This window comes from Schistosoma haematobium, chromosome 6, assembly GCF_000699445.3.
Source record: "Schistosoma haematobium chromosome 6, whole genome shotgun sequence".
NCBI lineage: Eukaryota > Metazoa > Platyhelminthes > Trematoda > Strigeidida > Schistosomatidae > Schistosoma > Schistosoma haematobium.
This window is the reverse complement of record NC_067201.1, coordinates 12,923,208-13,067,386: the sequence shown is the minus strand read 5'-3', so window position 1 is coordinate 13,067,386 and position 144,179 is coordinate 12,923,208. Positions and strand designations below refer to the sequence as shown.

At 38.3% G+C, this 144,179-nt stretch overlaps 2 protein-coding genes across 2 annotated transcripts; one reads left to right on the top strand and one right to left on the bottom strand.

Moving 5' to 3' along the window:
* Positions 1–80,483: 80,483 nt before the first annotated feature.
* Positions 80,484–106,741, top strand: MS3_00008549 (uncharacterized protein). Its single transcript, XM_051216879.1, has 2 exons — positions 80,484–87,336; positions 103,153–106,741. The coding sequence occupies exon 1, from the start codon at positions 80,954–80,956 to the stop codon at positions 83,168–83,170; it is 2,217 nt and encodes a 738-aa protein (XP_051065509.1). The 5' UTR covers positions 80,484–80,953; the 3' UTR covers positions 83,171–87,336; positions 103,153–106,741.
* Positions 89,080–134,423, bottom strand: ARID1B (AT-rich interactive domain-containing protein 1B). The gene is made up of 10 exons (XM_051216878.1): positions 133,546–134,423; positions 120,347–120,910; positions 114,574–114,886; positions 113,654–114,187; positions 105,324–105,827; positions 102,737–102,891; positions 98,736–100,134; positions 97,333–97,856; positions 95,377–95,497; positions 89,080–93,177 (listed from the first exon to the last, which is right to left on the bottom strand). The coding sequence occupies exons 1-10, from the start codon at positions 133,963–133,965 to the stop codon at positions 89,597–89,599; spliced, it is 8,115 nt and encodes a 2,704-aa protein (XP_051065508.1). The 5' UTR covers positions 133,966–134,423; the 3' UTR covers positions 89,080–89,596.
* Positions 134,424–144,179: the final 9,756 nt, after the last annotated feature.

Below are 144,179 nucleotides of genomic sequence, written 5' to 3'. Positions count from 1 at the left end.
TATGGTACGATGTGGTATGCTTGATTGGTATATAAACAAAGTATGTTTGAAATATAATGATTCATATCTCAGAGATTGTGACTTGTGTTCTGGACTCAACTAACTGGGCTAGACAGGGAAGCGAGACCAATCGAGACTCTAGGCCGTCCGTTCGTGTTTACGTGTCACTGTCACCGAATCGATCAATAAACGCTGCTTATCAAAACCTGCAGTCACACCCGTCATAACAATTGGCGACGGGGTGGAGAAAAATTTTGAACCTTGTAATTGGACGAGATTCAGGCTAATTGTTTCAACCAATCAGCATCCAGATTGTCATCAGCGTCCTTCAGCAACATTGGTCATTATTCCTACAGTTAATTGTCATTGCAGGTGCTGAAAAAAAATGACTACCTTTTCCGATCAATTACAGCTTCTACTTGAGCAACAACAGCAGTGCTTCAAAAATAGCCAGTTAAATTTTTTAGAAAATTTACGCACACTGTTGGTAAATTTTCCATGTTTCGGAAATGCAACAGAAGTTGGTAAGTTCATTTCTCATCTGCAGACTGAGCTGGAAAACAACTGCAGAACATATGAAGCTGCCTATAAAAGCCTCTGTGAATCCCGGACGACCAGTGATGTAAACGAGAAAGTCATTCATGATCCGCCCAGTTGTCCAGAAATGTCAAATTCGGAAACATTCCCTGTCGTGGGTTCAAATCCCACTGTTCCTGAAACGTGTGCAGACAATGATGTATCCAGCTCACAGGAAGATCTCTCATTAAATGCTCATAAATTAATTGCAGTACCCGCCCACAACGGAACAGGGAACAAATCGTGCAGTACACTGAATCCAGCTGTTTCAAATGGTCCTCATCATTCAACAACAGGAGATTCTGACGAATCTTATTATCTAGATCCTCTTGTACCAGAAAATGTGTTAGATGCATCAAATGATGATCAGAAATCTAATACAATTTTGATAGATATTGATCATCTCAGTGATCAACTATCCACAAATGAGATTTTCAAGGAATTCTATGATAATGCTCCAGAAGAATCGAACGTTGATGACCTCATATCAAGCGACGTTGGTCCACACTACTTAATCACTTTTAGTGACTTCTCTGTTCCATGTGACAATTATGTGTTAAATAAAGTCAAATTAATTCTAACTTGGGAATATGAGGACCCAACATTATTTCGTGGGGGAGGATGAACCCAGAAAATTTCAAAATCCGGATATCAACTCCGGATCTTCAAAAAAAAGGGGAGGTGTTGTGGATGCGGAGGAATAGACCAATAATTATCATGTTAAGTCCAATGGTGTCCTTGGACTTTAAATGGACATTTCCTACTGGTCGATATCTGTTCACTTGTTGAATATTGTACAGAATGTTGTTTTCTATTTTATGGTACGATGTGGTATGCTTGATTGGTATATAAACAAAGTATGTTTGAAATATAATGATTCATATCTCAGAGATTGTGACTTGTGTTCTGGACTCAACTAACTGGGCTAGACAGGGAAGCGAGACCAATCGAGACTCTAGGCCGTCCGTTCGTGTTTACGTGTCACTGTCACCGAATCGATCAATAAACGCTGCTTATCAAAACCTGCAGTCACACCCGTCATAACAATTGGCGACGGGGTGGAGAAAAATTTTGAACCTTGTAATTGGACGAGATTCAGGCTAATTGTTTCAACCAATCAGCATCCAGATTGTCATCAGCGTCCTTCAGCAACATTGGTCATTATTCCTACAGTTAATTGTCATTGCAGGTGCTGAAAAAAAATGACTACCTTTTCCGATCAATTACAGCTTCTACTTGAGCAACAACAGCAGTGCTTCAAAAATAGCCAGTTAAATTTTTAGAAAATTTACGCACACTGTTGGTAAATTTTCCATGTTTCGGAAATGCAACAGAAGTTGGTAAGTTCATTTCTCATCTGCAGACTGAGCTGGAAAACAACTGCAGAACATATGAAGCTGCCTATAAAAGCCTCTGTGAATCCCGGACGACCAGTGATGTAAACGAGAAAGTCATTCATGATCCGCCCAGTTGTCCAGAAATGTCAAATTCGGAAACATTCCCTGTCGTGGGTTCAAATCCCACTGTTCCTGAAACGTGTGCAGACAATGATGTATCCAGCTCACAGGAAGATCTCTCATTAAATGCTCATAAATTAATTGCAGTACCCGCCCACAACGGAACAGGGAACAAATCGTGCAGTACACTGAATCCAGCTGTTTCAAATGGTCCTCATCATTCAACAACAGGAGATTCTGACGAATCTTATTATCTAGATCCTCTTGTACCAGAAAATGTGTTAGATGCATCAAATGATGATCAGAAATCTAATACAATTTTGATAGATATTGATCATCTCAGTGATCAACTATCCACAAATGAGATTTTCAAGGAATTCTATGATAATGCTCCAGAAGAATCGAACGTTGATGACCTCATATCAAGCGACGTTGGTCCACACTACTTAATCACTTTTAGTGACTTCTCTGTTCCATGTGACAATTATGTGTTAAATAAAGTCAAATTAATTCTAACTTGGGAATATGAGGACCCAACATTATTTCGTGGGGAGGATGAACCCAGAAAATTTCAAAATCCGGATATCAACTCCGGATCTTCAAAAAAAGGGGAGGTGTTGTGGATGCGGAGGAATAGACCAATAATTATCATGTTAAGTCCAATGGTGTCCTTGGACTTTAAATGGACATTTCCTACTGGTCGATATCTGTTCACTTGTTGAATATTGTACAGAATGTTGTTTTCTATTTTATGGTACGATGTGGTATGCTTGATTGGTATATAAACAAAGTATGTTTGAAATATAATGATTCATATCTCAGAGGTTGTGACTTGTGTTCTGGACTCAACTAACTGGGCTAGACAGGGAAGCGAGACCAATCGAGACTCTAGGCCGTCCGTTCGTGTTTACGTGTCACTGTCACCGAATCGATCAATAAACGCTGCTTATCAAAACCTGCAGTCACACCCGTCATAACAATTGGCGACGGGGTGGAGAAAAATTTTGAACCTTGTAATTGGACGAGATTCAGGCTAATTGTTTCAACCAATCAGCATCCAGATTGTCATCAGCGTCCTTCAGCAACATTGGTCATTATTCCTACAGTTAATTGTCATTGCAGGTGCTGAAAAAAATGACTACCTTTTCCGATCAATTACAGCTTCTACTTGAGCAACAACAGCAGTGCTTCAAAAATAGCCAGTTAAATTTTTTAGAAAATTTACGCACACTGTTGGTAAATTTTCCATGTTTCGGAAATGCAACAGAAGTTGGTAAGTTCATTTCTCATCTGCAGACTGAGCTGGAAAACAACTGCAGAACATATGAAGCTGCCTATAAAAGCCTCTGTGAATCCCGGACGACCAGTGATGTAAACGAGAAAGTCATTCATGATCCGCCCAGTTGTCCAGAAATGTCAAATTCGGAAACATTCCCTGTCGTGGGTTCAAATCCCACTGTTCCTGAAACGTGTGCAGACAATGATGTATCCAGCTCACAGGAAGATCTCTCATTAAATGCTCATAAATTAATTGCAGTACCCGCCCACAACGGAACAGGGAACAAATCGTGCAGTACACTGAATCCAGCTGTTTCAAATGGTCCTCATCATTCAACAACAGGAGATTCTGACGAATCTTATTATCTAGATCCTCTTGTACCAGAAAATGTGTTAGATGCATCAAATGATGATCAGAAATCTAATACAATTTTGATAGATATTGATCATCTCAGTGATCAACTATCCACAAATGAGATTTTCAAGGAATTCTATGATAATGCTCCAGAAGAATCGAACGTTGATGACCTCATATCAAGCGACGTTGGTCCACACTACTTAATCACTTTTAGTGACTTCTCTGTTCCATGTGACAATTATGTGTTAAATAAAGTCAAATTAATTCTAACTTGGGAATATGAGGACCCAACATTATTTCGTGGGGAGGATGAACCCAGAAAATTTCAAAATCCGGATATCAACTCCGGATCTTCAAAAAAAGGGGAGGTGTTGTGGATGCGGAGGAATAGACCAATAATTATCATGTTAAGTCCAATGGTGTCCTTGGACTTTAAATGGACATTTCCTACTGGTCGATATCTGTTCACTTGTTGAATATTGTACAGAATGTTGTTTTCTATTTTATGGTACGATGTGGTATGCTTGATTGGTATATAAACAAAGTATGTTTGAAATATAATGATTCATATCTCAGAGGTTGTGACTTGTGTTCTGGACTCAACTAACTGGGCTAGACAGGGAAGCGAGACCAATCGAGACTCTAGGCCGTCCGTTCGTGTTTACGTGTCACTGTCACCGAATCGATCAATAAACGCTGCTTATCAAAACCTGCAGTCACACCCGTCATAACAATTGGCGACGGGGTGGAGAAAAATTTTGAACCTTGTAATTGGACGAGATTCAGGCTAATTGTTTCAACCAATCAGCATCCAGATTGTCATCAGCGTCCTTCAGCAACATTGGTCATTATTCCTACAGTTAATTGTCATTGCAGGTGCTGAAAAAAATGACTACCTTTTCCGATCAATTACAGCTTCTACTTGAGCAACAACAGCAGTGCTTCAAAAATAGCCAGTTAAATTTTTTAGAAAATTTACGCACACTGTTGGTAAATTTTCCATGTTTCGGAAATGCAACAGAAGTTGGTAAGTTCATTTCTCATCTGCAGACTGAGCTGGAAAACAACTGCAGAACATATGAAGCTGCCTATAAAAGCCTCTGTGAATCCCGGACGACCAGTGATGTAAACGAGAAAGTCATTCATGATCCGCCCAGTTGTCCAGAAATGTCAAATTCGGAAACATTCCCTGTCGTGGGTTCAAATCCCACTGTTCCTGAAACGTGTGCAGACAATGATGTATCCAGCTCACAGGAAGATCTCTCATTAAATGCTCATAAATTAATTGCAGTACCCGCCCACAACGGAACAGGGAACAAATCGTGCAGTACACTGAATCCAGCTGTTTCAAATGGTCCTCATCATTCAACAACAGGAGATTCTGACGAATCTTATTATCTAGATCCTCTTGTACCAGAAAATGTGTTAGATGCATCAAATGATGATCAGAAATCTAATACAATTTTGATAGATATTGATCATCTCAGTGATCAACTATCCACAAATGAGATTTTCAAGGAATTCTATGATAATGCTCCAGAAGAATCGAACGTTGATGACCTCATATCAAGCGACGTTGGTCCACACTACTTAATCACTTTTAGTGACTTCTCTGTTCCATGTGACAATTATGTGTTAAATAAAGTCAAATTAATTCTAACTTGGGAATATGAGGACCCAACATTATTTCGTGGGGAGGATGAACCCAGAAAATTTCAAAATCCGGATATCAACTCCGGATCTTCAAAAAAAGGGGAGGTGTTGTGGATGCGGAGGAATAGACCAATAATTATCATGTTAAGTCCAATGGTGTCCTTGGACTTTAAATGGACATTTCCTACTGGTCGATATCTGTTCACTTGTTGAATATTGTACAGAATGTTGTTTTCTATTTTATGGTACGATGTGGTATGCTTGATTGGTATATAAACAAAGTATGTTTGAAATATAATGATTCATATCTCAGAGATTGTGACTTGTGTTCTGGACTCAACTAACTGGGCTAGACAGGGAAGCGAGACCAATCGAGACTCTAGGCCGTCCGTTCGTGTTTACGTGTCACTGTCACCGAATCGATCAATAAACGCTGCTTATCAAAACCTGCAGTCACACCCGTCATAACAATTGGCGACGGGGTGGAGAAAAATTTTGAACCTTGTAATTGGACGAGATTCAGGCTAATTGTTTCAACCAATCAGCATCCAGATTGTCATCAGCGTCCTTCAGCAACATTGGTCATTATTCCTACAGTTAATTGTCATTGCAGGTGCTGAAAAAAAATGACTACCTTTTCCGATCAATTACAGCTTCTACTTGAGCAACAACAGCAGTGCTTCAAAAATAGCCAGTTAAATTTTTTAGAAAATTTACGCACACTGTTGGTAAATTTTCCATGTTTCGGAAATGCAACAGAAGTTGGTAAGTTCATTTCTCATCTGCAGACTGAGCTGGAAAACAACTGCAGAACATATGAAGCTGCCTATAAAAGCCTCTGTGAATCCCGGACGACCAGTGATGTAAACGAGAAAGTCATTCATGATCCGCCCAGTTGTCCAGAAATGTCAAATTCGGAAACATTCCCTGTCGTGGGTTCAAATCCCACTGTTCCTGAAACGTGTGCAGACAATGATGTATCCAGCTCACAGGAAGATCTCTCATTAAATGCTCATAAATTAATTGCAGTACCCGCCCACAACGGAACAGGGAACAAATCGTGCAGTACACTGAATCCAGCTGTTTCAAATGGTCCTCATCATTCAACAACAGGAGATTCTGACGAATCTTATTATCTAGATCCTCTTGTACCAGAAAATGTGTTAGATGCATCAAATGATGATCAGAAATCTAATACAATTTTGATAGATATTGATCATCTCAGTGATCAACTATCCACAAATGAGATTTTCAAGGAATTCTATGATAATGCTCCAGAAGAATCGAACGTTGATGACCTCATATCAAGCGACGTTGGTCCACACTACTTAATCACTTTTAGTGACTTCTCTGTTCCATGTGACAATTATGTGTTAAATAAAGTCAAATTAATTCTAACTTGGGAATATGAGGACCCAACATTATTTCGTGGGGAGGATGAACCCAGAAAATTTCAAAATCCGGATATCAACTCCGGATCTTCAAAAAAAGGGGAGGTGTTGTGGATGCGGAGGAATAGACCAATAATTATCATGTTAAGTCCAATGGTGTCCTTGGACTTTAAATGGACATTTCCTACTGGTCGATATCTGTTCACTTGTTGAATATTGTACAGAATGTTGTTTTCTATTTTATGGTACGATGTGGTATGCTTGATTGGTATATAAACAAAGTATGTTTGAAATATAATGATTCATATCTCAGAGATTGTGACTTGTGTTCTGGACTCAACTAACTGGGCTAGACAGGGAAGCGAGACCAATCGAGACTCTAGGCCGTCCGTTCGTGTTTACGTGTCACTGTCACCGAATCGATCAATAAACGCTGCTTATCAAAACCTGCAGTCACACCCGTCATAACAATTGGCGACGGGGTGGAGAAAAATTTTGAACCTTGTAATTGGACGAGATTCAGGCTAATTGTTTCAACCAATCAGCATCCAGATTGTCATCAGCGTCCTTCAGCAACATTGGTCATTATTCCTACAGTTAATTGTCATTGCAGGTGCTGAAAAAAAAATGACTACCTTTTCCGATCAATTACAGCTTCTACTTGAGCAACAACAGCAGTGCTTCAAAAATAGCCAGTTAAATTTTTTAGAAAATTTACGCACACTGTTGGTAAATTTTCCATGTTTCGGAAATGCAACAGAAGTTGGTAAGTTCATTTCTCATCTGCAGACTGAGCTGGAAAACAACTGCAGAACATATGAAGCTGCCTATAAAAGCCTCTGTGAATCCCGGACGACCAGTGATGTAAACGAGAAAGTCATTCATGATCCGCCCAGTTGTCCAGAAATGTCAAATTCGGAAACATTCCCTGTCGTGGGTTCAAATCCCACTGTTCCTGAAACGTGTGCAGACAATGATGTATCCAGCTCACAGGAAGATCTCTCATTAAATGCTCATAAATTAATTGCAGTACCCGCCCACAACGGAACAGGGAACAAATCGTGCAGTACACTGAATCCAGCTGTTTCAAATGGTCCTCATCATTCAACAACAGGAGATTCTGACGAATCTTATTATCTAGATCCTCTTGTACCAGAAAATGTGTTAGATGCATCAAATGATGATCAGAAATCTAATACAATTTTGATAGATATTGATCATCTCAGTGATCAACTATCCACAAATGAGATTTTCAAGGAATTCTATGATAATGCTCCAGAAGAATCGAACGTTGATGACCTCATATCAAGCGACGTTGGTCCACACTACTTAATCACTTTTAGTGACTTCTCTGTTCCATGTGACAATTATGTGTTAAATAAAGTCAAATTAATTCTAACTTGGGAATATGAGGACCCAACATTATTTCGTGGGGAGGATGAACCCAGAAAATTTCAAAATCCGGATATCAACTCCGGATCTTCAAAAAAAGGGGAGGTGTTGTGGATGCGGAGGAATAGACCAATAATTATCATGTTAAGTCCAATGGTGTCCTTGGACTTTAAATGGACATTTCCTACTGGTCGATATCTGTTCACTTGTTGAATATTGTACAGAATGTTGTTTTCTATTTTATGGTACGATGTGGTATGCTTGATTGGTATATAAACAAAGTATGTTTGAAATATAATGATTCATATCTCAGAGATTGTGACTTGTGTTCTGGACTCAACTAACTGGGCTAGACAGGGAAGCGAGACCAATCGAGACTCTAGGCCGTCCGTTCGTGTTTACGTGTCACTGTCACCGAATCGATCAATAAACGCTGCTTATCAAAACCTGCAGTCACACCCGTCATAACAATTGGCGACGGGGTGGAGAAAAATTTTGAACCTTGTAATTGGACGAGATTCAGGCTAATTGTTTCAACCAATCAGCATCCAGATTGTCATCAGCGTCCTTCAGCAACATTGGTCATTATTCCTACAGTTAATTGTCATTGCAGGTGCTGAAAAAAAATGACTACCTTTTCCGATCAATTACAGCTTCTACTTGAGCAACAACAGCAGTGCTTCAAAAATAGCCAGTTAAATTTTTAGAAAATTTACGCACACTGTTGGTAAATTTTCCATGTTTCGGAAATGCAACAGAAGTTGGTAAGTTCATTTCTCATCTGCAGACTGAGCTGGAAAACAACTGCAGAACATATGAAGCTGCCTATAAAAGCCTCTGTGAATCCCGGACGACCAGTGATGTAAACGAGAAAGTCATTCATGATCCGCCCAGTTGTCCAGAAATGTCAAATTCGGAAACATTCCCTGTCGTGGGTTCAAATCCCACTGTTCCTGAAACGTGTGCAGACAATGATGTATCCAGCTCACAGGAAGATCTCTCATTAAATGCTCATAAATTAATTGCAGTACCCGCCCACAACGGAACAGGGAACAAATCGTGCAGTACACTGAATCCAGCTGTTTCAAATGGTCCTCATCATTCAACAACAGGAGATTCTGACGAATCTTATTATCTAGATCCTCTTGTACCAGAAAATGTGTTAGATGCATCAAATGATGATCAGAAATCTAATACAATTTTGATAGATATTGATCATCTCAGTGATCAACTATCCACAAATGAGATTTTCAAGGAATTCTATGATAATGCTCCAGAAGAATCGAACGTTGATGACCTCATATCAAGCGACGTTGGTCCACACTACTTAATCACTTTTAGTGACTTCTCTGTTCCATGTGACAATTATGTGTTAAATAAAGTCAAATTAATTCTAACTTGGGAATATGAGGACCCAACATTATTTCGTGGGGGAGGATGAACCCAGAAAATTTCAAAATCCGGATATCAACTCCGGATCTTCAAAAAAAAGGGGAGGTGTTGTGGATGCGGAGGAATAGACCAATAATTATCATGTTAAGTCCAATGGTGTCCTTGGACTTTAAATGGACATTTCCTACTGGTCGATATCTGTTCACTTGTTGAATATTGTACAGAATGTTGTTTTCTATTTTATGGTACGATGTGGTATGCTTGATTGGTATATAAACAAAGTATGTTTGAAATATAATGATTCATATCTCAGAGATTGTGACTTGTGTTCTGGACTCAACTAACTGGGCTAGACAGGGAAGCGAGACCAATCGAGACTCTAGGCCGTCCGTTCGTGTTTACGTGTCACTGTCACCGAATCGATCAATAAACGCTGCTTATCAAAACCTGCAGTCACACCCGTCATAACAATTGGCGACGGGGTGGAGAAAAATTTTGAACCTTGTAATTGGACGAGATTCAGGCTAATTGTTTCAACCAATCAGCATCCAGATTGTCATCAGCGTCCTTCAGCAACATTGGTCATTATTCCTACAGTTAATTGTCATTGCAGGTGCTGAAAAAAATGACTACCTTTTCCGATCAATTACAGCTTCTACTTGAGCAACAACAGCAGTGCTTCAAAAATAGCCAGTTAAATTTTTAGAAAATTTACGCACACTGTTGGTAAATTTTCCATGTTTCGGAAATGCAACAGAAGTTGGTAAGTTCATTTCTCATCTGCAGACTGAGCTGGAAAACAACTGCAGAACATATGAAGCTGCCTATAAAAGCCTCTGTGAATCCCGGACGACCAGTGATGTAAACGAGAAAGTCATTCATGATCCGCCCAGTTGTCCAGAAATGTCAAATTCGGAAACATTCCCTGTCGTGGGTTCAAATCCCACTGTTCCTGAAACGTGTGCAGACAATGATGTATCCAGCTCACAGGAAGATCTCTCATTAAATGCTCATAAATTAATTGCAGTACCCGCCCACAACGGAACAGGGAACAAATCGTGCAGTACACTGAATCCAGCTGTTTCAAATGGTCCTCATCATTCAACAACAGGAGATTCTGACGAATCTTATTATCTAGATCCTCTTGTACCAGAAAATGTGTTAGATGCATCAAATGATGATCAGAAATCTAATACAATTTTGATAGATATTGATCATCTCAGTGATCAACTATCCACAAATGAGATTTTCAAGGAATTCTATGATAATGCTCCAGAAGAATCGAACGTTGATGACCTCATATCAAGCGACGTTGGTCCACACTACTTAATCACTTTTAGTGACTTCTCTGTTCCATGTGACAATTATGTGTTAAATAAAGTCAAATTAATTCTAACTTGGGAATATGAGGACCCAACATTATTTCGTGGGGGAGGATGAACCCAGAAAATTTCAAAATCCGGATATCAACTCCGGATCTTCAAAAAAAAGGGGAGGTGTTGTAGATGCGGAGGAATAGACCAATAATTATCATGTTAAGTCCAATGGTGTCCTTGGACTTTAAATGGACATTTCCTACTGGTCGATATCTGTTCACTTGTTGAATATTGTACAGAATGTTGTTTTCTATTTTATGGTACGATGTGGTATGCTTGATTGGTATATAAACAAAGTATGTTTGAAATATAATGATTCATATCTCAGAGATTGTGACTTGTGTTCTGGACTCAACTAACTGGGCTAGACAGGGAAGCGAGACCAATCGAGACTCTAGGCCGTCCGTTCGTGTTTACGTGTCACTGTCACCGAATCGATCAATAAACGCTGCTTATCAAAACCTGTAGTCACACACGTTACAACAATTGGCGACGGGGTAGAGAAAATCTTGAACCCTCTAATTGGACGAGATTCAGGCTAATTGTTTCAACCAATCAGCATCCAGATTGTCATCAGCGTCCTTCAGCAACATTGGTCATTATTCCTACAGTTAATTGTCATTGCAGGTGCTGAAAAAAAAATGACTACCTTTTCCGATCAATTACAGCTTCTACTTGAGCAACAACAGCAGTGCTTCAAAAATAGCCAGTTAAATTTTTTAGAAAATTTACGCACACTGTTGGTAAATTTTCCATGTTTCGGAAATGCAACAGAAGTTGGTAAGTTCATTTCTCATCTGCAGACTGAGCTGGAAAACAACTGCAGAACATATGAAGCTGCCTATAAAAGCCTCTGTGAATCCCGGACGACCAGTGATGTAAACGAGAAAGTCATTCATGATCCGCCCAGTTGTCCAGAAATGTCAAATTCGGAAACATTCCCTGTCGTGGGTTCAAATCCCACTGTTCCTGAAACGTGTGCAGACAATGATGTATCCAGCTCACAGGAAGATCTCTCATTAAATGCTCATAAATTAATTGCAGTACCCGCCCACAACGGAACAGGGAACAAATCGTGCAGTACACTGAATCCAGCTGTTTCAAATGGTCCTCATCATTCAACAACAGGAGATTCTGACGAATCTTATTATCTAGATCCTCTTGTACCAGAAAATGTGTTAGATGCATCAAATGATGATCAGAAATCTAATACAATTTTGATAGATATTGATCATCTCAGTGATCAACTATCCACAAATGAGATTTTCAAGGAATTCTATGATAATGCTCCAGAAGAATCGAACGTTGATGACCTCATATCAAGCGACGTTGGTCCACACTACTTAATCACTTTTAGTGACTTCTCTGTTCCATGTGACAATTATGTGTTAAATAAAGTCAAATTAATTCTAACTTGGGAATATGAGGACCCAACATTATTTCGTGGGGAGGATGAACCCAGAAAATTTCAAAATCCGGATATCAACTCCGGATCTTCAAAAAAAGGGAGGTGTTGTGGATGCGGAGGAATAGACCAATAATTATCATGTTAAGTCCAATGGTGTCCTTGGACTTTAAATGGACATTTCCTACTGGTCGATATCTGTTCACTTGTTGAATATTGTACAGAATGTTGTTTTCTATTTTATGGTACGATGTGGTATGCTTGATTGGTATATAAACAAAGTATGTTTGAAATATAATGATTCATATCTCAGAGATTGTGACTTGTGTTCTGGACTCAACTAACTGGGCTAGACAGGGAAGCGAGACCAATCGAGACTCTAGGCCGTCCGTTCGTGTTTACGTGTCACTGTCACCGAATCGATCAATAAACGCTGCTTATCAAAACCTGCAGTCACACCCGTCATAACAATTGGCGACGGGGTGGAGAAAAATTTTGAACCTTGTAATTGGACGAGATTCAGGCTAATTGTTTCAACCAATCAGCATCCAGATTGTCATCAGCGTCCTTCAGCAACATTGGTCATTATTCCTACAGTTAATTGTCATTGCAGGTGCTGAAAAAAAATGACTACCTTTTCCGATCAATTACAGCTTCTACTTGAGCAACAACAGCAGTGCTTCAAAAATAGCCAGTTAAATTTTTTAGAAAATTTACGCACACTGTTGGTAAATTTTCCATGTTTCGGAAATGCAACAGAAGTTGGTAAGTTCATTTCTCATCTGCAGACTGAGCTGGAAAACAACTGCAGAACATATGAAGCTGCCTATAAAAGCCTCTGTGAATCCCGGACGACCAGTGATGTAAACGAGAAAGTCATTCATGATCCGCCCAGTTGTCCAGAAATGTCAAATTCGGAAACATTCCCTGTCGTGGGTTCAAATCCCACTGTTCCTGAAACGTGTGCAGACAATGATGTATCCAGCTCACAGGAAGATCTCTCATTAAATGCTCATAAATTAATTGCAGTACCCGCCCACAACGGAACAGGGAACAAATCGTGCAGTACACTGAATCCAGCTGTTTCAAATGGTCCTCATCATTCAACAACAGGAGATTCTGACGAATCTTATTATCTAGATCCTCTTGTACCAGAAAATGTGTTAGATGCATCAAATGATGATCAGAAATCTAATACAATTTTGATAGATATTGATCATCTCAGTGATCAACTATCCACAAATGAGATTTTCAAGGAATTCTATGATAATGCTCCAGAAGAATCGAACGTTGATGACCTCATATCAAGCGACGTTGGTCCACACTACTTAATCACTTTTAGTGACTTCTCTGTTCCATGTGACAATTATGTGTTAAATAAAGTCAAATTAATTCTAACTTGGGAATATGAGGACCCAACATTATTTCGTGGGGAGGATGAACCCAGAAAATTTCAAAATCCGGATATCAACTCCGGATCTTCAAAAAAAGGGGAGGTGTTGTGGATGCGGAGGAATAGACCAATAATTATCATGTTAAGTCCAATGGTGTCCTTGGACTTTAAATGGACATTTCCTACTGGTCGATATCTGTTCACTTGTTGAATATTGTACAGAATGTTGTTTTCTATTTTATGGTACGATGTGGTATGCTTGATTGGTATATAAACAAAGTATGTTTGAAATATAATGATTCATATCTCAGAGATTGTGACTTGTGTTCTGGACTCAACTAACTGGGCTAGACAGGGAAGCGAGACCAATCGAGACTCTAGGCCGTCCGTTCGTGTTTACGTGTCACTGTCACCGAATCGATCAATAAACGCTGCTTATCAAAACCTGCAGTCACACCCGTCATAACAATTGGCGACGGGGTGGAGAAAAATTTTGAACCTTGTAATTGGACGAGATTCAGGCTAATTGTTTCAACCAATCAGCATCCAGATTGTCATCAGCGTCCTTCAGCAACATTGGTCATTATTCCTACAGTTAATTGTCATTGCAGGTGCTGAAAAAAATGACTACCTTTTCCGATCAATTACAGCTTCTACTTGAGCAACAACAGCAGTGCTTCAAAAATAGCCAGTTAAATTTTTTAGAAAATTTACGCACACTGTTGGTAAATTTTCCATGTTTCGGAAATGCAACAGAAGTTGGTAAGTTCATTTCTCATCTGCAGACTGAGCTGGAAAACAACTGCAGAACATATGAAGCTGCCTATAAAAGCCTCTGTGAATCCCGGACGACCAGTGATGTAAACGAGAAAGTCATTCATGATCCGCCCAGTTGTCCAGAAATGTCAAATTCGGAAACATTCCCTGTCGTGGGTTCAAATCCCACTGTTCCTGAAACGTGTGCAGACAATGATGTATCCAGCTCACAGGAAGATCTCTCATTAAATGCTCATAAATTAATTGCAGTACCCGCCCACAACGGAACAGGGAACAAATCGTGCAGTACACTGAATCCAGCTGTTTCAAATGGTCCTCATCATTCAACAACAGGAGATTCTGACGAATCTTATTATCTAGATCCTCTTGTACCAGAAAATGTGTTAGATGCATCAAATGATGATCAGAAATCTAATACAATTTTGATAGATATTGATCATCTCAGTGATCAACTATCCACAAATGAGATTTTCAAGGAATTCTATGATAATGCTCCAGAAGAATCGAACGTTGATGACCTCATATCAAGCGACGTTGGTCCACACTACTTAATCACTTTTAGTGACTTCTCTGTTCCATGTGACAATTATGTGTTAAATAAAGTCAAATTAATTCTAAGTTGGGAATATGAGGACCCAACATTATTTCGTGGGGAGGATGAACCCAGAAAATTTCAAAATCCGGATATCAACTCCGGATCTTCAAAAAAAGGGGAGGTGTTGTGGATGCGGAGGAATAGACCAATAATTATCATGTTAAGTCCAATGGTGTCCTTGGACTTTAAATGGACATTTCCTACTGGTCGATATCTGTTCACTTGTTGAATATTGTACAGAATGTTGTTTTCTATTTTATGGTACGATGTGGTATGCTTGATTGGTATATAAACAAAGTATGTTTGAAATATAATGATTCATATCTCAGAGGTTGTGACTTGTGTTCTGGACTCAACTAACTGGGCTAGACAGGGAAGCGAGACCAATCGAGACTCTAGGCCGTCCGTTCGTGTTTACGTGTCACTGTCACCGAATCGATCAATAAACGCTGCTTATCAAAACCTGCAGTCACACCCGTCATAACAATTGGCGACGGGGTGGAGAAAAATTTTGAACCTTGTAATTGGACGAGATTCAGGCTAATTGTTTCAACCAATCAGCATCCAGATTGTCATCAGCGTCCTTCAGCAACATTGGTCATTATTCCTACAGTTAATTGTCATTGCAGGTGCTGAAAAAATGACTACCTTTTCCGATCAATTACAGCTTCTACTTGAGCAACAACAGCAGTGCTTCAAAAATAGCCAGTTAAATTTTTAGAAAATTTACGCACACTGTTGGTAAATTTTCCATGTTTCGGAAATGCAACAGAAGTTGGTAAGTTCATTTCTCATCTGCAGACTGAGCTGGAAAACAACTGCAGAACATATGAAGCTGCCTATAAAAGCCTCTGTGAATCCCGGACGACCAGTGATGTAAACGAGAAAGTCATTCATGATCCGCCCAGTTGTCCAGAAATGTCAAATTCGGAAACATTCCCTGTCGTGGGTTCAAATCCCACTGTTCCTGAAACGTGTGCAGACAATGATGTATCCAGCTCACAGGAAGATCTCTCATTAAATGCTCATAAATTAATTGCAGTACCCGCCCACAACGGAACAGGGAACAAATCGTGCAGTACACTGAATCCAGCTGTTTCAAATGGTCCTCATCATTCAACAACAGGAGATTCTGACGAATCTTATTATCTAGATCCTCTTGTACCAGAAAATGTGTTAGATGCATCAAATGATGATCAGAAATCTAATACAATTTTGATAGATATTGATCATCTCAGTGATCAACTATCCACAAATGAGATTTTCAAGGAATTCTATGATAATGCTCCAGAAGAATCGAACGTTGATGACCTCATATCAAGCGACGTTGGTCCACACTACTTAATCACTTTTAGTGACTTCTCTGTTCCATGTGACAATTATGTGTTAAATAAAGTCAAATTAATTCTAACTTGGGAATATGAGGACCCAACATTATTTCGTGGGGAGGATGAACCCAGAAAATTTCAAAATCCGGATATCAACTCCGGATCTTCAAAAAAAGGGGAGGTGTTGTGGATGCGGAGGAATAGACCAATAATTATCATGTTAAGTCCAATGGTGTCCTTGGACTTTAAATGGACATTTCCTACTGGTCGATATCTGTTCACTTGTTGAATATTGTACAGAATGTTGTTTTCTATTTTATGGTACGATGTGGTATGCTTGATTGGTATATAAACAAAGTATGTTTGAAATATAATGATTCATATCTCAGAGGTTGTGACTTGTGTTCTGGACTCAACTAACTGGGCTAGACAGGGAAGCGAGACCAATCGAGACTCTAGGCCGTCCGTTCGTGTTTACGTGTCACTGTCACCGAATCGATCAATAAACGCTGCTTATCAAAACCTGCAGTCACACCCGTCATAACAATTGGCGACGGGGTGGAGAAAAATTTTGAACCTTGTAATTGGACGAGATTCAGGCTAATTGTTTCAACCAATCAGCATCCAGATTGTCATCAGCGTCCTTCAGCAACATTGGTCATTATTCCTACAGTTAATTGTCATTGCAGGTGCTGAAAAAAAATGACTACCTTTTCCGATCAATTACAGCTTCTACTTGAGCAACAACAGCAGTGCTTCAAAAATAGCCAGTTAAATTTTTTAGAAAATTTACGCACACTGTTGGTAAATTTTCCATGTTTCGGAAATGCAACAGAAGTTGGTAAGTTCATTTCTCATCTGCAGACTGAGCTGGAAAACAACTGCAGAACATATGAAGCTGCCTATAAAAGCCTCTGTGAATCCCGGACGACCAGTGATGTAAACGAGAAAGTCATTCATGATCCGCCCAGTTGTCCAGAAATGTCAAATTCGGAAACATTCCCTGTCGTGGGTTCAAATCCCACTGTTCCTGAAACGTGTGCAGACAATGATGTATCCAGCTCACAGGAAGATCTCTCATTAAATGCTCATAAATTAATTGCAGTACCCGCCCACAACGGAACAGGGAACAAATCGTGCAGTACACTGAATCCAGCTGTTTCAAATGGTCCTCATCATTCAACAACAGGAGATTCTGACGAATCTTATTATCTAGATCCTCTTGTACCAGAAAATGTGTTAGATGCATCAAATGATGATCAGAAATCTAATACAATTTTGATAGATATTGATCATCTCAGTGATCAACTATCCACAAATGAGATTTTCAAGGAATTCTATGATAATGCTCCAGAAGAATCGAACGTTGATGACCTCATATCAAGCGACGTTGGTCCACACTACTTAATCACTTTTAGTGACTTCTCTGTTCCATGTGACAATTATGTGTTAAATAAAGTCAAATTAATTCTAACTTGGGAATATGAGGACCCAACATTATTTCGTGGGGAGGATGAACCCAGAAAATTTCAAAATCCGGATATCAACTCCGGATCTTCAAAAAAAGGGGAGGTGTTGTGGATGCGGAGGAATAGACCAATAATTATCATGTTAAGTCCAATGGTGTCCTTGGACTTTAAATGGACATTTCCTACTGGTCGATATCTGTTCACTTGTTGAATATTGTACAGAATGTTGTTTTCTATTTTATGGTACGATGTGGTATGCTTGATTGGTATATAAACAAAGTATGTTTGAAATATAATGATTCATATCTCAGAGATTGTGACTTGTGTTCTGGACTCAACTAACTGGGCTAGACAGGGAAGCGAGACCAATCGAGACTCTAGGCCGTCCGTTCGTGTTTACGTGTCACTGTCACCGAATCGATCAATAAACGCTGCTTATCAAAACCTGCAGTCACACCCGTCATAACAATTGGCGACGGGGTGGAGAAAATTTTGAACCTTGTAATTGGACGAGATTCAGGCTAATTGTTTCAACCAATCAGCATCCAGATTGTCATCAGCGTCCTTCAGCAACATTGGTCATTATTCCTACAGTTAATTGTCATTGCAGGTGCTGAAAAAAATGACTACCTTTTCCGATCAATTACAGCTTCTACTTGAGCAACAACAGCAGTGCTTCAAAAATAGCCAGTTAAATTTTTTAGAAAATTTACGCACACTGTTGGTAAATTTTCCATGTTTCGGAAATGCAACAGAAGTTGGTAAGTTCATTTCTCATCTGCAGACTGAGCTGGAAAACAACTGCAGAACATATGAAGCTGCCTATAAAAGCCTCTGTGAATCCCGGACGACCAGTGATGTAAACGAGAAAGTCATTCATGATCCGCCCAGTTGTCCAGAAATGTCAAATTCGGAAACATTCCCTGTCGTGGGTTCAAATCCCACTGTTCCTGAAACGTGTGCAGACAATGATGTATCCAGCTCACAGGAAGATCTCTCATTAAATGCTCATAAATTAATTGCAGTACCCGCCCACAACGGAACAGGGAACAAATCGTGCAGTACACTGAATCCAGCTGTTTCAAATGGTCCTCATCATTCAACAACAGGAGATTCTGACGAATCTTATTATCTAGATCCTCTTGTACCAGAAAATGTGTTAGATGCATCAAATGATGATCAGAAATCTAATACAATTTTGATAGATATTGATCATCTCAGTGATCAACTATCCACAAATGAGATTTTCAAGGAATTCTATGATAATGCTCCAGAAGAATCGAACGTTGATGACCTCATATCAAGCGACGTTGGTCCACACTACTTAATCACTTTTAGTGACTTCTCTGTTCCATGTGACAATTATGTGTTAAATAAAGTCAAATTAATTCTAACTTGGGAATATGAGGACCCAACATTATTTCGTGGGGGAGGATGAACCCAGAAAATTTCAAAATCCGGATATCAACTCCGGATCTTCAAAAAAAAGGGGAGGTGTTGTGGATGCGGAGGAATAGACCAATAATTATCATGTTAAGTCCAATGGTGTCCTTGGACTTTAAATGGACATTTCCTACTGGTCGATATCTGTTCACTTGTTGAATATTGTACAGAATGTTGTTTTCTATTTTATGGTACGATGTGGTATGCTTGATTGGTATATAAACAAAGTATGTTTGAAATATAATGATTCATATCTCAGAGATTGTGACTTGTGTTCTGGACTCAACTAACTGGGCTAGACAGGGAAGCGAGACCAATCGAGACTCTAGGCCGTCCGTTCGTGTTTACGTGTCACTGTCACCGAATCGATCAATAAACGCTGCTTATCAAAACCTGCAGTCACACCCGTCATAACAATTGGCGACGGGGTGGAGAAAAATTTTGAACCTTGTAATTGGACGAGATTCAGGCTAATTGTTTCAACCAATCAGCATCCAGATTGTCATCAGCGTCCTTCAGCAACATTGGTCATTATTCCTACAGTTAATTGTCATTGCAGGTGCTGAAAAAAAATGACTACCTTTTCCGATCAATTACAGCTTCTACTTGAGCAACAACAGCAGTGCTTCAAAAATAGCCAGTTAAATTTTTTAGAAAATTTACGCACACTGTTGGTAAATTTTCCATGTTTCGGAAATGCAACAGAAGTTGGTAAGTTCATTTCTCATCTGCAGACTGAGCTGGAAAACAACTGCAGAACATATGAAGCTGCCTATAAAAGCCTCTGTGAATCCCGGACGACCAGTGATGTAAACGAGAAAGTCATTCATGATCCGCCCAGTTGTCCAGAAATGTCAAATTCGGAAACATTCCCTGTCGTGGGTTCAAATCCCACTGTTCCTGAAACGTGTGCAGACAATGATGTATCCAGCTCACAGGAAGATCTCTCATTAAATGCTCATAAATTAATTGCAGTACCCGCCCACAACGGAACAGGGAACAAATCGTGCAGTACACTGAATCCAGCTGTTTCAAATGGTCCTCATCATTCAACAACAGGAGATTCTGACGAATCTTATTATCTAGATCCTCTTGTACCAGAAAATGTGTTAGATGCATCAAATGATGATCAGAAATCTAATACAATTTTGATAGATATTGATCATCTCAGTGATCAACTATCCACAAATGAGATTTTCAAGGAATTCTATGATAATGCTCCAGAAGAATCGAACGTTGATGACCTCATATCAAGCGACGTTGGTCCACACTACTTAATCACTTTTAGTGACTTCTCTGTTCCATGTGACAATTATGTGTTAAATAAAGTCAAATTAATTCTAACTTGGGAATATGAGGACCCAACATTATTTCGTGGGGGAGGATGAACCCAGAAAATTTCAAAATCCGGATATCAACTCCGGATCTTCAAAAAAAAGGGGAGGTGTTGTGGATGCGGAGGAATAGACCAATAATTATCATGTTAAGTCCAATGGTGTCCTTGGACTTTAAATGGACATTTCCTACTGGTCGATATCTGTTCACTTGTTGAATATTGTACAGAATGTTGTTTTCTATTTTATGGTACGATGTGGTATGCTTGATTGGTATATAAACAAAGTATGTTTGAAATATAATGATTCATATCTCAGAGGTTGTGACTTGTGTTCTGGACTCAACTAACTGGGCTAGACAGGGAAGCGAGACCAATCGAGACTCTAGGCCGTCCGTTCGTGTTTACGTGTCACTGTCACCGAATCGATCAATAAACGCTGCTTATCAAAACCTGCAGTCACACCCGTCATAACAATTGGCGACGGGGTGGAGAAAAATTTTGAACCTTGTAATTGGACGAGATTCAGGCTAATTGTTTCAACCAATCAGCATCCAGATTGTCATCAGCGTCCTTCAGCAACATTGGTCATTATTCCTACAGTTAATTGTCATTGCAGGTGCTGAAAAAAAATGACTACCTTTTCCGATCAATTACAGCTTCTACTTGAGCAACAACAGCAGTGCTTCAAAAATAGCCAGTTAAATTTTTTAGAAAATTTACGCACACTGTTGGTAAATTTTCCATGTTTCGGAAATGCAACAGAAGTTGGTAAGTTCATTTCTCATCTGCAGACTGAGCTGGAAAACAACTGCAGAACATATGAAGCTGCCTATAAAAGCCTCTGTGAATCCCGGACGACCAGTGATGTAAACGAGAAAGTCATTCATGATCCGCCCAGTTGTCCAGAAATGTCAAATTCGGAAACATTCCCTGTCGTGGGTTCAAATCCCACTGTTCCTGAAACGTGTGCAGACAATGATGTATCCAGCTCACAGGAAGATCTCTCATTAAATGCTCATAAATTAATTGCAGTACCCGCCCACAACGGAACAGGGAACAAATCGTGCAGTACACTGAATCCAGCTGTTTCAAATGGTCCTCATCATTCAACAACAGGAGATTCTGACGAATCTTATTATCTAGATCCTCTTGTACCAGAAAATGTGTTAGATGCATCAAATGATGATCAGAAATCTAATACAATTTTGATAGATATTGATCATCTCAGTGATCAACTATCCACAAATGAGATTTTCAAGGAATTCTATGATAATGCTCCAGAAGAATCGAACGTTGATGACCTCATATCAAGCGACGTTGGTCCACACTACTTAATCACTTTTAGTGACTTCTCTGTTCCATGTGACAATTATGTGTTAAATAAAGTCAAATTAATTCTAACTTGGGAATATGAGGACCCAACATTATTTCGTGGGGAGGATGAACCCAGAAAATTTCAAAATCCGGATATCAACTCCGGATCTTCAAAAAAAGGAGGTGTTGTGGATGCGGAGGAATAGACCAATAATTATCATGTTAAGTCCAATGGTGTCCTTGGACTTTAAATGGACATTTCCTACTGGTCGATATCTGTTCACTTGTTGAATATTGTACAGAATGTTGTTTTCTATTTTATGGTACGATGTGGTATGCTTGATTGGTATATAAACAAAGTATGTTTGAAATATAATGATTCATATCTCAGAGGTTGTGACTTGTGTTCTGGACTCAACTAACTGGGCTAGACAGGGAAGCGAGACCAATCGAGACTCTAGGCCGTCCGTTCGTGTTTACGTGTCACTGTCACCGAATCGATCAATAAACGCTGCTTATCAAAACCTGCAGTCACACCCGTCATAACAATTGGCGACGGGGTGGAGAAAAATTTTGAACCTTGTAATTGGACGAGATTCAGGCTAATTGTTTCAACCAATCAGCATCCAGATTGTCATCAGCGTCCTTCAGCAACATTGGTCATTATTCCTACAGTTAATTGTCATTGCAGGTGCTGAAAAAAAATGACTACCTTTTCCGATCAATTACAGCTTCTACTTGAGCAACAACAGCAGTGCTTCAAAAATAGCCAGTTAAATTTTTTAGAAAATTTACGCACACTGTTGGTAAATTTTCCATGTTTCGGAAATGCAACAGAAGTTGGTAAGTTCATTTCTCATCTGCAGACTGAGCTGGAAAACAACTGCAGAACATATGAAGCTGCCTATAAAAGCCTCTGTGAATCCCGGACGACCAGTGATGTAAACGAGAAAGTCATTCATGATCCGCCCAGTTGTCCAGAAATGTCAAATTCGAAACATTCCCTGTCGTGGGTTCAAATCCCACTGTTCCTGAAACGTGTGCAGACAATGATGTATCCAGCTCACAGGAAGATCTCTCATTAAATGCTCATAAATTAATTGCAGTACCCGCCCACAACGGAACAGGGAACAAATCGTGCAGTACACTGAATCCAGCTGTTTCAAATGGTCCTCATCATTCAACAACAGGAGATTCTGACGAATCTTATTATCTAGATCCTCTTGTACCAGAAAATGTGTTAGATGCATCAAATGATGATCAGAAATCTAATACAATTTTGATAGATATTGATCATCTCAGTGATCAACTATCCACAAATGAGATTTTCAAGGAATTCTATGATAATGCTCCAGAAGAATCGAACGTTGATGACCTCATATCAAGCGACGTTGGTCCACACTACTTAATCACTTTTAGTGACTTCTCTGTTCCATGTGACAATTATGTGTTAAATAAAGTCAAATTAATTCTAACTTGGGAATATGAGGACCCAACATTATTTCGTGGGGGAGGATGAACCCAGAAAATTTCAAAATCCGGATATCAACTCCGGATCTTCAAAAAAAGGGGAGGTGTTGTGGATGCGGAGGAATAGACCAATAATTATCATGTTAAGTCCAATGGTGTCCTTGGACTTTAAATGGACATTTCCTACTGGTCGATATCTGTTCACTTGTTGAATATTGTACAGAATGTTGTTTTCTATTTTATGGTACGATGTGGTATGCTTGATTGGTATATAAACAAAGTATGTTTGAAATATAATGATTCATATCTCAGAGGTTGTGACTTGTGTTCTGGACTCAACTAACTGGGCTAGACAGGGAAGCGAGACCAATCGAGACTCTAGGCCGTCCGTTCGTGTTTACGTGTCACTGTCACCGAATCGATCAATAAACGCTGCTTATCAAAACCTGCAGTCACACCCGTCATAACAATTGGCGACGGGGTGGAGAAAAATTTTGAACCTTGTAATTGGACGAGATTCAGGCTAATTGTTTCAACCAATCAGCATCCAGATTGTCATCAGCGTCCTTCAGCAACATTGGTCATTATTCCTACAGTTAATTGTCATTGCAGGTGCTGAAAAAAAAATGACTACCTTTTCCGATCAATTACAGCTTCTACTTGAGCAACAACAGCAGTGCTTCAAAAATAGCCAGTTAAATTTTTTAGAAAATTTACGCACACTGTTGGTAAATTTTCCATGTTTCGGAAATGCAACAGAAGTTGGTAAGTTCATTTCTCATCTGCAGACTGAGCTGGAAAACAACTGCAGAACATATGAAGCTGCCTATAAAAGCCTCTGTGAATCCCGGACGACCAGTGATGTAAACGAGAAAGTCATTCATGATCCGCCCAGTTGTCCAGAAATGTCAAATTCGGAAACATTCCCTGTCGTGGGTTCAAATCCCACTGTTCCTGAAACGTGTGCAGACAATGATGTATCCAGCTCACAGGAAGATCTCTCATTAAATGCTCATAAATTAATTGCAGTACCCGCCCACAACGGAACAGGGAACAAATCGTGCAGTACACTGAATCCAGCTGTTTCAAATGGTCCTCATCATTCAACAACAGGAGATTCTGACGAATCTTATTATCTAGATCCTCTTGTACCAGAAAATGTGTTAGATGCATCAAATGATGATCAGAAATCTAATACAATTTTGATAGATATTGATCATCTCAGTGATCAACTATCCACAAATGAGATTTTCAAGGAATTCTATGATAATGCTCCAGAAGAATCGAACGTTGATGACCTCATATCAAGCGACGTTGGTCCACACTACTTAATCACTTTTAGTGACTTCTCTGTTCCATGTGACAATTATGTGTTAAATAAAGTCAAATTAATTCTAACTTGGGAATATGAGGACCCAACATTATTTCGTGGGGGAGGATGAACCCAGAAAATTTCAAAATCCGGATATCAACTCCGGATCTTCAAAAAAGGGGAGGTGTTGTGGATGCGGAGGAATAGACCAATAATTATCATGTTAAGTCCAATGGTGTCCTTGGACTTTAAATGGACATTTCCTACTGGTCGATATCTGTTCACTTGTTGAATATTGTACAGAATGTTGTTTTCTATTTTATGGTACGATGTGGTATGCTTGATTGGTATATAAACAAAGTATGTTTGAAATATAATGATTCATATCTCAGAGGTTGTGACTTGTGTTCTGGACTCAACTAACTGGGCTAGACAGGGAAGCGAGACCAATCGAGACTCTAGGCCGTCCGTTCGTGTTTACGTGTCACTGTCACCGAATCGATCAATAAACGCTGCTTATCAAAACCTGCAGTCACACCCGTCATAACAATTGGCGACGGGGTGGAGAAAAATTTTGAACCTTGTAATTGGACGAGATTCAGGCTAATTGTTTCAACCAATCAGCATCCAGATTGTCATCAGCGTCCTTCAGCAACATTGGTCATTATTCCTACAGTTAATTGTCATTGCAGGTGCTGAAAAAAAATGACTACCTTTTCCGATCAATTACAGCTTCTACTTGAGCAACAACAGCAGTGCTTCAAAAATAGCCAGTTAAATTTTTTAGAAAATTTACGCACACTGTTGGTAAATTTTCCATGTTTCGGAAATGCAACAGAAGTTGGTAAGTTCATTTCTCATCTGCAGACTGAGCTGGAAAACAACTGCAGAACATATGAAGCTGCCTATAAAAGCCTCTGTGAATCCCGGACGACCAGTGATGTAAACGAGAAAGTCATTCATGATCCGCCCAGTTGTCCAGAAATGTCAAATTCGGAAACATTCCCTGTCGTGGGTTCAAATCCCACTGTTCCTGAAACGTGTGCAGACAATGATGTATCCAGCTCACAGGAAGATCTCTCATTAAATGCTCATAAATTAATTGCAGTACCCGCCCACAACGGAACAGGGAACAAATCGTGCAGTACACTGAATCCAGCTGTTTCAAATGGTCCTCATCATTCAACAACAGGAGATTCTGACGAATCTTATTATCTAGATCCTCTTGTACCAGAAAATGTGTTAGATGCATCAAATGATGATCAGAAATCTAATACAATTTTGATAGATATTGATCATCTCAGTGATCAACTATCCACAAATGAGATTTTCAAGGAATTCTATGATAATGCTCCAGAAGAATCGAACGTTGATGACCTCATATCAAGCGACGTTGGTCCACACTACTTAATCACTTTTAGTGACTTCTCTGTTCCATGTGACAATTATGTGTTAAATAAAGTCAAATTAATTCTAACTTGGGAATATGAGGACCCAACATTATTTCGTGGGGGAGGATGAACCCAGAAAATTTCAAAATCCGGATATCAACTCCGGATCTTCAAAAAAAGGGGAGGTGTTGTGGATGCGGAGGAATAGACCAATAATTATCATGTTAAGTCCAATGGTGTCCTTGGACTTTAAATGGACATTTCCTACTGGTCGATATCTGTTCACTTGTTGAATATTGTACAGAATGTTGTTTTCTATTTTATGGTACGATGTGGTATGCTTGATTGGTATATAAACAAAGTATGTTTGAAATATAATGATTCATATCTCAGAGATTGTGACTTGTGTTCTGGACTCAACTAACTGGGCTAGACAGGGAAGCGAGACCAATCGAGACTCTAGGCCGTCCGTTCGTGTTTACGTGTCACTGTCACCGAATCGATCAATAAACGCTGCTTATCAAAACCTGCAGTCACACCCGTCATAACAATTGGCGACGGGGTGGAGAAAAATTTTGAACCTTGTAATTGGACGAGATTCAGGCTAATTGTTTCAACCAATCAGCATCCAGATTGTCATCAGCGTCCTTCAGCAACATTGGTCATTATTCCTACAGTTAATTGTCATTGCAGGTGCTGAAAAAAAATGACTACCTTTTCCGATCAATTACAGCTTCTACTTGAGCAACAACAGCAGTGCTTCAAAAATAGCCAGTTAAATTTTTTAGAAAATTTACGCACACTGTTGGTAAATTTTCCATGTTTCGGAAATGCAACAGAAGTTGGTAAGTTCATTTCTCATCTGCAGACTGAGCTGGAAAACAACTGCAGAACATATGAAGCTGCCTATAAAAGCCTCTGTGAATCCCGGACGACCAGTGATGTAAACGAGAAAGTCATTCATGATCCGCCCAGTTGTCCAGAAATGTCAAATTCGGAAACATTCCCTGTCGTGGGTTCAAATCCCACTGTTCCTGAAACGTGTGCAGACAATGATGTATCCAGCTCACAGGAAGATCTCTCATTAAATGCTCATAAATTAATTGCAGTACCCGCCCACAACGGAACAGGGAACAAATCGTGCAGTACACTGAATCCAGCTGTTTCAAATGGTCCTCATCATTCAACAACAGGAGATTCTGACGAATCTTATTATCTAGATCCTCTTGTACCAGAAAATGTGTTAGATGCATCAAATGATGATCAGAAATCTAATACAATTTTGATAGATATTGATCATCTCAGTGATCAACTATCCACAAATGAGATTTTCAAGGAATTCTATGATAATGCTCCAGAAGAATCGAACGTTGATGACCTCATATCAAGCGACGTTGGTCCACACTACTTAATCACTTTTAGTGACTTCTCTGTTCCATGTGACAATTATGTGTTAAATAAAGTCAAATTAATTCTAACTTGGGAATATGAGGACCCAACATTATTTCGTGGGGGAGGATGAACCCAGAAAATTTCAAAATCCGGATATCAACTCCGGATCTTCAAAAAAAGGGGAGGTGTTGTGGATGCGGAGGAATAGACCAATAATTATCATGTTAAGTCCAATGGTGTCCTTGGACTTTAAATGGACATTTCCTACTGGTCGATATCTGTTCACTTGTTGAATATTGTACAGAATGTTGTTTTCTATTTTATGGTACGATGTGGTATGCTTGATTGGTATATAAACAAAGTATGTTTGAAATATAATGATTCATATCTCAGAGGTTGTGACTTGTGTTCTGGACTCAACTAACTGGGCTAGACAGGGAAGCGAGACCAATCGAGACTCTAGGCCGTCCGTTCGTGTTTACGTGTCACTGTCACCGAATCGATCAATAAACGCTGCTTATCAAAACCTGCAGTCACACCCGTCATAACAATTGGCGACGGGGTGGAGAAAAATTTTGAACCTTGTAATTGGACGAGATTCAGGCTAATTGTTTCAACCAATCAGCATCCAGATTGTCATCAGCGTCCTTCAGCAACATTGGTCATTATTCCTACAGTTAATTGTCATTGCAGGTGCTGAAAAAATGACTACCTTTTCCGATCAATTACAGCTTCTACTTGAGCAACAACAGCAGTGCTTCAAAAATAGCCAGTTAAATTTTTAGAAAATTTACGCACACTGTTGGTAAATTTTCCATGTTTCGGAAATGCAACAGAAGTTGGTAAGTTCATTTCTCATCTGCAGACTGAGCTGGAAAACAACTGCAGAACATATGAAGCTGCCTATAAAAGCCTCTGTGAATCCCGGACGACCAGTGATGTAAACGAGAAAGTCATTCATGATCCGCCCAGTTGTCCAGAAATGTCAAATTCGGAAACATTCCCTGTCGTGGGTTCAAATCCCACTGTTCCTGAAACGTGTGCAGACAATGATGTATCCAGCTCACAGGAAGATCTCTCATTAAATGCTCATAAATTAATTGCAGTACCCGCCCACAACGGAACAGGGAACAAATCGTGCAGTACACTGAATCCAGCTGTTTCAAATGGTCCTCATCATTCAACAACAGGAGATTCTGACGAATCTTATTATCTAGATCCTCTTGTACCAGAAAATGTGTTAGATGCATCAAATGATGATCAGAAATCTAATACAATTTTGATAGATATTGATCATCTCAGTGATCAACTATCCACAAATGAGATTTTCAAGGAATTCTATGATAATGCTCCAGAAGAATCGAACGTTGATGACCTCATATCAAGCGACGTTGGTCCACACTACTTAATCACTTTTAGTGACTTCTCTGTTCCATGTGACAATTATGTGTTAAATAAAGTCAAATTAATTCTAACTTGGGAATATGAGGACCCAACATTATTTCGTGGGGGAGGATGAACCCAGAAAATTTCAAAATCCGGATATCAACTCCGGATCTTCAAAAAAAAGGGGAGGTGTTGTGGATGCGGAGGAATAGACCAATAATTATCATGTTAAGTCCAATGGTGTCCTTGGACTTTAAATGGACATTTCCTACTGGTCGATATCTGTTCACTTGTTGAATATTGTACAGAATGTTGTTTTCTATTTTATGGTACGATGTGGTATGCTTGATTGGTATATAAACAAAGTATGTTTGAAATATAATGATTCATATCTCAGAGGTTGTGACTTGTGTTCTGGACTCAACTAACTGGGCTAGACAGGGAAGCGAGACCAATCGAGACTCTAGGCCGTCCGTTCGTGTTTACGTGTCACTGTCACCGAATCGATCAATAAACGCTGCTTATCAAAACCTGCAGTCACACCCGTCATAACAATTGGCGACGGGGTGGAGAAAAATTTTGAACCTTGTAATTGGACGAGATTCAGGCTAATTGTTTCAACCAATCAGCATCCAGATTGTCATCAGCGTCCTTCAGCAACATTGGTCATTATTCCTACAGTTAATTGTCATTGCAGGTGCTGAAAAAAATGACTACCTTTTCCGATCAATTACAGCTTCTACTTGAGCAACAACAGCAGTGCTTCAAAAATAGCCAGTTAAATTTTTTAGAAAATTTACGCACACTGTTGGTAAATTTTCCATGTTTCGGAAATGCAACAGAAGTTGGTAAGTTCATTTCTCATCTGCAGACTGAGCTGGAAAACAACTGCAGAACATATGAAGCTGCCTATAAAAGCCTCTGTGAATCCCGGACGACCAGTGATGTAAACGAGAAAGTCATTCATGATCCGCCCAGTTGTCCAGAAATGTCAAATTCGGAAACATTCCCTGTCGTGGGTTCAAATCCCACTGTTCCTGAAACGTGTGCAGACAATGATGTATCCAGCTCACAGGAAGATCTCTCATTAAATGCTCATAAATTAATTGCAGTACCCGCCCACAACGGAACAGGGAACAAATCGTGCAGTACACTGAATCCAGCTGTTTCAAATGGTCCTCATCATTCAACAACAGGAGATTCTGACGAATCTTATTATCTAGATCCTCTTGTACCAGAAAATGTGTTAGATGCATCAAATGATGATCAGAAATCTAATACAATTTTGATAGATATTGATCATCTCAGTGATCAACTATCCACAAATGAGATTTTCAAGGAATTCTATGATAATGCTCCAGAAGAATCGAACGTTGATGACCTCATATCAAGCGACGTTGGTCCACACTACTTAATCACTTTTAGTGACTTCTCTGTTCCATGTGACAATTATGTGTTAAATAAAGTCAAATTAATTCTAACTTGGGAATATGAGGACCCAACATTATTTCGTGGGGGAGGATGAACCCAGAAAATTTCAAAATCCGGATATCAACTCCGGATCTTCAAAAAAAGGGGAGGTGTTGTGGATGCGGAGGAATAGACCAATAATTATCATGTTAAGTCCAATGGTGTCCTTGGACTTTAAATGGACATTTCCTACTGGTCGATATCTGTTCACTTGTTGAATATTGTACAGAATGTTGTTTTCTATTTTATGGTACGATGTGGTATGCTTGATTGGTATATAAACAAAGTATGTTTGAAATATAATGATTCATATCTCAGAGGTTGTGACTTGTGTTCTGGACTCAACTAACTGGGCTAGACAGGGAAGCGAGACCAATCGAGACTCTAGGCCGTCCGTTCGTGTTTACGTGTCACTGTCACCGAATCGATCAATAAACGCTGCTTATCAAAACCTGCAGTCACACCCGTCATAACAATTGGCGACGGGGTGGAGAAAAATTTTGAACCTTGTAATTGGACGAGATTCAGGCTAATTGTTTCAACCAATCAGCATCCAGATTGTCATCAGCGTCCTTCAGCAACATTGGTCATTATTCCTACAGTTAATTGTCATTGCAGGTGCTGAAAAAAAATGACTACCTTTTCCGATCAATTACAGCTTCTACTTGAGCAACAACAGCAGTGCTTCAAAAATAGCCAGTTAAATTTTTTAGAAAATTTACGCACACTGTTGGTAAATTTTCCATGTTTCGGAAATGCAACAGAAGTTGGTAAGTTCATTTCTCATCTGCAGACTGAGCTGGAAAACAACTGCAGAACATATGAAGCTGCCTATAAAAGCCTCTGTGAATCCCGGACGACCAGTGATGTAAACGAGAAAGTCATTCATGATCCGCCCAGTTGTCCAGAAATGTCAAATTCGGAAACATTCCCTGTCGTGGGTTCAAATCCCACTGTTCCTGAAACGTGTGCAGACAATGATGTATCCAGCTCACAGGAAGATCTCTCATTAAATGCTCATAAATTAATTGCAGTACCCGCCCACAACGGAACAGGGAACAAATCGTGCAGTACACTGAATCCAGCTGTTTCAAATGGTCCTCATCATTCAACAACAGGAGATTCTGACGAATCTTATTATCTAGATCCTCTTGTACCAGAAAATGTGTTAGATGCATCAAATGATGATCAGAAATCTAATACAATTTTGATAGATATTGATCATCTCAGTGATCAACTATCCACAAATGAGATTTTCAAGGAATTCTATGATAATGCTCCAGAAGAATCGAACGTTGATGACCTCATATCAAGCGACGTTGGTCCACACTACTTAATCACTTTTAGTGACTTCTCTGTTCCATGTGACAATTATGTGTTAAATAAAGTCAAATTAATTCTAACTTGGGAATATGAGGACCCAACATTATTTCGTGGGGAGGATGAACCCAGAAAATTTCAAAATCCGGATATCAACTCCGGATCTTCAAAAAAAGGGGAGGTGTTGTGGATGCGGAGGAATAGACCAATAATTATCATGTTAAGTCCAATGGTGTCCTTGGACTTTAAATGGACATTTCCTACTGGTCGATATCTGTTCACTTGTTGAATATTGTACAGAATGTTGTTTTCTATTTTATGGTACGATGTGGTATGCTTGATTGGTATATAAACAAAGTATGTTTGAAATATAATGATTCATATCTCAGAGATTGTGACTTGTGTTCTGGACTCAACTAACTGGGCTAGACAGGGAAGCGAGACCAATCGAGACTCTAGGCCGTCCGTTCGTGTTTACGTGTCACTGTCACCGAATCGATCAATAAACGCTGCTTATCAAAACCTGCAGTCACACCCGTCATAACAATTGGCGACGGGGTGGAGAAAAATTTTGAACCTTGTAATTGGACGAGATTCAGGCTAATTGTTTCAACCAATCAGCATCCAGATTGTCATCAGCGTCCTTCAGCAACATTGGTCATTATTCCTACAGTTAATTGTCATTGCAGGTGCTGAAAAAAAATGACTACCTTTTCCGATCAATTACAGCTTCTACTTGAGCAACAACAGCAGTGCTTCAAAAATAGCCAGTTAAATTTTTTAGAAAATTTACGCACACTGTTGGTAAATTTTCCATGTTTCGGAAATGCAACAGAAGTTGGTAAGTTCATTTCTCATCTGCAGACTGAGCTGGAAAACAACTGCAGAACATATGAAGCTGCCTATAAAAGCCTCTGTGAATCCCGGACGACCAGTGATGTAAACGAGAAAGTCATTCATGATCCGCCCAGTTGTCCAGAAATGTCAAATTCGGAAACATTCCCTGTCGTGGGTTCAAATCCCACTGTTCCTGAAACGTGTGCAGACAATGATGTATCCAGCTCACAGGAAGATCTCTCATTAAATGCTCATAAATTAATTGCAGTACCCGCCCACAACGGAACAGGGAACAAATCGTGCAGTACACTGAATCCAGCTGTTTCAAATGGTCCTCATCATTCAACAACAGGAGATTCTGACGAATCTTATTATCTAGATCCTCTTGTACCAGAAAATGTGTTAGATGCATCAAATGATGATCAGAAATCTAATACAATTTTGATAGATATTGATCATCTCAGTGATCAACTATCCACAAATGAGATTTTCAAGGAATTCTATGATAATGCTCCAGAAGAATCGAACGTTGATGACCTCATATCAAGCGACGTTGGTCCACACTACTTAATCACTTTTAGTGACTTCTCTGTTCCATGTGACAATTATGTGTTAAATAAAGTCAAATTAATTCTAACTTGGGAATATGAGGACCCAACATTATTTCGTGGGGAGGATGAACCCAGAAAATTTCAAAATCCGGATATCAACTCCGGATCTTCAAAAAAAGGGAGGTGTTGTGGATGCGGAGGAATAGACCAATAATTATCATGTTAAGTCCAATGGTGTCCTTGGACTTTAAATGGACATTTCCTACTGGTCGATATCTGTTCACTTGTTGAATATTGTACAGAATGTTGTTTTCTATTTTATGGTACGATGTGGTATGCTTGATTGGTATATAAACAAAGTATGTTTGAAATATAATGATTCATATCTCAGAGGTTGTGACTTGTGTTCTGGACTCAACTAACTGGGCTAGACAGGGAAGCGAGACCAATCGAGACTCTAGGCCGTCCGTTCGTGTTTACGTGTCACTGTCACCGAATCGATCAATAAACGCTGCTTATCAAAACCTGCAGTCACACCCGTCATAACAATTGGCGACGGGGTGGAGAAAAATTTTGAACCTTGTAATTGGACGAGATTCAGGCTAATTGTTTCAACCAATCAGCATCCAGATTGTCATCAGCGTCCTTCAGCAACATTGGTCATTATTCCTACAGTTAATTGTCATTGCAGGTGCTGAAAAAAATGACTACCTTTTCCGATCAATTACAGCTTCTACTTGAGCAACAACAGCAGTGCTTCAAAAATAGCCAGTTAAATTTTTTAGAAAATTTACGCACACTGTTGGTAAATTTTCCATGTTTCGGAAATGCAACAGAAGTTGGTAAGTTCATTTCTCATCTGCAGACTGAGCTGGAAAACAACTGCAGAACATATGAAGCTGCCTATAAAAGCCTCTGTGAATCCCGGACGACCAGTGATGTAAACGAGAAAGTCATTCATGATCCGCCCAGTTGTCCAGAAATGTCAAATTCGGAAACATTCCCTGTCGTGGGTTCAAATCCCACTGTTCCTGAAACGTGTGCAGACAATGATGTATCCAGCTCACAGGAAGATCTCTCATTAAATGCTCATAAATTAATTGCAGTACCCGCCCACAACGGAACAGGGAACAAATCGTGCAGTACACTGAATCCAGCTGTTTCAAATGGTCCTCATCATTCAACAACAGGAGATTCTGACGAATCTTATTATCTAGATCCTCTTGTACCAGAAAATGTGTTAGATGCATCAAATGATGATCAGAAATCTAATACAATTTTGATAGATATTGATCATCTCAGTGATCAACTATCCACAAATGAGATTTTCAAGGAATTCTATGATAATGCTCCAGAAGAATCGAACGTTGATGACCTCATATCAAGCGACGTTGGTCCACACTACTTAATCACTTTTAGTGACTTCTCTGTTCCATGTGACAATTATGTGTTAAATAAAGTCAAATTAATTCTAACTTGGGAATATGAGGACCCAACATTATTTCGTGGGGAGGATGAACCCAGAAAATTTCAAAATCCGGATATCAACTCCGGATCTTCAAAAAAAGGGGAGGTGTTGTGGATGCGGAGGAATAGACCAATAATTATCATGTTAAGTCCAATGGTGTCCTTGGACTTTAAATGGACATTTCCTACTGGTCGATATCTGTTCACTTGTTGAATATTGTACAGAATGTTGTTTTCTATTTTATGGTACGATGTGGTATGCTTGATTGGTATATAAACAAAGTATGTTTGAAATATAATGATTCATATCTCAGAGGTTGTGACTTGTGTTCTGGACTCAACTAACTGGGCTAGACAGGGAAGCGAGACCAATCGAGACTCTAGGCCGTCCGTTCGTGTTTACGTGTCACTGTCACCGAATCGATCAATAAACGCTGCTTATCAAAACCTGCAGTCACACCCGTCATAACAATTGGCGACGGGGTGGAGAAAAATTTTGAACCTTGTAATTGGACGAGATTCAGGCTAATTGTTTCAACCAATCAGCATCCAGATTGTCATCAGCGTCCTTCAGCAACATTGGTCATTATTCCTACAGTTAATTGTCATTGCAGGTGCTGAAAAAAAATGACTACCTTTTCCGATCAATTACAGCTTCTACTTGAGCAACAACAGCAGTGCTTCAAAAATAGCCAGTTAAATTTTTTAGAAAATTTACGCACACTGTTGGTAAATTTTCCATGTTTCGGAAATGCAACAGAAGTTGGTAAGTTCATTTCTCATCTGCAGACTGAGCTGGAAAACAACTGCAGAACATATGAAGCTGCCTATAAAAGCCTCTGTGAATCCCGGACGACCAGTGATGTAAACGAGAAAGTCATTCATGATCCGCCCAGTTGTCCAGAAATGTCAAATTCGGAAACATTCCCTGTCGTGGGTTCAAATCCCACTGTTCCTGAAACGTGTGCAGACAATGATGTATCCAGCTCACAGGAAGATCTCTCATTAAATGCTCATAAATTAATTGCAGTACCCGCCCACAACGGAACAGGGAACAAATCGTGCAGTACACTGAATCCAGCTGTTTCAAATGGTCCTCATCATTCAACAACAGGAGATTCTGACGAATCTTATTATCTAGATCCTCTTGTACCAGAAAATGTGTTAGATGCATCAAATGATGATCAGAAATCTAATACAATTTTGATAGATATTGATCATCTCAGTGATCAACTATCCACAAATGAGATTTTCAAGGAATTCTATGATAATGCTCCAGAAGAATCGAACGTTGATGACCTCATATCAAGCGACGTTGGTCCACACTACTTAATCACTTTTAGTGACTTCTCTGTTCCATGTGACAATTATGTGTTAAATAAAGTCAAATTAATTCTAACTTGGGAATATGAGGACCCAACATTATTTCGTGGGGGAGGATGAACCCAGAAAATTTCAAAATCCGGATATCAACTCCGGATCTTCAAAAAAAGGGGAGGTGTTGTGGATGCGGAGGAATAGACCAATAATTATCATGTTAAGTCCAATGGTGTCCTTGGACTTTAAATGGACATTTCCTACTGGTCGATATCTGTTCACTTGTTGAATATTGTACAGAATGTTGTTTTCTATTTTATGGTACGATGTGGTATGCTTGATTGGTATATAAACAAAGTATGTTTGAAATATAATGATTCATATCTCAGAGGTTGTGACTTGTGTTCTGGACTCAACTAACTGGGCTAGACAGGGAAGCGAGACCAATCGAGACTCTAGGCCGTCCGTTCGTGTTTACGTGTCACTGTCACCGAATCGATCAATAAACGCTGCTTATCAAAACCTGCAGTCACACCCGTCATAACAATTGGCGACGGGGTGGAGAAAAATTTTGAACCTTGTAATTGGACGAGATTCAGGCTAATTGTTTCAACCAATCAGCATCCAGATTGTCATCAGCGTCCTTCAGCAACATTGGTCATTATTCCTACAGTTAATTGTCATTGCAGGTGCTGAAAAAAATGACTACCTTTTCCGATCAATTACAGCTTCTACTTGAGCAACAACAGCAGTGCTTCAAAAATAGCCAGTTAAATTTTTAGAAAATTTACGCACACTGTTGGTAAATTTTCCATGTTTCGGAAATGCAACAGAAGTTGGTAAGTTCATTTCTCATCTGCAGACTGAGCTGGAAAACAACTGCAGAACATATGAAGCTGCCTATAAAAGCCTCTGTGAATCCCGGACGACCAGTGATGTAAACGAGAAAGTCATTCATGATCCGCCCAGTTGTCCAGAAATGTCAAATTCGGAAACATTCCCTGTCGTGGGTTCAAATCCCACTGTTCCTGAAACGTGTGCAGACAATGATGTATCCAGCTCACAGGAAGATCTCTCATTAAATGCTCATAAATTAATTGCAGTACCCGCCCACAACGGAACAGGGAACAAATCGTGCAGTACACTGAATCCAGCTGTTTCAAATGGTCCTCATCATTCAACAACAGGAGATTCTGACGAATCTTATTATCTAGATCCTCTTGTACCAGAAAATGTGTTAGATGCATCAAATGATGATCAGAAATCTAATACAATTTTGATAGATATTGATCATCTCAGTGATCAACTATCCACAAATGAGATTTTCAAGGAATTCTATGATAATGCTCCAGAAGAATCGAACGTTGATGACCTCATATCAAGCGACGTTGGTCCACACTACTTAATCACTTTTAGTGACTTCTCTGTTCCATGTGACAATTATGTGTTAAATAAAGTCAAATTAATTCTAACTTGGGAATATGAGGACCCAACATTATTTCGTGGGGAGGATGAACCCAGAAAATTTCAAAATCCGGATATCAACTCCGGATCTTCAAAAAAAGGGGAGGTGTTGTGGATGCGGAGGAATAGACCAATAATTATCATGTTAAGTCCAATGGTGTCCTTGGACTTTAAATGGACATTTCCTACTGGTCGATATCTGTTCACTTGTTGAATATTGTACAGAATGTTGTTTTCTATTTTATGGTACGATGTGGTATGCTTGATTGGTATATAAACAAAGTATGTTTGAAATATAATGATTCATATCTCAGAGGTTGTGACTTGTGTTCTGGACTCAACTAACTGGGCTAGACAGGGAAGCGAGACCAATCGAGACTCTAGGCCGTCCGTTCGTGTTTACGTGTCACTGTCACCGAATCGATCAATAAACGCTGCTTATCAAAACCTGCAGTCACACCCGTCATAACAATTGGCGACGGGGTGGAGAAAAATTTTGAACCTTGTAATTGGACGAGATTCAGGCTAATTGTTTCAACCAATCAGCATCCAGATTGTCATCAGCGTCCTTCAGCAACATTGGTCATTATTCCTACAGTTAATTGTCATTGCAGGTGCTGAAAAAAATGACTACCTTTTCCGATCAATTACAGCTTCTACTTGAGCAACAACAGCAGTGCTTCAAAAATAGCCAGTTAAATTTTTTAGAAAATTTACGCACACTGTTGGTAAATTTTCCATGTTTCGGAAATGCAACAGAAGTTGGTAAGTTCATTTCTCATCTGCAGACTGAGCTGGAAAACAACTGCAGAACATATGAAGCTGCCTATAAAAGCCTCTGTGAATCCCGGACGACCAGTGATGTAAACGAGAAAGTCATTCATGATCCGCCCAGTTGTCCAGAAATGTCAAATTCGGAAACATTCCCTGTCGTGGGTTCAAATCCCACTGTTCCTGAAACGTGTGCAGACAATGATGTATCCAGCTCACAGGAAGATCTCTCATTAAATGCTCATAAATTAATTGCAGTACCCGCCCACAACGGAACAGGGAACAAATCGTGCAGTACACTGAATCCAGCTGTTTCAAATGGTCCTCATCATTCAACAACAGGAGATTCTGACGAATCTTATTATCTAGATCCTCTTGTACCAGAAAATGTGTTAGATGCATCAAATGATGATCAGAAATCTAATACAATTTTGATAGATATTGATCATCTCAGTGATCAACTATCCACAAATGAGATTTTCAAGGAATTCTATGATAATGCTCCAGAAGAATCGAACGTTGATGACCTCATATCAAGCGACGTTGGTCCACACTACTTAATCACTTTTAGTGACTTCTCTGTTCCATGTGACAATTATGTGTTAAATAAAGTCAAATTAATTCTAACTTGGGAATATGAGGACCCAACATTATTTCGTGGGGGAGGATGAACCCAGAAAATTTCAAAATCCGGATATCAACTCCGGATCTTCAAAAAAAAGGGGAGGTGTTGTGGATGCGGAGGAATAGACCAATAATTATCATGTTAAGTCCAATGGTGTCCTTGGACTTTAAATGGACATTTCCTACTGGTCGATATCTGTTCACTTGTTGAATATTGTACAGAATGTTGTTTTCTATTTTATGGTACGATGTGGTATGCTTGATTGGTATATAAACAAAGTATGTTTGAAATATAATGATTCATATCTCAGAGGTTGTGACTTGTGTTCTGGACTCAACTAACTGGGCTAGACAGGGAAGCGAGACCAATCGAGACTCTAGGCCGTCCGTTCGTGTTTACGTGTCACTGTCACCGAATCGATCAATAAACGCTGCTTATCAAAACCTGCAGTCACACCCGTCATAACAATTGGCGACGGGGTGGAGAAAAATTTTGAACCTTGTAATTGGACGAGATTCAGGCTAATTGTTTCAACCAATCAGCATCCAGATTGTCATCAGCGTCCTTCAGCAACATTGGTCATTATTCCTACAGTTAATTGTCATTGCAGGTGCTGAAAAAAAATGACTACCTTTTCCGATCAATTACAGCTTCTACTTGAGCAACAACAGCAGTGCTTCAAAAATAGCCAGTTAAATTTTTTAGAAAATTTACGCACACTGTTGGTAAATTTTCCATGTTTCGGAAATGCAACAGAAGTTGGTAAGTTCATTTCTCATCTGCAGACTGAGCTGGAAAACAACTGCAGAACATATGAAGCTGCCTATAAAAGCCTCTGTGAATCCCGGACGACCAGTGATGTAAACGAGAAAGTCATTCATGATCCGCCCAGTTGTCCAGAAATGTCAAATTCGGAAACATTCCCTGTCGTGGGTTCAAATCCCACTGTTCCTGAAACGTGTGCAGACAATGATGTATCCAGCTCACAGGAAGATCTCTCATTAAATGCTCATAAATTAATTGCAGTACCCGCCCACAACGGAACAGGGAACAAATCGTGCAGTACACTGAATCCAGCTGTTTCAAATGGTCCTCATCATTCAACAACAGGAGATTCTGACGAATCTTATTATCTAGATCCTCTTGTACCAGAAAATGTGTTAGATGCATCAAATGATGATCAGAAATCTAATACAATTTTGATAGATATTGATCATCTCAGTGATCAACTATCCACAAATGAGATTTTCAAGGAATTCTATGATAATGCTCCAGAAGAATCGAACGTTGATGACCTCATATCAAGCGACGTTGGTCCACACTACTTAATCACTTTTAGTGACTTCTCTGTTCCATGTGACAATTATGTGTTAAATAAAGTCAAATTAATTCTAACTTGGGAATATGAGGACCCAACATTATTTCGTGGGGAGGATGAACCCAGAAAATTTCAAAATCCGGATATCAACTCCGGATCTTCAAAAAAAGGGGAGGTGTTGTGGATGCGGAGGAATAGACCAATAATTATCATGTTAAGTCCAATGGTGTCCTTGGACTTTAAATGGACATTTCCTACTGGTCGATATCTGTTCACTTGTTGAATATTGTACAGAATGTTGTTTTCTATTTTATGGTACGATGTGGTATGCTTGATTGGTATATAAACAAAGTATGTTTGAAATATAATGATTCATATCTCAGAGATTGTGACTTGTGTTCTGGACTCAACTAACTGGGCTAGACAGGGAAGCGAGACCAATCGAGACTCTAGGCCGTCCGTTCGTGTTTACGTGTCACTGTCACCGAATCGATCAATAAACGCTGCTTATCAAAACCTGCAGTCACACCCGTCATAACAATTGGCGACGGGGTGGAGAAAAATTTTGAACCTTGTAATTGGACGAGATTCAGGCTAATTGTTTCAACCAATCAGCATCCAGATTGTCATCAGCGTCCTTCAGCAACATTGGTCATTATTCCTACAGTTAATTGTCATTGCAGGTGCTGAAAAAAAAATGACTACCTTTTCCGATCAATTACAGCTTCTACTTGAGCAACAACAGCAGTGCTTCAAAAATAGCCAGTTAAATTTTTAGAAAATTTACGCACACTGTTGGTAAATTTTCCATGTTTCGGAAATGCAACAGAAGTTGGTAAGTTCATTTCTCATCTGCAGACTGAGCTGGAAAACAACTGCAGAACATATGAAGCTGCCTATAAAAGCCTCTGTGAATCCCGGACGACCAGTGATGTAAACGAGAAAGTCATTCATGATCCGCCCAGTTGTCCAGAAATGTCAAATTCGGAAACATTCCCTGTCGTGGGTTCAAATCCCACTGTTCCTGAAACGTGTGCAGACAATGATGTATCCAGCTCACAGGAAGATCTCTCATTAAATGCTCATAAATTAATTGCAGTACCCGCCCACAACGGAACAGGGAACAAATCGTGCAGTACACTGAATCCAGCTGTTTCAAATGGTCCTCATCATTCAACAACAGGAGATTCTGACGAATCTTATTATCTAGATCCTCTTGTACCAGAAAATGTGTTAGATGCATCAAATGATGATCAGAAATCTAATACAATTTTGATAGATATTGATCATCTCAGTGATCAACTATCCACAAATGAGATTTTCAAGGAATTCTATGATAATGCTCCAGAAGAATCGAACGTTGATGACCTCATATCAAGCGACGTTGGTCCACACTACTTAATCACTTTTAGTGACTTCTCTGTTCCATGTGACAATTATGTGTTAAATAAAGTCAAATTAATTCTAACTTGGGAATATGAGGACCCAACATTATTTCGTGGGGAGGATGAACCCAGAAAATTTCAAAATCCGGATATCAACTCCGGATCTTCAAAAAAAGGGGAGGTGTTGTGGATGCGGAGGAATAGACCAATAATTATCATGTTAAGTCCAATGGTGTCCTTGGACTTTAAATGGACATTTCCTACTGGTCGATATCTGTTCACTTGTTGAATATTGTACAGAATGTTGTTTTCTATTTTATGGTACGATGTGGTATGCTTGATTGGTATATAAACAAAGTATGTTTGAAATATAATGATTCATATCTCAGAGATTGTGACTTGTGTTCTGGACTCAACTAACTGGGCTAGACAGGGAAGCGAGACCAATCGAGACTCTAGGCCGTCCGTTCGTGTTTACGTGTCACTGTCACCGAATCGATCAATAAACGCTGCTTATCAAAACCTGCAGTCACACCCGTCATAACAATTGGCGACGGGGTGGAGAAAAATTTTGAACCTTGTAATTGGACGAGATTCAGGCTAATTGTTTCAACCAATCAGCATCCAGATTGTCATCAGCGTCCTTCAGCAACATTGGTCATTATTCCTACAGTTAATTGTCATTGCAGGTGCTGAAAAAAAATGACTACCTTTTCCGATCAATTACAGCTTCTACTTGAGCAACAACAGCAGTGCTTCAAAAATAGCCAGTTAAATTTTTAGAAAATTTACGCACACTGTTGGTAAATTTTCCATGTTTCGGAAATGCAACAGAAGTTGGTAAGTTCATTTCTCATCTGCAGACTGAGCTGGAAAACAACTGCAGAACATATGAAGCTGCCTATAAAAGCCTCTGTGAATCCCGGACGACCAGTGATGTAAACGAGAAAGTCATTCATGATCCGCCCAGTTGTCCAGAAATGTCAAATTCGGAAACATTCCCTGTCGTGGGTTCAAATCCCACTGTTCCTGAAACGTGTGCAGACAATGATGTATCCAGCTCACAGGAAGATCTCTCATTAAATGCTCATAAATTAATTGCAGTACCCGCCCACAACGGAACAGGGAACAAATCGTGCAGTACACTGAATCCAGCTGTTTCAAATGGTCCTCATCATTCAACAACAGGAGATTCTGACGAATCTTATTATCTAGATCCTCTTGTACCAGAAAATGTGTTAGATGCATCAAATGATGATCAGAAATCTAATACAATTTTGATAGATATTGATCATCTCAGTGATCAACTATCCACAAATGAGATTTTCAAGGAATTCTATGATAATGCTCCAGAAGAATCGAACGTTGATGACCTCATATCAAGCGACGTTGGTCCACACTACTTAATCACTTTTAGTGACTTCTCTGTTCCATGTGACAATTATGTGTTAAATAAAGTCAAATTAATTCTAACTTGGGAATATGAGGACCCAACATTATTTCGTGGGGAGGATGAACCCAGAAAATTTCAAAATCCGGATATCAACTCCGGATCTTCAAAAAAAGGGGAGGTGTTGTGGATGCGGAGGAATAGACCAATAATTATCATGTTAAGTCCAATGGTGTCCTTGGACTTTAAATGGACATTTCCTACTGGTCGATATCTGTTCACTTGTTGAATATTGTACAGAATGTTGTTTTCTATTTTATGGTACGATGTGGTATGCTTGATTGGTATATAAACAAAGTATGTTTGAAATATAATGATTCATATCTCAGAGATTGTGACTTGTGTTCTGGACTCAACTAACTGGGCTAGACAGGGAAGCGAGACCAATCGAGACTCTAGGCCGTCCGTTCGTGTTTACGTGTCACTGTCACCGAATCGATCAATAAACGCTGCTTATCAAAACCTGCAGTCACACCCGTCATAACAATTGGCGACGGGGTGGAGAAAAATTTTGAACCTTGTAATTGGACGAGATTCAGGCTAATTGTTTCAACCAATCAGCATCCAGATTGTCATCAGCGTCCTTCAGCAACATTGGTCATTATTCCTACAGTTAATTGTCATTGCAGGTGCTGAAAAAAAATGACTACCTTTTCCGATCAATTACAGCTTCTACTTGAGCAACAACAGCAGTGCTTCAAAAATAGCCAGTTAAATTTTTAGAAAATTTACGCACACTGTTGGTAAATTTTCCATGTTTCGGAAATGCAACAGAAGTTGGTAAGTTCATTTCTCATCTGCAGACTGAGCTGGAAAACAACTGCAGAACATATGAAGCTGCCTATAAAAGCCTCTGTGAATCCCGGACGACCAGTGATGTAAACGAGAAAGTCATTCATGATCCGCCCAGTTGTCCAGAAATGTCAAATTCGGAAACATTCCCTGTCGTGGGTTCAAATCCCACTGTTCCTGAAACGTGTGCAGACAATGATGTATCCAGCTCACAGGAAGATCTCTCATTAAATGCTCATAAATTAATTGCAGTACCCGCCCACAACGGAACAGGGAACAAATCGTGCAGTACACTGAATCCAGCTGTTTCAAATGGTCCTCATCATTCAACAACAGGAGATTCTGACGAATCTTATTATCTAGATCCTCTTGTACCAGAAAATGTGTTAGATGCATCAAATGATGATCAGAAATCTAATACAATTTTGATAGATATTGATCATCTCAGTGATCAACTATCCACAAATGAGATTTTCAAGGAATTCTATGATAATGCTCCAGAAGAATCGAACGTTGATGACCTCATATCAAGCGACGTTGGTCCACACTACTTAATCACTTTTAGTGACTTCTCTGTTCCATGTGACAATTATGTGTTAAATAAAGTCAAATTAATTCTAACTTGGGAATATGAGGACCCAACATTATTTCGTGGGGGAGGATGAACCCAGAAAATTTCAAAATCCGGATATCAACTCCGGATCTTCAAAAAAAGGGGAGGTGTTGTGGATGCGGAGGAATAGACCAATAATTATCATGTTAAGTCCAATGGTGTCCTTGGACTTTAAATGGACATTTCCTACTGGTCGATATCTGTTCACTTGTTGAATATTGTACAGAATGTTGTTTTCTATTTTATGGTACGATGTGGTATGCTTGATTGGTATATAAACAAAGTATGTTTGAAATATAATGATTCATATCTCAGAGATTGTGACTTGTGTTCTGGACTCAACTAACTGGGCTAGACAGGGAAGCGAGACCAATCGAGACTCTAGGCCGTCCGTTCGTGTTTACGTGTCACTGTCACCGAATCGATCAATAAACGCTGCTTATCAAAACCTGCAGTCACACCCGTCATAACAATTGGCGACGGGGTGGAGAAAAATTTTGAACCTTGTAATTGGACGAGATTCAGGCTAATTGTTTCAACCAATCAGCATCCAGATTGTCATCAGCGTCCTTCAGCAACATTGGTCATTATTCCTACAGTTAATTGTCATTGCAGGTGCTGAAAAAAAATGACTACCTTTTCCGATCAATTACAGCTTCTACTTGAGCAACAACAGCAGTGCTTCAAAAATAGCCAGTTAAATTTTTTAGAAAATTTACGCACACTGTTGGTAAATTTTCCATGTTTCGGAAATGCAACAGAAGTTGGTAAGTTCATTTCTCATCTGCAGACTGAGCTGGAAAACAACTGCAGAACATATGAAGCTGCCTATAAAAGCCTCTGTGAATCCCGGACGACCAGTGATGTAAACGAGAAAGTCATTCATGATCCGCCCAGTTGTCCAGAAATGTCAAATTCGGAAACATTCCCTGTCGTGGGTTCAAATCCCACTGTTCCTGAAACGTGTGCAGACAATGATGTATCCAGCTCACAGGAAGATCTCTCATTAAATGCTCATAAATTAATTGCAGTACCCGCCCACAACGGAACAGGGAACAAATCGTGCAGTACACTGAATCCAGCTGTTTCAAATGGTCCTCATCATTCAACAACAGGAGATTCTGACGAATCTTATTATCTAGATCCTCTTGTACCAGAAAATGTGTTAGATGCATCAAATGATGATCAGAAATCTAATACAATTTTGATAGATATTGATCATCTCAGTGATCAACTATCCACAAATGAGATTTTCAAGGAATTCTATGATAATGCTCCAGAAGAATCGAACGTTGATGACCTCATATCAAGCGACGTTGGTCCACACTACTTAATCACTTTTAGTGACTTCTCTGTTCCATGTGACAATTATGTGTTAAATAAAGTCAAATTAATTCTAACTTGGGAATATGAGGACCCAACATTATTTCGTGGGGAGGATGAACCCAGAAAATTTCAAAATCCGGATATCAACTCCGGATCTTCAAAAAAAGGGGAGGTGTTGTGGATGCGGAGGAATAGACCAATAATTATCATGTTAAGTCCAATGGTGTCCTTGGACTTTAAATGGACATTTCCTACTGGTCGATATCTGTTCACTTGTTGAATATTGTACAGAATGTTGTTTTCTATTTTATGGTACGATGTGGTATGCTTGATTGGTATATAAACAAAGTATGTTTGAAATATAATGATTCATATCTCAGAGGTTGTGACTTGTGTTCTGGACTCAACTAACTGGGCTAGACAGGGAAGCGAGACCAATCGAGACTCTAGGCCGTCCGTTCGTGTTTACGTGTCACTGTCACCGAATCGATCAATAAACGCTGCTTATCAAAACCTGCAGTCACACCCGTCATAACAATTGGCGACGGGGTGGAGAAAAATTTTGAACCTTGTAATTGGACGAGATTCAGGCTAATTGTTTCAACCAATCAGCATCCAGATTGTCATCAGCGTCCTTCAGCAACATTGGTCATTATTCCTACAGTTAATTGTCATTGCAGGTGCTGAAAAAAAATGACTACCTTTTCCGATCAATTACAGCTTCTACTTGAGCAACAACAGCAGTGCTTCAAAAATAGCCAGTTAAATTTTTTAGAAAATTTACGCACACTGTTGGTAAATTTTCCATGTTTCGGAAATGCAACAGAAGTTGGTAAGTTCATTTCTCATCTGCAGACTGAGCTGGAAAACAACTGCAGAACATATGAAGCTGCCTATAAAAGCCTCTGTGAATCCCGGACGACCAGTGATGTAAACGAGAAAGTCATTCATGATCCGCCCAGTTGTCCAGAAATGTCAAATTCGGAAACATTCCCTGTCGTGGGTTCAAATCCCACTGTTCCTGAAACGTGTGCAGACAATGATGTATCCAGCTCACAGGAAGATCTCTCATTAAATGCTCATAAATTAATTGCAGTACCCGCCCACAACGGAACAGGGAACAAATCGTGCAGTACACTGAATCCAGCTGTTTCAAATGGTCCTCATCATTCAACAACAGGAGATTCTGACGAATCTTATTATCTAGATCCTCTTGTACCAGAAAATGTGTTAGATGCATCAAATGATGATCAGAAATCTAATACAATTTTGATAGATATTGATCATCTCAGTGATCAACTATCCACAAATGAGATTTTCAAGGAATTCTATGATAATGCTCCAGAAGAATCGAACGTTGATGACCTCATATCAAGCGACGTTGGTCCACACTACTTAATCACTTTTAGTGACTTCTCTGTTCCATGTGACAATTATGTGTTAAATAAAGTCAAATTAATTCTAACTTGGGAATATGAGGACCCAACATTATTTCGTGGGGGAGGATGAACCCAGAAAATTTCAAAATCCGGATATCAACTCCGGATCTTCAAAAAAAGGGGAGGTGTTGTGGATGCGGAGGAATAGACCAATAATTATCATGTTAAGTCCAATGGTGTCCTTGGACTTTAAATGGACATTTCCTACTGGTCGATATCTGTTCACTTGTTGAATATTGTACAGAATGTTGTTTTCTATTTTATGGTACGATGTGGTATGCTTGATTGGTATATAAACAAAGTATGTTTGAAATATAATGATTCATATCTCAGAGGTTGTGACTTGTGTTCTGGACTCAACTAACTGGGCTAGACAGGGAAGCGAGACCAATCGAGACTCTAGGCCGTCCGTTCGTGTTTACGTGTCACTGTCACCGAATCGATCAATAAACGCTGCTTATCAAAACCTGCAGTCACACCCGTCATAACAATTGGCGACGGGGTGGAGAAAAATTTTGAACCTTGTAATTGGACGAGATTCAGGCTAATTGTTTCAACCAATCAGCATCCAGATTGTCATCAGCGTCCTTCAGCAACATTGGTCATTATTCCTACAGTTAATTGTCATTGCAGGTGCTGAAAAAAAATGACTACCTTTTCCGATCAATTACAGCTTCTACTTGAGCAACAACAGCAGTGCTTCAAAAATAGCCAGTTAAATTTTTTAGAAAATTTACGCACACTGTTGGTAAATTTTCCATGTTTCGGAAATGCAACAGAAGTTGGTAAGTTCATTTCTCATCTGCAGACTGAGCTGGAAAACAACTGCAGAACATATGAAGCTGCCTATAAAAGCCTCTGTGAATCCCGGACGACCAGTGATGTAAACGAGAAAGTCATTCATGATCCGCCCAGTTGTCCAGAAATGTCAAATTCGGAAACATTCCCTGTCGTGGGTTCAAATCCCACTGTTCCTGAAACGTGTGCAGACAATGATGTATCCAGCTCACAGGAAGATCTCTCATTAAATGCTCATAAATTAATTGCAGTACCCGCCCACAACGGAACAGGGAACAAATCGTGCAGTACACTGAATCCAGCTGTTTCAAATGGTCCTCATCATTCAACAACAGGAGATTCTGACGAATCTTATTATCTAGATCCTCTTGTACCAGAAAATGTGTTAGATGCATCAAATGATGATCAGAAATCTAATACAATTTTGATAGATATTGATCATCTCAGTGATCAACTATCCACAAATGAGATTTTCAAGGAATTCTATGATAATGCTCCAGAAGAATCGAACGTTGATGACCTCATATCAAGCGACGTTGGTCCACACTACTTAATCACTTTTAGTGACTTCTCTGTTCCATGTGACAATTATGTGTTAAATAAAGTCAAATTAATTCTAACTTGGGAATATGAGGACCCAACATTATTTCGTGGGGAGGATGAACCCAGAAAATTTCAAAATCCGGATATCAACTCCGGATCTTCAAAAAAAGGGGAGGTGTTGTGGATGCGGAGGAATAGACCAATAATTATCATGTTAAGTCCAATGGTGTCCTTGGACTTTAAATGGACATTTCCTACTGGTCGATATCTGTTCACTTGTTGAATATTGTACAGAATGTTGTTTTCTATTTTATGGTACGATGTGGTATGCTTGATTGGTATATAAACAAAGTATGTTTGAAATATAATGATTCATATCTCAGAGATTGTGACTTGTGTTCTGGACTCAACTAACTGGGCTAGACAGGGAAGCGAGACCAATCGAGACTCTAGGCCGTCCGTTCGTGTTTACGTGTCACTGTCACCGAATCGATCAATAAACGCTGCTTATCAAAACCTGCAGTCACACCCGTCATAACAATTGGCGACGGGGTGGAGAAAATTTTGAACCTTGTAATTGGACGAGATTCAGGCTAATTGTTTCAACCAATCAGCATCCAGATTGTCATCAGCGTCCTTCAGCAACATTGGTCATTATTCCTACAGTTAATTGTCATTGCAGGTGCTGAAAAAAAAATGACTACCTTTTCCGATCAATTACAGCTTCTACTTGAGCAACAACAGCAGTGCTTCAAAAATAGCCAGTTAAATTTTTAGAAAATTTACGCACACTGTTGGTAAATTTTCCATGTTTCGGAAATGCAACAGAAGTTGGTAAGTTCATTTCTCATCTGCAGACTGAGCTGGAAAACAACTGCAGAACATATGAAGCTGCCTATAAAAGCCTCTGTGAATCCCGGACGACCAGTGATGTAAACGAGAAAGTCATTCATGATCCGCCCAGTTGTCCAGAAATGTCAAATTCGGAAACATTCCCTGTCGTGGGTTCAAATCCCACTGTTCCTGAAACGTGTGCAGACAATGATGTATCCAGCTCACAGGAAGATCTCTCATTAAATGCTCATAAATTAATTGCAGTACCCGCCCACAACGGAACAGGGAACAAATCGTGCAGTACACTGAATCCAGCTGTTTCAAATGGTCCTCATCATTCAACAACAGGAGATTCTGACGAATCTTATTATCTAGATCCTCTTGTACCAGAAAATGTGTTAGATGCATCAAATGATGATCAGAAATCTAATACAATTTTGATAGATATTGATCATCTCAGTGATCAACTATCCACAAATGAGATTTTCAAGGAATTCTATGATAATGCTCCAGAAGAATCGAACGTTGATGACCTCATATCAAGCGACGTTGGTCCACACTACTTAATCACTTTTAGTGACTTCTCTGTTCCATGTGACAATTATGTGTTAAATAAAGTCAAATTAATTCTAACTTGGGAATATGAGGACCCAACATTATTTCGTGGGGGAGGATGAACCCAGAAAATTTCAAAATCCGGATATCAACTCCGGATCTTCAAAAAAAGGGGAGGTGTTGTGGATGCGGAGGAATAGACCAATAATTATCATGTTAAGTCCAATGGTGTCCTTGGACTTTAAATGGACATTTCCTACTGGTCGATATCTGTTCACTTGTTGAATATTGTACAGAATGTTGTTTTCTATTTTATGGTACGATGTGGTATGCTTGATTGGTATATAAACAAAGTATGTTTGAAATATAATGATTCATATCTCAGAGATTGTGACTTGTGTTCTGGACTCAACTAACTGGGCTAGACAGGGAAGCGAGACCAATCGAGACTCTAGGCCGTCCGTTCGTGTTTACGTGTCACTGTCACCGAATCGATCAATAAACGCTGCTTATCAAAACCTGCAGTCACACCCGTCATAACAATTGGCGACGGGGTGGAGAAAAATTTTGAACCTTGTAATTGGACGAGATTCAGGCTAATTGTTTCAACCAATCAGCATCCAGATTGTCATCAGCGTCCTTCAGCAACATTGGTCATTATTCCTACAGTTAATTGTCATTGCAGGTGCTGAAAAAAAATGACTACCTTTTCCGATCAATTACAGCTTCTACTTGAGCAACAACAGCAGTGCTTCAAAAATAGCCAGTTAAATTTTTTAGAAAATTTACGCACACTGTTGGTAAATTTTCCATGTTTCGGAAATGCAACAGAAGTTGGTAAGTTCATTTCTCATCTGCAGACTGAGCTGGAAAACAACTGCAGAACATATGAAGCTGCCTATAAAAGCCTCTGTGAATCCCGGACGACCAGTGATGTAAACGAGAAAGTCATTCATGATCCGCCCAGTTGTCCAGAAATGTCAAATTCGGAAACATTCCCTGTCGTGGGTTCAAATCCCACTGTTCCTGAAACGTGTGCAGACAATGATGTATCCAGCTCACAGGAAGATCTCTCATTAAATGCTCATAAATTAATTGCAGTACCCGCCCACAACGGAACAGGGAACAAATCGTGCAGTACACTGAATCCAGCTGTTTCAAATGGTCCTCATCATTCAACAACAGGAGATTCTGACGAATCTTATTATCTAGATCCTCTTGTACCAGAAAATGTGTTAGATGCATCAAATGATGATCAGAAATCTAATACAATTTTGATAGATATTGATCATCTCAGTGATCAACTATCCACAAATGAGATTTTCAAGGAATTCTATGATAATGCTCCAGAAGAATCGAACGTTGATGACCTCATATCAAGCGACGTTGGTCCACACTACTTAATCACTTTTAGTGACTTCTCTGTTCCATGTGACAATTATGTGTTAAATAAAGTCAAATTAATTCTAACTTGGGAATATGAGGACCCAACATTATTTCGTGGGGAGGATGAACCCAGAAAATTTCAAAATCCGGATATCAACTCCGGATCTTCAAAAAAGGGGAGGTGTTGTGGATGCGGAGGAATAGACCAATAATTATCATGTTAAGTCCAATGGTGTCCTTGGACTTTAAATGGACATTTCCTACTGGTCGATATCTGTTCACTTGTTGAATATTGTACAGAATGTTGTTTTCTATTTTATGGTACGATGTGGTATGCTTGATTGGTATATAAACAAAGTATGTTTGAAATATAATGATTCATATCTCAGAGATTGTGACTTGTGTTCTGGACTCAACTAACTGGGCTAGACAGGGAAGCGAGACCAATCGAGACTCTAGGCCGTCCGTTCGTGTTTACGTGTCACTGTCACCGAATCGATCAATAAACGCTGCTTATCAAAACCTGCAGTCACACCCGTCATAACAATTGGCGACGGGGTGGAGAAAAATTTTGAACCTTGTAATTGGACGAGATTCAGGCTAATTGTTTCAACCAATCAGCATCCAGATTGTCATCAGCGTCCTTCAGCAACATTGGTCATTATTCCTACAGTTAATTGTCATTGCAGGTGCTGAAAAAAATGACTACCTTTTCCGATCAATTACAGCTTCTACTTGAGCAACAACAGCAGTGCTTCAAAAATAGCCAGTTAAATTTTTTAGAAAATTTACGCACACTGTTGGTAAATTTTCCATGTTTCGGAAATGCAACAGAAGTTGGTAAGTTCATTTCTCATCTGCAGACTGAGCTGGAAAACAACTGCAGAACATATGAAGCTGCCTATAAAAGCCTCTGTGAATCCCGGACGACCAGTGATGTAAACGAGAAAGTCATTCATGATCCGCCCAGTTGTCCAGAAATGTCAAATTCGGAAACATTCCCTGTCGTGGGTTCAAATCCCACTGTTCCTGAAACGTGTGCAGACAATGATGTATCCAGCTCACAGGAAGATCTCTCATTAAATGCTCATAAATTAATTGCAGTACCCGCCCACAACGGAACAGGGAACAAATCGTGCAGTACACTGAATCCAGCTGTTTCAAATGGTCCTCATCATTCAACAACAGGAGATTCTGACGAATCTTATTATCTAGATCCTCTTGTACCAGAAAATGTGTTAGATGCATCAAATGATGATCAGAAATCTAATACAATTTTGATAGATATTGATCATCTCAGTGATCAACTATCCACAAATGAGATTTTCAAGGAATTCTATGATAATGCTCCAGAAGAATCGAACGTTGATGACCTCATATCAAGCGACGTTGGTCCACACTACTTAATCACTTTTAGTGACTTCTCTGTTCCATGTGACAATTATGTGTTAAATAAAGTCAAATTAATTCTAACTTGGGAATATGAGGACCCAACATTATTTCGTGGGGAGGATGAACCCAGAAAATTTCAAAATCCGGATATCAACTCCGGATCTTCAAAAAAAGGGGAGGTGTTGTGGATGCGGAGGAATAGACCAATAATTATCATGTTAAGTCCAATGGTGTCCTTGGACTTTAAATGGACATTTCCTACTGGTCGATATCTGTTCACTTGTTGAATATTGTACAGAATGTTGTTTTCTATTTTATGGTACGATGTGGTATGCTTGATTGGTATATAAACAAAGTATGTTTGAAATATAATGATTCATATCTCAGAGATTGTGACTTGTGTTCTGGACTCAACTAACTGGGCTAGACAGGGAAGCGAGACCAATCGAGACTCTAGGCCGTCCGTTCGTGTTTACGTGTCACTGTCACCGAATCGATCAATAAACGCTGCTTATCAAAACCTGCAGTCACACCCGTCATAACAATTGGCGACGGGGTGGAGAAAAATTTTGAACCTTGTAATTGGACGAGATTCAGGCTAATTGTTTCAACCAATCAGCATCCAGATTGTCATCAGCGTCCTTCAGCAACATTGGTCATTATTCCTACAGTTAATTGTCATTGCAGGTGCTGAAAAAAAATGACTACCTTTTCCGATCAATTACAGCTTCTACTTGAGCAACAACAGCAGTGCTTCAAAAATAGCCAGTTAAATTTTTAGAAAATTTACGCACACTGTTGGTAAATTTTCCATGTTTCGGAAATGCAACAGAAGTTGGTAAGTTCATTTCTCATCTGCAGACTGAGCTGGAAAACAACTGCAGAACATATGAAGCTGCCTATAAAAGCCTCTGTGAATCCCGGACGACCAGTGATGTAAACGAGAAAGTCATTCATGATCCGCCCAGTTGTCCAGAAATGTCAAATTCGGAAACATTCCCTGTCGTGGGTTCAAATCCCACTGTTCCTGAAACGTGTGCAGACAATGATGTATCCAGCTCACAGGAAGATCTCTCATTAAATGCTCATAAATTAATTGCAGTACCCGCCCACAACGGAACAGGGAACAAATCGTGCAGTACACTGAATCCAGCTGTTTCAAATGGTCCTCATCATTCAACAACAGGAGATTCTGACGAATCTTATTATCTAGATCCTCTTGTACCAGAAAATGTGTTAGATGCATCAAATGATGATCAGAAATCTAATACAATTTTGATAGATATTGATCATCTCAGTGATCAACTATCCACAAATGAGATTTTCAAGGAATTCTATGATAATGCTCCAGAAGAATCGAACGTTGATGACCTCATATCAAGCGACGTTGGTCCACACTACTTAATCACTTTTAGTGACTTCTCTGTTCCATGTGACAATTATGTGTTAAATAAAGTCAAATTAATTCTAACTTGGGAATATGAGGACCCAACATTATTTCGTGGGGAGGATGAACCCAGAAAATTTCAAAATCCGGATATCAACTCCGGATCTTCAAAAAAAGGGGAGGTGTTGTGGATGCGGAGGAATAGACCAATAATTATCATGTTAAGTCCAATGGTGTCCTTGGACTTTAAATGGACATTTCCTACTGGTCGATATCTGTTCACTTGTTGAATATTGTACAGAATGTTGTTTTCTATTTTATGGTACGATGTGGTATGCTTGATTGGTATATAAACAAAGTATGTTTGAAATATAATGATTCATATCTCAGAGATTGTGACTTGTGTTCTGGACTCAACTAACTGGGCTAGACAGGGAAGCGAGACCAATCGAGACTCTAGGCCGTCCGTTCGTGTTTACGTGTCACTGTCACCGAATCGATCAATAAACGCTGCTTATCAAAACCTGCAGTCACACCCGTCATAACAATTGGCGACGGGGTGGAGAAAAATTTTGAACCTTGTAATTGGACGAGATTCAGGCTAATTGTTTCAACCAATCAGCATCCAGATTGTCATCAGCGTCCTTCAGCAACATTGGTCATTATTCCTACAGTTAATTGTCATTGCAGGTGCTGAAAAAAAATGACTACCTTTTCCGATCAATTACAGCTTCTACTTGAGCAACAACAGCAGTGCTTCAAAAATAGCCAGTTAAATTTTTTAGAAAATTTACGCACACTGTTGGTAAATTTTCCATGTTTCGGAAATGCAACAGAAGTTGGTAAGTTCATTTCTCATCTGCAGACTGAGCTGGAAAACAACTGCAGAACATATGAAGCTGCCTATAAAAGCCTCTGTGAATCCCGGACGACCAGTGATGTAAACGAGAAAGTCATTCATGATCCGCCCAGTTGTCCAGAAATGTCAAATTCGGAAACATTCCCTGTCGTGGGTTCAAATCCCACTGTTCCTGAAACGTGTGCAGACAATGATGTATCCAGCTCACAGGAAGATCTCTCATTAAATGCTCATAAATTAATTGCAGTACCCGCCCACAACGGAACAGGGAACAAATCGTGCAGTACACTGAATCCAGCTGTTTCAAATGGTCCTCATCATTCAACAACAGGAGATTCTGACGAATCTTATTATCTAGATCCTCTTGTACCAGAAAATGTGTTAGATGCATCAAATGATGATCAGAAATCTAATACAATTTTGATAGATATTGATCATCTCAGTGATCAACTATCCACAAATGAGATTTTCAAGGAATTCTATGATAATGCTCCAGAAGAATCGAACGTTGATGACCTCATATCAAGCGACGTTGGTCCACACTACTTAATCACTTTTAGTGACTTCTCTGTTCCATGTGACAATTATGTGTTAAATAAAGTCAAATTAATTCTAACTTGGGAATATGAGGACCCAACATTATTTCGTGGGGGAGGATGAACCCAGAAAATTTCAAAATCCGGATATCAACTCCGGATCTTCAAAAAAAGGGGAGGTGTTGTGGATGCGGAGGAATAGACCAATAATTATCATGTTAAGTCCAATGGTGTCCTTGGACTTTAAATGGACATTTCCTACTGGTCGATATCTGTTCACTTGTTGAATATTGTACAGAATGTTGTTTTCTATTTTATGGTACGATGTGGTATGCTTGATTGGTATATAAACAAAGTATGTTTGAAATATAATGATTCATATCTCAGAGATTGTGACTTGTGTTCTGGACTCAACTAACTGGGCTAGACAGGGAAGCGAGACCAATCGAGACTCTAGGCCGTCCGTTCGTGTTTACGTGTCACTGTCACCGAATCGATCAATAAACGCTGCTTATCAAAACCTGCAGTCACACCCGTCATAACAATTGGCGACGGGGTGGAGAAAAATTTTGAACCTTGTAATTGGACGAGATTCAGGCTAATTGTTTCAACCAATCAGCATCCAGATTGTCATCAGCGTCCTTCAGCAACATTGGTCATTATTCCTACAGTTAATTGTCATTGCAGGTGCTGAAAAAAAATGACTACCTTTTCCGATCAATTACAGCTTCTACTTGAGCAACAACAGCAGTGCTTCAAAAATAGCCAGTTAAATTTTTTAGAAAATTTACGCACACTGTTGGTAAATTTTCCATGTTTCGGAAATGCAACAGAAGTTGGTAAGTTCATTTCTCATCTGCAGACTGAGCTGGAAAACAACTGCAGAACATATGAAGCTGCCTATAAAAGCCTCTGTGAATCCCGGACGACCAGTGATGTAAACGAGAAAGTCATTCATGATCCGCCCAGTTGTCCAGAAATGTCAAATTCGGAAACATTCCCTGTCGTGGGTTCAAATCCCACTGTTCCTGAAACGTGTGCAGACAATGATGTATCCAGCTCACAGGAAGATCTCTCATTAAATGCTCATAAATTAATTGCAGTACCCGCCCACAACGGAACAGGGAACAAATCGTGCAGTACACTGAATCCAGCTGTTTCAAATGGTCCTCATCATTCAACAACAGGAGATTCTGACGAATCTTATTATCTAGATCCTCTTGTACCAGAAAATGTGTTAGATGCATCAAATGATGATCAGAAATCTAATACAATTTTGATAGATATTGATCATCTCAGTGATCAACTATCCACAAATGAGATTTTCAAGGAATTCTATGATAATGCTCCAGAAGAATCGAACGTTGATGACCTCATATCAAGCGACGTTGGTCCACACTACTTAATCACTTTTAGTGACTTCTCTGTTCCATGTGACAATTATGTGTTAAATAAAGTCAAATTAATTCTAACTTGGGAATATGAGGACCCAACATTATTTCGTGGGGAGGATGAACCCAGAAAATTTCAAAATCCGGATATCAACTCCGGATCTTCAAAAAAGGGGAGGTGTTGTGGATGCGGAGGAATAGACCAATAATTATCATGTTAAGTCCAATGGTGTCCTTGGACTTTAAATGGACATTTCCTACTGGTCGATATCTGTTCACTTGTTGAATATTGTACAGAATGTTGTTTTCTATTTTATGGTACGATGTGGTATGCTTGATTGGTATATAAACAAAGTATGTTTGAAATATAATGATTCATATCTCAGAGGTTGTGACTTGTGTTCTGGACTCAACTAACTGGGCTAGACAGGGAAGCGAGACCAATCGAGACTCTAGGCCGTCCGTTCGTGTTTACGTGTCACTGTCACCGAATCGATCAATAAACGCTGCTTATCAAAACCTGCAGTCACACCCGTCATAACAATTGGCGACGGGGTGGAGAAAAATTTTGAACCTTGTAATTGGACGAGATTCAGGCTAATTGTTTCAACCAATCAGCATCCAGATTGTCATCAGCGTCCTTCAGCAACATTGGTCATTATTCCTACAGTTAATTGTCATTGCAGGTGCTGAAAAAAATGACTACCTTTTCCGATCAATTACAGCTTCTACTTGAGCAACAACAGCAGTGCTTCAAAAATAGCCAGTTAAATTTTTTAGAAAATTTACGCACACTGTTGGTAAATTTTCCATGTTTCGGAAATGCAACAGAAGTTGGTAAGTTCATTTCTCATCTGCAGACTGAGCTGGAAAACAACTGCAGAACATATGAAGCTGCCTATAAAAGCCTCTGTGAATCCCGGACGACCAGTGATGTAAACGAGAAAGTCATTCATGATCCGCCCAGTTGTCCAGAAATGTCAAATTCGGAAACATTCCCTGTCGTGGGTTCAAATCCCACTGTTCCTGAAACGTGTGCAGACAATGATGTATCCAGCTCACAGGAAGATCTCTCATTAAATGCTCATAAATTAATTGCAGTACCCGCCCACAACGGAACAGGGAACAAATCGTGCAGTACACTGAATCCAGCTGTTTCAAATGGTCCTCATCATTCAACAACAGGAGATTCTGACGAATCTTATTATCTAGATCCTCTTGTACCAGAAAATGTGTTAGATGCATCAAATGATGATCAGAAATCTAATACAATTTTGATAGATATTGATCATCTCAGTGATCAACTATCCACAAATGAGATTTTCAAGGAATTCTATGATAATGCTCCAGAAGAATCGAACGTTGATGACCTCATATCAAGCGACGTTGGTCCACACTACTTAATCACTTTTAGTGACTTCTCTGTTCCATGTGACAATTATGTGTTAAATAAAGTCAAATTAATTCTAACTTGGGAATATGAGGACCCAACATTATTTCGTGGGGGAGGATGAACCCAGAAAATTTCAAAATCCGGATATCAACTCCGGATCTTCAAAAAAAAGGGGAGGTGTTGTGGATGCGGAGGAATAGACCAATAATTATCATGTTAAGTCCAATGGTGTCCTTGGACTTTAAATGGACATTTCCTACTGGTCGATATCTGTTCACTTGTTGAATATTGTACAGAATGTTGTTTTCTATTTTATGGTACGATGTGGTATGCTTGATTGGTATATAAACAAAGTATGTTTGAAATATAATGATTCATATCTCAGAGATTGTGACTTGTGTTCTGGACTCAACTAACTGGGCTAGACAGGGAAGCGAGACCAATCGAGACTCTAGGCCGTCCGTTCGTGTTTACGTGTCACTGTCACCGAATCGATCAATAAACGCTGCTTATCAAAACCTGCAGTCACACCCGTCATAACAATTGGCGACGGGGTGGAGAAAAATTTTGAACCTTGTAATTGGACGAGATTCAGGCTAATTGTTTCAACCAATCAGCATCCAGATTGTCATCAGCGTCCTTCAGCAACATTGGTCATTATTCCTACAGTTAATTGTCATTGCAGGTGCTGAAAAAAATGACTACCTTTTCCGATCAATTACAGCTTCTACTTGAGCAACAACAGCAGTGCTTCAAAAATAGCCAGTTAAATTTTTTAGAAAATTTACGCACACTGTTGGTAAATTTTCCATGTTTCGGAAATGCAACAGAAGTTGGTAAGTTCATTTCTCATCTGCAGACTGAGCTGGAAAACAACTGCAGAACATATGAAGCTGCCTATAAAAGCCTCTGTGAATCCCGGACGACCAGTGATGTAAACGAGAAAGTCATTCATGATCCGCCCAGTTGTCCAGAAATGTCAAATTCGGAAACATTCCCTGTCGTGGGTTCAAATCCCACTGTTCCTGAAACGTGTGCAGACAATGATGTATCCAGCTCACAGGAAGATCTCTCATTAAATGCTCATAAATTAATTGCAGTACCCGCCCACAACGGAACAGGGAACAAATCGTGCAGTACACTGAATCCAGCTGTTTCAAATGGTCCTCATCATTCAACAACAGGAGATTCTGACGAATCTTATTATCTAGATCCTCTTGTACCAGAAAATGTGTTAGATGCATCAAATGATGATCAGAAATCTAATACAATTTTGATAGATATTGATCATCTCAGTGATCAACTATCCACAAATGAGATTTTCAAGGAATTCTATGATAATGCTCCAGAAGAATCGAACGTTGATGACCTCATATCAAGCGACGTTGGTCCACACTACTTAATCACTTTTAGTGACTTCTCTGTTCCATGTGACAATTATGTGTTAAATAAAGTCAAATTAATTCTAACTTGGGAATATGAGGACCCAACATTATTTCGTGGGGAGGATGAACCCAGAAAATTTCAAAATCCGGATATCAACTCCGGATCTTCAAAAAAAGGGGAGGTGTTGTGGATGCGGAGGAATAGACCAATAATTATCATGTTAAGTCCAATGGTGTCCTTGGACTTTAAATGGACATTTCCTACTGGTCGATATCTGTTCACTTGTTGAATATTGTACAGAATGTTGTTTTCTATTTTATGGTACGATGTGGTATGCTTGATTGGTATATAAACAAAGTATGTTTGAAATATAATGATTCATATCTCAGAGATTGTGACTTGTGTTCTGGACTCAACTAACTGGGCTAGACAGGGAAGCGAGACCAATCGAGACTCTAGGCCGTCCGTTCGTGTTTACGTGTCACTGTCACCGAATCGATCAATAAACGCTGCTTATCAAAACCTGCAGTCACACCCGTCATAACAATTGGCGACGGGGTGGAGAAAAATTTTGAACCTTGTAATTGGACGAGATTCAGGCTAATTGTTTCAACCAATCAGCATCCAGATTGTCATCAGCGTCCTTCAGCAACATTGGTCATTATTCCTACAGTTAATTGTCATTGCAGGTGCTGAAAAAAAAATGACTACCTTTTCCGATCAATTACAGCTTCTACTTGAGCAACAACAGCAGTGCTTCAAAAATAGCCAGTTAAATTTTTAGAAAATTTACGCACACTGTTGGTAAATTTTCCATGTTTCGGAAATGCAACAGAAGTTGGTAAGTTCATTTCTCATCTGCAGACTGAGCTGGAAAACAACTGCAGAACATATGAAGCTGCCTATAAAAGCCTCTGTGAATCCCGGACGACCAGTGATGTAAACGAGAAAGTCATTCATGATCCGCCCAGTTGTCCAGAAATGTCAAATTCGGAAACATTCCCTGTCGTGGGTTCAAATCCCACTGTTCCTGAAACGTGTGCAGACAATGATGTATCCAGCTCACAGGAAGATCTCTCATTAAATGCTCATAAATTAATTGCAGTACCCGCCCACAACGGAACAGGGAACAAATCGTGCAGTACACTGAATCCAGCTGTTTCAAATGGTCCTCATCATTCAACAACAGGAGATTCTGACGAATCTTATTATCTAGATCCTCTTGTACCAGAAAATGTGTTAGATGCATCAAATGATGATCAGAAATCTAATACAATTTTGATAGATATTGATCATCTCAGTGATCAACTATCCACAAATGAGATTTTCAAGGAATTCTATGATAATGCTCCAGAAGAATCGAACGTTGATGACCTCATATCAAGCGACGTTGGTCCACACTACTTAATCACTTTTAGTGACTTCTCTGTTCCATGTGACAATTATGTGTTAAATAAAGTCAAATTAATTCTAACTTGGGAATATGAGGACCCAACATTATTTCGTGGGGGAGGATGAACCCAGAAAATTTCAAAATCCGGATATCAACTCCGGATCTTCAAAAAAAGGGGAGGTGTTGTGGATGCGGAGGAATAGACCAATAATTATCATGTTAAGTCCAATGGTGTCCTTGGACTTTAAATGGACATTTCCTACTGGTCGATATCTGTTCACTTGTTGAATATTGTACAGAATGTTGTTTTCTATTTTATGGTACGATGTGGTATGCTTGATTGGTATATAAACAAAGTATGTTTGAAATATAATGATTCATATCTCAGAGATTGTGACTTGTGTTCTGGACTCAACTAACTGGGCTAGACAGGGAAGCGAGACCAATCGAGACTCTAGGCCGTCCGTTCGTGTTTACGTGTCACTGTCACCGAATCGATCAATAAACGCTGCTTATCAAAACCTGCAGTCACACCCGTCATAACAATTGGCGACGGGGTGGAGAAAAATTTTGAACCTTGTAATTGGACGAGATTCAGGCTAATTGTTTCAACCAATCAGCATCCAGATTGTCATCAGCGTCCTTCAGCAACATTGGTCATTATTCCTACAGTTAATTGTCATTGCAGGTGCTGAAAAAAATGACTACCTTTTCCGATCAATTACAGCTTCTACTTGAGCAACAACAGCAGTGCTTCAAAAATAGCCAGTTAAATTTTTTAGAAAATTTACGCACACTGTTGGTAAATTTTCCATGTTTCGGAAATGCAACAGAAGTTGGTAAGTTCATTTCTCATCTGCAGACTGAGCTGGAAAACAACTGCAGAACATATGAAGCTGCCTATAAAAGCCTCTGTGAATCCCGGACGACCAGTGATGTAAACGAGAAAGTCATTCATGATCCGCCCAGTTGTCCAGAAATGTCAAATTCGGAAACATTCCCTGTCGTGGGTTCAAATCCCACTGTTCCTGAAACGTGTGCAGACAATGATGTATCCAGCTCACAGGAAGATCTCTCATTAAATGCTCATAAATTAATTGCAGTACCCGCCCACAACGGAACAGGGAACAAATCGTGCAGTACACTGAATCCAGCTGTTTCAAATGGTCCTCATCATTCAACAACAGGAGATTCTGACGAATCTTATTATCTAGATCCTCTTGTACCAGAAAATGTGTTAGATGCATCAAATGATGATCAGAAATCTAATACAATTTTGATAGATATTGATCATCTCAGTGATCAACTATCCACAAATGAGATTTTCAAGGAATTCTATGATAATGCTCCAGAAGAATCGAACGTTGATGACCTCATATCAAGCGACGTTGGTCCACACTACTTAATCACTTTTAGTGACTTCTCTGTTCCATGTGACAATTATGTGTTAAATAAAGTCAAATTAATTCTAACTTGGGAATATGAGGACCCAACATTATTTCGTGGGGAGGATGAACCCAGAAAATTTCAAAATCCGGATATCAACTCCGGATCTTCAAAAAAAAGGGGAGGTGTTGTGGATGCGGAGGAATAGACCAATAATTATCATGTTAAGTCCAATGGTGTCCTTGGACTTTAAATGGACATTTCCTACTGGTCGATATCTGTTCACTTGTTGAATATTGTACAGAATGTTGTTTTCTATTTTATGGTACGATGTGGTATGCTTGATTGGTATATAAACAAAGTATGTTTGAAATATAATGATTCATATCTCAGAGATTGTGACTTGTGTTCTGGACTCAACTAACTGGGCTAGACAGGGAAGCGAGACCAATCGAGACTCTAGGCCGTCCGTTCGTGTTTACGTGTCACTGTCACCGAATCGATCAATAAACGCTGCTTATCAAAACCTGCAGTCACACCCGTCATAACAATTGGCGACGGGGTGGAGAAAAATTTTGAACCTTGTAATTGGACGAGATTCAGGCTAATTGTTTCAACCAATCAGCATCCAGATTGTCATCAGCGTCCTTCAGCAACATTGGTCATTATTCCTACAGTTAATTGTCATTGCAGGTGCTGAAAAAAAATGACTACCTTTTCCGATCAATTACAGCTTCTACTTGAGCAACAACAGCAGTGCTTCAAAAATAGCCAGTTAAATTTTTTAGAAAATTTACGCACACTGTTGGTAAATTTTCCATGTTTCGGAAATGCAACAGAAGTTGGTAAGTTCATTTCTCATCTGCAGACTGAGCTGGAAAACAACTGCAGAACATATGAAGCTGCCTATAAAAGCCTCTGTGAATCCCGGACGACCAGTGATGTAAACGAGAAAGTCATTCATGATCCGCCCAGTTGTCCAGAAATGTCAAATTCGGAAACATTCCCTGTCGTGGGTTCAAATCCCACTGTTCCTGAAACGTGTGCAGACAATGATGTATCCAGCTCACAGGAAGATCTCTCATTAAATGCTCATAAATTAATTGCAGTACCCGCCCACAACGGAACAGGGAACAAATCGTGCAGTACACTGAATCCAGCTGTTTCAAATGGTCCTCATCATTCAACAACAGGAGATTCTGACGAATCTTATTATCTAGATCCTCTTGTACCAGAAAATGTGTTAGATGCATCAAATGATGATCAGAAATCTAATACAATTTTGATAGATATTGATCATCTCAGTGATCAACTATCCACAAATGAGATTTTCAAGGAATTCTATGATAATGCTCCAGAAGAATCGAACGTTGATGACCTCATATCAAGCGACGTTGGTCCACACTACTTAATCACTTTTAGTGACTTCTCTGTTCCATGTGACAATTATGTGTTAAATAAAGTCAAATTAATTCTAACTTGGGAATATGAGGACCCAACATTATTTCGTGGGGGAGGATGAACCCAGAAAATTTCAAAATCCGGATATCAACTCCGGATCTTCAAAAAAAGGGGAGGTGTTGTGGATGCGGAGGAATAGACCAATAATTATCATGTTAAGTCCAATGGTGTCCTTGGACTTTAAATGGACATTTCCTACTGGTCGATATCTGTTCACTTGTTGAATATTGTACAGAATGTTGTTTTCTATTTTATGGTACGATGTGGTATGCTTGATTGGTATATAAACAAAGTATGTTTGAAATATAATGATTCATATCTCAGAGATTGTGACTTGTGTTCTGGACTCAACTAACTGGGCTAGACAGGGAAGCGAGACCAATCGAGACTCTAGGCCGTCCGTTCGTGTTTACGTGTCACTGTCACCGAATCGATCAATAAACGCTGCTTATCAAAACCTGCAGTCACACCCGTCATAACAATTGGCGACGGGGTGGAGAAAAATTTTGAACCTTGTAATTGGACGAGATTCAGGCTAATTGTTTCAACCAATCAGCATCCAGATTGTCATCAGCGTCCTTCAGCAACATTGGTCATTATTCCTACAGTTAATTGTCATTGCAGGTGCTGAAAAAAATGACTACCTTTTCCGATCAATTACAGCTTCTACTTGAGCAACAACAGCAGTGCTTCAAAAATAGCCAGTTAAATTTTTAGAAAATTTACGCACACTGTTGGTAAATTTTCCATGTTTCGGAAATGCAACAGAAGTTGGTAAGTTCATTTCTCATCTGCAGACTGAGCTGGAAAACAACTGCAGAACATATGAAGCTGCCTATAAAAGCCTCTGTGAATCCCGGACGACCAGTGATGTAAACGAGAAAGTCATTCATGATCCGCCCAGTTGTCCAGAAATGTCAAATTCGGAAACATTCCCTGTCGTGGGTTCAAATCCCACTGTTCCTGAAACGTGTGCAGACAATGATGTATCCAGCTCACAGGAAGATCTCTCATTAAATGCTCATAAATTAATTGCAGTACCCGCCCACAACGGAACAGGGAACAAATCGTGCAGTACACTGAATCCAGCTGTTTCAAATGGTCCTCATCATTCAACAACAGGAGATTCTGACGAATCTTATTATCTAGATCCTCTTGTACCAGAAAATGTGTTAGATGCATCAAATGATGATCAGAAATCTAATACAATTTTGATAGATATTGATCATCTCAGTGATCAACTATCCACAAATGAGATTTTCAAGGAATTCTATGATAATGCTCCAGAAGAATCGAACGTTGATGACCTCATATCAAGCGACGTTGGTCCACACTACTTAATCACTTTTAGTGACTTCTCTGTTCCATGTGACAATTATGTGTTAAATAAAGTCAAATTAATTCTAACTTGGGAATATGAGGACCCAACATTATTTCGTGGGGGAGGATGAACCCAGAAAATTTCAAAATCCGGATATCAACTCCGGATCTTCAAAAAAAAGGGGAGGTGTTGTGGATGCGGAGGAATAGACCAATAATTATCATGTTAAGTCCAATGGTGTCCTTGGACTTTAAATGGACATTTCCTACTGGTCGATATCTGTTCACTTGTTGAATATTGTACAGAATGTTGTTTTCTATTTTATGGTACGATGTGGTATGCTTGATTGGTATATAAACAAAGTATGTTTGAAATATAATGATTCATATCTCAGAGGTTGTGACTTGTGTTCTGGACTCAACTAACTGGGCTAGACAGGGAAGCGAGACCAATCGAGACTCTAGGCCGTCCGTTCGTGTTTACGTGTCACTGTCACCGAATCGATCAATAAACGCTGCTTATCAAAACCTGCAGTCACACCCGTCATAACAATTGGCGACGGGGTGGAGAAAAATTTTGAACCTTGTAATTGGACGAGATTCAGGCTAATTGTTTCAACCAATCAGCATCCAGATTGTCATCAGCGTCCTTCAGCAACATTGGTCATTATTCCTACAGTTAATTGTCATTGCAGGTGCTGAAAAAAAATGACTACCTTTTCCGATCAATTACAGCTTCTACTTGAGCAACAACAGCAGTGCTTCAAAAATAGCCAGTTAAATTTTTTAGAAAATTTACGCACACTGTTGGTAAATTTTCCATGTTTCGGAAATGCAACAGAAGTTGGTAAGTTCATTTCTCATCTGCAGACTGAGCTGGAAAACAACTGCAGAACATATGAAGCTGCCTATAAAAGCCTCTGTGAATCCCGGACGACCAGTGATGTAAACGAGAAAGTCATTCATGATCCGCCCAGTTGTCCAGAAATGTCAAATTCGGAAACATTCCCTGTCGTGGGTTCAAATCCCACTGTTCCTGAAACGTGTGCAGACAATGATGTATCCAGCTCACAGGAAGATCTCTCATTAAATGCTCATAAATTAATTGCAGTACCCGCCCACAACGGAACAGGGAACAAATCGTGCAGTACACTGAATCCAGCTGTTTCAAATGGTCCTCATCATTCAACAACAGGAGATTCTGACGAATCTTATTATCTAGATCCTCTTGTACCAGAAAATGTGTTAGATGCATCAAATGATGATCAGAAATCTAATACAATTTTGATAGATATTGATCATCTCAGTGATCAACTATCCACAAATGAGATTTTCAAGGAATTCTATGATAATGCTCCAGAAGAATCGAACGTTGATGACCTCATATCAAGCGACGTTGGTCCACACTACTTAATCACTTTTAGTGACTTCTCTGTTCCATGTGACAATTATGTGTTAAATAAAGTCAAATTAATTCTAACTTGGGAATATGAGGACCCAACATTATTTCGTGGGGAGGATGAACCCAGAAAATTTCAAAATCCGGATATCAACTCCGGATCTTCAAAAAAAGGGGAGGTGTTGTGGATGCGGAGGAATAGACCAATAATTATCATGTTAAGTCCAATGGTGTCCTTGGACTTTAAATGGACATTTCCTACTGGTCGATATCTGTTCACTTGTTGAATATTGTACAGAATGTTGTTTTCTATTTTATGGTACGATGTGGTATGCTTGATTGGTATATAAACAAAGTATGTTTGAAATATAATGATTCATATCTCAGAGATTGTGACTTGTGTTCTGGACTCAACTAACTGGGCTAGACAGGGAAGCGAGACCAATCGAGACTCTAGGCCGTCCGTTCGTGTTTACGTGTCACTGTCACCGAATCGATCAATAAACGCTGCTTATCAAAACCTGCAGTCACACCCGTCATAACAATTGGCGACGGGGTGGAGAAAAATTTTGAACCTTGTAATTGGACGAGATTCAGGCTAATTGTTTCAACCAATCAGCATCCAGATTGTCATCAGCGTCCTTCAGCAACATTGGTCATTATTCCTACAGTTAATTGTCATTGCAGGTGCTGAAAAAAAAATGACTACCTTTTCCGATCAATTACAGCTTCTACTTGAGCAACAACAGCAGTGCTTCAAAAATAGCCAGTTAAATTTTTTAGAAAATTTACGCACACTGTTGGTAAATTTTCCATGTTTCGGAAATGCAACAGAAGTTGGTAAGTTCATTTCTCATCTGCAGACTGAGCTGGAAAACAACTGCAGAACATATGAAGCTGCCTATAAAAGCCTCTGTGAATCCCGGACGACCAGTGATGTAAACGAGAAAGTCATTCATGATCCGTCCAGTTGTCCAGAAATGTCAAATTCGGAAACATTCCCTGTCGTGGGTTCAAATCCCACTGTTCCTGAAACGTGTGCAGACAATGATGTATCCAGCTCACAGGAAGATCTCTCATTAAATGCTCATAAATTAATTGCAGTACCCGCCCACAACGGAACAGGGAACAAATCGTGCAGTACACTGAATCCAGCTGTTTCAAATGGTCCTCATCATTCAACAACAGGAGATTCTGACGAATCTTATTATCTAGATCCTCTTGTACCAGAAAATGTGTTAGATGCATCAAATGATGATCAGAAATCTAATACAATTTTGATAGATATTGATCATCTCAGTGATCAACTATCCACAAATGAGATTTTCAAGGAATTCTATGATAATGCTCCAGAAGAATCGAACGTTGATGACCTCATATCAAGCGACGTTGGTCCACACTACTTAATCACTTTTAGTGACTTCTCTGTTCCATGTGACAATTATGTGTTAAATAAAGTCAAATTAATTCTAACTTGGGAATATGAGGACCCAACATTATTTCGTGGGGGAGGATGAACCCAGAAAATTTCAAAATCCGGATATCAACTCCGGATCTTCAAAAAAAAGGGGATGTAGGAAGCAATTTCCTACAGTTTCAACTCGAAACTAATCCCTAGACCGTCGAGTACAGAGTCTTGGTCTAGCCAAAGTCAGAACAAGTAAGCTATTTGGCTTGATAAACTTTATCTGTTTCTAAAACATAAATTAACATCGTTAGTGTGCAAACGAACAGTACAGTCTATTAATACAGGAAAAAAGAGACAAATAACATACCGAACGGTAGCCAGAGAATAGGAAGAATGAGCCAACAAGCAAATATTGTTTTACAATGAACATTAAACTGTGATTGGCTAATAAAAAGATACAGTCGTACAAGGTCAAAAGGAGTTAATGTGGTGGTGGGCGTTTCCCTTTATTATTGCTTGGTTCGTTTATCGATCACATCTTACACTCCCCCCGAAACGCGCACCACGTCCATTGTCCAGGGCCGTCGTCGCTTTCAGACAACCGGCTTCTTCCAGCAAGCATAGGCTTTGCACATCTCTGACGATTTCTTCGTTTGAAGTTCTAAACTTTGCCGCGCGGACTCGTCCGTCCGGGCCATAGCTTACTTGCTCGACTATAGCCTTAGGCCATAGACCTCTATTCATTTCGACGTTACTAACGAGGACTAAGTCACCCGGTTGTAAGTTCTTGTGTACGTCCAACCATTTGTCGGTAAATATTCTTTTATCCATCTATTCCAGAATGCGGCGGTTAGTCTTTGAGCTTCTTTCCATCTTTTATTGTATAATAACGTCTTATCCACCGAAGCATCGTTGAATGATAATTTTTTATGAATCAACAACAACTTGTTCGGAGTAAGAGCTTCTAGGGTACCAGGGTCATCTGTCATCTTAACCAGAGGTCTGTCATTCAGTATCCGTTCCGCCTCAGTTAAGAAGGTTTGCAGAGTTTCATCGGTCAACACGTTTTGGAATAAAAGCACTCTTAAGATTCTTCTAATTGATCTTATAATGCGTTCCCACACACCACCTCGATGACTTGCTCTAGGTGGGTTAAAACGCCACTCACATTCTCGTTCTTTAAGGTGGTTTTCTATTTTATTAGTATTCCAGGAACGTATAATCTGTCTCAAACTGGCATCTGCACCTCGGAAGTTTGTGCCGTTATCACTAAAAATACGCTTTGGACATCCTCTTCTGGCAATAAATCTCGTTAATGCGCATAGAAATGAATCCATATCTAAAGAATAGGCCATTTCGATGTGAACGGCTCTAATAGATAAGCAGGTGAATAAACAGCCATAACGTTTCTCGACAACTCTACCACGCTTGGCATAGAACGGTCCGAAATAATCCACACCTACTTGACTAAAGGGTGGCGAATGAGTCTCTACTCGGTATTCCGGCAACGGTGCCATTAGTTGGGAACATGGTTTAGGATAAAGTCTTCTACATAAATAGCATCGTTTTAGAACCTTCCGAACAGTAGAATATCCTCTAACAATCCAATACTCCTCACGAATACTACTCAGAGTTTGAGTAACTCCAACATGTGCGTTAATCACATGATAACGCATTATAATCATATCTGTAACAAAATGATTATTAGGAAGAATAATCGGATATTTGGTTTCAAAGGGTAAACATGATAACTGCAAACGTCCTCCCACGTGGATTTTGCCTTCAAACATAAAGGGGTTGAGATTTCTTATAGAACTTTGACGAATTAATTTTCTTCTCCTGTTCACCTCGTCCATTGCTTCTTGACCTTTTTGCTGTCTAAAAGCGTTTTCTCCGAGCGTCAACGGTGCGCTGTTTAGAATTCTTTTTTCGGCCGGGTACGCGATACTTTGGACTAGTTTAATTATGTCACTCTTCGAATTTTCGATATCCTCAGCACTTAGCTCGCCTAAGGTTAGACGATTTCCGTTCCTCTTGTTTAACATATTATTGATAAGCCGTCTGCAGTATGAAAATACCCTTAGAAGTCTGGACCACGACTTGCACGTACGAAATCGATCTAGGAACTCATCATCGTGTCTTGGAAGTTCGAAATCCTCTGTCAATACATGGGCTATAGTGTTCTCAATCTTTTCTAGGTTAGGCCACTTATTTTCTTCCTCCCACAAGAATCTCGGCCCTTGTAACCACTCTCTTACCTTAGCCTTATCATTTAGTGATAATCCACGAGACGCGTGATCTGCAGGATTCAATTTACCTTTCACATATCTCCATTGGCTCGGCGTAGACAACTCGTGTATAGTTTCTAACCTGTTACTCACAAACCTTTCAAACCTTTTAGTCGTATTTTTTATGCAATGAAGCACAACTGTCGAATCGGTCCAATAAATGACTGACGAAATGGGGATACTTAACTGTTCCCTTACGTGCCTTCCAATCTTAGCACACAGAACACAGGCCGTTAATTCCATTCTGGGTATAGTAACAAGCTTTAGAGGAGCAACCCTAGACTTAGCTAGCAGGAATGAACAATGAATCTGACCAGAAACACTTTTATAATGAATATACGCAACAACACCATACGCAAACTCGGAGGCGTCGGCAAAACAATGAATTTGCGCAGATGATGGTTCAAACCCTGGTTTCAAACACCTTGGTATCCTTAAGTGGTCTAACCCTTTTATATGTCTACACCAATTATTCCACTTTGTTTGACAATCTATGGGTAACTCGGCATCCCAGTCTAGTTTCTGACGACAAGTATCTTGTAAGATCACTTTAGCCGGCAATATTACTGGGGCCACAAACCCAATTGGATCAAAGATAGATGCTACATACGATAAAACATTCCTTCTGGTGGGATTTCCGTGAAATTCGTGAACTTTGAAACATAACTCGTCTGTTCGGACGTTCCACTCTATTCCAAGAGTTCGTTTACTTGTCTCACTGGACTCACAGACAGTAATGCTTCCTTCAGCACGGTCTCCTTCTGGAATGAACTCCAGCACTTCAACGCTATTACTAGTCCATTTAGTTAAGTTAAATCCTCCCAAACTTAGGAGTCTTTTAAAGTGCGAATATGTCCGTTTGGCTTCTTCTATGGTATCCACACTTATCAATAAATCATCCACATAAAACTGTTCTTTAGCTGCTTGCGTAACAGCCCTGGGAAATTTATCTTTATTATCAGAAATCGTTTTCTGTAAAGCAAAGGTGGCGCAACATGGCGATGAAGTTGCCCCGAACAGATGAACTTTCATTCTATAGATCCCGGGTTCCTTTTCTAAGTCTCCACCTGGCCACCACAAATATCTAAGAACATCTCGATCATGCGGCGGAACTATTACTTGATGGAACATGGCTTCAATGTCCGCTGTAAGACCTACTGGTCGTTGCCGGAACCTGGTGAAAACGTCTACTAGGTTATTGACTAAATCAGGCCCAGAATAAAGGCTCTTATTTAAAGACGTTCCAGCATACTGAGCTGCACAATCGAACACTATTCTTAGCTTGTTAGGTTTCTTGGGGTGGAAGACTGGATGGTGAGGAAGATACCAAATTCGCCCATCAGAGTGGTTATCGTTTACCTTTCCAGCGTAATCTCGTTCTACATACCGAGTCATGGAGTCTACATAGTCTTGGAACAACTTCTTATCCCGAATAAGTCTACCTTTCAAACAGCTAAGTCTACGTTCTGCTAATTCTCTGTTATTAGGTAACTCGTGGTTGTGCCTCCAAGGTAGAGCTATTTGATAGTGCCCGTTTAACCTTTGTACTGAATTTGATATAGCACTGAGTGCTATACGATCTTCTACAGACATCGATATAGTACGACTAAATGGATCTTTGAATTCAGTTGAGTACAACTGTTCGAACTTATCCTCTAATTCCTCTTTAGCTGAGAGGTGGTTGAGTGCACAATTGCTTTCACAAGGTTTCCTATAGGAACCAAACAGCGTCCAACCTAACGGAGTCTTCACGGCGAATGGTTCATTCGACTTTCCAGTTCTTAACTCTTTCATTTCGTGTACACTCGGTGCGTTGCACCCGATCAACAGTTTGACATTCTCATCCTCTACTCTAGGAAAACTTATGTCTTTTAAATGCGTCCAGGATTTCATTTGGGACGTCGTTGGTACCGTCCTGCGCAACATAGGTAATCTCTCGACTGTCCATACGTTTGGGATCCTAAATGACGAAGACGAGTCTAAGGAGGAAACCTCTAGTTGAACCTCTTTACACTGAATTGTGGAATAGTTATCCAACGTTTTCAACGAAATCGTCTTAGGCTCTCCTTCTAAATTCAACCTTTTAGCTAGATCTTCTGTAATAAGCGAGGCATCCGACCCACTATCTAAGAAGGCGCAAGTCTGTGCTACCTTTTCTCCATTTCTTACCAGTACAGGCACTATTGCGAATGCTGCTTGTTTCTGTACACGCTCAACACTTTTCTCCGTACATAGCTGGGTGTTAATGTGTGCATCAATATTAGTATTCCTTGGTTCTTCCCGCAACTCGTGTAACAAGGTATGGTGTCTCCAGCCACACCCTTCGACAGCACACGATCTCGGCGATCGACAGTTTTTTGCTACGTGGTTTGCCTTCAGGCATACATTACACAACTTGTGTCTAAGAACGAATTCCTTCCTTTCTCTAACCTTCTTGTCTTTAAATTTCTGACATTGATCTAAAGAATGATTACTGAAGCACTCCAAACAAGATGAACTGCGTAAGAGAGCGTTATCATCACTAGCACTCGCATAAGATATTCTTGCTGAATTGTAATCTGTACTAATTTTCCTTTTTAAAACACCAACATCTTTATTGCCACTATTACTACCGCGGTTGACAAGTAAGCCGTACCTAGTATTAGCAATGTCTGACTGCTCTTTCACAAATTCACAAAGGTCCTTAAATGAAGGTTCTCTACCTGTCTTAAGAATTCTACACGCAACTTTAACCCATTCTCTTTGCAGGTGTAACGGGAGTTTTAAAAACATGCATTCGATAGTCTTTGTAGAATTAAGATCAGATACATAGTTCATCTGCGTGAGTGTTAGCTCACAAATATGCATCTCACGAGACAACCTTCTTAAATTATATGGATCGGTCCCTTTAATGGCAGGGATGTTCAGCATCTTATCAATAAATGCATGAGCTACTATATGCTTCTGACCAAATGCTTCCTCGAGAAGTTCTAGTGCTTTACGATAGCCTTCTTCTGGTTCAAGCAATGCGCAATGAACAATAGTGTTTTTAGCTTCACCATCACAGTACTGGATCAAATAGTTTAACCTAGATCGGAACCCAATGCTCTCGTCAAAACAGTCCTCAAAATTCCGTATGAAGCTCCAATAGTTCATAGGGTTACCATCAAACCTTATAATCTCTTTCTTTGGTAGGTCTAAAGCTTTAGACATCATTGTTACCCAGTCTTTTCTATGAGGAACATCAACGACAGATGTAGACTCATACGTCATCGCCTTGTCAACCATAACTTGATCATAATGTTCTTTTCCTTTTTGGCGTAACCGTTCTAGCTCGATTTCCTTTTCTGTCTGAGCTAAACGTACTTTAGCTAATTCTAACTCTAACAAGGGATCCATTCGGTAGGTATTTCCTCCGACCTGGTCATCACTATGGGTTTCTGAATAATGAGGAGACAATTCAGGAATATAATCAGTTTTACGACTCTCCATAGACATTTAAAGGTACCCAGTGTACGAAACTTTGATGAGATACCGTTCGAAACTTTGTAGGAAGCAATTTCCTACAGATTCAACTCGAAACTAATCCCTAGACCGTCGAGTACAGAGTCTTGGTCTAGCCAAAGTCAGAACAAGTAAGCTATTTGGCTTGATAAACTTTATCTGTTTCTAAAACATAAATTAACATCGTTAGTGTGCAAACGAACAGTACAGTCTATTAATACAGGAAAAAAGAGACAAATAACATACCGAACGGTAGCCAGAGAATAGGAAGAATGAGCCAACAAGCAAATATTGTTTTACAATGAACATTAAACTGTGATTGGCTAATAAAAAGATACAGTCGTACAAGGACAAAAGGAGTTAATGTGGTGGTGGGCGTTTCTCTTTATTATTGCTTGGTTCGTTTATCGATCACATCTTACAGGGGAGGTGTTGTGGATGCGGAGGAATAGACCAATAATTATCATGGTAAGTCCAATGGTGTCCTTGGACTTTAAATGGACATTTCCTACTGGTCGATATCTGTTCACTTGTTGAATATTGTACAGAATGTTGTTTTCTATTTTATGGTACGATGTGGTATGCTTGATTGGTATATAAACAAAGTATGTTTGAAATATAATGATTCATATCTCAGAGATTGTGACTTGTGTTCTGGACTCAACTAACTGGGCTAGACAGGGAAGCGAGACCAATCGAGACTCTAGGCCGTCCGTTCGTGTTTACGTGTCACTGTCACCGAATCGATCAATAAACGCTGCTTATCAAAACCTGCAGTCACACCCGTCATAACAATTGGCGACGGGGTGGAGAAAAATTTTGAACCTTGTAATTGGACGAGATTCAGGCTAATTGTTTCAACCAATCAGCATCCAGATTGTCATCAGCGTCCTTCAGCAACATTGGTCATTATTCCTACAGTTAATTGTCATTGCAGGTGCTGAAAAAAAATGACTACCTTTTCCGATCAATTACAGCTTCTACTTGAGCAACAACAGCAGTGCTTCAAAAATAGCCAGTTAAATTTTTTAGAAAATTTACGCACACTGTTGGTAAATTTTCCATGTTTCGGAAATGCAACAGAAGTTGGTAAGTTCATTTCTCATCTGCAGACTGAGCTGGAAAACAACTGCAGAACATATGAAGCTGCCTATAAAAGCCTCTGTGAATCCCGGACGACCAGTGATGTAAACGAGAAAGTCATTCATGATCCGCCCAGTTGTCCAGAAATGTCAAATTCGGAAACATTCCCTGTCGTGGGTTCAAATCCCACTGTTCCTGAAACGTGTGCAGACAATGATGTATCCAGCTCACAGGAAGATCTCTCATTAAATGCTCATAAATTAATTGCAGTACCCGCCCACAACGGAACAGGGAACAAATCGTGCAGTACACTGAATCCAGCTGTTTCAAATGGTCCTCATCATTCAACAACAGGAGATTCTGACGAATCTTATTATCTAGATCCTCTTGTACCAGAAAATGTGTTAGATGCATCAAATGATGATCAGAAATCTAATACAATTTTGATAGATATTGATCATCTCAGTGATCAACTATCCACAAATGAGATTTTCAAGGAATTCTATGATAATGCTCCAGAAGAATCGAACGTTGATGACCTCATATCAAGCGACGTTGGTCCACACTACTTAATCACTTTTAGTGACTTCTCTGTTCCATGTGACAATTATGTGTTAAATAAAGTCAAATTAATTCTAACTTGGGAATATGAGGACCCAACATTATTTCGTGGGGGAGGATGAACCCAGAAAATTTCAAAATCCGGATATCAACTCCGGATCTTCAAAAAAAGGGGAGGTGTTGTGGATGCGGAGGAATAGACCAATAATTATCATGGTAAGTCCAATGGTGTCCTTGGACTTTAAATGGACATTTCCTACTGGTCGATATCTGTTCACTTGTTGAATATTGTACAGAATGTTGTTTTCTATTTTATGGTACGATGTGGTATGCTTGATTGGTATATAAACAAAGTATGTTTGAAATATAATGATTCATATCTCAGAGATTGTGACTTGTGTTCTGGACTCAACTAACTGGGCTAGACAGGGAAGCGAGACCAATCGAGACTCTAGGCCGTCCGTTCGTGTTTACGTGTCACTGTCACCGAATCGATCAATAAACGCTGCTTATCAAAACCTGCAGTCACACCCGTCATAACAATTGGCGACGGGGTGGAGAAAAATTTTGAACCTTGTAATTGGACGAGATTCAGGCTAATTGTTTCAACCAATCAGCATCCAGATTGTCATCAGCGTCCTTCAGCAACATTGGTCATTATTCCTACAGTTAATTGTCATTGCAGGTGCTGAAAAAAAATGACTACCTTTTCCGATCAATTACAGCTTCTACTTGAGCAACAACAGCAGTGCTTCAAAAATAGCCAGTTAAATTTTTTAGAAAATTTACGCACACTGTTGGTAAATTTTCCATGTTTCGGAAATGCAACAGAAGTTGGTAAGTTCATTTCTCATCTGCAGACTGAGCTGGAAAACAACTGCAGAACATATGAAGCTGCCTATAAAAGCCTCTGTGAATCCCGGACGACCAGTGATGTAAACGAGAAAGTCATTCATGATCCGCCCAGTTGTCCAGAAATGTCAAATTCGGAAACATTCCCTGTCGTGGGTTCAAATCCCACTGTTCCTGAAACGTGTGCAGACAATGATGTATCCAGCTCACAGGAAGATCTCTCATTAAATGCTCATAAATTAATTGCAGTACCCGCCCACAACGGAACAGGGAACAAATCGTGCAGTACACTGAATCCAGCTGTTTCAAATGGTCCTCATCATTCAACAACAGGAGATTCTGACGAATCTTATTATCTAGATCCTCTTGTACCAGAAAATGTGTTAGATGCATCAAATGATGATCAGAAATCTAATACAATTTTGATAGATATTGATCATCTCAGTGATCAACTATCCACAAATGAGATTTTCAAGGAATTCTATGATAATGCTCCAGAAGAATCGAACGTTGATGACCTCATATCAAGCGACGTTGGTCCACACTACTTAATCACTTTTAGTGACTTCTCTGTTCCATGTGACAATTATGTGTTAAATAAAGTCAAATTAATTCTAACTTGGGAATATGAGGACCCAACATTATTTCGTGGGGGAGGATGAACCCAGAAAATTTCAAAATCCGGATATCAACTCCGGATCTTCAAAAAAAAGGGGAGGTGTTGTGGATGCGGAGGAATAGACCAATAATTATCATGGTAAGTCCAATGGTGTCCTTGGACTTTAAATGGACATTTCCTACTGGTCGATATCTGTTCACTTGTTGAATATTGTACAGAATGTTGTTTTCTATTTTATGGTACGATGTGGTATGCTTGATTGGTATATAAACAAAGTATGTTTGAAATATAATGATTCATATCTCAGAGATTGTGACTTGTGTTCTGGACTCAACTAACTGGGCTAGACAGGGAAGCGAGACCAATCGAGACTCTAGGCCGTCCGTTCGTGTTTACGTGTCACTGTCACCGAATCGATCAATAAACGCTGCTTATCAAAACCTGCAGTCACACCCGTCATAACAATTGGCGACGGGGTGGAGAAAAATTTTGAACCTTGTAATTGGACGAGATTCAGGCTAATTGTTTCAACCAATCAGCATCCAGATTGTCATCAGCGTCCTTCAGCAACATTGGTCATTATTCCTACAGTTAATTGTCATTGCAGGTGCTGAAAAAAAATGACTACCTTTTCCGATCAATTACAGCTTCTACTTGAGCAACAACAGCAGTGCTTCAAAAATAGCCAGTTAAATTTTTAGAAAATTTACGCACACTGTTGGTAAATTTTCCATGTTTCGGAAATGCAACAGAAGTTGGTAAGTTCATTTCTCATCTGCAGACTGAGCTGGAAAACAACTGCAGAACATATGAAGCTGCCTATAAAAGCCTCTGTGAATCCCGGACGACCAGTGATGTAAACGAGAAAGTCATTCATGATCCGCCCAGTTGTCCAGAAATGTCAAATTCGGAAACATTCCCTGTCGTGGGTTCAAATCCCACTGTTCCTGAAACGTGTGCAGACAATGATGTATCCAGCTCACAGGAAGATCTCTCATTAAATGCTCATAAATTAATTGCAGTACCCGCCCACAACGGAACAGGGAACAAATCGTGCAGTACACTGAATCCAGCTGTTTCAAATGGTCCTCATCATTCAACAACAGGAGATTCTGACGAATCTTATTATCTAGATCCTCTTGTACCAGAAAATGTGTTAGATGCATCAAATGATGATCAGAAATCTAATACAATTTTGATAGATATTGATCATCTCAGTGATCAACTATCCACAAATGAGATTTTCAAGGAATTCTATGATAATGCTCCAGAAGAATCGAACGTTGATGACCTCATATCAAGCGACGTTGGTCCACACTACTTAATCACTTTTAGTGACTTCTCTGTTCCATGTGACAATTATGTGTTAAATAAAGTCAAATTAATTCTAACTTGGGAATATGAGGACCCAACATTATTTCGTGGGGGAGGATGAACCCAGAAAATTTCAAAATCCGGATATCAACTCCGGATCTTCAAAAAAAAGGGGAGGTGTTGTGGATGCGGAGGAATAGACCAATAATTATCATGTTAAGTCCAATGGTGTCCTTGGACTTTAAATGGACATTTCCTACTGGTCGATATCTGTTCACTTGTTGAATATTGTACAGAATGTTGTTTTCTATTTTATGGTACGATGTGGTATGCTTGATTGGTATATAAACAAAGTATGTTTGAAATATAATGATTCATATCTCAGAGATTGTGACTTGTGTTCTGGACTCAACTAACTGGGCTAGACAGGGAAGCGAGACCAATCGAGACTCTAGGCCGTCCGTTCGTGTTTACGTGTCACTGTCACCGAATCGATCAATAAACGCTTCTTTCTAATTTTCCACTGAAGGACACAGCAATTAGCACATGGTATAAATCGACAGCAACTTAAAACCATAACAGTTAGTTTTTACATTGAACGAAAACTTGACATAGTTTAACTGCTGAAATTAAAACATAACATATGAAACACAAAAATTGACATGACATACATAAATATGAAATTTGAAATAACGAGTTTTAAGTCTTAAAATAGAACTTTATCCACTGCACAAATTTTTACAAGCAACAAATGGTCGGTCATTTTTACCAAATTTCGCTTCTGTCTGTTACTTCTGTTTACCTTTGCATTACAAAAGAATGCAAATTTACCGAAAAGAAAGTTTATATAATTAGTAATTAAACAGTATTTTTCAACTCGACAAGGATAGGATTCTAACCCACGTGGGGAAACCCTTTTTGGTGCCCAATATCTGACCCCAGTTTGATTGTACGAATGATGTTATCGAAATATACTTCTCAGAGAACCTCATACAGATTGATAAACTTAATTCACCTTAGAGAAAAATAGGGTAAAATAAGTTAAGTATGAAAATGAATTTCGAATACGTATATTTCGTAAACTCGTTCACTTGGTCGAAATGAAAAGCAAGTAGTCAAAGCCAAGTGGAGAAGAAGATTGAGCTAACTCGATTTTATCAAGCTTGATTGGGCATTTATATTCAGACAAAAACAATTTACAGTCATGTAATGAATGGGATAAGCAATGCACATGCATACGCTCATTTAAAGATAGTCAAGGTTAATAAGCGAATAATTGATGAAGTAAAAATGTAGCTCAAAAAGAAGGAATGAATCGGTCTGTCCGGAAGCTAGAATAACCTTTGTGGGCTTGACATATTATCAGACCCTACACCCTATTGGATTAGCAATCTGTCGCCTTAACTATGAATTATAACTACTTAAACTAGTAATTAAGTAGTAGAAAATTCATACTGCTAGTTTTTTAAAAATATACATATGTATATGAACATAGTTATTTGAAGATAGACGTACAAAACACAAAAGGAGGAGAGGAAACACTTATCTAGAGTTTGAAAATTGTTATGTTGGATTGCGTAGTAATTATAAATTTGAGGCGCCTACATTGAGTGAGTGAAAATTACAGATGAACAAAAAGATAATGTTAAAGTGGATGAAATAACATTTAGCTAAGCGAGGGTTACATAAACAAATATAGACAATAATAATTAAAGAAAACTTAGTCAAAATCCTGAATTTGCCATAGTAGTGATAAATTGACACTTTGTAAATTAGTGATTGGAGGTAGTTGACAGGAGACTTTAAACCGAAAAGCTCAAAACCCAGGTTCAGGGCGTCCTGTCGACAATTTTCAACTAGCATCTCACATTTCAATATAGTCCAATCTATGCTGAGTCAGTTAAACTAGTGGCCATATTTCAACCTGATCAATAGAATTTGATCAGCACTAAAGAATGACTTGGGATACATGACATTCATCAACAATCAGTGATTAGTCAATTGTAAATAAAATCTCCACAAAACCCCTTCTGATAATAATCATCTGCTCACTAGTGACTGACTTCAAGAGACACTCCTGGAGTTCTAATGAGAAGCCGTGACCAGTGGAGTTCAACCAGGTCTGTTGTGAGATATCAGCTCACTGAAGACAATGCTGTACGGTGGCGCAACTTCGTGGATTGGTTGAAGTTAGACATTAACATCGTTGGATGCCGGCTCAGTGGTCTAGTGGTTAAGTGCTCGCATGCGAGACTGATAGGTCCTGTGTTCGAATCTCGCGGGGGGTGGGATCGTGGATGCGTACTGCTGAGGAGTCCCATACTAGGACGAAACAACCATCCACTTCTTCCAGGGTTTCCCTGGTGGTCTGGCTCCAATTGACTCATGATTTCAACTAGTGAAATTGTAAATAAATTGACACATTCTAAAGAATTCGGTAACAAAACGTACCACAGCAATAAACGGTGTAAAAGTTCGGCATCCAATCGATAGCTGTCTTTATTGTTGTGATTACATGGTCATTAATTATTATCGTTTGTTTTTTGTCATACAACTGTTGTGGTGCGTGCTACTTATATTGATATAAGTAGTATATAACGTGAGTCAAAAGAACGTAACGTCTGGCAGCAGAAGATGGAGAAGATCAAGAAAAGAAGAGCGAGAAAACAATGGAATTTGTAAGAAATCGCATGAACAATGAAATGCGAGACAATGGATTGATGTTTGCAAAAGCAACAGTCCCGTTTGATATGATAGAATAATATTTTGCAAATTAACGATTTACTATATGGTTTTTCTATTTTACCAAGTAATTCTGTAATTTGTTCTAAATTCAATTTGGTTGTCCTCACCCGTGTTCTCCTTCTCTACATTTGGTGTCGCTGCCTCCACTAAGGATGAAGATTCCATGGCCGAAGGAGTTTGAGGCCGTGGCGGAGCTGGTGGGAGTGAAGGGGCCGAAGGCGGAGCTGGTGGTGCTGGGGGCGCTTCTGAGAGGCAGGGCGAAGGCTGTGTATGACAGCTTGGACGGTGCTGGCGGGAAGACGACAGGGGAGGCAGTCGCGGAGCGGTTGGCGGCGGAGTTTGGCAGCCCAGTGGACGGGGAGGACGCGCCGCAGAAGTTCCGGCTGGCGAGGTTGCCGGTCGATGGTGGCCCACTGGTGCTGGCTGTGGAGCTTACCAGATTGTTACGCCGTGCGCTGCCGAGTCTCGATGAGGAGTCGGAGGCACAGTTGTTGGCGTCACAGTTTGTCGAGAGTGTGCCTGCCACCGTCTCCCAACAGCTGAAACTGGTAAACGCAGCGCAACCGATGGATATCAGTGAACTGGCGAAGGTGACTCGTCAGCTGATGACGCGAACAGTAGCTCCGGTCGGGTGCGAAAAGCAGGAGATGAGTAATGTCGAGAAGAAGATTGAGGAGCTGGAGCGTGAGATTGCAGCAATACAAGTGAACAATAAAAGGAACGATAAATGTTACGCTTGTGGAGGGACAGGACATTGGAAGATAAACTGTCCAACAAGACGAAGACGCAGATATGTTAGACGTTACAACGAGTGTTCTTTCTATCCTAGGAATCTGGGGATTGTTGCGTTAGTAGACAGAGGGGCAGTATATACGAGAGTGAACATAAATGAGCGAGATTTAGTTTGTCTGATCGATACAGGTGCAGCAGTATCGTTAATAGGCAAAGAGCAATGTAAGAGAATCAAGCCGTGTACATTAGCTGTCCACACGATAGGGGGCCATATGTTAGAGGTGTTTGGCGTATCTAACAGTATCGTAAAATTGGGGGATGCTGAGATAAATTTTCCGTTCGTCGTAACCACAAGCTTATCGAGACCGATATTAGGAGCAGATTTCCTAAAAGAAGTAAAAGCGATAGTTGACTTAAGAAACGGTAAGGTGGTCACGAAATATGGTTCATTGACAATACACGAAAGTAGCGAAGTGGCTGAAATAAGAGTTGCAGCGGATGTCTCGTCAAAGAAACCAAACATTCACGAGTTATGCAAAAAGTATGCGAAACTATTCACGGGAGATGGGGAGCCGTATGGACTTTGTGACAGAGTAAAGCACGAAATACCGATAAAGAACAGTCGAGTAAATATATTTGCATCACGTCGTGTCCCGGTGCATTTAGAGGCCGAGGTAAATCGTCAGGTCCAGGAAATGTTAAAAGAAGGTATAATTGAGGAAGCGGACAGCCCATATAGCTCGCCGGTACTCTTGGTAAAGAAACCAAATGGAAAGTATAGATTTTGTGTCGACTTCAGAGAATTGAATAATATAACAGACCTGAAGCCTTGTGCAATGCCAACAGTGGTGGAAACATTAGATCGGCTACAGAATGCCACGGTGTTTACAGTGCTGGATTTACGGTCAGGTTATTGGCAACTGCCTATAAAACAGAGTGATCGAAGCAAGACAGCGTTTACTGTACGTGATAAACAGTATCAATTTAAACGAATGCCGTTCGGGTTGGCGGGTGCACCGTTCACGTTCAGAAGATTAATGACACTACTGCTCAAGAATCTAGATAATGTCGAGGTATATGGCGACGATGTAGTTGTGTACAGTCAAACAGAAGCAGATCACATCAAGCATGTGGAAGCGGTCTTAAAGCGAATTGACGAATTTGGACTTCGGATTAATAAGGACAAGTCGCAGATAGCGAAAAGTAGCGTCACATTGTTGGGACATAAAGTGGGAAATGGAGAAATAAAACCATTGCCGGAGAAAATTCTTACCATAAAAAATATTGCAGTACCTAATTCGAAAAGGAAGTTGAGACAGTTCCTGGGAAGAGCGGCGTTCTACAGTCGGTTTGTCAAGAATTTCAACGAAATAGCAGCACCCTTATATAAGTTATTGAGCGGCACCAAGTTTACGTGGACTGACACTGCCGAACAAACGTTCAACCGAATCAAAAACATGCTAGACGATCGCCAGATGACGCTCAGACTGCTTGAACCGGGAAGACTGTTTACAGTGGCCACAGACGCGAGTGATCATGGTATAGGTGCTGTGTTGAGTCAGGCTGATAGAGTGGTGGAATACGCGTCCTCACACCCGCTGAACAGAAGTATTCAACCATCGAAAAGGAGTGTTTAGCGATCGTGTGGGCAGTGGAAAAATGGAGACCATACCTCTTAGGTAGATGATTTCACATTGAGACTGACCATAAACCCCTCCAGTGGTTGAGAACAGCAAGAGACCCCCGAGGGAAGTTGGCGCGATGGATGATACGCCTGTAAGAATACGATTTCAGTATCGGCCATGTTCCAGGAAAAGAAAACGTAATGGCGGATTACTTGTCAAGACCAGACATGGAAGCCGACCTGCCACTAACAGCATACGCGGTGAATAGTTTAGAGGGAGACCCATTAGAACTCGTCTGGCAGCAGAAAGCTGACCCTAACCTTCGAGAGGTAATCAGAGTGATAAAAGAGGGAGCAGACGTAGATAAACGAACAATGGACAAGGAGGTAATAACGCTGCTTCGGCAAAAGGAACGACTGAGAGTGAACTCATATGGAGTGCTGACCTGGCAGGACGATGATGAGAATTGGGTGGCGGTGATCCCGAAAGACTGGCGGCGTAAAGTGATACACGAGTGTCACCAGGTAGCACATACAGGCATCGCAAGAACGACGGACTTACTACGACAAAGTGCATACTGGCCGAGCATGAGAGACGATGTGGCTGAATACGTATTAACCTGCCAGCAGTGTCAGCTAATGAAAAGCGATCGATACAGACAACCGCCATTACAGTCAATCCCAGTAACCGCAGTCGGTGATCTATGGTCGGTGGATGTGATGGGACCGTTTCCACAGACGGCGAGCGGTAACCAGTACCTGTTAGTGATGACGGAACATGCTACACGTTGGGTAGATGCCGTACCCATTGCAGACCAGCGGGCAAGGACAGTGACCGAGGTGGTAATCCGGCATATTGTAGCGTGTCACGGAATACCGAAGATGATATTAACTGACCAGGGTCCCTGTTTTGAAAGTGACGAGTTTAAAGCCCGTTTAAAGCAGTTTGGCATCAAGAGAATACGAACTACACCGTATCATCCTCAGACAAACGGGCTTACAGAGAGAAACAATCGAACGTTAAAGGAATGGTTAGCATCAAAAGGAGGAAATTGGGAGAAAGAGTTACCATTGATTTTGCTGGCACATCGTTCCTCCACACAAGGAACAACCAAGACGTCACCTTTCTTGCTCATGTATGGCAGACAACCACGACTTCCAATGCATAATAAGACCTGGCCACAACAACAGAAGTGGACGACAACAAGGTTAAGAAAAGAGAGGAGAGAGGCAATAAGGAACGTGGAAAAGAAACAAATATCAGACACAAAGAAGGCAGAACAACAGAGGAGAACGTGGAAACCCTTTGCAGTGGGGGACCTAGTAAAGTGTAGAGAACGAAAAAGTAACATAGCAGGGGGAGCAGGGTCGGGGAAGCTGGCCCCAAAATGGGAAGGACCGTATGTTATCACGGAGAGACGCGGCTCGGTCTACACGATCCGGAGAGAAGACAAGCAGAAGCGCGTAAATGCTAGTCAACTACAGAGATGGTTTCAAGATCATCATGGGTGTGAATCACGAAAAGCACCAAAGAACACAGCGGTACGGAGATCAGAAAGACTACGACAGCAACTTGTTAAAAGGGGGGACGAGTGTGGTGCGTGCTACTTATATTGATATAAGTAGTATATAACGTGAGTCAAAAGAACGTAACGTCTGGCAGCAGAAGATGGAGAAGATCAAGAAAAGAAGAGCGAGAAAACAATGGAATTTGTAAGAAATCGCATGAACAATGAAATGCGAGACAATGGATTGATGTTTGCAAAAGCAACAGTCCCGTTTGATATGATAGAATAATATTTTGCAAATTAACGATTTACTATATGGTTTTTCTATTTTACCAAGTAATTCTGTAATTTGTTCTAAATTCAATTTGGTTGTCCTCACCCGTGTTCTCCTTCACTACACTGTCACTTGGATAAATATTGTTCTATTCGCATTAAAATTGTCTTCTTACTTATTTGTGATTTTCATTATCTCAATTATTAAACTTGTGTAAACTCATCAAATCTATAATTATTACGTAGCCATCCTAACAATTTTCTTATTGTAGATAATTACTGCCTTTCCCTCTCTGTGTTTTCTGTCTACCCTAACCTTTCTAGTCATCAATATATATTATTTAATAATATGTTGTATATCAGTGTTAATACGACTGTAAGCGGCTGCTGAGGAACTGCGATATTAATATGAATCCATTTTATTGTGGATCAAAAGTCGTTTTTATCCAAACAATAGAAATGTTTACGTAATCAGATGATATTAAGAATACCATCGTGTTCTAATATCACAGTTTTATTTATCTTTTTTGTTTATGAATTATTAACCCATTAAACAAATATCAATGTAAGTCACGGGTTCGGGGGATATACACACATACCGTTAGTTTTGTGACTTTAAGCCCGGCTAGTTACCAATAATTTATTCGCCAATCAAAATACGACCTATACAATTTTAGTACTGTGCCAAACCAATGACATCCGACTGGTATGAGCAGCCTTGCGTCCTTATCGGTCCTTTTTCCTTCCAGCCCTGCCTGTTGAGTCCAGAACACCAATCTCAGCTTCTGCTATATGAATCATTTATTTCAAACATACTGGGTTTATATACAAACCATTAGTAGTTCACAGAAGTTACCCGTAATTTAATCTTCACTAGGATATAACAGTTAGTATATAGGTGTCTGATTTGTGGCGAAGTTGATGGAGTTGCTGATCCTATACCTAACCCCACGCCAGTTTACAGGCATGATCAGCTTGATATAAATAGTAACATTAAATGTAGAGAACAAACATGTGATATAAGATTGTTTTAAGTTTACTAGTTCAAAATTGTTTAGGTAGCATATTTATGACATGCATTACAGCAATGCAATGCACCGGCCGGAAACTTTTATTTCTTCTTAAGTGGACATCCTGTTGATTTATGAACAATGCATTTAAGGTCATTTCCTGTGCCATAACGAATTAATTATAATCACCTACTACTATAATGCATGTATCATGTGACTCAGTGACATAATGTTCATGTTAAAAACTATTCAAATTAGTTAGGGTTGCCAGGGGGGGTGGTTTTACTTAGAGAATTCAGTAACAAGAATGGCTAAACATTTAAAGTTTCTATAATCTCACTTGTGCAATAAGATACACTTACGGGTGCTAGAACATTTAATGCATTTTCACAGAAGCAGCATGCATCAATGTAGCGAACAAAGAATGGGAGTGACTTTATCTTACATATAGATTGTGGCAAATCCTCCTGTAGCTCTCCTAGAGTTACCGCCGGTCCCAAGCCCGGGTAAAGGAGGAGGGTTGGACATGGGGTCGGCAACTAATAACCGGCTATTAGTGAAAATATCTCTGAAAAAGACGAGACTATTATTCACTCCCAATCCACAAAACTGAGATTTGAAAGAAAGGTGGTCCAGTTTTAGTAGCCCGACTGAAATTTTTGCGAAAATCCGGGAAATTGACGTACTACCATTTAAATAGACTCAATCGTAGATCCTCCCAGCTTCTAATAAAGGAAAAACATCCTATTGTGACAATCACAGAGATATCAGATTGACTGAAGCAGTGTCTAGAATACTAGCCTCAAAAATAATTCGACATCAAAAAGAGCTCGTGAACAGATGACAAGGCTGATTTCAGACCTGAACGTGGGTACACAGACCAAATATTCAACCTTCGGCAGATGCTAAAACATAAACATATTTTCCGACGTCTTCTGACTACATTAAGCAACAATACAAGCAATTTGAGATGCCATTATCCCCATCCAAATGTAAAATGTCGATTCATAGTTAATTTGTGTCTGTGTCCAAATTCTTCAAACAGAGTGAAGTAGTTGAACACATCGACCACTTCACTTACCTTGATAGTCTCATCAGTATTGATGCTCACTCTTGTGTGCGACGAAATCTCGAAACAAATTTAGAAGGCTTAATTGGCTCTGCAAACTTGCGTCAGTTGTGGTATAGGCGATATCCGTCTTACAATCAAAAAGCGAGTTTACACAGCAGCAAATCGTTCCGTACAACTTTATGGGTACGCAATATGACCATTAAGAGTAGAGGATATTCGTAGGTTACTGACATTCGGTCATAGATGTCTACGAAGCACTCCTCGTATATTTTAGGACAAGTGATAAGCAAACCCTCGGTTAAGAATACGGTACTAGGTAAGGATGGCAAACCGATTGATGACGTAATAAATCACCACCAAACGAAGTGGTCGGGATATGTATCACATATGCTCAAACACCGCCTATCTCTACGGGTGAAGTTCTCTGGTGTACGAGTAGGTTGGAAGAAAACTAGGGGCAGCAAAACAAAACACATACAGACAGTCCACAAAGTCATTGATAATTCGACTGAAACATTTCAATACGTCTACACTATCTGGTTGGGATACACATGATTATCGTAACCACTGGTTCGACACTTCCAATCACATGGCTCGAAATCGTTTGCAATGGCTCAGGTGCATCTATTCTGTCTTCTCACAAATTCTCAGCTTCTCAATTCCTTACAACCTTTCTCATCTTTCTATTTCACTCATTTGTATTTTCTTCTCCAATCATATATTCGATGCCTAATCTTTCCTATCACCAATCATATTGTTACTACATCTACAATTATCGGATTTCACCTGACAACTTCATCTCTCTGTACAAATGGGGTATGGAAACTTTAACTAAGTGCAGGTTCTACATTGTGACTGACTGATCGAAGATTATTGCGAATTGGGATAGCGCAGACCTTAGTCACATGGTCCGCGTCTACTAACAAAATAGTCGACTTAATGAAATGATACAACAATATATGTAGTTCACCATTACCTATCTTCCAACCCATAACTATGCCATATAGCATCGCATGTGGAGGTAGAGGATGTGCAGGTATACGTAGGACAAATCCTCACCAGTTCAGATAATTAAAACATGCTGACTTATCAATCGATTTGTCATTCTTTCCGGACATAGCTGCCAACCTAACTTGGTAGTCAAGTTTAACTATAGAAATGATTTAATCCACTAATATTCATTGCATCACTTCTTCACTTCCATCATATCACCACATCACAAACCAGATCGATTGCACAGTCGTTACTACAAAACTAACAAACTCAAAGTTATACAGTCATACTCTATCATCAACTGTACTCAGGTATGACGCCACTAAGCTGTTCTCCTCACTCAACCAACCAATATGCCCATTCACTTCCCCTCACAAACAAATAAAAGTGAGTTAGAGAACGTCAATGCCAAAAATAGCACATCTCACATCGCTTCATAGATTCTCCTCATCCCCAACACCAGTCGTAGTGATAAGGCCTTTACAGTACACAGCTAACACATTTTAAACTGTTGACAAGGAGATTGTGTGTGATTGCAATCAAGCAGTCGTCACTTCGACATGGGACCTGAGTTCATCAAGATCACTCTAGAGCAAGGCAAGAAGAACTATCCTTCCGTAACACGAACAACTAGGAAGTCACAATCACCTTGACACTTCTAACAAAAATAGCTTTTACAAAAGTAGATAAACACAAATACACATCTTGAAGGGACTGTAAACTAATCACTTACACATAGTAGTCATCAATGTTACCTAATCATTGATAAAATAAAACATATTTCCGAAGAAAAAAACACTTGACAATTGAAAAACTCATTCCCTTTTTTATATATATATATATATATATATATATATATATATATATATATATATATATATATATATAGAGAGAGAGAGAGAGAGAGATTAACTCCTGCTACATATGAACATATAACTAGCACTCAAACCATTGGTCATAATGACAGTAAATGTATTGAAAATATTCACAAACTAATTATTATTATTATTGATTTCTCGCAACTCTTTTCTTCAAATATCGCTTATGAAAGGTTAAGAAAGAAAATTATGATTACTTTTTTAATACTAAAGAAAGATTATATAACGTTATATAATATATATATATATATATATATATATATATATATATATATATATATATATATATATATATATATATATATATATATGAATGGATTTACACAATACAATACACAGTAAATTTTAATGTTCGGAAGAGGGCACAGAGAGAGAAAAGACAAAATGCAGTCCTCTAGATTCATTTCATTCATACTGCAGGTGACTGGATTCATGTTGGTTAGTTTATTTAGTTAGTGGGTAAGTGGCCGTTTTAGTTAGCTATTAGCTGACTGAAAGGAGAAAAATCAACAACAAAGTATTTTTGTTTGTTGTTTCATTTTATTTGTAAATAGAAAATTTTTTATTTGACATCACAAATCATAGAAGAATTCACAGAAGAAAAGAGATAGAAAGTGGGGAAACAAACAGAAGTGTGAGGAGGGGACTGAAGTGACCGAAACACAAAGTGGGAAAATGGCATTATAGCAGTGTAACATACACATATCATGAAGAATCGACACAATTCATTTTCGGCTGAGAGTCTGTGTTATTGCAGTAAATATTGGGATCAACAACAACGTCATTATCCATAGAAACAGTAGTTATAGTATCGTTATTATTATTAATACTGTTAGTAGTAGTAATAGTGGTAGAGTTAGCGGTACCGCAATTATTCACTGTTAAATTAGTTCGGAAATCAAAAGTTTCAGTTTTACAACAATTTACATTATCATTATCACCACCACTGTCGACAACAGATCCATTCATCTGTTTTCTGCTTTCAATAATTAAAGAGTCATCTGAGATTGTCGCAACAGGAAGTTTATCAATTAATGATGTATTATTCATACAACTATTATTCGATGGGATTTTTTTGTTATCTACAGAATTATCATGATCGTCAATGCTGTTATCAACTGGTTTATTCAAATGCTCATTAGTAGGAAGTGATGAATCGGTTTCTTTAACTATTAAATTATTATTATTATCAGTTGAATTATTCAGTATTGTTTGTTGATGATGATCGATGTCGGGACATGTTGGTGTTGTTGGCATTATGTTTGTTGACTGTTGTTGTCGTTGTGATTGTTTTTTGAACACTTCTACTTTATCTACATGTTTATGACTTGGAGTAATCGTAGATGACTCTTGTGAGATTTGATTAACACCCATCACTGTCTCTGGCAGTACAACAGTTATCACTGAGGTCTGTGTTAAGAGTTCTGCTATAGCGGAGGGAGTTGGGATCGGTGGAATTGTTGAAATCTTTACGTTATTATCTAATTGATCAAAATCTGGAAGTAAACGATGTAGAGCACCGCATAAAAGATGCGCAACAGTAGCATCTAATACACGTGAAGTTACTAGATCCATTAAACGTAGCTCTAAATCCGGTGTAAAAGCTAATCGACCTTTAGAATCGACAGCTAGTCTACCAAGTAGTGCACCTGCACGACGAACCATTTCTAAACTTGTTCCCATTAATTCTGGTCTTTCTTGTAGAGCTTGTACACCATATTGATCAATAACTCGCCTAGTTGTTGCTTCAGCCGCTTCAATAAATGACAATAATCCAGAGATAGGACAAGGTTTAGCATCAGCAAGCATAGTCGTACCAATAAATGTCCCTGAGGATGAATTTGTTTCATTAGTAGTAACTTTTCCAATATTTGAAGATAGAGAAGAGATAGAAAATGTAGCACCCCCACCAGCAAGATAATGCATTGTAGATAAAGCTAATTCACGTGTCACTTGATCTTCTGGTACAGCAAGCCAAGTAGCAAGTCTATCAAATAATCTACTAAGAACTTTTTCATCAGAAGGTGTTGACAATAGCAGATCAACATTTGTTTCATGTACACAAAGACGATTTAAAGCTTCAAGAGCTAAACGACGAGGACTAAGAGTTCGATGTCCTGGGAAAGGATCAACTGAAGCTGATGTTGAACATGTTATCCAATGTAAAAGACCTTCTAGAATAGGACGTACTATTGACTCATCAAACTGGATTAGTTCTAAATAACCAGCAACATTGACTAATAATACCATAGCATTTTCTCGCATATCTTCTAACCATGTAGGTGTCCACCAAGCACAAAAACTAGACTCTAATGCATGAGCTTTTTCTTCTACAACCTTCCATGTATCATTTTCACCAACATGTTCATGTCCAAATAATATTAGTCGTCCAATTAAAGCCAAAACACCTTTTTGTTTGCTTAATTGACGTTCAACTGTATTCATAAATGAAAGATTACGTAGAACAGTTGAAACACATAAACAACGAACAGCACGAGCTTCATAACTATTAGCTTCATTATGATTTGGCCATAGACATACAGAACCATGATGAACTAATTCTTCACGAGCACGAAGTGGACAACGACCATTTTCATCAATTAATTGAGAAAATTCTAACTCATCATCATTATCACAAATAGAACCAGTTGCAACACAATTATCACTAGTTACATTATTTGATTCTAAGAGTTTATTGTTATTGTCAATATCGTCTGATATATCACATACAGGTTGAGGTGATAATGTAGGACAAGGAAGAGATGAAGAAGATGAATGACGTATACGTTTATTAGACGGTGACTGTTCGCTATCCTCATCCTCATCATCTTCAGATTCATTACTTTTAATCATCAATTCACTATTTAACTCATTACTTGAAACAGATTGTTTTATTAATGAAGAACAGGACAAAGAAGATAGTCCACCAATTACTACTTTTGATACTGGAGATGATGCTGTGGAACATTCTGTTAATTTAGGCAAATAATCATTATCAGAATACGATGCATTATTATTCTCTTGACTATTCATCCAATGTGAACTTTGAAATGCATAAGCACCGAATGGTGGCATAATATGACATGTCGTATCACCACCACCTTTCTCAATTAATTGTCGTAACAGCATACCGGAAGATTTTACCAAACACGATGATGATTTCACCAGATTTGACTGATGATCATCACTGCTAATTTTAACATCATTACTACCCATTTTAAATGATGATCCACGATTATCATCATTAGCAGTTGATGATTCAAGCAAAGTGTCAATTACATAAAGCGCTAAATCTCTTAAGTTTGAACAAGCTTCTGGTGTTCGCAAACTATCTACAACAGATGTTACATGTGGAGATGACCAGATCATTTTACTGCCACCACAACCACTAACATTCCCACTGTTGTTGTAATCAGATTTAACTAGATTAGCTGTTGAAATGTTTATATTAGAAAGTGTGTATATATGTTGTTGTCCATTAGTTGTTATATGACTACTAACAGATGTTGGCATAAAATGTGATGGTGTTGACGATGACGAGCACATCGAAGCAGATATTTGTTTACCACGTTTCCTAGATCGATGATAACTTGCAGATGATCCTATAGAATTTGTATTTGTGTCAATTAATCGATGTGAAGAATTACAAGTTGTTGATGTGGATGTGGTTGTCAGTGAATTGACTGGTATTAAATTAGATAAATTTTCCAATCGTAACATTAAACCATTACGTAAACGAACAGGTGTATCAATAGATTTCGAATCATTACATTTATTCAGCAGGCGACGCAAACCAGCACGTACAGTAGACAATGGTAAATTTTTACTAGCAGCAATTCGACTTATTTCACGTTCTAATCGAATTAAACTATTATCGTTATTACTATTATGATTATTAGATGAATCAGTAAGATATGATTTACTTTTCATAACATCAACACATGTCATATTGACAGTATTGAAGTTAAGTGAACAGTTATGATGCGGTGTACTTTTCAGCATTAGATTCTGTTTTGCCTCCGTGCATGATGACAACGAAGATATGAGGGATAAGTCAGTAGGTAGTTCCAAACTGGTAATAAATAACTTATGATCAAATAATTCACCTAATGTATGACGCCAAAGATCGACTAAACTGGTAAGCAATCCAGGTAATGCACTCGGAACAATAAAATCTATTCCATTTTCATCTCTTAATAAAATATTTAAACAGTTTAATGCCCAAGAAACTTCAGCTGTTAATCCTGATCGAAGAGCCATCAATAATTTGAATGGTGCAATAGAACCTATATGTTAAAGAAAACGAACAAAAAGCCCAACAGAGGGATGATCATATATATGAATTTATGAAAATACGATCACTAAATCTAGATACATACACATAACCAAATTTATGACCGAGTATATGATAAGGATACACAATCGGATCCTAAGCTTCCACATGAAGCTCTGTGACTTGGAATTTGTTATTAGCTAGGTGTACTGTATTTATTATTCCGACATATAAAAATGTCACTAAAGTTGATACTCTGATGTGAAAGTCAGGCTTGACTAATAGAAATGATTTAATCCACTAATATTCATTGCATCACTTCTTCACTTCCATCATATCACCACATCACAAACCAGATCGATTGCACAGTCGTTACTACAAAACTAACAAACTCAAAGTTATACAGTCATACTCTATCATCAACTGTACTCAGGTATGACGCCACTAAGCTGTTCTCCTCACTCAACCAACCAATATGCCCATTCACTTCCCCTCACAAACAAATAAAAGTGAGTTAGAGAACGTCAATGCCAAAAATAGCACATCTCACATCGCTTCATAGATTCTCCTCATCCCCAACACCAGTCGTAGTGATAAGGCCTTTACAGTACACAGCTAACACATTTTAAACTGTTGACAAGGAGATTGTGTGTGATTGCAATCAAGCAGTCGTCACTTCGACATGGGACCTGAGTTCATCGAGAAATATCCTTGCACAATGTGAACAATTAGAAAGTCACAATCCCCGTTATACCTCAAACATTGCTTGAGACCATAGCGTCCACAACTAATAAACCTAAACTAGTGTCCTATACTTTATCAAAACTCGCAATAATGTCTAAATATACATAAGTATATTTCATAAATATAAAACATCACGATAAAATCTATTTAAATGAACGACGATTTAAGCAATGTGGCTTGGAGAAGCCAAAATTACAACATTATTTAAATATTTATCTATAAACACTTAGTCAAACAATATTGTACTGTAAATTTAGTTTGGTACAGAATAAAACTAACTTCTATTCCACCTGATGATCATAAAAATTGAAATAAGATTAATTTTATAATGAGCAAGTAATCAACGCAACAATGTGTTACATTAAGCTAACTACAATCTAATTTACGATAACTATTACGAAATATAAAATGAAAAACATAATTATATGCTAAAAAATTACGTATACTTGAGGCATTTGTATTTCTATGTTTGTGTTTATATGTTGAAATTAGGATAAACAAAGAAAACTCATATAAACGGAACATCAATCCAAGTAATATTTTCATATTTTTAGGTAAAGAAACGGGAAATCAATCACAGAACAAAATTAGCCATAAATATTTGTACACAAAATAACCTATACTTATTGATAGATAAACCTATGAAGTAGGTGTGTGTATGGAAGAGAAAAAATGAGTAATACATTCGTGTAATTATACGCACATTACAAATTTAGTGACAATTGTATACTACGAACAGATCATTGTTGACTGAAAAATATTAGCCATTGTAGAAGGCTATTCAGCCAAATTGAACATAACACATTCGACATTGCTGCTATGCGATTGTAAGTGGTGAATTATTTTGTATAAAGAAAATCAAAGGTGTATTCTGTAAAATTCGACAAAAGCTATGCATGTATGTATGGTGCTATCATTCATGATCAGCATAGCCTGGGATAAATGTGCATCGGTCCAAACTGTCATGCCATATTAGCACGATAAGAGGAAGTTAACAAGATAAGTAGCAAAAGAGATTGAAATAATGTAGTAGGAATGAAAATGAGAAAGAATAGATATTCAGAATGTGATTCAAAAGGACAGAGTGGAAAGGTATGTTATGAAGGAATACCGGAACTCAATATCTAGAAGATAAAAAGTGAATTCACCTGTATTTTTTAACCATGTCATCCACCATTCCCAACCACTGACCGCGGTTACCACGTGGACACTAGTCATATACGGTATGGCTAGATTTCCGATGGCTTCAAATTAATCGAAATGAAAATTGTAAGACAAGTCCCTTAAATGTACCAACCCCTATCCTATTCAAATTGCTTGGACACTCAATTAGCTTGACTTAAACCTTAACTATACTAAACACTAACTGAAGGAAATGAGTTACCTAATTTAATCTTAAGAATCGTTATTAATTATGACTAGTAAATGAGTCAGGATTAAAAGTTATAGAATGAAATTTTTCACATACCTAAATCTTTTGCCCGATATCGTCGACGTCGGGGTGAATCAACAGGTGTAGCTTCAATACTACCTGGAGGAAAAGCACAATGATCCAAGCGTTTGAGAATGGTGGTAACGTAACCTGGTCGCTACAAAAACAAGCCAAGAAATAAACATTACAAAAAATATACATGGATACGGAGATACTTAAGTAAAGACTAGTAGTTTACATTCATCTATCAAGCAAATATATACATAAACAACCAAAAATTTAATCAAGAAAACCATTTAGTTTTTTAAATAATTAATAATCAGTGTAACCGATTATAGATATGTGAATAGGATAACGTGTTTTTTTAACGACGGCTGTGTCTAAATCGAAATAAAAGATGATGTTCACATATGAAATACAGTTTTATTTGAGTCAGAATTCTTAAAACTGAATTGTTAATCTAACGCTTCAATGACTGAAACAAATAACTGAGCACAGAATGGTGAAACAGTTATGTTGAGCACTGGATTCCACAATACGATGCAACTTTTTATCTGAATGTTGGTACATAATTAGGATCTAAGGGAAGATTAAAGAAAGAAGAATGTATCTATTCCATTGCGACCGATTCTAAGCCATGTGCCTAACGTCTTTCTTAGGAAGTAGCCATGATAATCGCGCATAAATTAACCAGGTAATTTGCACCTGAAAACATGACTGCATTTTGGTTTGGTCATCCCTAATTTTCTTCCACTCTACTCCTAGGTCAATAATCAAGAACGCTCGTCAAGCTAAACGGTGGCTAAACGAGTTTCCATTTATTAACTGTTTATTAAGACTATTTATACATTACCTCAAAAATTTTGGTTGATTTACGCTGCTATTCAGGGACATAAAATAACGTGAATTGACTTTGTAAGGATTATTCAGTAAAGTAATGATAATACTCCTAGTTACTACTACTACTGACAAATGAAAATGATAATTATAAACTCAAATTTATACTGTACGTCATATAATAACGATAATTGAAAATAAATTCGAATCAAACTATGAAATAATTCTGATCGAATATGTATTTTTCGGTTATGTCTAACTATTATGTTGTGCAATGACCGATTCTGATGAAAATAAATAAGCTTCTTATACTCAGGCCCGTTTGGCTTAACTGGATGGGAAAACTGAGTAACTTTTTGTCTACTTCCTTGAAAAACGAAGTTTAGTCTCGGTCAATAGCGCTGGCTCACCATATTTCCTATGTCTGATAAATCAAATGTATCACTCTCACATCAGAATTTTGAATTACAACAAATAGAAATATTTATTTAGAACACTAGATGAACCACTGAGGTTACTAGAAATATGCCACATCAGTACACATATATGGATTAGAAACTGCCCCATGACTTTCTTACACTTATTATCACCAATTTCATCATCTGATCCATATATACATCTGAATAGTCGGGATTTTTTTCTACTGAGGTTGCTGGCTCTACGCGCAACTTTCTTCCTTTACCAGAGCTTAAAACCAACAGTGACATTAAAGGGGCTCCAAGTGTAGTTTTTAATTTGTGCATAGATACTACAACTGTATTAAGCACAATGATTCACAGAATGTTCAAAATAAATATTTTTATTTCTAACTGTAAAGTATGTGGCATGAGAAATAGCCGAAAATATATGATTGCTTGCAGTGCTTTCTCATTACATCTCATAATAGGGATGTGCTTAAACTCAACTATAAAGTTATTTCCAGTTTATAAAAAGAAACAAGGAAATTGTGATTACAGAGCTTCGCTTCGATCTAGCACCCAATTAACAGTAGTACAAACCCGTTAAATTAAAATACAGATATATGCTCGAAAATTTTAAATAGTTGAAAGCAAAAAATTATTTGCATGGAAGTAGTGTAGATGGAAATATAACAAAATAGTATTAGAGCATCAAATATACCATTATTAATTAAAATGCTAGTTATCCACTCCTTACTTGATTATGATGGTGATGATGAATCAAATGAGGTGGAATAGGAGAGGCATGATCCAAGCTGCCATTATTGTTGATATTATTATTAGTAGTAGTACTTGTACATAGTGAAGTAGTAGTACCACCGGGAATATATGGGGCCATTTGGGGAGCCCCAGGACGTATTTGATGCATACGAAACAATGCAATCGATTCCCCACTAACACCACTCGGTGGAGTAACCGAATTGAAAGACGGTGTACGGAAATTATGATTGCTCGGATGACGTGGATGGATTGGAGATTGAGATCCTGTAAATGAGTGTTCCATAGTTTGTGGAGGACCGTGATGCTGGTTGAGCATAGGATGCAATGGATTTGAAGCGAACGGAGGACCTTGAGTCAAATATGGATTGAAATTATGTTGTGTCATAGGTTCCCCGTTCGCCATAGAACCTGACGCACAGGTAGAATAAGGCATACCAACGTACACCGTTGATGAAGGTAGGATATTGTTATTAGGTGGTAGATTCCCAGATCCTATACGACCTGGAATAAGATTATTAAAATTACATATGTATTAACTAGAAAACGAGCAAACAATAATTTACATATGCTAATTATAGCAAAAGAAACAATAGTATTCGTCATGTTTCGATTAAGTCATGTAAAACATTTTTCTACAATTTAGGTAGATGGTAAATATAACTGACAATCTTCAAGATGTATCTTATTGTATCGCATCCAAAGGCCGATGAACATAAATACGTAGACTTAATTTTACAAACCTTTGAGAAAATATTGTGGTGAATAATTAGAAACTCCCTGGCAGAAATCAAATACATGGATCACATGATAGAAACAACAACTAGTCACTAAGTCCCTATCAAACAATGTTATCCCATTTATTTGTCGGTGCTAAGAAAATAATTCTATCCGGAGAGAGTAAATACTGTTAATATTTGTGGATTCGATTTTGAACCACACTTTGTGTGTGCATGAAGGCTGATGGTTAGATTAGGCTATTTAATCCAAATTAAAGTAGGTGGAACGGGATTTGAACTTGCGAAAGTTTGACACATTATCCACTAAGTTATCGCTTCACAATAACGGTAACTAGTATACATGATGCTTGCCTAGCCGGACAAGGAACGATGTGGAGCTCGAACATACGACCATGAAACTAGGAGCCTCATCCCTTATTGAAAAAGCTAGCCGTTCTGTGGTCATAAACACGTGCAACTTATTTGTTAATCCCATCAGAAAAAAAACAATTCCGTAAAATTTCCTGCTATAATTAGAGAATTCAGGTTATTTAAACAACTTTCTGTACATACGATACTTGACAAACTAATGAAACTCATAAGCGTATTATGTTTGGAACAAAAAAATATATATCAAAGTGAAACTTGAAATTTTGGTACTTACTTTGAGCATATTGCGATGAGGTAGTTTCACGATTCGTTAGTATAAGACCTTGTCCTGTTGTTGTTTCTGATGCTGACGGTAGTTGTCGATAATTGATAGAGTCAGAGTTCTTATTTTCAGAAGTCCAAGGCCATGGACAACAATTATTATCTGAAGACAGAGATGTACTCGGATAGCCACTAATTACAGCACATGAAGAAGGACGTTGTGGTGAAGCAACATTAGGAGTGGGACCTGAAGATGGTGGTAGATACGAAGTACTACTTTGTCCTGACAATCCAGGTGGACTAGGCATGCTTGGGATAGCACTGGGGCTTTCTGGGACAGTAGAAACACTTCCTGGTTGACCCTGATCACTGAAACGTTGTTGTTGAGATGAAGGAGGTCCAAGTTGACTATCGCTTGCTGCACTTCCAGCAGTTCCACTTGGTCCACCAGACAGTGAAGCGCCACTGCTACCGGGAGGTAAAAGGCTGGATGATGCAGAAGAATGACTTCCAGTTGGTGATGGGGGAGCAGGAGCTAAACCACTAGAAATACTATTGGGATCACTATCAACTGAAGAACACTTCCTCTTTTTTCCTGACAAATTTTCGATATGAGCAAGTAGTGGACGAGGATCAATACCACCGCGATCGAAACGACATTCATACTCGAGCAAGAATTTACAATAGTTTTTGCGCAAAGCATAAGCTGCTGAAGCAGATGCACTGATATTAATTACTTGACTTATTTCTTTCCATCTTCGACCTTTTATTACTTCTGCTACACCACCACGCTCTCGAACAGCTACATATAGTCGATAAAGATCCAGTGGTTGTTTGACCACTTGTGGAAGACCAGCAACTGGTTTTCCAATACCGTCCATAAAACGTATATAATGTTCAAGCCACGGACGCCGTTCAGGTTCTGTTCCCATTTCAATAAGTTTATGAAAACCACTAAGACTTTGACTAGATAAATTATTCAAAAGTTGATTTGATCCAACATCTGAATGTGTTCCATCAGTAGAATACAATGAATTTTGATTATTGGCAGAATTGGCAGTATTTTGTGATTGTTGTAGTGGAATCTGTGAGTTCGAAGGTGAATGATACTGTTGCTGATAGCCCTGAAATGGAGTGGAACTTGGTAAGATGTCACTACCGACATTATTCAGAGTATTACCACTTTGAGATCCAAGTGGACTAGGTCCTAATCCCGGAGGATAATTTCCTAATCCTGAAAATTGCTGAAGTTGAGGATTATTGGACTGTGAACCTAAGCGATGTTGGTATTGTTGTGGAACATGTACAGAGTTAAGTTCACTAGGTGTCATACCAGCTTGATTAACATTAATTTGAGATGGTGGAATCGAAGTAGGACAGCCAGGATTAACCGGACGAGTTGATGAATCAAGCTTATCATAAAAAAATATATAATGAGTGAACAGAGTTAATTTAGTAATATTCGTCTGTTAAACAATAAAACATGATATAGTCAACTGATGATCTGTTTAACCATTATGTACCCGGGTAATCGTTGACACAAAATTATAAACGTCTGCAAATAACCTGAGCACTCTAGATTTATAAATGTCTGACTACATAATGATAACACAATCGTAGCTGTTTAAATTATGACCTTAACGAAGGATAGATAAGATTAAAGAATCCAATTCTCAACAGTTGAAATTTTTTCTAAAAGCGCCACACTACTGCATAGAATATATAAGTAGGCAAATGAACATCACTGAATACATGTAGATTTATGAATATTGTTTTAATTGTTTTTCAGTTTGGGGTTGGGGATATAGCTCAATTTCACTGGAATCATAAACTATTCAGCGTTAGACCACAACTGAAAACCTGGTAACACAGTACTTCCAGGTTTAACTTTGATCGGTTCATGATTTTAATTAAATATTTATCAATTTTTTAGGTAATCCAACAAGCTAGGGTATATAAATCACTTATTGACAGTAAGGAAAATAAATCACAACATTTAATAATTAAATAGAAAAACTATTTTTAAACAATCAGAATTTAACATGTGATCGAAAAATTTAATCCACCAAAATACATCGAGCTTACGATTTACTGGTGATACACAACATAACTGGAGCTCAATGGGACATTCAGCGGAAGATGAAAACAAAGTGAATCAGGATGTCACTGATGATGAAAATTCAAATTATTTTATTTACACTTCGTTAGGTATAAAGAGTTTTTGAATGATTAATACTCGCTATTTATTTGTCTTATCTAGTATGATTTTGAACAGTTAGTCAATCAATAACAACGTAGAACTTCGTACGTACGTACATCAGTTCGAGTTGCCATACCACATTAGCACAGAGATGCAGTTGTCGATTCAAATCTCGTAGTGGTAGAGGTAGTAAGACTATAAGCAGTAATCAGAAAGATTAGGGTTTGAAGATGTTATTTAAAAGGTAATTCAGTGAAAAATTCAGAGAAAAAAAAGAGACAAGGAGGATTTAGGAGATTAGAATTTGGAAGAACACAAAGAGTGGATGCACCTGCGCCATCGCAAACGATTTTGAGCCATGTCATTCAGGGTCTCTAGCCATCGGTTGCTGTCATCTCGTGGTCCCCAACCAGTTAGTCTACACCTACCAACATGGCTCAGTCCACTTGTCAGTGACTTCATGGACTTGTGCCATGTTTTGGTCTTGCCGCCCCTAACCTTCTTCCAACCTACTCCTATACCAATGAACATCGCATGTCGAGGCAGTCGGTGGTTGGGTATACGTAACATGTGTCCCAGCCATCTCAACTGATGAAGTTTCACTACGTCATCAATTTATTTGCCATCCTTACCTAGTACCCGTTTCCTAACGACTGCGTTATTTACTCAGTGGTCCCAGGATATACGAGCGTTGTTTCGAAGACACCTATGGTCGAATACTGGTAACGTACGAATACCCTCTACTCTTACCGCCCATGTTTCACTGCCATAAAATAGGACGGAACGAACTGATGCGCAGTAAACACGTCCTTTGGTTGATAGACGGATATCTCGCCTACGCCATAAATGACGCAAGTTGGCAAAAGCTAGTCGAGCCTTCTGTATCCGTGCTGAGATTTCGTCACACACTAGACCACAAGGGCTGATGAGACTTCCAAGATAAGTGAAGCGGTCGACACGCTCAATTACTTCACTCCTTATCATTAGTTCGGGTGTCGATGCAACCCAATCCTGAAGCAACATTTTACATTTCGAGGAGGAGGATCGTATCCCGAGCATGCTTAGAGTGATCAGAAGACTCTGCATTTTGTCAGCGTCTTCACCAAATAGAACTATGTCATCGGCATATTCTAGGTCAGAAAGTGAATCTCCCGATAGAAGTTCAACCCCTGGGAATCTAGATGAGGAAAGTGCAATCTCTAAAAGCACGTCAACGACAAAGTTAAACAAGAATGGAGAGTGGACAATGACTGTTGAAAACAATTTGCTAGTTGGTAAACTGATGAATAACAAAAGCTAATAGAAAATGCCTGCCTATGTATTAAACAAGCTAATTTTTAGTGAGCAAAGACGAAAAAGAAACCAGTGAAATAAGCATAAAGTGTACATATAAATAAATTATATGATATAGTTAGAAATATACATTCGCCCCCACATTAGGTACAGTAAGTGTATAAAATCTACTCTCTTCGAAATGCTTTCATATGGTTATGAATTTATAGATACTGTTATGGTCGGCGGCCTATGCTCCATTGGGAGTAACAGGCGTAAGTAAGTGACAATGATCAAAGAAAATACACTCCCTCTGCAGTTACCCACCTACCTAATAATCGATAGTATTCTACTTAGTAAACCATATATATATATATATATATATATATATATATATATATATATATATATATATATATATATATATATATATATATATATCCATAATTTAGCATCATAACAGTAGAAACAACAGAAACATCTGCAATTGGGAAATAAGACAAATTGAAATTTTAAACAATCTATAGACCATGTGTACATACTTTGCCCATTTTTCCTCCAGCAATAAGATTAGGTTTAGAAACACCATTATTATTCATCACAGAAGATGGTCGAATAATTCCAGGTGATCCAACACCACCACTGTTTGGAGGAAAACCACCTGATGTGACAAAATTCTCATTCGACGAAGAAGACACTAAAAATGAATAGATATAAAATACTTTATACATCAAATATAAGAAATATTTTAGTGTGTAAAAGTGAATATATATATATATATATATATATATATATATATATAAATCGTTTCGTACAACTTTATGGGTACGCAATATGACCATTAAGAGTAGAGGATATTCGTAGGTTACTGACATTCGGTCATAGATGTCTACGAAGCACTCCTCGTATATTTTAGGACAAGTGATAAGCAAACCCTCGGTTAAGAATACGGTACTAGGTAAGGATGGCAAACCGATTGATGACGTAATAAATCACCATCAAACGAAGTGGTCGGGATATGTATCACATATGCTCAAACACCGCCTATCTCTACGGGTGAAGTTCTCTGGTGTACGAGTAGGTTGGAAGAAAACTAGGGGCAGCAAAACAAAACACATACAGACAGTCCACAAAGTCATTGATAATTCGACTGAAACATTTCAATACGTCTACACTATCTGGTTGGGATACACATGATTATCGTAACCACTGGTTCGACACTTCCAATCACATGGCTCGAAATCGTTTGCAATGGCTCAGGTGCATCTATTCTGTCTTCTCACAAATTCTCAGCTTCTCAATTCCTTACAACCTTTCTCATCTTTCTATTTCACTCATTTGTATTTTCTTCTCCAATCATATATTCGATGCCTAATCTTTCCTATTACCAATCATATTGTTACTACATCTACAATTATCGGATTTCACCTGACAACTTCATCTCTCTGTACAAATGGGGTATGGTAACTTGAATTGATGTATAAACGAAACAGGTTCTACGTTGCGATTGACTGACATTGCCAGTAGTCGTTATCAGAGAGAGCAACAGGGATAAAATACGTTTGGCTGCCTTACGTGAAAGTTATTTTTCAGTTGTATTTTCCGACTTATTGGCTAAAAAGATGATGATTCTCAAAGAATAAGCCTAACAATCATGTCTTAATTGATTGGAGGATGAGAAACCCACAAGTTAATTTCTTCCAATCTTCTGTGATATGTCTATCATGTTTATTTTTTGTTCATACTCTGTTTATATACATGCTATTTAATTATATCTGACCAGTGGTATTGTCTTTGACTTGAAATCCTTCGGAGGCCCAAGCCAATAATAAGGTCTCACGAGTAGGCACTACTCAATCAAGCTACATCATTGCGTACATCCGTCGATCAGCATTATATTCATTAATTTTGAAAGTAGAAAATTCCATCTGATCAAATTCCTAGAAAAGTTCCTCCATAATAATGGCATCTTTCGGAGGTCAAATCAAATTGTAACGCCAGTTTATGAAGTCACTCACTGAATTGTGTTGGTAGATACAGACTACATAGTCGGGTTCCGCCTGATAACCATAATCGAGTGGTCATAGATTTTGGATAATAATGGCAAAGAATCAGTCAAACGACACAGATCCATTCACTTTTTATCATACTGTAGATTTTTAGCTTCATTATTCCTTGATACCTTACCTCGCCACATTGTTCCTACGAACCATATTATTCATGTTCAGTCTTTCTCTTCACTATCGCTATTAGATTATTTCGATAACTTCGCTATTCCTCTTGTAAATCTTATCTTGTCGCGCTAATTCGGTATAGAAATTTGGGACAAAATTCATGTGAAAGGCTCTTTGCTGAGTATGACTGAATGATTGAATAATGGTATCGTTTTCCCTCTCTTACCAAATAACATTCTTATTCATTTATTAACTGACTGCGGTAACCCTTTCTCCCCTTTCTATTCTTCAATGAATTATTTGTGTGGTTTCTTGTCTGATCCCCTTACTCATACGCCATCTTTGGTTTAAAATAAATGAATAAATTAAGAAACTACCAAATCAGATTTCAGTCTACTGACCATCTCCAAAAAAAATAAACAGATGTGTTGAGCGGTGGCTTATTAGCAGAGAAAATGACCCACTTTTAACAACTAGGTCGTAGGTTCGACTTCTGTTTCACTTCATTTTCGGTAGGCAGACAGTCAGATAGGTACCACTAATCCTTTCACATAGTTTGGCTTACAGTTAGGTACACAAATCTGTACTTATTGAGTTGGCATCACAAAAAGCGAACACAATATTAAATTCCATACGACGTTTTACTCTTCAAATAAAACTACTAATGAGTGTTTGATTTATAAATTCAAACAATAGTTAGTATGGAGTTGTGGAGAATGTAATAATTGATTAAAATCACTAGCCGATCCAAGTTAAAAATTATTGAAAACTTGAAAGCAGTAGATAGCCCGGTTGCGGATTTCCATACTAGGACGAAATGGCCGTCCAATATTTCCAGGTTTCCAATGATTGTCTAACTTAGATCATTTCGCAGTTGCAATAAAAACAATAATCAAAAATCATAAAGTATACACTAGTAGAAAATGAAATCATTCTAGAAATAAACAGAAACTACCTGAATGATGTTGTACATCATGAGGATAATGTACATGAAATCCCTCTCTAGAATTTTGCATATGCTGAGACAATGGTGATGCACTACTATTAATATTATTATTATTACTATTAAGGATTGACGAAGGGTAAGGAGATGCAGTAGTGCTGCTTGTAGGTGGTGGTACCATGTGCTGAGGGTGTTGTGGTTGTTGCTGCAAAATAGGAGGACCACCTCCAGTTGGTCCACCATGTGGATAAGGATGAATGTACTGTGATTGAGGATGAGGATACGGCATTTGAGACTGGGAACACGGATATTGGCCATGATGATTTGAATATGAAAGGGATTGATTATTAGGATATGGTCCAGTGGCTGAAGGTTGTGCATGTTGTCCATTATGTTGTATCAAATTTGAAGCATTAGAGACAGGAATCGATGGAGGCGGATAGCCGCCGCCACCGCTAACACCACCAACACCAACTCCTCGGTCTGTTGAAGATCCAAGATAAGGTGGACGGTTAACTGAAAATAGAGTATAAAAGATATTTGATAATACAATCTCAGAAAATGACGTTTATTAAGTGGTTTATACATATATATTTCCATAACTGTATTGCTTGAAATTGTTTATTATAAACACTTCAATTTCAAAAAGCATGAGTGGGAATTAACAAGATGGATAGCGAAGGAATCAAAACAATATCGTAGTAATGGTAATGAGAAAGACTAAGTATTGAGGATATGGTTCGAGAAGACAAAAAGAAAAATGTGTATGAAGAAAGTTTGGAGTTCAAGATCGACAGGAGGAAAACTGGTGAGTAAATTTAAGCAACTGAGACCGATTCTAAGTCCTATCACTTGGTGTCCATAACTACTGATCGTGATTATCAGGCGAATGCTAAGTAGTCTGCATCTAACTACATGGCCCTAAACGAACAATCGATGACTGCACAAACGGATGGTGTTTCGGTTTCACCGCATCTAATTTTCTCTTAACCTACTTCCACACCAGCAAACATCGACCGCCAAGGTCGGTAGTAGTTAGACATATGTAGTACATGTCGAGAAAGAGCAGCAGAAGCGATGTTTGAAAAATTGGAATAGCAATAAAACAAATGAAACCCAAAACCAGCCTTTGCAAGAACAAACGAATGCCCTGGTACGGCCGAGAGTGGGGAGAGTCGGCTCTCCCTCTCGAAATACTCTCACACGGTCGCGCGTATACAGCCTCTGCCAGGGAAGTCCTACTCATTGCCTTTTCGTGGCGGGGGTGTTGTTTACGAAAATGAGAGGACGAAAAGCGAATGTCCGGCGCTTTAACCGGATTCCAAACCAATTGTGCACATGGGCACCAGTATCCTGCGGGAACAAATGGCGTATGAACCAATCGTTGGTCACCGGCTACCATGGGATTGCATCTCCTTACGATGTTCCACTGCCTTGTGGGTTAGACCTTTAGGTCAAAGGCTCGGGGTGTGGCCCCCTAGGAAAACCACCTACTTCGGTCTGGGCACCCAGGCAGTATCACAGCCCACACACAAATGATGAACTCTTTATGTCTATGGAAATTACTTTTCTCGCTTCGAAAAACAACCAATTGATTCAAATTATTATCATTACAATTATTGTCATTATTATCATTATTATTATTATTATTATTATTATTACTATTATTATTATTATTTTGCACATTTTTCCCCTTTTTTTATACTTATACAGCGGCTCGTCTTTGGTGGAAATTCGACTATATCTAAACGTTCTCGAGTCACTGTCCGGTTGAAAATTGTATGTTACCACCGAATACGAGAACTGAAGCAGTTTTTCTGAAACCACGTGCACCATTCAAACTGGCTGCCTTCAACGTTCGCACATTTATACAGGTCGGACAACAGATAGGGCTGGCTATGTCTTTGAAAAGTCTTAATATTGATGTTTGTTGTCTATCCGAGACCCGTATTCAAGACTCTGGCGAAGTACTACAAATTCGATCTCCATCTGTCGCTTCGAAAAGCTTGTTTTACGTGCGCTTATCCGGGGACCCTGTGGCATCTTCGTCTGGTCTTGCTGGCGTTGGTGTCGCACTAAGCGCTAGAGCTGAGGCAGCACTAGTCGATTGGATCCCCATTAACAGTCGGTTATGTGCTGTTAGATTAGAAAGTTCCATCAAAGTGAGAAGAAATCGGCGTGAGAAACGATGTCTTTTCGTCATCTCCGCCTATGCCCCGACAGATTGCAGCCCGGATGCAATCAAGGATGAGTTTTACCACCAGTTATCTGTTCTTCTCCAGAAAGTGCGTTCAACAGATATTGTAGTACTAGCCGGAGACTTGAATGCTCAGGTCGGGCGTCTAGGCACAGAAGAGAGTCGTTTAGGTGACCGATGGGGACTCGTTTGACCATAAACGAAGGATGTTACGTAATGAAATTGGGCAAAGCTTGCGTAAGGACCGAGACGCCTGGTGGTCGAAGCGTACTAATGAGCTGGAAGCAGCAGCTGCATCTGGTAACTACCGGAAGCTCTTCCAGCTCATCCGAGCCACTGGCAGCAAGAAGTCTGGTGTGAGTGAAACAATCTGCGAGGATGATGGGATGCCAATCACTAACATCCATCGACGTCTTGGACGATGGGCAGAATTTTTCGAAGGACAGTTCAACTGGCCTGCTGCTCCGGCAACATCGGTCAGACTGTCCTGCCCTCCATGGCTGATGACGACTGATCCACCAAACGAGGAGGAAATCCGCAAGGAACTCCAACTCTTGAAGCGTTACAAATCACCTGGCCCAGATGACTTACCTCCGGCTCTTTTTAAAGATGGTGGTGACTTTTTGACCAAGGAATTGACGACGTTGTTTACAAAGGTTTGGGAACTAGAGAGTGTGCCAACGTCATGGAATGAGTCGATAGTTGTCCCTATCTTTAAAAAGGGTTCACGTCGTTCCTGTAACAACTATCGGGGGATAAGTATACTTCCGATTGCGTCCAAGCTATTGGCTTCCGTCATACTTCGTAGGTTGTTCAAAACCCGAGAAAGATTGACTCGCGAGGAGCAGGCTGGGTTTCGTTCTGGTCGAGGATGTATTGATCATATCTTCACCCTCCCCCAAATGTTAGAACACCGCCATACTTATCAAAGGCCAACAATCGTAGTGTTTCTTGACATCAGGGCTGCCTTCGATTCGTTGGACAGGGCTGTTCTGTGGGATTGTATATTGAAGAAGGGTGTGCCTGAGAAGTTTATTAACATCCTAAAAGCCCTATATACAAACACCTCAGGCAGAGTGAGGGCATACAAACACCTTTCTCCATTGCTCTAATTAAGCAGTGGGGTTAGGCAGGGTTGCCCAATCTCACCATTCCTCTTCAACTTTGCCATCGATGACATTCTAAAAACAGCTCTGATGGATGTAAGTAATGGTGGTGTAGATCTGTTGCCTGAAGAAAGACTTCTCCACCTTGAGTATGCGGACGATATTGTCTTACTGAGCGATAATGCCCAAGGCATGCAATCCGCACTTAATCAGTTGGCAATCAGTGTCCGTAGGTATGGTATGTGCTTTGCACCTTCGAAGTGCAAAGTACTTCTACAAGACTGGCAGGATTCCAATCCTGTACTCACCCTGGATAGTGAGCAGATAGAAATAATCGAGAAGTTCGTGTATCTGGGTAGCTGCATAAGTGCTGGTGGGGGTGTGAGTGATGAGATCAATGCACGAATAGTGAAAGCCAGAGTGGATTATGCCAAACTGGGTCATCATTGGTACCTTCGTGATGTTAGTCTGGCTGTAAAAGGTCGGATATACAATAACGTCAGTGAGAGCAATTCTGCTCTATGCTTGTGAAACCTGGTCTCTCCGAGTTGAGGACGTTAAACGACTCTCTGTGTTCGATCATCGCTGTCTCCGAAGGATCGCTGACATTCGGTCGCAACACCATGTCAGTAATGCAGAGGTTCGGCATCGTGTGTTCGGGCACAGAAATGATAATTCAATTGGTGTCACCATCTTGAAATACCGACTTCGGTGGCTTGGACATGTTCTACGAATGTCATCCCAGAGAATTCCACGTCGTGCATTATTTGCCGACTCTGGGACTGGTTGGAAGAAGCGGAGAGGTGGTCAGTGCATGACATGGTGTCGTGGCATGAAAGAAAGCTGCAAAGGACTGGCTTCTGTCGGTCCTTCACGACTCCCTGGTTGGGGTCCGAGAGATGGTGCTACACAGTGGCTAGAGACGTTATCAGATATGGCTCAGAATAGAAGCCAGTGGCGATCCTGCTGTAACTTCCTTTTACTTTCTTCATAAAAAGTGGTTGTGTCTCCCTTACCTGAAAGATTTCTTCTGATTGTACCTCGTTACTACCACACTACCTTACACCAATCTCTTCGTTATTGTTCTCTTTTTCTTTTGCGCTCCTTAGTTTTTTTTTTCTATTTCTCTTCGCATTCTCATTGTTTTGTGTGGCGCATATATATTGGCGCTCTCTTGCACCAATATTTATGTGTTCAAATAAATAAATAAATAATAAACGAATGGGACAACAATTCACTAAGCGACACGGCGCATTGTCCAATGAGTTCAGTGTGGGACAAATGGTAATAACAAGAGATTTCCATGGAGTAAAGCCAACCTGGAATATTGGTACTATAACCCACAGAAAAGGAAAGGCCATTTATGGAGTAAGAGTCGGAGAAAAGATATGGGTGCGACATGCAAACCAACTACAGCCCACCAGACAAGCATGGGAGACTTGAAATGACTTAAAGCCGTATATATCAGTAAATATATTAACCGTATTGGGTAATGAGCCTAAAAAGAACTCGAGTAACAAGAGAAAATGTGCAACACCTTCAAGGTGATCGCAGAGTATCCGACGGAAAGCTAATTGAATAAGAATAAATCCTTGTGATGTTTATTATTCCTAATGCTTCAAAAAGGGGAGGTGTTGTATCCGAAAATAAATAAATTATGAGTAACTTCTGGGCACTATTTATAGATTGTTATTACATATATTTATATTTCCTAAATCATAAGCTCTTAATTGACCTATTGGCTATTATTGTACGATTTACCATTCTTAAGTTATTACCATTCTATTAGTTACAGTCTCTCACACTCACAGACACTTTTAGCTTGGTCTTGTATAATTATTTTTTATTTTGTGTTGTGATGAGATCTGGTCTGTTTGTATATAAACCAAGTATGTCTGCGATAGACTAGGCTCACATTGCTTTCTGAACTGGACGGGGGCGATAAGGAGAAGTAAGAATACAGAGCGGACAAAAGGCTGCTAGTGCTGTTTTGACGTGTCGTTGGTTTAGGGCAAGAACAAGGTCATATAAGTCGGTTTTCGGATTGGCGATTTTGCCACGTGATAATTAACAGGGCAAAAGTCATGACACCAACCACCTCAGTCGTTGACAACGCACAGCCTTGACAACGATTTTCCACATTTACCTAGTACCTGATGTCTAACCTCAACATTACTCAGTCGGCCGCCTCACAAAAGGTGAGAAATTCTGTAAAGACACCTATGATAAGGTAACAAATAGTTAGAAAACGATTTTTAAGGAGCTGTGGAGAGCAGCCCAACACCAGGACAGAGTAGTCTAGTTTAGTAGTTCCAGCTTTCTATTTTTATTTAACAAAGATCGATACTCGCAATACAAGATTGCTTTCACTGATGTTTTAACATAGGAAATGGTATCGATGTTGATGAACTAGTAAAAAACACTATGACCCCCTAATGTACTTCCCGGGGAATATTTCTCTCAGATTCGATTTACATCAATATATTACGAATTACTTAGAAAGAAAGTGGCAAATAAACATTACTAAAAAGATAACAAACTACTAAAGAATACATAGACATGGTAGTAATTATTCGCCTAAACGTTACTTGCTACTTCATGTAAACTTTTGGAAACGACGTCCAGTTACTTTATCATAGCTGAAAACCTAAATGATCCAAGATTATTTTGAAATCAGTGGTACGTTGTATTGCATTGAAATCCTTTGACTTAATTTAAATTTTAGCTAAGATTATTAATAATTTATGAACAGAAGAAAGAAATATATGACTCCTGATGCAATCGTTGGAAATCTATGCGCATTTCAGCACTAAATTAGGTACAATCTCATCAATAATAACAATATGCCCATATTCTATCATCAAGCCTTATTCTACTTGGTTATAATCTAATATTTTTTTATTAAAACCTAGACAAGTTTGCTGACTTCTTTAAATTATGTTATTATGACTCATTTATTAAATGACGCCGCATATATTTTTGACAAATCAAACTTGACGTACTGCAACAATGGCCAAGAAATACGAACATACATGATCGTTGCTGCTACCTTGACGTGGCGGTCGAGCATGCTTATCATGATGAACCAATCGAGCTAAAGTGATTGGGACAATTGTTCCAATAGAAGAAAATCCAAGGTCCGAGGGTGAGATCGCACTGTTCACTGTACAGAGGTCTGATGGCAGTAAAGCGCTTCCCATAGAAAACCAGTATAACAAAGATGCCACCTTCCCTCAAGGAAGGGTAGGGTTAGAAAACATCAAAACTAAAAATGCACACCACGCCCGATAATGACTTATTCTGAACAATTTCACTTAACATCTTCAACCGTTGATTGCGGTTAATGCGCAGGCCCCTATTTGATAGTTCCAGTCAGCTACAACGTATACATCGGTCCAAGTTGCCACACCTCATTAGCACAACAAGATGAACATCAAATTCATAAAAGTAGCTACTTCAATGGTAGTAAGGTATAAAAGAAAGATTGTGTATAAGGATATAGTGCAGGAAGAAAGGTACAAAGCAATTTTAATCTCACGGCTTAGGGGAAAACAGAGAGTGTATACACCGACGCCATTGTGACCGATTCTGAGCCATGTCACCAAGTCTCCAACCATTGGATACGATAGTCACGCGGACTCCAACTAAGTGGTCTGCATCTACCAACATGGCTCAGATCATAAGTTAGTGACTTCAAGGACTGATGCCACGTTTTGGTTTGGCCGCCCCTAACTTTCTTCCAATCGTCTCCAACATCAGTCAGCATTGCGCGTCGTGGTAATCGGTGTTCAGGCATACGCAACACTTGGCCCAACCATCTCAGTCGATGAAGATTCACAACCTCATCAACTGATTTACGCATCATTCCTTAATACCCTGCGTCTAATCTCACTATTACCTACCCGGTGATCCCAACAGATGCGAGCAATATTTCCAAAACATCTGTGATCAAGTACTAGTAACTTACAAGTATCTTCTACTCCTAATGGCCACGTTTCGCAGCCGTAAAGTAAGACAGAACGAACTGTCGTACAGTATACTCGTCCCTTAATTGATAGAAAGATATCTGGTCTTCGCCACAGGTGACGTAAGTTGGCAAAAGCCAAACGAGCTTTATGAATCCGTGCTGAGATTTCGTCATACACCAACCCATTAGGGTTGATCAGACTTCCAAGATATGTGAAATTGTCGACGCATTCGACTACTTCACTCCCTATCCTTAGTTCAGATGTTGATGCAGGTCAGTCCTGGAGCAGCAACTTGCATTTAGAGGGAGAGAAATGCAACCCAAACATCCTGGAATTGTTGCTCAATGCTACCAAAAGACTGCATTTTATCCGCATCTTCACCAAATAGGACTATATCATCTGCGTATCCTAAGTCGATAAGCGGACCTCCTGGTAGACCAATTCCTGAAGGTTATTCCAGCAGTATGTCTACAATGAAATTAAACAGGAATGGTGATAGTGAACAGCCTTTCTGGACACCAATTGAGGTTGTAAAATAAGATGACAGTTAGCCATAAGCTCTGACTAGACTAGTAGTGTTCGAGTAAAGAGCCTTCACAAGATTTACATACTCCAGCTAGAGTCGAGGGGCCTACTTCAATGTTCCATTCAGGTACCTCTAGAAGAACTCTTCTACAGTGACTGCAACGGGGAAGTGAAAACCGCCCTCATACATCTAACAGCACTCAAGATCGCTGACTGAATAGGAGCATAACTTGAATCGAAAATGCTCAATTCCAGTTCCGTATGTTTATTTTTTCGTCCAATGGTTTCAAAACAGATATTAAGTTCTTTTCACTCTACCAAATAAATTAGTTTTATTTATGAGAAAAAACAAATTGGGAATGCAACTTGATAACTACATATACAAGTTTGTGTAACAACGCTGAGAGCTAACAACTTGGAAGAGTCACGAGTACTCTTAGTTATTAAACAGTTTATAATCAAGTGTTGGAATTATTAGGCTAAAATATATAATCATTAGTCAAGAAAGTAATATACATTATCAATAAAATCTCAATGTCAGCTCACCAAATTGATGATGAAACATGCCGCCAGGATGTGGTGGTTGTGGTGATTGATAAGAGATTTCTTGATCCCAAGGTGGATGAGAACCATGAGCTTGACTCGATGAAGCACCATACCCGCTACCTGTGGACGAAACTGGTATTGGATATGGTGGGACCTGTGTGAATGTTGATTGAGAAGATCCATTATTGTCACAAACTGATGATTGGTTAGATGATAAAGATGACTGTGGCAATGTTGGCGGTGGAGGCATTGAACTGGTAGGTCCACTAGAAGATTGTGGCTGAAATTGTGCTCTATTAGGCATACAGTTAGATGGATGCATTGATGGAGAGCGTAAAGGATAAGCAGTTGGAGAAAAACCAGGTGAACGACCACTAGTTGAGTAAGGACTATTGGGAAGAGGAGCTTGGGGATGAGGATATGACGGATAAGTCATTCGTGGAATGCCACCGCCCAATTCCTGGTTTACTATTCCGTATGGGCGAGGTGATGGTACTGTGGCTTGATTGATTTGGTGTGATCCTTTAGACTGCCCTGCAATTAAAGTAAATATTATGATACAGGGGATACCATGTAAGCCTATGAAAATCAAACTGAATAGTTAGTAAGCAAAACTGTAAGTATGTGCAACTAAAATAGCATAAGAAATGATTGGATGGTGGAAAAAGTTGCTACTCTTTAGATAAAATTATTCAGTCAGTCACAACGTAGAACTTCGTATGTACGTACGTACATCAGTTCGAGTTGCCACACCACATTAGTACAGAGATAGATAAAATTATTAGTAAAAAGAAAAAAAAGAACCACTTAAATTAAAAAACTAAGAAATATAATATTCTTTTCGATCATCACTGACGAGATCATAGTGGAAAAGAACACTCCATACAAGTACAAAAAGATGCTTAAATAGTTATACTTACCAGGACTTGGGCATGTAGCCGGTTGAACCTGAATATTTCCCATTTGTGATGAAACCATAGGGGAAGATGACGGTACAGAAGATTGTACAAAGGATGGATAACTTTGCGTGGGAGATGTTTCTCTTGATACTGCAGATATCGGACTGACAGATATGTTTGCAATGGAACTGGAAGGTGTAGACACTTGAGGTTGTTGTGTTCCATCAATAATTGAATTTGGCACAGGTATCTCAACAGACGATATGGTGTTTTGACTATCAAGTTGATCTTTAGCACATGATGTTACACTTTTAGGAGTCGATGATATTCCAGACTATAAAAAAAGAATTTACGGTAAGTAGAACTATGCTGTATGCATTAACTCAAGCGGATAGGAATTTCAATGTAAAGGCGATAATTGAACCCATATTAAAAGAATAAACCACTTCTAGAGTAAGCTATAAAATAGCATAATTGTCTGACTTCTTCAGACAAAAAGCATTTGTGCTTCAAAAGTGAGTTGCAACCATATGTAATTCAACAGTTATGAATTTTTGACAGTACTACTGCTTTTCGAATAACCACGGGTCATTAAAAACTTCCCCTGGAGTCATTCTACGAATACTACCGATCACAAGCCTGGATAAACGAGGAGGGTTGGGCATGGGTCATCAACCCGATCGTGTAAAAGAGAACCCTAATAAAAAACGCTAACGAGAAGTCATTTTAACCATTTAAACTCTCCCCTGGGAATCGAAAGGTCTTTCTTAGAAGAGTTATGACACCTCATGGTGAAAGTCAACATTCCTCGGAAATCATGAGGCCTACTCCACTCCTGATAACCAGAGCGATAATTGATGTAGATACATGGAATGTCCGGACGGCGTGGGAGACCGGAAGGACAATTTAAATAGCTACAGAACTCAAAGTGAAAGGGAAAAAGTTAAACCAAAGGACACGTTGCGACGGGTATCGAAGGATTAATATTGGTCATAAAGTCGATAACCAGATGTTTGCACAAAAGAATTAATATTTCAGAAAATATAAACAATTGTATTTATTATTTGTCAATATTGTTATTTGACATTTATGGAATAACGGTGACATCAATAGAAAACAATGTATTCTATAGACATGATATACTTAGTCATAATAAACACACAATATTTTGGCGTCAATACTCTTTTCCCACTGCAAAAACACTTAGGAGCATGGGTGTTTACACTTTCAAAAATATGTTTTTATGTATGACCGGATTGGCTATTGACCTAAGACAAACTAATAGACAAAACAGAAGAACCGCACAGAGTTAATAATTGAAATAATGACTTGATTGCTTCCTCATAATTACTATAATTAGGACTAGACTTTAAAGAATAATTTAATAATTAGAGTTGCTACATTGATAAACATAACAGAAGACGAAAATTCAGAAGATACTGGTACATCGTAACACGATCTATCTAATGGTGATTATGATTTAGACAAAACTTTACACGACCACAGTGTGTAATTATATGAGTTGATTTCAAGTACAATAACATTATCATTTCAGAATGTTTGTGGAGAACAACCTATGATAAATTTATCAAGTAGGAATGATTAAGGAGATGATGGATGAAATCTTTTGTAAATACACTTGTTTATCTCAAGAGCTATAAAGCTGATCTACCGTACATCAACTCCCAAATGAAAAAATATAATACACATTAATTATACATTTAAGGTAACTACCTTGTTTCATGGTAAACTAATTATTTATATTTACTGCTTCAGTATCTCGGATACAATTAATTCATTACCTATGGCCGTATTAATGTTTTCCAATCTTAATATCTTACATCTTTGAGCAGTAAAATATTTTAAGATATTTGCAATAAGGTGTGGAATTTACTACATTTACTAGGGTTGCCATGATTTCATAAACATGTTACATTAAAATAAACAATGTATTATGAAATCATATTCTATCATAGTGTTTAATCGTTACGTCCTCATAGTAATGGATTTATGATTTCATAAGAATGTTAAGCGATGTAAACTAGAATCAATCATAATGGACCAGATACATTCACGCTTTACCTTTGTATACTTAGTTCTTGAGTTGTAAATTTATTTTATACTTCTTATTCCATGACTTGATATGTTCATATCGAAATATAAAATCGATGCGTAGTGTTTCCTGCTACCACTGAATACTACTTTTGGATTTACCTGAATAATCCTACCTTACTGCGTTAATGCGGCGTGACAGTTCAAACTAATGCAAATATGTCCCAAGTTCTACATTATGTATGCTATTATTTGTGTAGTCAATTCACTTAAAATCCGATACAACTGGGTAACAAATATAGAATGCGCCACACAATAAAATTTATGACTGCCTGGTAGAAAGTAACCAATTCCGCCCTGATTAATAAGCTATTATTACAAGCTGAAAATTATGACCAGTAAGTTTAAATGGGAAGGTATTGTGATAAATTATGTTTGGATTTAAATAGGCAAAAAGCTCTAGATTTAGAGAAATCAGTGCTGATCAAAATTAGTCGAAAAATTGGGACTCGGATCAATCGACACAAGTACAAAGCATTAATACTAAGATACCCAGTTAACAAACTACTTTTTATGAGGAAGTGCACTAACTGAACAAAATCTTCAGTATGGGGTTGTGGAGATTATTAAGTTTTTGACTGAGATCATGAACAAGATTTCTTCTAGATCAAACCAAAACAATTAAACTGAACATTGAAGAAAACTATCCAGCCCAACACTTTACAACAACTAATAATGCTTATATTTATGTTCATGATGACAGCTAAACTCTTCTTATGACCGATAATATTAACGAAGTGGTACTTAGACCAAACGATACCCAAAACATAACTTGGAATCTCACATTCAAGACTTTCTACATCTGCTGTAACAACTACAACTGCGGTAGAAAACTTGAAAACAGAAAAGTCAAGGACCCTATCCACGATATACTACCACACCGTATGTACACACACGTGCGTAAAGATGAAACAATTTCAATGCTTTAAAGGTAAGGCATGTTTGCTAAGAAATAATAACAATAACAATAAGAGGTCAGTTGTTGTTGTCGTTACCATCAATAGTAGCACCAGCCAATCAGAAAGCCAAACTCAAGGTCACCGAGTGGGTGACAAAGGCTAGAGGACGAGAAAGAGAGAGAGATAAACAGACAGGCAACAAGCAGATAGAGAGAAATCTATTTTAGGTTTAAGCTTTGCTTATTGATCGATCAGAAACAAACCACTATATGTTCATCACGATGATGCGCCAAGCCATTTTTATAAAATGGATATTGGATGGTGAATAATAATGATAATGAATTTGATCCTGCGAAGTAGAATAAACTTCAGTAAAAACAGTGACCTACGTGCACCAGTGATTGCAGTACTAATTTATAGTAGTAAAGACATTATATTAATGCAGACATCAGATACAAAAATATTAATCTTATATACTGGAATATAAAAATTGAGTGATCTCTACATGAAAAGTAATAAATGTTATGGAGGAAAATGTTCAACATCGTAAACAATAAATAATGGATAGGACAATAAGTCAATAGATTATTTAACGCGTTGTTAGTTAGCGCCTTTTTCTCTTTCCAAATTTATTTCACCGGATTATACTCCTTGAATAACATCGTCAAACCCTAATTTTTCTGATTACAGCTTATAATTTCACTACATCTACCACTACGGGATTTGAATCGACCGCTACACCTCAGTGCTAATGTGGTGTGGAAACTCGAACTGATGTACGTACGTACGAAGTTCTACGTTGTTACTGACTGACTGAGTGCATCTACATACAGAAGGCGAGAAAAACAGAATATCAGTTGATTAATCGAAAGCTAAAATGTGGCATCAGTCCATGAAGTCAGTGACTGACCTGCATCAACATCTGAACTAAGGATAGGGAGTGAAGTAGTCGAATGCGTCGACAATTTCACATATCTTGGAAGTCTGATCAACCCTAATGGGTTGGTGTATGACGAAATCTCAGCACGGATTCATAAAGCTCGTTTGGCTTTTGCCAACTTACGTCACCTGTGGCGAAGACCAGATATCTTTCTATCAATTAAGGGACGAGTATACTGTACGACAGTTCGTTCTGTCTTACTTTACGGCTGCGAAACGTGGCCATTAGGAGTAGAAGATACTTGTAAGTTACTAGTACTTGATCACAGATGTTTTGGAAATATTGCTCGCATCTGTTGGGATCACCGGGTAGGTAATAGTGAGATTAGACGCAGGGTATTAAGGAATGATGCGTAAATCAGTTGATGAGGTTGTGAATCTTCATCGACTGAGATGGTTGGGCCAAGTGTTGCGTATGCCTGAACACCGATTACCACGACGCGCAATGCTGACTGATGTTGGAGACGATTGGAAGAAAGTTAGGGGCGGCCAAACCAAAACGTGGCATCAGTCCTTGAAGTCACTAACTTATGATCTGAGCCATGTTGGTAGATGCAGACCACTTAGTTGGAGTCCGCGTGACTATCGTATCCAATGGTTGGAGACTTGGTGACATGGCTCAGAATCGGTCACAATGGCGTCGGTGTATACACTCTCTGTTTTCCCCTAAGCCGTGAGATTAAAATTGCTTTGTACCTTTCTTCCTGCACTATATCCTTATACACAATCTTTCTTTTATACCTTACTACCATTGAAGTAGCTACTTTTATGAATTTGATGTTCATCTTGTTGTGCTAATGAGGTGTGGCAACTTGGACCGATGTATACGTTGTAGCTGACTGGAACTATCAAATAGGGGCCTGCGCATTAACCGCAATCAACGGTTGAAGATGTTAAGTGAAATTGTTCAGAATAGGTCATTATAGGGTAAGTGTATTTACTCATTATCGTCCTCTGCACTTTGAATTCTGATAAGGATTTTTACACAAGTTTTTGTTTTGTTTTCTGGTACCATATTCCAAAAAAATTTGGTATCGACATTCCTAGTACACTATATTGATCCCTTTGTTATTTATTTTTTTAAATTCATCTCATCCCGCTACTTCGGTAATGGTAACCTAAGCTACCAAATACCTGTGACAAACTGGACATTGATTATGAATAACTAGTTATCAATACCACTTATTATCGGAAGATTAACTATCAAAATGGAAAATATCACATTGGATACGTTAGGTGACATGACTAACCGTACTTTGCATACATTTACATTTTTCCTTCGACAGACCCTGAGTTTTCATATTACTTGTATTGTTTATGTAGCGAATTTATTCTCTACTGAAATATATTTTCTGACTAATCCATTTTACTATCGCTAATACTACCACTACTACCTCTCGTTAATAGTTCTGTGCTGATTTTGTGTGAACACGTCCCTACGCTGATTATGGTTGACAAACTAAATATCCAGTTGTTGACAGGGTCATTCATTTTTATTAGGAATGATAACAAACTATAAAAGCTTTTCATGATAATGATGCTTATTCTCACCTACCACTTCTTTCTCAGTAAAAGTATAAATAAATTCCAATAACTTTTCATATTATCACTGAAGCTTGGATTTAAAATTACTAACTGAATCAAAATACTTATTAATAGTATTAAACTTTGTCAACCAGTTTTGAAGCTATATATCAGAAGAACAAAGACCTAAAACTAAAAATAACAATGAATCAATTTTCAGCCATGGTGTTTAGATTGTTTAGTCTTAAATTAGATCTTTGAAAAAAGGTATTGAAACACTGTAAAATTATGATGATAAATTAACCACGAAACCAACTCACTTCACTTATTCTTGACTGAGGACGACATCCTGTATCTTCGAAGGTATTAGGTGTGCCCTCATTTTGACTGTTAGGTCTTGCAGAAATATTATTGTTAGTGTTGGGAGATTCAGAAGACCCATCATTTATTTTAAGTTGATAATCTCTTGATAAACTACGAGGTCTTGGTTGAGACTGAACATGCTGTGGAGATCCGAAAGTAGCAGTATGTGGTGACCAGGATGACATTTGAGACCCACTAGAGTAAACTGGAGAGGAAATCTGTGTATTCTGGAATGCCGCATGTGATGAACTATTGATATAGTTGATATTTCTTGACGGTGGACGCTCAATTTGATTTGTAGTACCTCCTCCTCCAGGTGGTGTAGGTTGGGGTGGCCTTGATTGGTTGCAAGAGTTTACGGTTGGATATTCCAAGTTAGGGGGTTGAGGTGCGCGAGTCCTTTGTACTAAAGGCTGCGAATGTGGGTAATACGGATAATTTGGACCAGGTGGGTATGGAAGATACGATCGAGTATATGGATCTGAGAACCGTTGAGCTCCGGAATAGGAATATGTGTTTGCCTGAAAAGTTGAAAAAAATATAAACTTATGAAGGCTCAACAACAACATAAAAATTAGTTAGACTTTATATGGCGACTACCTAACATCCAATGACGTTAAAAACACTTAGGAATATTTGTCTTTCAAATGCTGAGACTGAAGTATTCGTAGAATGGTTTGGACCAAAGTTTTCATGGTTGATGATTGAGTGTCTAGTCTAAAAAGCCAGTTAATAATATGGATCTATGTTAACATTTGATAGTTCACCCTTTTCTAGATTTATATATGAATATGTTATTTTAAAATAAACCACGATATTATTTAGAATAAAGTGTAAAGATGCGACACAAAGACTCTAACGATAACTTAGCAAGTAGACTTGAATTTTCATCACTAAATTTTGATTACATAAATAAAGGCTAAAAGAAATACAACTTTCCTAAAGACCGATAAACTTCTATGTAAAAGACTGTATACAGTACACTTTTTCACACAAAATCAGTGTAAAGTAGTAGCCGTTAGTCAGTCATAATCAACGTAAGACCGAAGTCGCCGTACCACATTACCACAAAGAGACGAAATTAATAGGTTGTGAGAGCATAAAATTCAGATCAGTCAGCAAGTGTTTAGTGAACAGACATACCAATTAACAAAGTCGATCATAGTAACCAAATAATTCTCGTATCTAATTCCATCAACATATGTTATTTATCTTAAGTTATCATCCTTATCTCCAACAATTGTAATGAACAGAAGAATTAAATTGTACAGAGTCAAGCATAGGGTAAACTTAGGTAGAAAAAAACAGTACAAATATGTAGGCAGCAAGATCCAACTTAAGGCCTCGAGGAGCTGCTGGATAGAAGGAGCAAACTTCCTAGATAATTTGGGCAGTTGGTGGAGATCGGAAGAATTCAGCACTCCTTATGCTGAATTTGGATTGCTTGGAGTTCACTCTTTGAGGCTTTAAAATCATGATGGACTGCCCAACATGTATGCTTATGTATATGAATTGCATGAGTCTCGATTTGTGTAGTTGTGTATGTGGGTATACCCAAAAGGCACGCACCAAGCCCGTAAAAGGAACGTAAGATGAAATAGTGTCTGTCCTACGCCTGATAAAGTCAGCAGCCTAAACTATTAGGTCGAAGACGTAATAAAAAGATATGATAGCAGATACTAGGTAGAGGTGAACATCAACCCTTATGCTTATATGTATGTCATGAAGCGCATAAACGAAAGTCTTTGTATCAGCGGCATGATTGTAATGCATAAAAGACAATCAGTTGTAGCAAACACATTCAAAGGGAGCAATGACCATCCACCGTCCTAGGTTGGTGAATATACCTATATGTACGATATGGAATGCATGATTAAAAACTTATGTGTTACCAGTATACATGTGGACCATACGTACCCTTGGCGCGAAGCATTTGCGCCAAGACTCGGGGGTTCCAAAGGTTTCTCCACGAAATTACATCCACGCGGTAGGTTCGTGAGCTTCGGAAAGCGGGTTCTAATCAAGATAAGCCTTTGGGTTTTACCGAAAGAGGCTTTACCAATATTTAAAAGGCTGGAATACCATACCAATATGTAAATGAAGACAAATGATAGAAAAGTAATATGACTGGGCAACCCTGTGTAAATCCATGTACAAGACTATGAACAATGTTGTGTGAAAGCCAGTGATGCATTATCCCTCAAATCTAGACAGGTCTGATGGGATTCTAATTTGTGCAATTTACTAAAAGGTAAGTTAATAAACCAATAAGAGGCGGCTCTATACATACATACATGCATTTTTATTATTATTGTTCAGTGACATGTGTCAATACAGAAAATTCAGACAATAATTCGATCACTCAATATGCAGAAAAATGTATAGCAAATAACTAACATTAAAGTTGGTGTAGTGAATCTACAACATGTGATCGATTAAAAACATGGTATGTATGTATGATTCATGGATGATACTAACTCTAATTAAGTAAATATTGACAGTTACATTGGGTAAAATATTTCATTTAGCAATACTGAATATAGATAGTAGAGTAACAAAATCACTGTAAATGTAAACTGATAGATAATACAGCATTAACAAAAGAAACACTAAAACTGAACTATTGTTAATGAATTTACACACAATGATCTATTTAATAAGATAGTTTTTAAAGTATATAGGTACAAAAATTCCTATAGCTGATAAATGTAGTTGAGTTTGTAGTAAATTTGACTTTGATTACTTATCTACACTCCGTAAATACACGAGTCATGAGTACATCATTATCAAATGAAGCAAAGAATGTATTTATCATACTTATATACATTAACCACTTTGAAACAAATTATACGGATCTCCTGTAGGTGATAAACATGATGTTCAGTGAAAATACTAGTTAAAGAATCCTAAGAAATCTTGCTATCAGTCAACAATAAGAATTCAGACAGGAATATAAATATAAAATAAAAATTAATTGGTTCAAGTTGTCATAATTCGCAACAGTATAAAAAGAGAAAATTAACGAATATATTGAAGTAATCGACACTGACAAATTTACTAGTTAAGTGGTTAAACTGGAAAAAGTGGCGACACATTAAATCAAACGGTTTTAGAACAGCCTGGTCCTGTTACTTATGTATATCCGGAGCATTCAAATTAAAATATGACATTTCATATCACAAAATACAATACAGAGAACTGAGTATGGTAGAAAGAATATTAGCAATGTTCGTAACAAAAGTTACGATATGAAAGGCGAATATAATGGAATGGAAGTGTAACTAAGACACTAGTTAAAGATGAAAGTAAATATGAATCCGAGTACCGCAATTAATCATTAGTAAAAGAATAATGACTTGTAGTCACTGAAGACCACTTTTGAGAGAATATTTAAGGAAACACTGAAGGGACTATAATCAGCCCTGTGCACCCAACCTTTATAACTTGGTCCCATGTTATAAAATGATTACCTCTCAGACTTTCTCATCCAATCCCAATGCCTGAAAATAATTCACGATGTAGAAGTCACTGGAATAATACTCACAAAACAATCTCGTACCAACACTCAGTGTTTTAAGATGGTAATACCAGTTCAATTTAATGTTTAGAACCTTGTTCAAAAATACTCATCCTACTTAGAACAATGTAACCCATAGTTCCAAACCCGATAGAAATGGTTGGGTCATTTGTTACATATGCTCAACCACCGCCTATCTCTACGGGTGAAGTTCTCTGGTGTACGAGTAGGTTGGAAGAAAACTAGGGGCAGCAAAACAAAACACATACAGACAGTCCACAAAGTCATTGATAATTCGACTGAAACATTTCAATACGTCTACACTATCTGGTTGGGATACACATGATTATCGTAACCACTGGTTCGACACTTCCAATCACATGGCTCGAAATCGTTTGCAATGGCTCAGGTGCATCTATTCTGTCTTCTCACAAATTCTCAGCTTCTCAATTCCTTACAACCTTTCTCATCTTTCTATTTCACTCATTTGTATTTTCTTCTCCAATCATATATTCGATGCCTAATCTTTCCTATCACCAATCATATTGTTACTACATCTACAATTATCGGATTTCACCTGACAACTTCATCTCTCTGTACAAATGGGGTATGGAAACTTTAACTAATGTACATAAGTACAGGTTCTATGTTGTGACTGATTGGTCCGACAGAAATTGACACAGCAAGAATGAAATCTAACAAATGCGAAATAGTTTTAGGAGGAAAAATTAAGTTTCTTTTTTTACGAGACCAATGACTGAATCTCATTGGAAGCATTTAGGATTCAATTTTCTTCTCTTGGAATGTAAAGACAACTGAGATTTTAGACTAATCAAATCACTAAAGCGGTCATCATAGTAATACTCAACGAGTTGTACGTAACAGTAAACGTTTAGCAGAATATAGTAAAAGACACTTAATTTTACCAACTTAACAAACCAGTGGAGATTAATAAAGTACTCTAATATACTTCAAGTGGTAGATAAGAGAAGTATTTGCAATAGCCACTATCTATTTATTCCACTAGGTACTATTAAATATTCATTGTGCATAAATTACTGGTATATACACAGTAATTCATGTAGAGCACTCGCTTACCAGCAGTTTTTCATGCAAGATGAGTGTTTTATGAATAGTATCAGCAATACTACAGAGATCTGTCAAGCACAGTCTGATTCACACGATTCTATCTACGTAGTTACGAACCGAAAATTAGTTGGTTATCGACCAGATTTCTCATATATGGTAAACACTTTCCACTATCAAAGCTTTAAGTACTTTACACGATTTGTAGATCGAATGATTTATGTGGCGCATATATAGTTGGTGCATCCTTGTATCAATGTTTATGTTTAAGTAAATAAATAACACGATTTGTATAAGTCTGATTCTAAGCCTATATCGGTGGTGAGACATAAAAAGACTACGCACTGGATAATTATGTCAGATCATATCAATCTTTATTTACCGAAAATCAGAGCAGGCTACATCAACTCACATTAATTTCATACAATAACAATTATAGTTTATTTGTACAAGGTGGATATTCAACGAGTAATGATAGATGCCAGCGACTACCTCCCACACCTACAAAGCCTTTTTTATGTTGAAAATGTATGATAACTCTGTGTCCGATTACCAATCTATTTGGAAACAACACCGTGAAATTAAGGATAAAGTTTGGTAAATAGTGTTTAGATTAAGTCAAGACCAAAGTCTCTGGTTGGAAAAATAGGTCGCCGTGTCATGGACAATTTTAAGGCCTGATAACCTGACAGCTAATAAAATGATCATTGATTGTTTAAATAGGCGTTCATCAAGTATAATCTAACTAGCAAGTTAGTGTACTCTTCGAAGCCGAACATTTAGAAAAATTCATACTACTGATGCTGACTGATGAAACTGAGATTGTACGTCGTCTAAACTGTGATATTTAGTCCTCGAAGCAAATAACAGTTAATAATATGATTATTCAATCTATTTAATAGTTGCAAATCAATTTACTAAAAATCGTGTAATAGATGGTTGGATCTTTGAGTGAAGAATCTCCGTAAAGACGAATTGGCTTTTTGGAAGTCTCGGTTGTAGAGAGGTCGGGACGCTGTTAATCCATGACAAAAATTTGCAAGGATCAGAAATGTCGCGGAACACAGTACAATAACCAAGTTAGACGAAGACAATGAAAAATTTGAAGTCTATATATTTACGATAATGTATTAGTTTAACACGAGGGAAGTAGAAACATTAGCCAAAGTAGTGCAAAGCTATGAGAAGTAGAGAAACAGGCTGATTGGGGTGGAGGTAGGGATACGGTTTACAACGTGAAAAAAAAAGAATGAATTAACCACACTGACAAATTTCGAGTATTCAACCACTAATAAGGTGGATCTCTGGGGAAGGTTTACATTTTTTCCAAACAGTCCCAGCTACATTTTTGGTTCGGTTTAACCACTACACTGGTAGTCCAAGCCAAAAGCAACTAAAAACTTATCACTACACTAAGCCATATTGATGTGGTATCATTGTATAGCATTTGTTCCGTGATTCTATACTATAAAAAGCAACGAAGATATAAGTGCACACATACAATGCTCGATGCTTCTAATTATTATCGAACGTATCTCCGCTGAAATGGTATTTTATGCACGCGATAGATACCCAGTAGATTGTACGTTCGAATCCAACTTAGCTAACCAAAATTTGGTTGATCGAGTAGTAATGTTAAGTTCAATACAATATGTATAGCTTATGATCTAATGCAAGAACTTAAACTGACAGTAACCCGTAGTGCATTTCATAACCACAAAATCGGAACGAAGTGCACTGGTGAGATGCATGCCCATTAAACGATACGCATTGATATGGTTCTCGTGAGTTATAAGTGATAGACTTCATTTGCATCACGGCTCAATTGTTTGAATAAAAGTAACTTTTTTCGTTTTTAACAACAAGAACGACGCAGAGATGCTGATAATAATATTGACAGTAGCGAAAATTTAAGTGGTAAAAGTCTACAAAAACAAAACTGAGATGAGAAGTACAAAGTATTGTTATATTCAAGGAAATGAAAATGAAGGCACTTCCGCTGATGAAACAAATCTTAAGTATTCAATTATTAATAAGTTGCCTTGCAAACCCTCTCCAACTAAGTAATCTACATTTACACATATAACCAAGAGAAACAGATACGTATTTTACGGACCCATACTGATACGGTCAGTCAGTTAGTCAGCCATAATCGACATGGAGCCTAACACATCTGTTAGCCCAAGTTGTATACCTGTTGGGGATGTACAATCGATATACTTTAGTGTATACGACGGATCCTTATTTTCCTCCAGACGTTTCATCGAAGAGTTCATCCACAAGCAGTCTATCACACACATTTGCTCACTGACATACCGTTCTCAGTCGAACTAACAAGCAGAACAGTTTGTGGACACCGAAACTGTTATAGAAGTCAGAAAAGGAGGAGGCGCCCATCAATATACTATATCAAACGACTCCTTGTTAGTTAATAGAACCATACCAAACGATGCGCCACCGAATCAGAAATCGCCAGAGGAAATTTTAATGGACTACATTTCAAGAACGAACCACCACTTGATGTTACCAAAAAGAACTTCAAAAAACAAGCAATAGACTCAGTATTCGAAATTGGAGCGCTTGTGTTTGTCTGAGATTAAAAACGAAGGTCCGACACGTGGATAGAAGGTTGTGATACGAAGACCAGATCACGTAATGTGTGAAGTGGTGGTTGGGAGAGGACAAGTAGACACGTATCATTAAAATGTACGACAGCAACGAGCAACCTGACGATGGAAGTACTAAAAGACACTTAATCTAACGCAGTCACCAAACGACACATTAGAAGAAACAGAGGTGACACCTCCAGAACAAATAAACATACGTCCCAGATGGTCAGAAAGACGACGAGGGCAGATGGCTCATTTTCAAATGAACGCATGAGAATTAAGATACAGAAATGGGGAGGAGTTGGGGATGCACGATCCCCAAATACAACTTTTGAGAATGGAAATTGATAACGATTGAGATGGATCTTTGTTACATTAAATTATTTAGCGTGAACTCTGCTCATGGACTTCCAATAAATTTTTATTATGATTTGTCTTTAGTGACAAATACTCAGTTCATAAATTCTGATCACTGTAATTGATATATAACCGATCAACTAAAATGCATTTTCTGTTAATATACTGGGGTTATCACCAAAAAGCTTCGGTTTACTAAATTGGTGTTTTTACTATAAATATTTTGCTGAAATCTGAGACGTAAAATACTAAGATAGTGAACGAACGAATCAGTACCTTATTAACGCGATGAGATGGAATTTATAAGATGAATAGCACCAGTCTCAATACTTGTAGTAGGATGATATTAAGAAAGACGAAACATTGAAAATATGGTCCAAGAAAACAGAATGAAAACGTCTTCATGAAAGAATACTGGAACTTAGGATTTTTGAGATAGTGAGCTAATGCATCTGAACAATTATAACTGATTCTAAGCCATGTAACCCATAGTATCCAACGGTTTTACTAATATTAATCTTTTACTCATCGACTCTCTTTTTTGCCCAAAATGTATGAAGTATTGGGTACTCTCAGCTTTATTGTCAAATTAAGTAATGATATAGACTAGTTCTAAAACATCATCTTGTATTTGATGAGAGACCAACTCAATTTAGACATCCATGAAGTTGTTCAGAGTGTTTAGAAAGCTACTTTGAAAGAACATATATTAAGCTCAACTATAACCTTTGTGTACTCCAAGTTAATGAGAATTATCGGTCAAGAGACCGATTCTTGACAAATTGGACGAAGAAAGTGTTACTTCGAGGAATTATCCGTTAAAAAATAAAATAAGTGGGGTTGGCTAGTACGCAGTCACACTTCAGTATCGAAAAAGAATATAGTTCCTCAGATCAATAAAGCCAGTTTGATTATAGGCACTAACATAGCATACAATATTTTACACTTTACAACTGTTACACTAACAAATCTTAAACCAATATAACTACCTTTACCCTATAGTGAGGTGGTGTAAACTAACCCTCTATTCATTGCTTCTACATGGCCCATTTTAGAAAACAAATAAATTCCCAGTTAAATAATGACCGATATAATTCCATAGCTCTCTGAAGTGATTACATTTAAATTAATTAATAAAACCCAGTAATTATCCTTAGACTTTGGTAGTACATTCACCATTACGTTTGTTGTGATGACTAAAGATATTACCCAGTTAGTGATAAACAAGCAGGTGAAGAGCATCGTCAATTTGCACCAAAATTTATCCTTAGTTTTTTGTGATACAGTGAATAAAATTAGTTTTAAAATTAACGAACAACTACTAGTTAGACCTTATGAAACAAGAAATAATGTGGTTTCCAAGCTAAGAGATATGACACAACAATGATACTTCATATTATAGACCGAGGAACGAAAACATGTTATATTTTACGGAAACCATCACCCAGTATCTGAATTGTGTTTATTCTAGAACACGTCAAATATATAAACATTGTACAATTACATTACCAGTAAAACAGCTATACTTCCTGCTCTTTAACACTTGGATTAATCTAATCATATATTTTATCACTCTTTCAAAGTAGACAGACGGCGATAGCTGAATAGTGTTTGGGAACTTCTGGTATGATTTGGCGCGATTTGAAAACTGCTAGGTGAAATCAAACAAGGGATAGAGATTTGACAAACGTTCAGTAGTTTTAATATGAGTACCTGGTCTTGAGTCATTCCACGACCGTTGTTCCTACCTTGACGCGGTGGTCAGGTTTCCCTATCGTGATGAACCAATCGAGCTATACTGGTTGGATCCTACCATGCCAGACAGGTCGGTTGAAGAACGGTAAAACTAAAAGTCGTAAACCCAAACCCCGAAGGTGAAGTCGTACTATTGACTGTACAGAGGTGTGACGGCAGTAAGGTGTTTCCTTCAAACGACCAGCATAACAGCGATGCTACTTTTCCACAAGGAGGCGTGGGGTCATTCAGACAAGCATTAAAGTTTTACACAAGTGATTTATGCAAACTACTGAACTTATTATCTACCTGAATTGTTGAGAGGTAGAACAAAGATATGACAGGCTGTAGTCGCAAACTTCACTGCTGAATGAATTAAATAACGCTTATTAAACCTTAAGAACTGTTCTGCTTCTATTTTGATTAGATATACACCTGCTTTATTTTTATTGAAATCGCATACATTTTACCCATGCATTTGTTTCTACTTCACTTGAACCTCATTGGTCTTTACATAAATACAGAGTAGTTGAACGTGTCGACCGCTTCACTTATCTTGGAAGTCTCATCAGCCCTTGTGGTCTAGTGTGTGACGAAATCTCAGCACGGATACAGAAGGCTCGACTAGCTTTTGCCAACTTGCGTCATTTATGGCGTAGGCGAGATATCCGTCTATCAACCAAAGGACGTGTTTACTGCGCATCAGTTCGTTCCGTCCTATTTTATGACAGTGAAACATGGGCGGTAAGAGTAGAGGGTATTCGTACGTTACCAGTATTCGACCATAGGTGTCTTCGAAACAACGCTCGTATATCCTGGGACCACTGAGTAAATAACGCAGTCGTTAGGAAACGGGTACTAGGTAAGGATGGCAAATAAATTGATGACGTAGTGAAACTTCATCAGTTGAGATGGCTGGGACACATGTTACGTATACCCAACCACCGACTGCCTCGACATGCGATGTTCATTGGTATAGGAGTAGGTTGGAAGAAGGTTAGGGGCGGCAAGACCAAAACATGGCACAAGTCCATGAAGTCACTGACAAGTGGACTGAGCCATGTTGGTAGGTGTAGACTAACTGGTTGGGGACCACGAGATGACAGCAACCGATGGCTAGAGACCCTGAATGACATGGCTCAAAATCGTTTGCGATGGCGCAGGTGCATCCACTCTGTGTTCTTCCAAATTCTAATCTCCTAAATCCTCCTTGTCTCTTTTTTTTCTCTGAATTTTTCACTGAATTACCTTTTAAATAACATCTTCAAACCCTAATCTTTCTGATTACTGCTTATAGTCTTACTACCTCTACCACTACGAGATTTGAATCGACAACTGCATCTCTGTGCTAATGTGGTATGGCAACTCGAACTGATGTACGTACGTACGAAGTTCTACGTTGTTACTGACTGACTGAAATACAGAGTACATGAACTCATATATTTGATTGCTGAGCTACATAACGACTTTTATGCAGGACCATGCATTGCTGTGAAAACTAGGTAGAACTTATTAGTTAACATCGATAGTATAAAGACAATAAATACAGTTGGCTACTGAAATACACTTTGTTTCCAAGATTGTACTATAAACAGATACTCTAGAAGTATCAGTTACATTTGCGTCCGGATAATCGGCAGCTAGTCGAAACATATCATCTTGGAAACCGGAGGACCACCAAACAGAAGATGCAAGACGGCCCATGATAAATAATGATTCCGAAAATTAGTGGTAACCAAAAAGAAGGTTTCAGCTTTGTAAATCTGGAGATAGGAAACCTCCTCATTTATCCTATATACTCAAGGTAACCTTGAAATACAGAAGTTGATATCAAAACTTAACTACGGAGCAAAAGCAGATGAAATGAAAAGATGGTTTCTTATGGTACAACCTAAAGTGAGTACACAAGATAAAAGCTAATAGAACTAATACTAGGATCCCAGACGAGAAATTCAGAAACAAGCAGACTAGTGCGACAAAGACAGTAAACTATAAAACCGACCGTACAAAATTTCTGGATAAGTGTTTGAGAGAGTCTTGGATGCCAGATAATAAATTTATCTGTAGAACTACACTAGGATCGCAAGAAAGACCTCCTATGGTGCGGCTAACAAACAGAATTAAGACTGCCAACGACTTAGTCAAACATAAGTTTTCTAACCGGCATAGATGTACAAATAGTGTGGACAGTAAACTTCAGTACGATATATGTTCCTATAAAACCAGATGACCAGTGACAAAAGACAACGCTAAAGTGATAACTAGTTATAGACTAAACAAGGCTGAAGCCTTCAATGACCTTGACCTGCTGAGCCCAGTAACTCATTCATGAGCAGCGTAAAAGCCTGAGACAAACATAAACCGATCCAAGTTAACACATCACATCAGTACAAAGGGATGCAGTCGTCGAGATGAAATAGCAGAAGCAGTAGTATTCTTAGTTGCAGGAACACTTAAAAGATTGAACATAGAGAATATATTTCACGGAGAATGAACTCGTGAAATATAAAGTATGAAACAATCTTGAAACTCAAGATCTATGGAGAGATGAGAATAAATCTGTGCCACAGACCAATTATGAGCTGTATAGCAGTACAGTAATGTAATTGGAAACCAGACGTTTTGTCCCTAGTTCTGAATACTAGATTGTCTCGAATCCACTCTTGCTTTGTGGTAACATCAGCCGATCAATTTCATGCTTGAAAGTGAGAACTTATTGAATAGTCAGCTCGATTTCCTCAATCTTCGCTTCTGTGTCTCTCATAAGTCCTAACTTTATTAAACTGACAGTAGAAATACGTACTATTGATGAGCTAAATAATAATGAACTGAAGTTAACTAGTCAGTCAGAATCAACTTAGTCTAACATACATATGGCAGCCCAAATTATCATACATCTTGAGATGAAATTAACACGATGAATGCTAAAGGAGTCATATTAATGTGATATTAATGATGAGGAAAAACTAACACTGATAAAACAAGGTACTTGGTACGAAATATGTTGCTTGCTTTATTCTTGTGCAGCATATTGACTAAAACTGAACATAGTTCTAAACATGATGGATAAATTTTAACACGAAGTCGCTGCATTAAGTGTTGAGTTTTAGGTTTGCTGTCAACTGTTTTCAATGCAGTATTGACACTAGAGTTCTTTAAATCGAGTTAACTCCTATAACCAACCACTGTTTTCTTAACAAAAAAGGAACATGTTGTCCGGAAGATTACACGTTCCGAAACAGCAAAACAACTACTGATTACACTCAAGAAGTGTATATTATTACAATCATTCAGACAGCAATAATCCGATTACTATAACACGCTGAAATAGTCAGTTAATCAATGAGGACATCATATGACGTGGCAACTTAAGTCTGGACGAGTTCATAACCTCGATGATTGCTTTATCTTTGCTTCTATGAACAAACCTGCACATTTGCATTGTACATTCGATAAACGAGTGAAAAGACAAATACTTTCACATTCTTTAGACAAACTAACTTCCCTATAGTATTATCGTAACACCATTATAACACTTAAAATACGGGCTGTTATTGAGGACTAGAGAACTTCATACTTCTAATTATGTATATAAATTACCTATATATAGGGAAACCTGTTTCGCTAGAAAACCCATTATCCTACATTTAACAGATAGGTTTACGCTCTGAAATGGACAAAGCAATGGTTACAAAGTAGTTATATATGAAAACTAGCCAAAATCTCTTAGGTGGGTTTTGTAAACAATCAAGCAAAAGTTAAACGGACGTTACAAATCCCTTCAGATACTATGTTTTGTGAAGTAGTGAACGCACTGGATGAATGTAGATTCTAAAACATTGAGATAACCTACCTGAGATCGATCTTGTGACACGCACGACGGTGCACCGGGCTTATATGTATAAGAATAAGGATCATAGCTCCGATAAACTGGCTGTGTGTTGTTCATAGCGCGGACTTGATATGTACCTGAAGAACTATTTTGTTGTAACAACTGGTTGAGTGTTAAGCTTTGACCATGAACTTCACTAGGGTATGCTTGTTGATAAACCCCTTGTGGTCCAGCAATATGGGAAGTATGTGGTCCACTGTACTCATGAGTTTGATAAGCCTGTGAATAAGGTCCGTAATTCCTGTTAGGTGAATTGCAATCAGCTCCTGGGAAAGTATTTGTAAGGTGTTGAGGATTACATCCAGATACCCTCGGTGGCTCTTGAGATTGTGAGACATATATCTGTTGGCCACCGCTCATGTTTGTATTACTATATTCCATAGTATTTTCTTAATGTGGTTCCAGTATTGTATGAGTCACCATGAAACATTTAAACAGAACTATGAAGCAAATAAATGAAACATAACTCCAAAACAACGTTGAGGTAAATGTTAAAATGCGCGCTGAAATTTATTAAATCACCCGGTTTTAGTGCGCGCAATTATCTTTGTAAGCCGCCAAAAAGGCAAGCTCTAACACATAAACAGTTTGTATAACCCAATACAACAATTCAGAACTATAAGCACTTCACAAAGTAGTTTTTACACTCCATTTGAATTGCATGCTGTATTATGCGGATTGATATCACGTGAAGTAGTTCTAATCATAAATGTTTGTTTTATTGATAATATTATACAAATTTTTAAATGCCATAATATTAAACTACTAAAAACACACATATATAATTTTAATCTAGACGAATAGATTTGTTTTTAGCGGGAACCCTTTAGATCTATATTCGTTTTAATGATTGCGATCCACCAAATTATTTCAAGGCTGTATGCGTTACATTTGTTTGAGCGATTGTGTCGTTCCATTTTGAATGTTGTTATCATAGTTTCATATATTTTAAGTAATTTCAGCTTTACTTATTGTATTTTTCAAAAGTTCATTATAAAAATGTATTTAGTTTGACAAACTATACATGAAAATATAAAATAATATCAATATTATAGTCAAATAATTACAAAAATGACTAAAGTTTTGCGACCTGAACGTCCAAGGGTGAGAAATGTCTGCTATTGATTCACAACCTATAGTTTATCTATATTTTCTCTCGGCCCTCCCGTTGAGTGTGATTCAGCCTGTGGCAAGCTTACAAAACATTACGATAACGAATCCAACTTTCAAGGCCCAAATCAAGTGTGTCATTGTATGGGTCTTGTGAATAGTGTGGTACTGAATCTCTAGCACTCTTCAAACCCCATTGAATGATAAGTCGGATCGTAATTTATTTTCATGACTATTGAAACCAATGGATGTTATTGACGTACAATGCTAGTAGGTATCCAGGTTATGAAGATATTGCTGAACCCAAAATGGGAACCTAGTATTGTGCAGTCCGTTCAGAACTAGGCATTCACTTCTAGCACGGAATACTAGATTCCTTCAACCCGTTGCCAAATAAATAGTTTCACACTTCAGGTGAATTTGATGAAAAGTCTAAATGGTGATGTATTGAAAAGATTACCCCATTTAATGGGCTATTATGCTTTTGACAGCAAACTTGTTGCAAGATTAATTGATATGAAAATCAACTGGTTTTTTATTTGAGTGTTTCTACAGATTCCCTAGTGTAATTCTGTTATGATGTTTAAAAGATTAGTTCGTCTTAGTCTCTCATGACACTGAAATGTACTATCTATGTCACCACATCAGGATAGTAATGATGACCAAAAAGAGAGTAAAGCATGCTTCGTTTCATAAAGTAACGTAAGAACTAAAAGTCACTCGCAAAAAATACCAAATACACTTAAAGCGATATCTACAAATAGCGATATTTATCAACTTGTGATCTACGCTTATCTTAAACTTCATTTATTTAACCTTAAACGTAATTTAACAATGTTGCCCCTAAACGCCAACAAACCATCAGAAATTCCAATGGTCATGGAATGTTCTCAACACGAAAAAATAGGTCTTACATGTGTAAGAAATAACTGTTTGCATCGAACGTTGTACGCCACATTGTGATAAATAAACTAAATTCGTGATAGTATGAAAATTGGTCTGAACCAGTTTAGACTGCTCTGACTTCCGTGCACGAAGATCGATACAGTTTTACACACATGTATGTAGTACAAAGTCTTTCCAAAGATGACCACTAGTCCTACTGCGGAGTCAGGCCCCTAAAATATTCAGGAATACTTTTAACTTGAGTGGTGCAAAATATTTACTATTAGTAAAGGAAGTTGATCTTTAGCTAAGATATTTTTTATGACTACAAAGAGAAGTGGGCATTTATATAAATCGCGTTTGAAGAAGATAGCTTTAAACATGTTAAGAAACTTTTCAGAGTTACCATGTTTAACAGTAAGTTTCACGACAGTGAGGTTCAACAAGTCAGAAGTGGATGATTGTTAGGCTGGTACTGTGAGTGAAGGTGTTAAAACATCTTGGTCACTGTGAAGAAATACTCAATACATCAAGGTTATTAACATGCCCTAGATTATCTATTCCTTGTGAAACAGTCTTATACGCATCTTGAGTAATCTGCTTGGTACGATATTTCAGATTGCAAATGATAGACCAATGGTATACTAACTAGCATGCGATAGGGCTATAAATAATTAAAAGTGTTTAAACCTAGATGTCATTAATCTATGAAGTGACAATTGACTTAACTTCGCATTTTGAATTAGTCTCTTGAATGAAGCTGGTCATTTTTTACACATAACAGTAAGTTGACAGGTAGTCTTGTGCTCAGTTTCATTTAAGTTCATTTTCAACAACAAATAAAAATGACCCATTTATTTAGATCATTCAAATCCGTGATATATTTGGCATACACTACAGTGTATGGGCTCCAGTATCCCGCGGGAACAAATGGCGTATGAACCAATCGTTGGTCACCGGCTACCATGGGACTGCATCTCCTCACGATGCTCCACTGCCTTGTGGGTCAGACCTTTAGGTCAAAGGCTCGGGGTGTGGCCCCCTAAGAAAACCACCTACTTCGGTCTGGGCACCCGGGCAGTATCACAGCCCTCATACAAATCGAATGATTTATGTGGCGCATATCTACTTGATGCATCCTTGTACCAATGTTTATGTGTTTGAATAAATAAACAGTGTGAGCAAAGTTTGTAAGTTTGGAAGTGAGTTTCATAGAATAATTACTATACAGCAAACTAACCGTAAATTCATGTTTCAGATCTCCTCTTCTCTAATTTTGTTTTTGACTAGATTATCTTGACAAAAATACTTATCAACCCTAACCGACTACAATGTTTGTTGTAATATTCCATTACATCCTATTTCTTCTTATTTTCAAACTTGAATCGCAATTGTACAACAATTAAAAATATTTCAAATCTTAATTTCTAATTCCTTAAAATAAAATATGAATTCACGTTCTTTTGCATACTTTGTTGCCTATGTTCTGTTCAGTAATTTCATATGAATCCAATATATCAACTACTAGTACCATATAACGATAGGGTCTTAGGACGAAAATACTACAATGTAATATTATGTAATAGTTTAATCAAATGGTTTCATTCTTTCTTTGATAATTTACTTGGATAGTATTGTTTAGTATGTAAATGATGTCGTAATAATAAAACAATTTAATATTTGAAACTTTATATATTACCATATTACCTACATGTTTTCAAAAATTCTATACGTAATAATCGTTTAAGCAAATAAAAGATATTTTGTGAATAATGAATAATAGAAAATATAAACTAGAGATTCCCAGATCAGTGATCTTGCTATTTACTACAAGGTTAGAAGTTTATGTAAAAACTTGGGCGTAAACTGGTTAAAAACGATAAACTAGAATGAAGCATCCATTTAGTACTTTCTAATTTGCAATGGTTCTTCAGACGTTTTTAGTCCATTCTATGGATCTTTAAATCGCTCTCAAAATTTATTTAAGATTATATGCCTACTAATATCTAGCGCATTTTCATAGTTCACATCACGGACTGATCTTAGCTAAACAGTTATTGAAGACCAGAAGTCACAAGACAGCTGTTTCGGCCTAATATTGAACTCTAGTGGTAAAAAAATGACCAGTAAATTTCACCTATGTTTGGTATGAGGCTACTGTTTAGGTCCTATTATTAAACCCTCCAGTAGTGCTCACAGACAACTTCTTCATCAGGGATCAAACCTAGGATCTGTGTACCCCGCTCGAGCTTTCAATCTATAGACCATTGAACAGGATATATACATATATAACTTCAATTAATTCACGATATTGTGCTACCATCTTCCATAGCCTGAAGTGAATAATTGTCTCGCAACTGACATTGATGAATTTCAATAGTCACTCTTCTTCACAAAGTTAATCACTGGTGCATGAGTGATTGTTATTAGTATAGGGATAGAATAATAGAAATTTCTGGGTAATAGTAGTTAATCAAGTGACCTTATCATTATTCTTATAATTAATCAATCATCTCACAGATGGTGATCGTATTAAAACTCCTATTCAGTACTGATTGGTTCAAACGTCAACATGTTGTCTACTACGTGAATGAATCATTAAGTTATTTAAGTCATCGATGCCGATAAATGTATTTGTGAATGCTCAAACGTGACTTATAGTTTACCATTCTTATATATAACTTTTGTTTCTGTCTGAAGGTGATGCTAAACCAGAGATCAATAACACTTTTCTAAAACACGTACATAATAATTGATTACATGTCAAATAACTAGATTATTCTATTCAGTAGTGAAATGTCACAACTACTATAATGTTCATTAATCACCCTAAATATTTAACTACAGTAAACTGGCAGGGTCATGCCCTAACTTATTGATTAAAGCTTAGTTTGACCTACTTGATTTATACTATAATTCTCTTTAGGTTAAATATATCTATGAAATTAGCATACTCAATAAACGGAAAAAAATATTCTCAGATTTATCTAGTACTTTAATATGTAAATGAAAAATGACTGACTAATAAAATTACTGGAAATGTTCAAGGTGGGCAAATCACTATCGAAATTCTAACTGCAAAATCCTTAGACAACAAAATCATTGACCAATTGATTAGATATATTGGGGAAGTAAAATTAGTATTCTGTACAAAAACTAACTAATCATAAAGTAAATATGAATTACTAATTGAAATCAGATAACGAACGATTAAAACACTTCAGTAATGTTCATACAGGAACAAGATCAACATGTTAACCTCCTAGTTACGCAATAACTTATTATTCAATCACTCAATCGATATTCATTATTCTGCATTACTAACCTCAAATGGTGCGATTTCAATTCATTGTCATCATCATTAGTGAAAATCACTGTCCATCAAAATAAATCCGACTTGTATCAGAAGGGGTTTTATGGAGATTGTAGTAATTTAACCAGTTGAGACCATGAGTCAATTGAAGCTAGACCACCATAGAAAACCTGGAAGCACTGGACGGCCGTTTCGTCCTATTGCGGGACTCCTCCAGGTCTCTCAATTTCGTGGATTAGTTGAAGTTAGACATTAACACCGTTGTATGCCGGTTCAGTGGTCTAGTTGGTTAGGCGCCTTTCGCGAGACTGATAGGTCCTGGATTCGAATCCTGCGAGGTGGGGTCGTGGATGCTCACTGCTGAGGAGTCCCACAAAAGGACGAAACGGCCGTCCAGTCCTTCCAGGTTCTCCATGGTGGTCTAGCTTCAATTGACTCATGATCTCAACTGTTTAAAACCCAACTTGATTGAGTTGATAGGTTACAGATCTTCTATCTTGAAGTTAGTCGTTATTGATTACATGACTAGTATTTAGTTAAAGGTTTTAACCTTTATTCGTTTATCTCACATAAATTTCCTATATTCAATGTCTAGTACTTTTTTTCTATATTTGAATGATACTACTACCAGGTAAGGTAGTAGCTTTAGACTGTCCTCAATTTTAATTTTCGACTAACATACCTGGGTAAATGATTAATTATGAAATGAAGAATATGAATCTCTCTTATTGAAATACCAACTAGATTTACTTGGATCAATCCTCTCCGTCATTTCTATAATTCTTATCGGGATTCGAACCCAAGAAATATTGATTTCAACATCAACATTTAGTTGTCACAAAAACTCCACCAAGTTAAAAAAAAATCGCGATTTGTTGTGAAACTATTATTATTATTGTCTCTAAATTTTACATTCATTCGATCAGCGTGATTCCATTGATGATAGGATATATGTCCGAGGATGTGTAGCGCATCCGTTTTCCAGTGTTCAATACGTTTGTGTATCCAGCATTCTATGGTATTTTAGGCCCATTCGGTGAATGAGCGCTACATATAAAAGCATAATTTTTCTCTGAGAATTTCATTTCAAGTAATTAATTATACTTTATTCTCCTTTTTCCACTCGGTAATTCGAAATTTGCTACGGTGGTATGCTCATACAAGACATAAGTGGATAGTTTCAGATGACTGGAATGAAAACCCGAGTGAAATCTATGCTCTTACAGGTAACATGCTGTCTTGAAAACCGCTGACCAATATCATGCGTTCAGTCATCAATCAAAATCCTAATTCCAATCCGGTTTGTTATTTTCCCTATAGCTCAGTATCTATGACTTGGCCAGTTTCACGTCCGACTAGAAGTCTTGACCTTGAGTTAGTAGCCAGACTTCTTTTGGTTCACTACCCTCTATCTCCTCTCTGTACCCAGCTCTGAGTCCAGAATTAGCATTCAGCCTCTACTTTAATAAGCTTCGAATAGATCTGGTTTATTAACAGACATCCTGGATCGCACCACGCTACAAAATAAAAATATAAATTATCGATAGACAAAATGGCAGTGATCGAGGGAAACTGTAAATAATAGACGGGGAACAAAATAGGAATATTAAGTCGTATGACCGTAATTTATTGGTCAGGCGAAAGCTTATAACAAAAGGAATACCTATACATAGTAATATAGATACTCAGTAATTATAAAACAAAATTATAATTACTAGTAAGTCAGGAAACTATTTCCAACTTCAACAACACTTATTCACTGGCAAATCTTTAAAAAGGTTAGATTTCTCACTTTTATTTAACATTGAAAAGAATAATAGATGATCTCCCTATTTAAAAGACTTTTAAAAATGATTTCAATTTGAGACTATATTCTTCAAGCAATTTTAAAGTTGCATGTTCCATACAAACTGAGCTTTCTATAATATTCCAATCTATAAATAAGTGAGTTTATGCTAGAGAGAGAAATTTTTAGTGCTATGTGTATTGTTCATGTGCCTTGATAAATAATTAATCAAGTATTACACTTTGGATTAATTTTATTAATATAGGTATTATTATGAATAAGATCTCTAGTTCTAACAATGGAATAGTAATTTGAATCTAAGTATCATTTCAGATCATTTATTGTTGATAATCGATGTCAGAAGAAAAAAATCACGTTTAATTTTATCATCATTTTATTTGAAAGAAATACCTGAGGTTTTTCAAAGATATGAAATATTGAACATTGATAAGTTGACTATAGTGGTATCGATGAAAATATCATATTTCTGAAAGGATTTTCAATCTTTATTTTAGTTATGTTTTCTCAATTAATAATTGCCTAGTTGAAGGTACTTAATTCTACTGGTAGTCCTTCTAGGGTTACTGACGGTCCCAAGTAAGGACATAAAATGAATGTTGGGCATGGGGTCAGAAACCACATCATGTAGAAAAATCCTTGCTAAAAAACACCAACCAGAAATAAACAATTAAGACCATTCAAACTCCGCCCTTGAGAGTTGAAGGATCCTTATTTATAAGAATTATAACGCCTCACGATCAAAGCTAAGATTCTTCAGAAATCACCTGACCAATGCCTCATCTAACAACTCGAGCAACAATTATTATAGGTACATGTTATGTCCGGACAATGTACGAGACTGAAAAGACCAGTCAAATAGCTGAGGAAATAAGGAGATACAACTTGGCGGTTCTCGTTATAAAAAAAACCAATTGGAACCAAGTTGGAGGTGTTGTTGTACTCTAGTCATTAAGAAGTGCTTCGAACACACAACGAGTTTCACTGATGCTATCCAAAGAAGTGCAGAAGACACTTATAGAATGGGAATCTCACTGATCCAGAATCATCAAAGCATCAATGCGGTTTTATTGTACGGAGCTGAAACTTCGAGAACTACTACAACCATTATCAAAAGTGTACAAGTATTTATAAACAATTGTCTACTCAAGGTACTCAATGTTCATCAACCGGCTACTATCAGCAATAGCCTACTATGGCATTGAACTAATCAACTTCCAGCTGAAAAGGAAATTAGGAAAAGACGCTGAAGGTGGATGGGATATACACTGCGAAAATCACCAAACTGCATCACGAGGTAAGCTCTAATTTGGAATCCTGAATGGAAAAAAAAGAGAGGGAAAGAAAAGAACAAATTGTGTCGATAATTGGAAACAGGCATCAAATAAATGAATTGCAACTGAAAACAACTAGAAAGAATTGCCCAGGACAGAGAATGATAGGGAATGCTTATGGGCGGCCTTTGCTCCTGCACAAGGGGTAACAGGCGTAAATAAATAAGTCAGTACGTGAAGATATTTAATCACTGTTGATGATGGTTTTATGATTTTTGTGCACTTATTAACTTCAACGTGATGATTATGTAATTATTTTGGAAAATATTAGTTAAATTACTTTTCCAATTCATTCTTTCATCATCAACTACAAACTCAAAATGGATTATACTTTTTTCATAGTTGAGTAATAGATTGTCTTAAAAAGGTTTGATTTTATTTGTCAGATAGTAGCACAAATACAGCTAGAATCTAAACAAGCTAGGTAGATTTAAATATTTCGGAAATATACTAAAAGGGTTTTTTGGTTTAATATAGTTAGAATTTGTATAGTTTTCAGCTTTGAATACAGCACTGTAGGGGATTGTTGTTATTGAGCATTTTCGTTTTACTAATGTGACTATAATTAGAGTATTGATTTCACCTTATTATTATTGTTGTTGTTTAAGTTTGTTTAAATTACTAGATCAGATTACTTTTGATCATAAGAATATTGTTAGAATATTCTATTTAAATATAAAGTTTTATCAGGATATATTGTACTTAGTCAGTTATGTGAAAATTTACAATAATATAGTAAGCGATATCGGCCAATAAATTATCAACAAAAACCCCCAGGATTTATTGGACATTTGTTTAAATTTAGATTCAGTCAGCTACAACGTATGACCAGGCACATATGTGCATCGGTCCAATTGCCATACCTCATTAACACATCAAGATGGACACTGGATTCATAAAAGAAGTTAATTCAGAGGTGGTAATATATAAAAGAAAGATTGCGATAAGGATATAGTACAGGAAGAAAGAATTAATTCGTAGAAAGAAAGATATGAAACGATTCTAATCTCTTAGTTTAAGGGAAAACAGAGAGTGTATACGCCGACGCCATTGTGATCGATTCTGAGCCATGTCACCAACAGTCTCCAACCATTGGTTACGATAGTCACGTGGACCCCAACCAAGTAGATTAAAACTCCTCAACAGTGGAAACTCATTTACTTACATGGGACCCTGTAACTCAAGATTATCACTTAACAACTGTATGAGTTAGTAAATTTTAACCAATCAAATTATGTTTTAGCTAGTGATTAATACCAGGATGAATTTATCAAAATATATAATGGTAAATAATGGACCAGCTCAGTTCAATTAAGTTGAGAGAAAGAAATAGAGTGAAATAATAACTCACTAGTAAAGATTGTATAAAGATGGTATTTTCTCATAAAAACCGATTGGAGTTGGAGAATGTATGTGAAGTATAATACACAGACCCATTTCATAGCATGAAGGTTTTTGGGTTAGAAATAGAGTGAAATAATGGATGTGGATTACTTTATAGTTACAAAATCATTACAGATCAAATGCATAATGTTATTTTACATTGTGGAATTTTTTATAATTTAAGAAGCATGGTAAAAATATTTCCTCCTAGTTTTAGATAATTTACCAGCCAGTATACGCTTACGACCTCACCAGTGAAAAAGAAAACTTTGAGTCACTGATTTGGATTCTAGTGGTTCATAGTTTTAACTGAATTCAATCACATATAACTGTATTGCCACCATTCATCTTATCTAACTCATTCTTCACATGTCACAAGGTTCTTTAATGTTCAGCAATTTTCACTAGTTCTATAATCGATGTTGTCTCATAATAGTCATATGGTGGGCTAATCAGACATATTGTTTCAAGGCCAAGTGTTAAGTCAGTGATCTGATGGATCCACATGGCTGGTCAAGATTTGGCTAAACTTTCTACGGGAACAGATGTACACTATTAGTTAAAAATCTAAAATTATCAGTATTAGTGACATTGTTAATTCATCGAAAAATGTTCAAATCCCCAATGTAGGTGATCTATATAGGAGTCTATTAATTTTGGATAGAAATGGCATGACCTCGTGGCTTACGTTAAGGTCACACTTCATGGTCAATACCTTTATCCTTTCGTAATATCTATGTACTATGGCTACCTTGACGACTGTATA

Excerpts from the sequence above, each read along its gene's own strand:
- ARID1B (XM_051216878.1), bottom strand. The coding sequence starts at position 133,965 with ATGGAATATAGTAATACAAACATGAGCGGTGGCCAACAGATATATGTC. Across the intron at positions 114,188-114,573 it reads GGCTACATGCCCAAGTCCTG|GGCAGTCTAAAGGATCACAC; the intron begins GTAAGTATAACT and ends CTTTAATTGCAG. Across the intron at positions 100,135-102,736 it reads CTGGAGGAAAAATGGGCAAA|CTTGATTCATCAACTCGTCC; the intron begins GTATGTACACAT and ends TTTTATGATAAG.
- MS3_00008549 (XM_051216879.1), top strand. The coding sequence starts at position 80,954 with ATGAAGATTCCATGGCCGAAGGAGTTTGAGGCCGTGGCGGAGCTGGTG.